The 139,634-nt window shown below is 49.4% G+C and overlaps 6 protein-coding genes and 1 pseudogene across 13 annotated transcripts; 3 read left to right on the forward strand and 4 right to left on the reverse strand.

The window, feature by feature from the left end:
• Positions 1-6,840: 6,840 nt before the first annotated feature.
• On the reverse strand, positions 6,841-7,368 carry LOC308518302 (adenosine 5'-monophosphoramidase HINT3-like; the record flags this gene model as incomplete). The annotated part of the gene is made up of 1 exon (XM_081089953.1): positions 6,841-7,368. One exon carries the CDS (start codon positions 7,366-7,368, stop codon positions 6,841-6,843), a length of 528 nt encoding a protein of 175 aa, XP_080946079.1.
• Positions 7,369-11,281: 3,913 nt separating this feature from the next.
• On the reverse strand, positions 11,282-11,689 carry LOC308517995 (histone H3.3A-like; annotated as a pseudogene). Its single transcript has one exon. The product of its transcript is annotated as a histone H3.3A-like (transcript).
• A 12,918-nt stretch (positions 11,690-24,607) lies between these two features.
• On the forward strand, positions 24,608-60,438 carry SRCAP (Snf2 related CREBBP activator protein). Its single transcript, XM_081088998.1, has 31 exons — positions 24,608-24,865; positions 26,343-26,594; positions 28,678-28,863; positions 29,109-29,249; positions 31,555-31,777; positions 31,893-32,167; positions 32,795-32,885; positions 33,018-33,107; positions 34,329-34,517; positions 34,608-34,948; positions 35,050-35,227; positions 35,938-36,074; positions 36,298-36,467; positions 36,583-36,775; positions 37,961-38,097; positions 38,194-38,380; positions 41,538-41,707; positions 42,052-42,317; positions 42,532-42,819; positions 43,383-43,547; positions 44,456-44,722; positions 45,298-46,772; positions 50,784-51,046; positions 51,186-51,388; positions 52,940-53,109; positions 53,260-53,456; positions 53,551-53,665; positions 53,876-53,995; positions 56,872-57,066; positions 57,203-57,286; positions 57,391-60,438. Exons 1-31 carry the CDS (start codon positions 24,812-24,814, stop codon positions 60,037-60,039), a joined length of 9,471 nt encoding a protein of 3,156 aa, XP_080945124.1. The 5' UTR covers positions 24,608-24,811; the 3' UTR covers positions 60,040-60,438.
• LOC308517705 (phosphorylase b kinase gamma catalytic chain, liver/testis isoform) lies at positions 59,378-81,990 on the forward strand. Of its 6 annotated transcripts, XM_081088994.1 has the most exons (11): positions 60,891-61,029; positions 62,020-62,190; positions 71,726-71,838; positions 75,971-76,146; positions 76,428-76,482; positions 78,015-78,080; positions 78,164-78,327; positions 80,813-80,903; positions 80,984-81,137; positions 81,208-81,333; positions 81,423-81,990. In XM_081088994.1, the coding sequence occupies exons 2-11, from the start codon at positions 62,023-62,025 to the stop codon at positions 81,714-81,716; spliced, it is 1,407 nt and encodes a 468-aa protein (XP_080945120.1). In that variant the 5' UTR covers positions 60,891-61,029; positions 62,020-62,022; the 3' UTR covers positions 81,717-81,990. The 6 variants fall into 6 exon arrangements, with proteins under 6 accessions (XP_080945118.1, XP_080945120.1, XP_080945119.1 ...); XM_081088989.1 differs by lacking the exons at positions 60,891-61,029; positions 62,020-62,190 and adding an exon at positions 70,850-71,056; XM_081088991.1 differs by lacking the exons at positions 60,891-61,029; positions 62,020-62,190 and adding an exon at positions 71,341-71,419 and having other exon boundaries at positions 75,971-76,082.
• Positions 81,990-86,394, reverse strand: CFAP119 (cilia and flagella associated protein 119). Of its 2 annotated transcripts, XM_081088997.1 has the most exons (9): positions 86,106-86,394; positions 85,776-85,807; positions 84,858-84,923; positions 84,521-84,690; positions 83,758-83,828; positions 83,447-83,563; positions 83,285-83,354; positions 83,122-83,211; positions 81,990-82,283 (listed from the first exon to the last, which is right to left on the reverse strand). In XM_081088997.1, the coding sequence occupies exons 1-9, from the start codon at positions 86,304-86,306 to the stop codon at positions 82,105-82,107; spliced, it is 996 nt and encodes a 331-aa protein (XP_080945123.1). In that variant the 5' UTR covers positions 86,307-86,394; the 3' UTR covers positions 81,990-82,104. The 2 variants fall into 2 exon arrangements, with proteins under 2 accessions (XP_080945123.1, XP_080945122.1); XM_081088996.1 differs by lacking the exon at positions 83,758-83,828 and having other exon boundaries at positions 82,043-82,283; positions 83,447-83,664.
• Positions 86,395-86,788: 394 nt separating this feature from the next.
• Positions 86,789-98,877, forward strand: RNF40 (ring finger protein 40). The gene is made up of 20 exons (XM_081089361.1): positions 86,789-86,844; positions 86,953-87,152; positions 87,473-87,640; positions 87,768-87,909; positions 88,686-88,892; positions 89,406-89,527; positions 89,651-89,797; positions 89,912-89,986; positions 90,757-90,876; positions 90,964-91,143; positions 91,334-91,469; positions 92,707-92,828; positions 92,917-93,344; positions 93,432-93,549; positions 93,671-93,820; positions 94,013-94,225; positions 94,305-94,430; positions 95,559-95,699; positions 95,786-95,887; positions 97,841-98,877. The coding sequence occupies exons 2-20, from the start codon at positions 87,024-87,026 to the stop codon at positions 98,015-98,017; spliced, it is 3,003 nt and encodes a 1,000-aa protein (XP_080945487.1). The 5' UTR covers positions 86,789-86,844; positions 86,953-87,023; the 3' UTR covers positions 98,018-98,877.
• A 3,194-nt stretch (positions 98,878-102,071) lies between these two features.
• Positions 102,072-107,931, reverse strand: ZNF629 (zinc finger protein 629). Its single transcript, XM_081089636.1, has one exon. The coding sequence runs from the start codon at positions 107,702-107,704 to the stop codon at positions 105,278-105,280; it is 2,427 nt and encodes an 808-aa protein (XP_080945762.1). The 5' UTR covers positions 107,705-107,931; the 3' UTR covers positions 102,072-105,277.
• Positions 107,932-139,634: the final 31,703 nt, after the last annotated feature.

Consider the following 139,634-nt stretch of genomic DNA (forward strand, 5'->3'; position numbering starts at 1 on the left):
TGCCCCTCAGTCCCTCTCCCCAGCCCTTTTGTTTTTTCCATAATACGTTACTCATCATTCTTCTATGTCTATACCTTTACTTGTTTTTATGTTTTTTCTTTGTTTTCCTCTACCAGGAACGGAAGCTTGATAAAAACCGGAAGTTTGTTAGTTTGTTTTACTTGTTTGCTTTTCCAATATATTCTCTCCCTGGTATCAAGAATGATGCCTGGCGCTTCGTAGACTTGGATTTGATAGACCTGCACAGCAGTTAAGGGCACACACGAGTCAGCTTCTGGGTTCAAGTCCCTGCTCAGCTGCTTTCTCGTTGCATCAACCATCTCTTTACTGCCTTTAAAATGGGATTGCTAGCCTATTTAATAGGGTTATTTTGAGAATTAAGTGAATTAATTCATGTAAAAACATAGGTTGGCACTTAGTGTTTGTCCCTATTATAATTTTTTAAAAAAATATGTTTTTATTGACTTTTTTTAGAGAAAGAGGAGGGGAGAGGGAGAGAGAGAGAGAAACATCAATGATGAGAAAGAATCTTTGATCAGCTGCCTCCTGCACGCCCCCTACCAGGATGGAGCCTGCATGTGCCCTGGCCGGGAATTGAACTGTGAGCTCCTGGTCCATAGGAGCCACACCGGCCGGGCCCTATTATAATTTTTGAGTGAATTGAACACATGAGTAATTGCTATCATGAACGCCTGCAGACATCCACCCACCCTATGGATGGTTATTTAGTATGTGCCAGCACTGCCCCACACAATGGGCGCAGACACGTGCACAGAGGCCAACAAGACAGATGTGACTCCTCCCAGGAGCCTTCAGGAATTCCAGTAATTTGTTCCTAGTGTTAAAGTGCTGAGAGGCAAAAACAAAAACAAAAACAAAAGAACAACAACAAGCACAGAATGTGACCGGGGCTATAATGTAGTCTGAGGGCCAGGGAAGGATCCTCAACACAGTGATGTCACCCTGTGACTGGGTGGAAAGGAAAGGGGCAACCATGTCTGAGAAAGCCCAGTGGGGATGTAGAGCTATGCAGCGGTTCTCAACCTGTGGGTCGCGACCCCTGAAAATACATCCTGCATATCAGATATTTACATGACGGTTCATAACGGTAGCAACATCACAGTGATGAAGTAGCCACGGAAATAATTTTATGGTTGGGGGTCACCACAGCATGAGGAACTGTATTGAAGGGTCGCGGCATCAGGAAGGTTGAGGACCGCTGCAGGAGACACCAGTGGAAAGACCCGGCGTCTGAGTGTAAAGGGCTGGAGAGATGGGGCTGGAGAACTCGGCAGGCGCCCACGGCGCAGGGAGCCGGGAAAGGACTTGAAGAGCGACCCCATCAGTCAGCCTGACAGTCAGAAAGGATTTTCCTGACTGCTGTGTGGAGAAACCTTGTCCCTGCTCACCTGCCATCTCATCAAAGACCACCTTGTCTAACATGGCACCTTCCCTGCCCCTCGCCTCTGCCCCTCTGCACCCCTGGTGAGAGGCCTGGGCCCTCCTCCGTGCCTCACATGTTGCACTTCCTCACGCTCGCTCTCTGCTGCCCCCCATGGGAATGGAGCCCTGTTGTCACGTGCGTCTGGGGTGGGTTGAAACGCCAAACGCAGTCCTCTTTTCCGGATCCCTCAGAGCTGTAATCACCCTCAAGGGGGTACCTGTCGTGTTAACTATCCCTGCTTCCCCCCACCTCTGTGTGATCTTCCTTACATTCTCCTTGATTCCGAATGTATAAAAGAAACTGCAAAACTGTGTGTTCGCCGAAGCATTTGAGATCTTGCTTCTCAGCAATGTCACCAGTTAGGCTCCAATAAACTCATAAAGATTCTCTACAAGTTCGGACATTTCTTGTGTCGACAGAATGCACAATGAGATCATGACAAATTATTGGGATTAATGTCTTTTCTTTCTGAAATCTCCTTAGGCAAATTACCAGAAAGGCTTACGTGCAAATGTTCTCTGGTTGCAACCTGGCTTCCCCACCTCATCTAGGCTGTTCTGTAACCCCCAGATACGCCTAGCAATGAAGGGTCCCGATAAGGGAGGTGTCCTGTAGCTTAAGCTTCATTAGCTTCAGGATATCCGCGTCTGCCCTTGGCAACATGTTGGCTGAGAGAAGGCAACTCAGGGAAGAATGCCGAGGAAGCCCTACAGCTGACGGAGGGGCCCAGGAGAAGAGGCCTGGAAGGGAGCCTGGGAAAGACTGGCTTCGGAGAAAGCGAGAAGTAGGCTGTTCAGAGGCTGCTCATCACTAGCCATCAATTGCCAAGTTCAGCTAGCTCTTCCTCTGCAGCCTCTCCCGCAGTCTCCACTGCCACCTCCTGTCCAGCAGCCCCCATTACAACTGGGTAGTTGCAGCAGCCCCCCTTACAACTGTCCTGCCTCCTTGCTCACTGCTCTCCTTGCAGCCTCCCCGTGCATCCTGTAGATCATTCGTTGGAAAGTGGGGCCTGGACCATGCTGATCCTGCTCAGAAACTTTCAGTAGCTCCCTGTCATGTCCAAACGAGTGCTCCACTGCCTAGCCTGGCGTACTGGGCCTTCGGACACTTGCCTCCAAGCGACCTATCTCCATCGCCTCCTTCACAAAGGAGACGAACTGATGTATGCGAGGCTGTGTCATCTGGCCGAAGTGTCTGCCCTCCTGCAGACATTTTTCAAGGCCAGGCTCAAATGACGCCGACTCAAGAAAGCCCTCCCTGATCTGACCTCCACCTTGACGCCTTCTCCCACGGCATCAGAACCCTCCGCCATTTTTTTAACCAACCTTACAGGCCAGCCCCCAAAGAGACTACATTCTTGAGGGCAGAGACTATGTCATCTTCCCCCTCTGTTTCCCCCACTTCACCCAGCACAGGGCCTGACACTCAGTAGGCAGACAAAATGCTGGTCAGGGGAGTGTCCCCGCCACCAGTGGTGCAGGAATAATAGGTCACAAATCAACTGGCTCCAGGGCCCACCAGCTACGACAGCTGTGTGAAATAGCCAAGTGCAATACACCTTAGCACTTGGGTGGTTCCTTAGAGCTTTCAAAGCAATTTTACATCAGCAACTCTGTCACCATTTTAAAGGAAATGGTGCTCAGAAAAGTGAAGTGAATTGCTGATCGTCACACAGCAAGAAAACAGCACCGCAAGGCAAGGTTCAGCTCATTCCGACTCTGGTCTGGCCTGCCTTCTGAGGGTGCTGGGAGGACAGTCTAAAAAGATGAGCATCACTCACTTTTTTATTTTTATTTATTTATTTATTTTAATATATTTTATTGATTTTTTACAGAGAGGAAGGGAGAGGGATAGAGAGTCAGAAACATCAATGAGAGAGAAACATCGATCAGCCGCCTCCTGCACACGCCCCACTGGGGATGTGCCCGCAACCAAGGCACATGCCCCTGACCGGAATCGAACCTGGGACCCTTCAGTCCGCAGGCTGACGCTCTATCCACTGAGCCAAACTGGTCAGGGCATCACTCACTTTTTTAAAAATTAAGATTTACCCTGGCTGGGTGGCTCAATTGTTTGGAGCATGGAGCAATAGTCTCCCCCACGAGTGGTACATTTGTTACAATTGATGAACCTACATTCACATCGTAATCACCCACAGCCCAGAGTTTCCATTAGAGTCCACTCCTGGTGGTGTACATTCTATGGGTTTGGACAAATGTATAAGGACATTTTAGTATCATACAAAGTATTTTCTGCCCTAAAAATACCCTGTGCTTCACCTATTCATCCCACCTCCCTGGCAACCACTGATCTTTTTATTTTCTCCATACTTTTGCCTCTTTCAGAACGTCATGTAGTTTGGATTATACTGACATAGCCTTTTCAGATTGGCTTCTTTCACTTAGTAATAGGCATTTAAGGTTCCTCCATGTCTTTTCACGGCTTTACAGATTTTTTTTTAGCGCTCAATAATATTCTGTTGTCTAGATGTACCTCAGCTTATTTTTTTCCAGTTTTGTTGAGAAATAATTGACACACATCACTGTATAAGTTTAAGGCTACAGCATGATGGTTTGATTTACATATATTGTGAACTGATTACAATCGGTTCAGCTAACATCCATCATTTCATATAGATACAATAAAAAGAAAACATTTTTCTCCTCGTGAAGAGAACTCATAGGATTTACTCTCCTAACAACTTTCCTATATGCCATAGAGCAGTGCTAACTATAGTTATCATGTTGTATATCGCATCCCTAGTACTTATTAATCTTATAATTGGGAGTTTGTGACTTTTGATCACCTTCCTCCAATTCCCCCTTCCCCACCCTTCACTCTGGAAATCACCAGTCCTCTCTATATCTAGGATTTTTTAAAATATATTTATTGATTTTTTACAGAGAGGAAGGGAGAGGTATAGAGAGTTAAAAACATCGATCAGCCCTAACCGGTTTGGCTCAGTGGATAGAGCGTCGGCCTACAGACTGAATGGTCCCAGGTTCGATTCCAGTCAAGGGCATGTACCTTGGTTGCGGGCATATTCCCAGTTGGGGGTGTGCAGGAGGCAGCTGATCAATGTTTCTCTCTCATCAATGTTTCTAACTCTCTATCCCTCTCCCTTCCTCTCTGTAAAAAAAATCAATAAAATATTTTTTTTTTTAAAAAAACAAAACATCGATCAGCTGCCTCCTGCACACTCCCCACTGGGCATGTGCCCGCAACCAAGGCACATGCCCCTGGCTGGAATCGAACCTGAAACCCCTGAGTCCGCAGGCCAATGCTCCATCCACTGAGTCAAACCGGTTAGGGCTGTCTATGATTATTTATTTATTTATTATATATTTTTATTGATTTCAGAGAGAGGAAGGTAGAGGGAGAGAGATAGAAACATCAATGATGAGAGAAAATCATTGCTCGGCTGCCTCCTGAACACCCCCGCACCGGGGATTGAGCCTGAAACCCAGGCATGTGCCCTGACCAGGAATTGAACTGTGACCTCCTGGTTCATACGTCAAAGCTCAACCACTAAGCCACACCAGCCGGGCAAAATATACTTTAAAACCATAAGCTGAGCTGGAAATTTTTCCTCAAAAATTTGTTATGTTTAATGTCTTGATGTTTGCTAAATGGCCACAGAAGGCACTTGCCCAATCATCATATTAACAAGGTTTCTCTCTTGCAGGACAACACTGTTTTGTGATGAGCTGGGACTCTCTGTGACAGGATTTTCCTCCTTGACCACATCATATCTCACTCTTGTGTGCATACTCTTACGTTTCACAAGGCACAACATGTAGGCAAAAGCTTTCCCACACTCACTGCAGGTATAGGATCTCTCTCCTGGGTGAATTCTTTGATGCTTAATGAGACCTGAATTCTGGGAACAGGATTTTCCACACTTGCTGCACACAAAAGGTGTCTTCCATGTGTGAACTATCTGACGTGCTATAAGGTATGTCTTCTGGACTAAGCCTTTTCCATATCCGTTGCATATATAAGGTTTCTCAACTGTGAATCTGCCAGTGTACAATGAGACTGCCCCTGGATGAAGCCTTTCCCACTGTCAATGCACATAAAGGGTTTTTACTCCTGTGTGTGTTTTCTGATGGATATTGAACCATGATTTCTTGAAAAAGGCTTTATCGCATTCAGAGCATTCATAAGATTTCTCTCTTGTGTGTGTTCTCTGGTGTTCAGTGAACGTGAACTTTTTGGAGAAGGCTTTCCCACATTCATTGCACCTATACAATTTCTCTAAAGTGCGTTTGCTGATGTACAGTGTGATCACACTTCATGGTGAAGCCTTTCCCACATACAGCTTTTGGTTGCTCTATAGTACATTCTAGTGTTTTTTATTTTATTTTTATTGATTTCAGAGAGGAAGGGAGAGGGAGAGAGAGAGAGAAACATCAATGATGAGACAGCAGCATTGATCAGCTGCTGCCTGCACGCCTCCTACTGGGGATCAAGCCTGCACCCAGCATGTGCCCTGACTGGAAATCTAACCCTGACCTCCTGGTTAATAGGTCAATGTTCAATCACTGAGCCACACCTATTGGGCTAAAAAATATTTTTAATTTTTCAGTTGCAGTTGACAGATAATATTAGTTAGATGTACAACATGGTGATTTGACACTTATATAACTTATGAAGTGATCACCCCAATAAATCTAGTATCCACCTGACACAAGTATTACAATATTATTGACTATATTCCCCATGCTATACTTTATATCCCCATGGCTATTTTTATAACTACTAATTTGTACTTCTTAATCCCTTTACCTTTTTCTTTTTTTCTATACCTGTTTATTCTTCATAATAAATCACTATTATAACTGACAATAATGAGAAATGAAAATACTTGAACTTTTAAAAAATACAGAGCCCTTCTTGATTAACAGAATTTGTTTTAATGAAATTTTATCTATAGAATCTTATACCTTAGATAAGTAACCATTAAAACAAAGAAGTCAAACCGTAACCGGTTTGGCTCAGTGGATAGAGCGTCGGCCTGCGGACTCAAGAGTCCCAGGCTCGATTCTGGTCAAGGGCATGTACCTTGGTTGCGGGCACATACCCAGTGGGGAGTGTGCAGGAGAGGCAGCTGATCGATGTTTCTCTCTCATCGATGTTTCTAATTCTCTATCCCTCTCCCTTCCTCTCTGTAAAAAACCAATAAAATATATTAAAAAAACAAAACAAAGAAGTCAATGCCAGAGTATTCATATAACTATATTACAGATCTCAGGAAACACATTCAGAGAAGACTGAAGGCTACCCAGTAACAGCCTCGTATAAAACCCAACAAACCTTACCATTGTAATTTGATTTAAGAGGGACCAACATATTCGTTTCTGTTGAGCCGAGAGTAAGAAAATCTTCCACTGCTGTCATTTTCGTCTTCTTAGTGTTTTAATCAAATAGTCAGCTGTGATGAACCAATCGGAATTCGGTCTATAAACCAATTTTGATAAGAAGCCAAACTCACTGACTGGCGCTATGACATGAAGGTGCAAGTGGGAAATGGTGCAGAATGGTGGCACATGGAAACCCATTCTCGCATTTTTGAAGTCAGTGAAATTATTCCTTTGAAGAATGGTTTTTCCGGCGGTAACCATGCTCTCGACAAGCCCTATTTGCTCTTTCCTTAGCTCTGCGCAGTTCCCAACGTGCCGCTTTGGCACCACCAGGTAATGATGAGTTGCTGCTGGTTGGATATCTTTAAAGCAAACCAGGTCTTCATCCTCACAGTACAGGAGTTCGGTGCCCGGCTCCTGCTGGCTCACAATCCGGCAGAACACGCACTGGCTGTTGGAGTCCGATGACTTTGCGGCGACCTCGGCGGTTGCCAATGAAGACCCCGTGGGTGTTGCGGTGGCCCCTGTCTCACCGCCGGAGCCACTTGGCGCGTCGTCCATCGCACCTGCCCCCGGCGGCCCAGCGCCTCGCCTCCTCCAGGACCACGGGGCCTGGACCGAGCCCGCCTCCGGCACCGGCGGGGTTTTCCCTCCAGGCGGCGCCTCTGGCCCGGCGTTGGGCGGAGCTGCGGTGGGCGCTCGCGCCGGTGCCGGTGGACGCGGTTGCGGGCAGGGCAGCCCCGTGCTGGGCCTCGAAGCCGCGGCCACGAGGGGGCGCCCTTTACCTTTTTCACCCACCCCCCTGCCTGACCTCCCACCTGGCAACCATCAATTTGTCCTCTGTATCTATGCATTTGTTTCTGTTCTGTTTGTTCATTTCTTTTGTTCTTTAGATTCCACATTCAAGTGAAATCATGCGGTAATTGTCTTCCTCTGTCTCACTTATTCACCCAGCAAAATAGCCTGTAGGTCCATCCATGTTGTCACAAGTGCTAAAATGTCATTCTTTTTTTTTTTTATGGCTGAACAATATTCCATTGTATGCATGTGCCACGTCTCTTTAACCATTTATCTACTAATGGACAGTTAGCTTGCCTCATATCTTGGCTATTGTAAATAATGCTGCAATACATATAGGGATGCATATGTTTTCAAATTAGTGTTTTGGATTTCTTTGGGGAAATTCCCAGAAGTGGAATTGCTGGGTCATAATGTGGAAAATTCCATACTGTTTTCCATAGTGGCTGCACCAATTTGCAACCGTAACAAGTGTGCACAAGGACTCCCTTTACTCCACATCCTCGACAACACTTGCTTTTTGTTGATTTATTGACGATAGTCATTCTGACAGGTGTAAAGTCATATCTCATTGTGGATTGTGGGTTTTTGTTTTGTTTTGTTTTTTGGTTAATCCTCACCTGAGGACCTTCCCCCCCCACCCCCCCACCCCCCGCCCCATTGACTTTTAGAGAGAGTGGAAGAAAGGGAGAGGGTGAGATAGAGATAGATAGAGAAACATCCGTGTGAGAAAGGCACATCGATTGGTTGCCTCCCACACTGGGGTCAAACCTGCAACCCAGGTATGTGCCATTGACCAGCAATCAAACCTGAGGCCCTTCTGTGTACAGGCTAACGCTCTATCCACTGAGCTGCACCAGCTAGGGCTTATTGTGTTTGTTTTGTTTTGTTTTGTTTAATCCTCACCTGAGGATATTTTTCCATTGATTTTAGAGAGAGTGGAACAGAGAGGGAAAGACAGAGAGAAACATCGATGTGAGAGAAACACACCGATTGGTTGCCTCCTGCACGGTCCCTAACCAGGGACCAGGTCAGGGAGGAGCCTGCAACCGAAGTAAGTGCCCTTGACCAGAATCAAACCCGGACCCTTTGATCCACAGGCTGACACTCTATCCACTGAGCCAAACTGGCTAGGGCCTCATTGTGGTTTTAATTTGTATTTCTCTGATGATTAATGAGCATCTTTTCATATATGTTAGCCATCTGCATATACTCTTTAGAGAAAGGTCTATCCAGGTCCTCTCCCCATTTTTAAATCAGATTGGGGGTTCTTTTATGTTACATTGTAGAGTTTTTCTACATATTTTGGATATTAACCCCTTAGCCAATGTATCATTGGCAAATATGTTCTCCCATTCAGTAGGTTTTCATTTTGTTAATGGCTTGCTTTGATGTGTAAAACCCTTTTAGTTTAATGTAGTCCCATATATTTATTTTTTCATTTGTAACCCATGCCTGAGGAGACAAATCAAAAAATATATTGTTAAGAGCAATGTTACAGAGTTTACCGCATATATTTTCTTCTGGGAGTTCTATGGTTTCAGGTCTTTAAGTATTTTTTTATTTTTCTATAATCCTAAATTTTTATTTTCCCAACACCATTTATTGAAGAGACTGTCTTTGTCCCATTATATATTTTAGAGGGAGGTTGCCTTTCATACGTTCCCCAACTGGGGACCAAACCCACAACCTTTTGGTGTATGGGATAATGCTCTAACCAACTGAGCCACTGGCCAGGACTCAGGTCTTTAAGTCTTTAAGTATTTAATCCATTTTGAGTTTATTCTTCTACTATAGGCCCAGTGCACAAATTCGTGCACCAGTGGGGTTCCCTCAGCCTGGCCTGTAAGATCGGACTGAAACCAGCTCTCCGACATCCCCTGAGGGGTCCCAGATTGTGAGAGGGTGCAGGCCAGGCCAAGGGACCCCACCAGTGCATGAGCAGGGCTGGGGAGAGACACAGGGAGAGACACAGGCCAGCCAGGGAAGGACCACGGGAGGGCTCCAGGGCATGTCTGGCCTATCTCACTCAGTCCCGATGGGCCGGACCCCAGCAGCAAGCTAACTTACCGGTTGGAGCGTCTTCCCCCTGGTGGTCAGTGCACATCAGAGCGAGGGGTTGAGCGGCCTTAGCATATCATTAGCATATTACACTTTGAATGGTTGAATGGCTGACCAGTCGATCGCACTTAGCATACTGGCTTGTATTATGTAGGATATAGTGTAAGAAAGTGGTCTAGTTTAGTTTTTTTGCATATTATCTGTCCAATTTTCCCAACACCATTTATTGAAGAGACTGTCTTTGTCCCATTATATATTCTTGCCTCCTTTGTCAGAGATTAATTGACCATATAGGTGTGAATTTTTTTCTGGGCTCTCTATTTTGTTCCATGACCTATGGATGTTTTATGCTAGTACCATGCTGTTTTTAAAATATTTTTTTATTGATTTTTAGAGAGAGGAAAGGAGAGGGATAGAGAGATAGAAACATCCATGAGAGAATGAGAGAAAAACATAGGATCAGCTGCCTTCTGTATGCTCCTTACTGGGGATTTATCCACAACCCCCTGACCAGGAATCAAACCATGAACTCCTGGCTCATAGGTTGATGCTCAACCATTGAAAAACAGTGGCCAGGTAGTACCATGCTGTTTTGATTACAATAACCTTGTAGTATAGTTTGGAATTGTAATGAATCTGTAGGTTGCTTTGGGTAGTATAGACATTTTAATAATGTTAATTCTTCCTATTCATGAGCACAGCATAACTTTCCATTTATCTTATCTTCAATTTTTTTTTTAAATAGCTTAATATATTTTAATAGCAAACTTACAGGAACAGCACAGAAGACAGACAACATTAAAAACATGTAATTGCATGTAGGACAACTAAGTTAGAAAAGTATAGTGAATGGATGGAATGTACTGTTTGATAAAAATGCTACAAACACCATTTAATTGCCATCAATAAGAAATTTACTTGTTTTTTTTATTTTATTTTTTGCAGTTTTTTATTTCTTTTATAACTATCTGTATTGCTCTTAGATTTTTTGTTATTTTAATGAGAAAAGGTATTAGGCTGAATGTTCAGTTCTGTCATCCAGAAATTTACTTGTTTTTAAAAAAAATCCAGCCCTGGCCGGTTTGGCTCAGTGGATGGAACGTCGGCCTGCGGACTCAAGGGTCGCGGGTTCGATTCCGGTCAAGGGCATGTACCTTGGCTGCGGGCACATCCCCAGTGGGGGGTGTTCAGGAGGCAGCTGATCGATGCTTCTCTCTCATCGATGTCTCTGACTCTCTATCCCTCTCCCTTCCTCTCTATAAGAAATCAATAAAATATATTTAAAAAAAAAATCCAAATGCTGGCATTGTCCAGAAAAATTTCACAGGTTTATTTATATTGTTATAAAGTTGAACTGCTGAAACTTGTTTACTGAAACATTTGACTTACATTAATGCTTTATGTCCCCTCATTTATATTAAAAAAAATTCACACACAAATGAAAATGGAAAAACTGCCAATACCTGATTTCTGTCCCCTATTTTCAACTTGCAACAATATACTTAGTTATCTTTTGACCCCATGGGTAACAAACAAACACCCTAATGTTCAGAACTACCAATAACGGGAAGAAATTTTTTTAAAAGAATGAAATGTTTTCCATCTTAGTGGATTCTTAAGCACGTTCTCCAGGGATGCGGCGTGCTGGCTGAATGTCTCCTGGCATAATTGTTACACGTTTGGCGTGGAGAGCACACAGGTTGGTGTCTTCAAAAAGGCCAACCAGGTGGACCTCCCTTGCCTCCTGCAAAGCACCAACAGCTGCATTTTGGAAGCGCAGATCTGTTTTGAACTCCAGAGCAATTTCTCACACCAGACGCTGGAAGGGAAGTTTGCAAATCAGTTCAGTGAACTTCTGATAAAGTCTAATGTCATGAAGTGCCACGGTACCAGGCCTGTAACGATGAGTTTTTTTCACCCCTCCAGTAGAGGGCGCACTCTTTCAAGCGGCTTTGGTAGCCAGTGGCTTCCTTGTTGCTTTACAACGAGTCGATTTGCAGGCAGTTGGCTTTGTACGAGCCATGGTATAGTGACCTCTTTACTTAGCCCCCCTTCTCCTATGGCTGGAGCTTGGCAAGCTGGAGGCGGCACAGGCGTTTGAGAGTGACGGCAGCTGCAAACACCCATTTTTTTTCTTCAGTGTCATAGTTTTCTTACTACAGGTCTTTACCTCCTTGGTTAAATTTATTCCTAAGTATTTTATTCTTTTTTCATGCAATTGTAAATGATATTGTTTTCTTAATTTCTCTTTCTGATAGTTCATTATTAGTGTAAAGAATGCAACAGATTTCTGAATATTAATTTTGTATTCTGCTACTATACTGAATTCATTTATTTTAAAAGTTTTTTTGTGTGGAATCTTCAAGGTTCTCTCTATATAGTATCTTGTTGTTTTTATAATGGCCATTTAACAGATGTGAGGTGATATCTCATTCTGGTTTTAATTTGCATTTTCCTAAGGACTAATGTTGTTGAGCATCTTTTCATTTTAGCCGTTCATTTATCTTCTTTGAAAAAAGTGTCTAGTCAGATCCTTTGCCCATTTTTAAATTGGGTTATTTGTTTTTTTGCTATTGTGTTGTATATGTTATTTATGTATTTTGGATATTAACCCCTTATCAGATATATGCCACAGCTTATTTATCTATTCATATACTGAAGGACATCTTGGTTGCTTCCAGGTTTTGGCAATCCTATCTAATAAAAGAGAAACATGGTAATTAGCTTTAACTTCGCTACCCTTCCCATTGGCTAATCAGGGCGATATGCAAATTAACTGCCAACCAAGACGGAGGCCGGCAGCCAGGCAACTGATGCGAACAGGAGGCTTGCTTGCTCCAGTGACGGAGGAAGCCAAGGTTCCCCGCCTGCCACTGCTGGGCTCTGAGCTGCTCTCTAAGAAACATTGTTACAAATATAGAAACTAAACAAAACCCCAGAAACCTGCTTTCAGCCAGCTGGGATCTCAGAGCTGGAGTCTCAACAAAGTTTCAAATACAGAAAGTAAACAAAGCCCAGAAACCTGCTTTCAGCAGCCAAGGTCTCACAGCTAAAGCCGGCTCTCAGCTCCAGTGACAGCCAATGAAGGTAAATAAATCCCAGAATAAAAAAATAAAAAAAAAAGGAAAAAAGGAGAGGTTGGGAGCTTCAGTCACCCACCAGCCTGAAAACGGCCCTCAGCTCCTCACCCAGACTGGCCAGGCACCCCAGTGGGGACCCCACCCTGAAGGGGGTGCGACCAGCTGCAAACAGCCATCATCCCCTCATCCAGGCTGGCCAGGCACCCCAGTGGGGACCCCCACCCTGATCCAAGACACCCTTCAGGGCAAACCAGCCGGTCCCCACCCATACACCAGGCCTCTATCCTATATAGTAAAAGGGTAATATGACACCCAGCACCGGGATCAGCAGAGCAGTGAGGCCTCCCAGCACCAGGATCAGCGGAGCAGCGAGGCCTCCTAACACTGGGATCAGCGGAGCCACGAGGCCTCCTGGCCCATGGAGCAGCGTGACAGGGGGCAGCACCCAAACCCCCTGATTGCCCTGCGGCTCTGTGTGTGACAGGGGGCGGGGCCACAACCTCCCTATTCGCACTGCTCTGTTCTTGACAAGGGAAGGCGCCCCAACCCCCTGATCAGCCTTGCTCTGTGCCTGATAGGGGGAGCTCCCCAACCCCCTGATCGGCCCTGTTCTGTGTGTGACAGGGTGGAGCTGCAACCTCCCCATCGACCCTGCCTTGAGTGTGACAGGAGGCAGTGCCCCAACCCCCTACCCTGAGCAGGACTGAGGGTGGCATAGCAACCTCCTGATCGGCCCTGCTCTGTGTGTGACAGGGGGGAGCTCCCCAACCCCCTGATGGGCCCTGCTGTGTGTGTGACAGGGGGGAGCTCCCCAACCCCCTGATGGGCCCTGCTCTGTGCGTGACAGGGGGGAGCTCCCCAACCCCCTGATCGGCCGGCTCTGTATGTGACAGTGGTGGCACCACAACCCCCTGATCTGCCCTGCTCTGTGCGTGACAGGGGGTGGTGCCGCAACCTCCCCATCGACCCTGCCTCGAGTGTGACAAGGGGCGGCGCCCCCACCCCCCAATCGGCCCTACCCTGAGCGTGACTGAGGGTGGCATCGCAACCTCTTGATCCACCCTGCTCTGTGCATGACAGGGGGTGGCGCCCCAACTCCCCAATCGACCCTGCTCTGAGCCCAATGAGGAGCTGCGGGGCAGGCACCTAGGGATTGGGCCTGCCCTCTGCCACCCGGGAGTGGGCCTAAGCCAGCAGGTCGTTATCTTCCCGAGGGGTCCCAGACTGTGAGAGGGCACAAGTGGGGCTGAGGGACACCCTACCCTCCCCCCAGAGCACAAATTTTTGTGCACCAGGCCTCTAGTCTATATATAAAAGGCTAATATGCTAAGTGTCCCTCTGACCGGTCACTATGACATGCACTGATCACCAGGCGGCCGACGCTCAGTGCAGGAGCTGCCATGAGACACACTGGCCATTTACAAAGAAATAAATTACCTGGTGCCCACAAAGCAACACTTGGCCTGACCACCACCCTGGAGCAACAGCCCACCAAATAGCAACCTACACTACCAAGACCCCATGGCACAAAATGTGGCCCACAGCCCAGCCCAGCCCAGAAACGGACACTGTGGGCGCTGGGTAATGATGTCACATAGCAACACCTGGCTTCCTCTCCCTAGCAACAACTAGCCTCCTTGCAGTTTCTTCAGCCCAGGAACATGACTTGCTTTATAGCCAAGTGCAAACATTTTACGCTTTAACCAAATGTCTGAAGCATTTTCCCATGCCTCATCTCATTTGATCCTCACAGAAGTTCTGGAGTAGGTAAATAGGAGACTCGGTAGAATTCTATTTTCTTTTCATTAGCTGGAAAACAGAGATTTAGAAAGTTTAGAAACTTGGCCCGACTGAAAAGAAGTAAGAAATGGTGGACCTTGAAAATGACTTCAGGTTTTTTCACTGCACAGAATATAGTCAAACACTGCTGCAGTTAAATATTTTACCCTTTGTTCTCCCTGCATGATCTACAATAATAATCTGCTTCGTGTTGATATTTACTGCTGTGTTGCTGACAATTACCTGAAAGAGAAGTTGGGGTGCTTCACTGGGCTGGAAAAAGTTTAGCTAAATTAGAAAGCAGGTCTAATTAAGCAAGTTTATTCTCTTTATATAAAAGGCTAAGTTGACATGCGCATGTGTGATACATATAAAGCTCTCGCTGGTGCCAGTGGCACACATGTGTTTCCATCTATCATTGTCAATCGTGAATTTGGTTGACACTTCTATTATAAAGGGAAAATAGCGATATTAAAATATTTCTTCTAATTAATTTCCTTTCAATATGTATGAATCTGTGCACCGGGCCACTAGTCATGAATAAAATCCCTATAAACACCTGTGTGTAGTTTTTGGATGGGCATAGGTTTTCAACTCCGTTTTGAGTTACAAAGAGTGTAATTGCTCCTTCCTGTACTGAGGGTATGCTTACTCTTATAAGAAACTACCAAACTGTCTTCAAAGTGGCTGCAGTATTTTGCTTTCCCACCAGCTATAAATGAGAGTTCGTATTGTTTCACATCTTCAGTGTTTGGTACTATCAGTATTCCAGATTTTGGCCATTCAAATAGATAAGTAGTGGTATCTTATTGTTATTTTAATGTGCATTTTCCTGATAACATGATATAGTGCACCTTTTTGGTTTTTTCTCTTTTTTTTTTTGGAGTATCTTTTTATATGCATATTTGACATCTGTATGTCTGATGAGTTGTCTGTTAAGGTCTTTGGCCAATTTTTAATCAGCTTGCTTGTTTTCTTATTGTAGAGTTTTAAGAGTTCTTTGTATATTTTGGATAAGTCCTTTATCAGATGTATCTTTTGCAAATATTTTCTCCAAGTCTGTGGCTGTCTTATTGCTTGACATTGTCTTTCACAGAGCAGAAGTTTTAAATTTAGTGAAGTTCATATTGTCAATTATTTCTTTCAGGGATCATGCCTTTGGTGTTGTATCAAAAAGTCATCATTGTCACATCCAAGGTCATCTAGGTTTTTCTCCTATTTTCCTCTTACCTTCTATTTTTTTAATCTTTAAAAGTATATTTTTATTGATTTCAGAGAAGGGAGAGGGAGAGATAGAAACATCAATGATGAGAGAGAATCATTGATTGGCCACTTCCCGCACGCCCCACACCGGGGATCAAGCCTGCAACCCCCCAGCATATGCTCTGACTGGGAATCGAACCATGACATCCTGGTTCATAGGTTGACACTCAACCACTGATCCATGCCAGCCAGCTGCCTACCTTCTATTTTATCCTGTTATCTTATGGACGTTTTATAGTTTTGTGCTTCACATCTAGGTCTGTGTTCTATATTGAGTTAATTTTTGTGAAGGGTGTAAGGTCTATGTTGAGATTAATATTTTTGTCAATGTCCAGTTGTTCCAGCATCATTCGTTATAAAGACTATCTTTGCTCCATTGTGTTACTTTTTGTTCCTTTGTCAAAGAGCAGTTGACTATATTTGTGGGTCAACTTATAGGCTCTTTATTCAGTTCCACTGATCTATTTGTCTAGTCTTTCACCAAAATCACACTGTCTTGATTACTGCAGCTTTATAGTCTTGGTGTCAGATTATGGCAGTTTTTCAATTTTGTTCTCCTTCAATATTGTGTTGGCTGTTCTGGGTCTTTTGCCCCTCCATATAAACTTTGGAATTAGTCCATTGACATCCACAGAACAACTTACTGAGATTTTGATTGGGATTGCATTAAATCTATGGATCAAGTTTGGAAGAAAAACTGAACTCTTGATGATATTGAGTCTTTATCATTCATTTTTCATCCAACCAAAATTTCATTTGTAAATGTGAACCAACAATCTCTTTCTCACCAGGTTGTTTGAAATGTTTTTCATTAATTTATTCGTTATCTAGAGAGTACTTCAAACTCTGTAATAATGTCCCTGCTCTCAGAGAGTTTATCTTGGGTAGGGAGATATACAATAAACAAGCATATAAATAAATCAATAATTTCAGATAAGTGAGGAAAACATGTGATAGAGTGACTGGCAGTGGAAAGGATACTAAATACCAGGAAACTTCTCAGAGGAGGCAATGTGTGAACTATGACCTTCATGAAAAGGGAGAAATAGCCATGAGAAAAAAATTCAGACAACAAAGATGAGGGCGTTGGGAGCAGCAGAAATGAACTCCATGGATGGTTTAGAGAAGAGCATGGTGGCTATAGTATAGTGAGCAATGGGTAAATGAAGTTAAAAAACAAAACAAAAAACCAGGCAGGTGTCAATGCCTATAGAGTTATTTTTATTTATTTTTTTATAAAGTTAGTTTTAAATTTTAAGTATAAAATACATGCTGCGAGGTACATAAATTTTAAGTGCACAGCTCAGAGAATGTTTACATCTGTACACACCCTTGGATATAACCTCATTCAGATCAAGACATAGAACAGAGGTCAGGAAACTTTTTTTGTAAAGTGTCAGAAAGAAAATAGTTTAGACTTTGTGGGCCTATGGTTTCAGTTGCAACTACTCAGCTCTGCTATTGCAGCCGGAAAGAAGCCATAGATGCTATGTAAGTGGATGCACACAGCTTTTTCAATAAACCTTTAGTGAACACTGAAATTTTAATCATATAGAATTTTCATGTGTCACAAAATACTGGTCTCATTGTGATTTTTCCTCAACCACTTGAAAATGTAAAAAGCATTCTTAGTTTATGGGCTGTATAAAAACATTTAGTGGGCAGGACTTGCCCTTCAGGCCATAGTTTACCAAATTCATTTTTAGTATCCTCCTTGTACCTCCTCTCAGTAAAATCCCTCTCCCCCAAAGTTATTGCTATGATTTTGCCACCATCAATTAATTTTGCCTGCTCTGGAACTTTAAAGAAATGGAATCATATGTATACAGTCTTATTAGAGGCCCGGTGCATGAAATTTGTGCATGGGTGTGGTCCCTAGGCCTGGCCGGTGATTGAAGCATGAGCATCTGGCATGGAAGAGCAGGTCCCAGCTGACCTCTTGACCTCTGGGCTCTGGGCAGCACCTGGGGCCCCATACGCCCCTCTCCGCCTGAGTCACCAGCCAGATGCCATGGGTCAGGGCACAGTGTGGGCCTCTGGGCCACCCAGGGGTGCCACACAAAAGCCAGGTGGGCAGCGCACTCTCTCCTGGCCGGCCTCGCAGACTGGCTCCTGTGCGAACCCACAGAGAGCACAACTGGCCCCTGCGGTCCCAGCGGCTGCAGCTTGGCTCACCCTGAAGAGGCCACACTGGGACCTGAGCACGGGGCTTCCCTGGCACAGGAGGGTAGCAGGCAGAGTGAGAGAGAGCTCCCTGGACACTGGGCATTCTCCCCACACCTCTGTCCCCATCACCCCCGCCCCCAGGTGGTCAGTGAACATCATAGCAAGCAGTTGAACTCCCAGTCTCCGGGTCAGTGGAACCACTGCCTGAGGAGACAATTTGCATATTAGGCTTTTATTATACAGGATGCTTGGCTTCTTCAGCTCATCATGTCTGTTCTGTGATGATTTAAGTGGACTAAGATGCCATTTGGAGGTCTTAAGTTTGAGAGCAACATTGTCTGATTTACATGAAAAAGACACTCTGCTTGCTATATGAATAATGGAGTGAAGGGGAATAGGAGTGGAAGTGGAAGCCCGGTTAGGAGTAATCCAAGCAAGAGGTGATGGTAACTGGTCCAGGGTAATAGTCATGGAAATAGGAGGTTTGGCTTTGAGTTTGAGACCATGTATTTTTTATTATTTTATTTTATTTTTTTTAGAGTGAAAATTACTTTATATTTTATTGATTACTGATGAAGTAAAACATTTAATTTTTTAATTATTATTCTTTTTTATTGCTTAAAGTATTACAAAGGATATTACATATGTGTTCTTTTTTTTCCCCCACCCTTGACAATCCCCTGGCCTCCCCTACCCCCCAGTGTCTTATGTCCATTGGTTATGCTTATGTGCATGCATACAAGTCCTTCGGTTGATCTCTTACCCCCCACCCTCCTGCCCCCCAACCCTCCCAGCCTTCCTGCTGCAGTTTGACAATCTGTTTGAGGCAGCTCTGCCTCTGTATCTATTATTGTTCAAAAGTTTATAATGGTCTCTATTATCCATGAATGAGTGAGATCATGTGGTATTTTTCCTTCATTGACTGGCTTATTTCACTTAGCATAATGCTCTCCAGTTCCATCCATGCCGTTGCAAATGGTAAGAGTTCCTTCTTTTTTACAGCAGCATAATATTTCATCGTGTAGATGTACCACAGTTTTATAATCCATTCATCTACTGATGGGCACTTAGGCTGTTTCCAGATCTTAGCTATGGTGAATTGTGCTGCTATGAACATAGGGGTGCATATATCCTTTCTGATTGGTGTTTCTGCTTTCTTGGGATATATTCTTAGAAGTGGGATCACAGGGTCAAATGGGAGTTCCATTTTTAGTTTTTTGAGGGAACTCCATACTGTCTTCCATAGTGGCTGCACCAGTCTGCATTCCCACCAGCAGTGCACGAGTGTTCCTTTTTCTCCACATCCTCTCCAGCACTTGTCGTTTGTTGACTTGTTGATGATAGTCTGTCTGACAGGTGTGAGATGGTACCTCATTGTTGTTTTGATTTGCATCTCTCGGATGATTAGTGACTTTGAGCATGTTTTCATATGTCTCTTGGCTTTCTGAATGTCCTCTTTTGAAAGGTGTCTATTTAGGTCCTTTGCCCATTTTTTGATTGGATGAGTTGTATGAGTTCCCTATAAATTTTGGAGATTAGGCCCTTATCAGATATGACATTGGCAAATATGTTTTCCCACGCTGTGGGTTTTCTCGTTCTGTTGATGGTTTCTTTTGCTGTGCAGAAGCTTTTTATTTTGATGTAGTCCCATTTGTTCATTTTCTCTTTAGTTTCAAGTGCCCTAGGAGCTGTATCAGTGAAGAAATTGCTTCGGCATATGTCTGAGATTTTGTTGCCTTTGGATTCTTCTAGAATGTTTATGGTTTCCTGTCGTACATTTAAGTCCTTTATCCATTTTGAGTTTATTTTTGTGAATGGTGTAAGTTGGTGGTCTAGTTTCATTTTCTTGCATATATCTGTGCAGTTTTCCCAACACCATTTATTGAAGAGACTGTCTTGGCTCCATTGTATGTTCTTGCCTCCTTTGTCAAATATTAATTGAGCATAGTGGTTCGGGCCGATTTCTGGGCTCTCTATTCTATTCCATTGATCTATATGCCTGTTCTTGTGCCAGTACCAGGCAGTTTTGACAACAGTGGCTTTGTAATACATCCTGATATCTGGTATTGAGATCCCACCTACTTTGTTCTTTCTCAGGGTTGCTGCAGCTATTCGGGGTCTTTTTTTATTCCAGATGACTTTTTGGAGAGTTCGTTCTAGATCTGTGAAGTATGCCGTTGGTATTTTAATGGGAAGTGCGTTGAATTTATAGATTGCTTTGGGTAGTATGGACATTTTAATGATGTTGATTCTACCAATCCATGAACACAGTTTGTTCTTCCATCTGTTTATGTCTTCTTCTACCTCTTTTTTCAACGTCCTGTAGTTTTCTGAGTAGAGGTCTTTTACCTCTTTAGTTAAGTTTATTCCTAGGTAGCTTAATTTTTTTGGTGTGATGGTAAATGGGATTGTTTTTATAATCTCTCTTTCTGAAAGTTCACTATTGGTGTATATAAATGCCTCAGATTTCTTGTGGTTAATTTTGTATCCTGCTAACATTGCCAAATTCATGTATTAAGTCTAGTAGCTTTTTGATGGAGTCTCTAGGGTCTTGTATGTATACCATGTATTTTTTAAAGTATTATAATGCAAGTAGCTCATATTAATTTCCTGAATCTTTCTGAGACTGGAATCATGAATTTGCATGTATTAACTATGTCTCTATACTTAAAGGGTTAATAATACCTTTTGGAGTGGTGTAGACAGACCATGAATCCACATACAATGCAATCAGTGCCTTAAGAAGCCTAGGAAGCTATGGGAGTCAGAATGGTGTTATACCAGCCTGGGGGTGGTCAAGAGAGATCACCTGGGGGTTGTGGTCCTTGAGCTAAATTCTAAGAAGGAATAGTTTAAAGCAGCAGTCGCCAACCTTTCGGACCTCACAGACCACCAGTGGTCCATGGACCACTGGTTGGCGTCTGCTGGTTTAAAGGATGAAAAGGTATATGGGAAGGCCAAATGATGTGAAATCTCTTGGAAGTTCAGTGGGGTTCTATGATGAGATCTCATAAATATATGAGTCTGGCCTGAAAAAAGACTTTGAACTGGGTCTAAATGGTTGGGCATTCCACCATTTATTCAATCAAACAATTACTCCTAGGTGCTTCTATGTGCCTTGAGACCCAAGGAGAGGCCTGAAGTGGCAAACTAGAAACCTGTGGGCTGAATCGGACCAGCACATGTATATTGCCCCACATTCCTATAGGATCACTGGAGTAGTGGTTTTAACGGTGGCTGTTCTTTAAGACGGAGTATATGGTCTCCTGTTCTTCACATTCCTCCTTTGCTTCTCTTCACCTTATTTACACTACTTCCTGGCCCTTTGAGGTTTTTGTTGTAAGTAAAATAGGACTTCTAGTCAACGACACACAGAGAGAGAATGATCAACATTTGAATAGGGAAGAGCTAACCTAAGTAGATGAAGAGGAGATGAGAGCTTTATCAGGGCTTCCTAGCCTGACTCCTAGGGTGGACTTTAGGTGGTGCAATCAAACATGTATATTTATTGATTTCAGAGAGAGGAAGAGGGAGATAACATCAATGATGTGAGAAAATCATCGATCAGCTGCCTCCTACATGTCCCCTACTGGGGATGGAGCCCACAACCTGGGTATGTAACCTGGAAAGGTGACCTCCTAGTTCATAGGTTGATTGACGCTCAACCACTGAACCACACCAGCCAGGCAGGTGGTGCAATTTGTGAGTGTGAGCATCCTTGTGACTTAGACTGCTTGGCTATGAATCTTGGCTTTGGGCTCCGTCACTAGTTTATAAGCCTCAATTCATTTGTAAAATGGGTGTATTGTTGAGATTAAATGTATAAAGTGGCCTTAGTAGACATTAACTGCTATTCTTATTCTATCCTGGGGTTAGGGTATCGATTTTCAAAGGGGTTCTTAACCTGGAAGTTGGCCAACAGATGGCACAGGTGTTTGGGAGCTATCTCACCCTTCTCTAAAAGGAAGCAGCCCTATCTATGTCGAGTGGATGGCAGTGGGAATCCGGAGGCCCCGCTCCACCGCTAACTTGTTGAAAGTTCCTGACAAATTGCTTCAGCTTTCTGGGTAATCTACCAAAAGGGGGGAACTGGTTCGACTTGGCAGCCGCAATGCAGCTCAGGGGCAGCTTCAGTGAGGCAGGGTAAAGACATTCCGCCGCGGGTCAAGCGCGGAGCCTCCGGGCCAACTACACCTCCCAGACTGCTTTGCGCCTCGGACAGCGCCCTACGCTAGCACGCGAGCCTCTCCGCATTTCCAACCTCCAGTTACCGTCTCTCGCGAGAGGACGGGCCGCGCCGGCGGTAGCGATAGCTGTAGTGGTGCTGGTGCAGGTGGTGGCGGCCGAGACGGCAGCGGCCATTTTGGTGAGGCCTCGGAAACGGCGGCGGCGGCGGCGGTTCGCTGGGGCTACCGTCTCATTTTTCCCACCCACCGCCCGCATCTTTGTGGTGTGAGAGGAGGCAGTGGAAGCAAGGCGGTGGCAGTAGCCGCAGGCCCCCGGGGAATTTAAAGGCCGCGAAGGCGGCGGCCAAGAGGGGGTCCTCCCCCCTCCTCTTCTGCGGGAGGGGGGTGGTGCGTACGCCCCCGAGGACGCAGGTAAGGAGAGGGAGACAAGATGGCGGACGCTCCATAGTTCCCCCTCCCCTGACGGGTGACTGCGCGCGCATCTTTCCGCCACCGCCTTCCCTCCCTCCTTCCCGGGGTGCTGCGCGCGCACCTTCGGCCGGGGCCCCGGGGCCGGTACGCGAGGCTGTCGGCGCGCGCCCATAGAGAGACAGGCTGAGGGGGGCCAGGCCGGCCGGCACTGGGCCTGGGCGCGTCTCCTCTCCCTTCCCGCCCGTCTGCGCACGCGTGCCTGAGCGAGCGAGCGAGCCCTGAGAGGACGGACCCAGGTGTGCTCCTGCCCGCCCACCAACCCCAGCCCCTCTCAGGGGCGCGCGGGAAGAGGAAGGGGGGCGTGGGATGAGTCGTCGGGGCGTGCGCCCACCATATCCAGTCAGGGACCAGGATCTGGCTGCTCGAACCCTTCCTTATCTCGGCCTTTCGCGGTCTGGTGGTGGTGGGGCTTCCGGACGGGCAGGGATGCGAGGCTACCCTGCCCTGCGACCCTTGTGTGCGTGGGCTTGGGTTCTGGCGGGAGCCCCCGGGCGATGCGCGCAGCCGGCTCTCTCCGCCTCCAGCCGCGCACGCGCGGGCCCCTCCCCCACTCGCGCATGTTGGGTGGGGTGTTCGTCCAGGAGGGGGCGGGGCTACCTCGGGGCTAGTGGCCACTGGGGGTAGAGGTCAGGGGTCATGCCGGGTGGGACTGTTGGGAGGGGTGTGGGGCGGTAATGACGCCGGGGTGAGGCGTCCTAGCCAGCTGCCTGTGTTCCAGGTAGCTCGGGTCCTGGCTGTTGAGGAGGGGGCGAGCCAGAGGCAGCACCGGGGCCGAGGATTTCCTTAAACACGGGGAAACACTTCCGGGCCTTGTGTGGATTTGCCCGCCTGTTTCCGGGCCATGTTTCTTTGCGAGGCGGCCTTGCTCACAGGCTTGTTCCTCTCATGTTTCCTGCGGTAGCTCTAGTGTTTCGGGAAGTGTCTCCTGGTGCAGGTACGGGAGTCAGGGGCCCGGCCCCGAGGAAGGGTGCGTTCTCCTGTGACAGCGTCCTGTTCTCACTGCAAGGGGAGCAGCTGCCAGGCACCTCGCACCTTTCCAGCTTCTAGATGTGACAAGTTTTTTTCTTGGTTATTTGCCCGCCAGTCAGTTGTAGGAACCTTTCACCCTTAGGCTTTTTGAACTTTTTTTTGCTTCCCTGTCTTCCCCCTAGTCAGAATCTGGATTTTCTTTGATTTTTCTGAAATTCGAGCTTTTCCTAATACTGTAACTCTTTTTTTCAGCCTTGCACTGATTTGGGTATACTTAGCCTCAAAAATTGGTGTAAAGAAGGCTTGGATGGATGTTGGTAAATGTGGATTGATTCCTCACTGATGTTTTCTTCTGTTTCAGTTGTGATTCCCCTCAGTACGGCGGCACCGTGGAAGTACAGACTTTCACAGGGGGTGTGGTCTCAGCTCACACAGGTAAGGGTTCAGATACCATTTTGTATACTGATGCTAATGAGAGAAACGTTTGAGATAACGAGAGAAATTATAGCTTAATATTTCTGGGTTGTTGATAACATCGCAACAATAGACCTGGGACTGTGGATAGAGAAAGGTTTGCTCACCCTGGCTCTGCCAAGGAGAATAGCATGTCCTCCATGGTTTTGGCATTAGCCTACCTAAGTTTAAGTCCTCCAACCACTTCCTTACTGTGACCTTACGCAAGTCATTTGTTGTCTTTGTATCCTGATTTTTTCTAACTTGTAAAATACAGAAAATATTAGAATGTAAGCTCCATTTAGGTCAGGATTTTTTCTGCATGGCTTTGTCCTTAGTATGTAGAAGGAACTAATTGAATAATTATGAAATGAAAAGTACTTGGTTCATAAGGTACATAAGAGGGTATAGAAAACATCAAGTACAAAGTAAAGTATCTGACACATAGTAGATGCTCAAGAAATGCAGACTGTAAACAATGTTTACTTTTTAATGTTATCTTTGCTTATTTAAAAGATTCTTTAATATTTTAAAAATCCCATTTCTACTCTTTTCTACCTTACTTTAGGTGCTCCAGAGGCCAGTGGACCTGAGCGGAGGCTGGGACGCCCTAGTGGGCCCCGGGCCCTGGAAGGCGGGTCCCGGTGGCCTGTGGCCCAGAATGAGGCCAGCTCCCAGCATGCCCTGCAGCCGGACGCCAACCCCTCGGCCAGCAGCAGTGGTGACAACGACCCAGTCGTACTTCAGGCATCCAAAGAGGAGCCTGGGAGTGGGACCATGCAGAGCAGCCCCTCCCCTGCTCACCCTCAACTCCCAGTCCTACAGACACAGGTTTGAAAGTGGGGAGAGTTCCTTCTCTGCTTCTGCTTTGTGGGCTGCTGGCTCTGAGGCAGAAGAGCAGGACCTAGCCATATTTCTATGATCCTAGCTACCTTGATACTGAAGTAGGGGAGAATCTTCAGGTGGACTGGTAAACCTGTTGGATACTTACATTGTATTTGATTTTTTTTTTTTTAAATTTAGTCTATTCTTTTTTTTAAAAAATATATGTTATTGATTTTTTACAGAGAGGAAGGGAGAGGGAATAGAGAGTTAGAAACATCGATGAGAGAGAAACATCGATCAGCTGCCTCTTGCACACCTCCTACTGGGGATGTGCCCACAACCAAGGTACATGCCCTTGGCCGGAATCGAACTTGTGACCCTTCAGTCCAAAGGCTGACACTCTATCCACTGAGCCAAACCAGCCAGGGCTGTATTTGATATTAGTGTGTCATCGATCACTGAGAGTCTGGAAACTCCTTGTTACCTGAAAAAGGTTGAAATAGGCCAGGTTGGAAATGGAGGTTGAGACAATATGCTCCCAAGACTGACTGCTTTGCAAATAGCTCAGTTTCTTTCTCAGTACTGGAATAAGTTAAGCGTTATGGATGGTGTGTGTGTGTGTGTGTGTGTGTAGTGTTCATTCCTTTTTCATACCAAGGAAGTTAAGGGAGTGGGGGAGGGGGGAATCATGGCTTTTTAAACTAGACTGACCTAGGTTTGTGTACAGTAGGCTTTTGATGGTTATGGATTTGAAATTTATAATTTCCCTGAGCAGCTAGGAAACTTTGTGACATAGTCTTTTGTCATTTAGCCGAGTAGGAATTTAAGTAGCACACTGAAGCTTGTGTGCTGGAGTGAATTTAATGAGTTCTCTCACAATCCACATTTAAGTAGGACTTTGTTCTCTACTTCATATTGCTTGTGCAAGACCTTGTAAAATAATAGGTGGGTGTTTGAAGACAGTGACCACACCCCCATCCCTTTCCCCTTACACCTCACCAGTAAAGCAAACTACCAAGACTGGTAATAAAGAGGTTTAGGTGATCTTGTGGGGTTTTTTGTTTGTTTTTTTGAGGCCTTTTGAATTTGGTGGTAGCTCAAATTTATTTGCATAGGTGAATCTGCCATACTTGATGGGAAAATAGGGATTTGTGTAAGTGAAATCATTGAGGTCCTGAAAAGTTCATTAAAATTTGAAATCATCTGCTATAGTATTTTTGAATACTATAGCTGTGAAAGAATAGGATATAGTATTCTTTAACACCATTAGGCTATAACTCCTCTTGCATGCCAGACTTCTATTATAAGTTTGGTCTGCCCTCTTGAACACCTTAAAACTTTACCACGTAGGTTTGTGTTTATAAGATGAGGTTGATACATTACTTCAGAGCTTTTTTCTTGTAAAGATAGAGTGAAATAATGTACTTTAAACTCCCCGTACAGTGTTAAGCATTCATTTTATCTTTCATTTTTCCTTTTCTAGATGGTGTCGGACGGCATGACAGGCAGCAATCCTGTGTCCCCTGCCTCATCCAGTTCCCCAGCCTCTAGTGGGGCAGGTGGCATCTCCCCCCAGCATATAGCTCAAGATTCCTCTCTGGATGGACCTCCAGGGCCCCCAGATGGTGCCACTGTGTCCCTGGAGGGGCTCAGCTTACTCCAGGCCGCTGACTTAGCTAACAAGGGCCCAAAGTGGGAGAAGAGCCATGCTGAGATCGCAGAGCAGGCCAAGCATGTATGTATTGGGAGGGCTCATGAGGATTCTTGATAATTTTCTTCCCTGAACGCCTATGTTCCATGGATATTTTACATTTCTTTTCTCATTATGTGTAAGTTCTGCCTTAACTTACATGATCTTGAGCAAGTGTCTTGAACTCTGAGCCTCTTCTCCTTTTCTATAAAATAGAGCTGGTGTAATAGTCTATAGCAGCGGTTCTCAACCTGTGGGTCGTGACCCCTTTGGGGGTCGAACAACCCTTTCACAGGGGGTCGCCTAAGACCATCGGAAAACATATATAGTTACATATTGTTTTTGTGATTAATCACTATGCTTTAATTATGTAACAATGAAAATACATCCTGTATATCAGATATTTACATTACGATTCATAACAGTAGCAAAATGACAGTTATGGAGTAGCAACGAAAATAATTTTATGGTTGGGGGTCACCACAACATGAGGAACTGTATTAAAGGGTCGCAGCATTAGCAAGTTTGAGAACCACTGGTCTATAGGCTGTTAGGACATAACATTAAAGACATCAAAGTGCTTTGTAAGCTGTGAGGCTCTTAAGATTTACTGGTGGCTGCTGCTTTATTTACCCGGTGGTGAGTGTGGTCCTGGGCCTGCAGCCTCGCACCAGCTGGACAATTGTTAGATATGCACATTCTTACTCCTCTCTTCCTACCCATTCACACTAAAGGGTGGGGCCCGCAATCTGTCTTTAAAAGCACTTCAGATGATTCTCATGCATGCCCATATTGTTTCTGATATTTTCTTCATCAGATCGTTTAGTTTCGTGATTCATGTCCGGCTATTACTCCTCTGGATTAGTTTTCGTCAGGAGAGCATAGAATAATGAGGGCAGTTGTCTTCAGTTTTGAAGTCATGTCTCTTAAATGAAAAATATTAAAATGTTTTTATTTTTCCTCTTATGAAATACAGGGTGGGGCAAAATATGTTCGCAGTTTATATGTAAAATATTACAATAAATAATCTATAATAATAAAAGTGTAATATGCGAATTAGACCAGACGTCCTTCTAGACATCCTTCTGGATGAAGCCGGGGCTGCAAGGGATGCCCGGGTCCTGGGTGCCAGAGGGAAGCTGGTGCTGGCAGCAGGGGAAAGAAGGCCTACTCTTGCATAAATTTCATGCATTGGGCCTCTAGTACAAGAATAAAATGTTGCATATACTTACAACTGTAAATCTACTCTTGCTCTACCTTGTATAATCAATGTAGAAACAATGTTTTTTTTTTTCGTTAATCCTCACCCGAGGATATTTTTTCATTGATTTTTAGGGAGGGTGGAAGAGAGAGGGAAAGACATAAACATCGATGTGAAACACATCGATTGGTTGCCTCCTGCACGAGCCCTGACCAGGGCCCAGGCCAGGGAAGAGCCTGCAGCCAAGGTACGTGCCCTTGACTGGAATCGAACTGGACCCTTTGGTTCGCAGGCCAACACTCTATCCACTGAGCCAAACCGGCTAGGGCAGCAATATTATTTCTTATTGTGGTAAGCACTTAGTTTTTTGGTGTATAACTTTTCAGTATTTTCACCAAAATATATTTTTCTAAAAATAGTATTTAAAACAAACAAAATTGTGTAAATTGGGCTTTATAGCATACTTCTCATCATGAACATGCTCCTGCATAAGTAGAATTCTACAGTGAGAAGAACCCTTATATCTAGAGTCAGTAAAGAAACTTGTGCTCCCTTCTTCTTTGGGAAGTACCCTTGGGATATGTTTTCCGAAGTCTTGCCTATATATTTGTGGGGAGTGGAGATTGTGTGAAATAATGGAAAGAGCATTAAATTTGGTGTTTGGAGTCATTAGACATATTTTTAATCCTCAGCTTGTTAATACTTCCTAGCTATGTGATCTCAGTTAAATCACATAATCTGCTTGATGGTTACTTTAATCATTTGAAGATGATATAATACCTACTTGTAGGATTGATATGTGGACTTAAGACAGCGTGAAACATTCAGTCCAGCCAGTTTCTATACGTAGTCAGTGCTCAGGAGTTCAGCATGGTCGTGAGGTGAAGTATATGTCCAGTAACGATTGGCCTCGCTCTCCCTCAATAGGAGGCTGAGATTGAGACTCGGATTGCTGAGCTTCGGAAGGAGGGTTTCTGGTCACTGAAGAGGCTGCCTAAAGTACCTGAGCCCCCTCGCCCCAAAGGCCACTGGGACTATCTGTGTGAGGAGATGCAGTGGCTATCTGCTGACTTTGCTCAGGAGCGACGTTGGAAACGGGGTGTGGCCCGTAAGGTATGTCTTCCAACTGCGTCTACTTTCCATTTCTTTTTCAGGTTTGTTTTTTTGTTTTTTTGATGGGTGGGTTGATTGGAGGGAAACTAAACAGAACAGTGTAGGATGCTTATTAATGCCAAGTCTCAGGAGGCAAACTGACTTCCCAGGTTTCTTGGCCTTGATTATTTTCTTCGAGTTTGACTTGGGGAGAGGGCAGGAGTCTGGCCATGGAGCGTTTCTATGCTGGGTCCTCATTTCCACAGGTAGTGCGAATGGTGATCCGGCACCATGAGGAACAACGGCAGAAAGAGGAACGGGCCCGGAGGGAGGAGCAGGCTAAGCTGCGCCGAATCGCCTCCGCCATGGCCAAGGATGTCAGGCAGTTCTGGAGCAATGTGGAGAAGGTAGGCAGCAGGGATTGGGAAAGGTAGATGCCTTGGGTTTGATTGGTGGGTAGTGTGGTAGCAGGAATGATCAAAACTGTGAGAGAGTGAAATTATGATTTCAAGCAATTTTAATGACATTTCTGTTGTACATTGGACCTTTCTTGCATTAAGTGTTATTAAGAAGAAAGAAATACAGTGGAAAATAGGCCCTGCCTTTGGAGATAGTTTTAAATTTTTATTTTCTAATTACAGCTGACATTTAATATACTGGTTTCAGGTATGCAATATAGTGGTCAGACATCTATATAACTTACGAAGTGATCCCCTGATAAGTCCAGCACACCCTTGACACCATACATAGTTATTACAATATTATTGGCCATATTCCTTGTGCTATACTTTACATCCCCATGACTATTTCTAACTGCCATTTTGTACTTCTTAATCCCTTCACCTTTATCACCCAGCCCCCCAGTCTCCTTCATTTCTGGCAACTATCAGTTTGTTCTCTGTATCTATGAGTTTTGTTTCTGTTTTGTTTGTTCACTTATTTTGTTTTTTAGATACATATAAGTGGAAATCATATGATACTCGTATTTTTCAGTCTCTATTTCCATCCATGTTGTCACAAATGGCAAGATTGCATTCTCTTTTTTTGGCAGAGTAGTATGCCATTGTATATATGTACCACATCTCTCTCTCTCTCTTTTTTTTTTTTTTTTTTTTTTTAAGGGAGGAAGGGAGAGAGAGAAATACTGATTTGTTCTTCTTTGTACTTATGCATTCATTGGTTGATTCTTGTATGTGCCCTGACCTGGGCTTGAACCTGCAACCTTAGCATATTGGGACAATGCTCTCTACCTGGCCAGGGCTATACCACATCTTTTTTTTTTCTTTTTTTAATGTTTTTATTGATTTGCGAGAGAGAGAGAGAGAGAGAGAGAGAGAGAGAGAGAGAGATATCAAGATCAATGAGGGAGAAACATTGGTCAGCTGCCTTGTGCATGCCCCAAACCGGAGATCGAGCCTGCAACCCAGGCATGTGTTCTGATCAGGAATCAAACTGGTGATCTCTTGGTGTATGATTCAGTGCTCACCCACTGAGGCACGCCTATCAGCGTGTACCACATATTCTTTATTCGCTGTCTCTCCATGGACATTTAAGTTGCTTCCTACCTTGGCTATTGTAAAGAATGCTACAGTGAATATGGGGGTGCATATTTCTTTTTGAATTAGTATTTTGGAATTACTAATATTCTTCAGAAATATACCCAAAAGTGTGACTGCTGGGTCATGTGGTAGTTTTATTTTTAATTTTTGAGGTTCTTAGTTTTTATTATTTTGAGGAATCTCTTTGCTGTTTTCCATAATGGCTGTACCAATATGCAGTCCCACTGACGGCACACGAGTGTTCCCTTTTCTCTGCATCCTCACCAACATTTGTTGTTTGCTGATTTATTGATGACAGCCATTCTGACAGGAGTGAGGTGATATCTTATTGTGGTTTTAATTTGCACTTCTCTGATGATTACTAGCCATCTATATGTCCTCTCTGCCCTATTTTTAATTGGATTAGGGATTATTAATAGGACTTATTGAGTCCTCTAGGCCATCTGTCTTTTGCAAGGCACTCAGCATACTTTTTCTAAAACTTATTTGTGCCAGTTACCTGCTTAAATACCATCAAAGTTCTCATTACTAAATTGTTCATATATATTTACGTCATTGTTTCTCAAGCACTACATGGCTTTTGTTTATATTTTCAGTCTTTTGTTTTCTGCCAGCTCCTTTTCTCTTTTCCATTGCAAACTGTTCCTTCTTTTGCACATTCCTGGCCATTAATATGCTCTTTCTGCTCCTGGAAATGCCTTTTTCCTCATTCCACTTAGTGAAGAGCTACTTAGACTTTAAGGTTTAGCTCCAGCCCTGGCCAGTGTGGCTCAGTTGGTTGGAGCATCGTCCCGTACACCAAAAGGTGACAGGTTCGATCCCCAGTCAGAGCTCGTGTAGAGGCAGCTGGTAGATGTTTCTCTCTCATATCAGTGTTTCTCTTCCCCTCTCTCCCAATTCAATTAAAAAAAAAAAAAGATTCAGCTCCAGATACATTTGCAAACCTTTCTCTGTTGCCTGAAGCTAAGCTGGCTCTTCTCTCCCCTGTGCTCCCTTTTTGTTTTCCTCAGAAGCACCATTAAGTACATTTAGTTCATCCTCCTAAAAAGCCATCCAAGGCCTAGCATAGGTGGAGACTTCCCTAAATGTTGTGTAACAGAGTACATGAATAAAAGATTATCTTGGTGAACCATCCATGTCATGCTTGTGGCAGGTGGTGCAATTCAAGCAACAGTCCCGGCTGGAGGAAAAGCGCAAAAAGGCTCTGGACCTGCACCTGGACTTCATTGTGGGGCAAACGGAAAAGTACTCCGACCTTCTATCTCAGAGCCTCAACCAGCCAGTAGCCTCCAGCAAAGCTGGCTCCTCCCCTTGTCTTGGCTCTTCCTCAGCTGCCTCTAGTCCTCCACCCCCAGTTTCCCAGCTGGATGATGAAGGTGTGTGTCCTCTTTGGCTCTGTTACTCCTCCTCATGTACCCTTTCAAGAGCTGAAAACCCACCCTGTGGCTTGCAGGGCCCCGTGGACTTTGTGACCTTGTTCTCCTGCTATAGATGGGGACTTCCAACCCCAAGAGGAGGAAGAGGATGATGAGGAGACGATTGAGGTTGAAGAACAGCAGGAAGGCAATGATGCAGAGACGCAGAGGCGTGAGATTGAGCTGCTTAAACGTGAGGGAGAACTGCCACTGGAAGAGCTGCTCCGTTCCCTTCCCCCTCAGCTGCTAGGAGGGCCTTGCAGCCCCTCAAGAACCCCATCATCTCATGATAGTGACACCAGAGATGAACCTGAAGATGGTGGTGAAGAAGAGTCCTCTCAAGTGTTGAAGGTGTGGGCAGAAGGGATAGGGGGAGGGCTCAGAGTGGGGCAGGGATGGGATTCTGGTCTATAAGGTTAGATACGGTTTTCAGGAGTTCTCGCTGTTTAAAGGTAATTTTCGGGCTCTCATTTGGGGGTAACTAAGGAAGAATCAGGGTTGGGGCAAGTTACAGTCTGAGATGGGCAGAGTTTCTAATGCCATAATGGAAGTCTACTGTACTCTACTCTTTAAATTACTGTGTGACGTTAAAAAGTACTTACGCTGGCCCTTGCCACGTCTATGAAATGGACCTAATACTCCCTTACTGGTTTGTAGATTTGGAGCTGGGATGGTAACCTTAAAGTCTCTTTTGGACCTAATTTCTCTGTTTCTTCATATGTCTACATGCATGGGAATGGGGTTGGGGGCCTATATTTGTTATCTAGCACTTTCACAGGTCCTCCCCCAGGCAGTGGGGCCAGGATTTGGTAGCTGGTGCTGAAAGAAAACCCTTGATTGCATCCTTGCCCTGGGATTGTGCCAGTGGCAGCTGTCACTCAATGGCACAGAGAAACTGTTCTGTAGCATTGTATTCTCATTGTGCCTTTCTCCTGTTTTAACCTTAGGCCCTCTTCCTTTTCATCCTTTGACACACAGGTAAACCCCCCACCCTCTGTTACACAGCGTAACAAACAGCCTTGGCATCCAGATGAGGACGATGAAGAGTTCACTGCCAATGAGGATGAAGGTTAGACCTATTCTCTTTATCCTGTTCCCCTTAACCCTTGAATAGTTTGGACCTAATGTCAGGCTTTCTTACCTCTTCCACTTAGACTGTGTGTCTCTTCCCTATTGATAATGGCTTTATTCTCTTTCCTAGCGGAGGATGAAGAAGATACCATAGCAGCTGAGGAGCAGTTGGAAGGGGAGGTAGATCATGCCATGGAGCTGAGCGAGTTGGCTCGAGAAGGTGACATTCACTAGACATTTTAATGAACATCTACTTTGGTGTCTCCCCTGCAGAGTGACAGGGATAAGGAGGTGAACAAGACACATTTTATCCTCCTAGGGCAGTGATGGCGAACCTTTTGAGCTCGGTGTGTCAGCATTTTGAAAAACCCTAACTTAACTCTGGTGCCGTGTCATATATAGAAAATTTTTGATATTTGCAACCATAGTAAAACAAAGATTTATATTTTTGATATTTTATATATTTAAATGCCATTTAACAAAGAAAAATCAACCAAAAAAATGATTTCGCGTGTCACCTCTGACACGCGTGTCATAGGTTCGCCATCACTGTCCTAGAGGAACTCCTAGGTCTGATGACAAAGATAGATTTATAAGTGAATACTTAAAAATAGAATATGATGACTAATTATGATGGCATTTTGAACAAAGTAATGTGAGAGCTCATGGAGAGAAGAGCTGTTGTGAAAGGATTTGGGTTATGTTTTACCTAAACCTCAAAGCAGGGGTGGGGCACCTTTGTTCTGCCAAGGGCCGTTTGGATATTTATAACATCATTCATGGGCCATACAAAATTATTAACTTAGAAATTAGCCTGCTATATTTGGTCAAACATTTAACCCCTTGAGTGCTGGGGAGCGCAATCGCACTCCTCCTGTCTTTCGCCAAAAGTGCCAGGAGCGCTATCAAAGCTTCGAAATGGCATCCAGTTCTAAGTCTGCTTTTATTAGTGATGATGATATTGCTAAATATGTCAATGTAGTAAAGGTTTCCTTAAGTTTTTGAATATATAACTTCATTTACTTGAGGTTCATAATTTTTTTCCTAAACTGCTGTAAAATCAGCAAAAATGCCTTGGCAATTTCAGCATAGTTCCTAGGATATTGGTTGGCACTCAAAGGGTTAATTAACTCACCCCCTAATGCCTTGGCAGGGCCAGACCAAATCATTTTGCAGTCCGAAAGTTCCCACCCCTGCCTTAAAGGGAGGTTCATCACATTGATATTATCCTTCCCAATGGAAGGCAGCACCATCCATGGCTCTAGCCCATGTTGTAAGACTTGGCTTTAGTAGCTGGTTCTGAAAGTAAACTTTTCGTTGCCTTTCCTCGGGCCTGGGCCTAGCAGTATCTACAGAGACCTAGGTAAAGCAAATGGCACCCTCAGACCTCTTCTTCCTTCCCCTCGATGCATCCAAAAACTTACTCTCTCTTTTTCTTCAGGTGAGCTATCTGTGGAGGAGCTGTTGCAGCGGTATGCAGGAGCCTATGCCTCGGATGCGTCTGCCCCAGGTTCTGGGAGTAGTGAAGAGGAAGAGGAAGATGAGGTTGATGCTAACAGCTCTGACTGTGAACCAGAGGGGGCCACAGAAGCTGAAGAGGCTCCTCAGGAGGATAGTAGCAGTCAGTCAGGTAAATGTGTGGTGATGAGGCAGGCGCTGGGGAGGGTAGGCACTGGAGGAGCAGGTATGGTTAACACTAAGCCTTGGTCTTGTGCTTTAGACTCTTCGGAGGAGCAGAGTGAGGACGAGGAAGATGAGCATTCCGAGGAGGAAGAAACAAGCGGGAGTTCAGAATCAGAGGAATCTGAGTCTGACGAGTCTGAGGAGTCCCAGTCACAGAGCCAAGCAGATGAGGAAGAGGAGGAGGAGGAGGAGGAGGAGGAGGACTTTGGGGTGGAGTACTTGCTTGCCCGGGATGAAGAGCAGAGTGAGGCAGATGGGGGCAGTGGACCTCCCACCCCAGGGCCCACCACCACTCTAGGCCCTAAGAAAGAAATTACTGACATTGCTGCAACAGCTGAAAGTCTCCAACCCAAGGGTTACACCTTGGCTACTACCCAGGTGGTATCCCTAGGCCCCCAGCTTCTGCTTTCTCATATCTTGACTTCTCTGTTTCTCAGTGACATGCCTCAGTTCACCTTGACACCTCTCTTCCCTACCAGGTGAAGACACCTATTCCCTTGCTCCTGCGGGGCCAGCTCCGGGAGTACCAACATATTGGGTTGGACTGGCTGGTTACCATGTATGAGAAGAAGCTTAATGGCATTCTTGCTGATGAAATGGGGCTGGGCAAGACGATCCAGACTATCTCCCTGCTTGCCCACTTGGCTTGTGAGAAAGGTAACTAGACAGGGCCCCTTCCTCTTGGGTCTCCTTGGGGGTGACTCCAGCTACAGGATAGTGAAATACTCTTTTGCTGGAATCTTAATAGCCTCATTGACTGGTCAGTAACTGTATAGCAAGGCCAGCATAAGTGCTGGGATTCTTAGGAAGGGCCATTAGGACAGACTGGTCAGGGTTAGGCGTGAGGAGCAAGAACCTTAAATTGTATATCTCCTTGCCTTCTCTCGTTCTTATTTTTAAAAATTCATCTGTTTAAAATCTTTCTGCATTTTATTTATTTATTTAAATATGTATTTTTATTGACTTCAGAGCGGAAGGTAGAGGGAGAGAGATAAAAACGTCAATGATGAGAATCATTGATTGGCTGCCTGGGGATTTAGCCTGCAACTCGGGCATGTGCCCCGACTGGAAATCGAACCATGACTTCTTGGTTCATAGTCAGCACTCAATCACTGAGCCATGCTGGGCAGGCTGAATTTTTTTTTTTTTTAATCATGTATTGACATGTTACTTTCAGGTGTATAACATTATTTAGTACTTGTATACATTGTGAAATGATCACAATAAACATGTCATCATACATATTACAAACAATTATTTTTCTATGATGAGAACTTTTAGGATCTGTCTTAGCAACTTTCAAATAATACAGCATAGTACTGACTATAGTTACCATGTTACACATCTCTCATTCTTTTGCTAAACAGGTAACTGGGGTCCTCATTTGATCATTGTCCCCACCAGTGTGATGTTGAACTGGGAGATGGAACTGAAGCGTTGGTGCCCCAGCTTTAAAATTCTCACTTACTATGGAGCCCAGAAAGAGAGGAAGCTCAAGCGGCAGGTTTGCTCCTCCATGTGACCACCTCTCTCCCCCCAGTTGATGCCTCATTTTTTTTTTAGGCCCTTTTTCTTCAGATGAATTTCTTTCCCTCCCCTTTCTATTGCTTCATTCTGCTTCTGTTTCCTCCCAACCTGATTTCTGTCTTCTGAGGACCTTAGCATGTCTTCTCTTTACCTTTTTTTTTTTTTCCCCTCACTATCTCTACTTTCTCTTGATACCTCAGGGCTGGACCAAGCCCAATGCCTTCCATGTGTGTATCACGTCTTACAAGCTGGTGCTGCAGGATCACCAGGCCTTTCGCCGCAAAAACTGGCGCTATCTCATTCTGGATGAGGCTCAGAACATCAAAAACTTCAAGTCACAGCGTTGGCAGTCACTGCTCAACTTCAACAGGTGGAAATGGAGTTGTAGATTCCTGGGAGGGTTGATTGGGTCTGAAGGGTGGGATGCTTGGAAGGTTGAGAATTTGCTGACTATCCTCCCTTTAATTCCCTCTGTCTCTTTGCAGCCAGAGACGCCTGCTCCTGACAGGAACTCCCTTGCAGAATAGCCTCATGGAGCTGTGGTCCTTGATGCACTTTTTGATGCCCCATGTCTTCCAGTCTCACCGCGAGTTCAAAGAGTGGTTCTCTAACCCCCTAACTGGCATGATTGAGGGCAGCCAAGAGTACAATGAAGGTCTAGTCAAACGCCTCCACAAGGTAGGGCCTGCAACAGTTTGTCAGGGGTCTTGGGACTGGTGAGCAACTAAGGGCAGAAAACCTTTAGGGAGAGGGAAGTCAGACAGATAGGCTGAATTCACCCATTTGTCAAGCTTCAGTGTTTTCTTTAATGGGAGACATGTCTGTGCATATTCTCTGAGTAGAATAATATTGCTCATCAGTCCCTGCTTAGATTTCTCTTTACCTGGCTTTCCTCAACTTTGTATTTTTATTGCGTTTCTTTTCTCTCCCCCTCTTTCTCTTCCTCCCTCTCTCCCTCCCTTTTCCTCTCTCCCTGTCTCCCTCCCTTCCTCCCTCTCCTCTCCTCCCCTCTCCTTCTCTTTCCCCTCTCACTCCCTCCCTCCTCCCTTTCTTATGTTTTTTTGTCTTCTCTTTGTCATTTTTAAATAACATCTCTCAGCATTCTGATCTTTACTTTTTTTGTCTCCCAATTTATGTATCTCACTCATAAGGCTTTAAAGACTCCAATTTGTGTTTTTAATTCCTCAACTCTGTAGACCACTTGGCCTGTATTTGAATTTGACTTTATGTCTTTAATTGAAAGTTGCTGTTGAACTCAACTCTGTTTTAGCCCAAACATCTCATGTTTTATAGCCTATTTCTATTCCATTTTGGTCCATCACACCATCATTTTGGTAAATCATAGAAACCAGTAAGTCTTCCTTAACTATACCTCTTCATCTCCATTCACTTCTTCCATGTTAACTTAATGACTGTGTCTTGTCAGATTTTGCCTCCTGAAATCTCACATTTGCCTTTTGTTTTCTATGCTGCTGTCACTGCCCCAATTTTTGTTCTCAGCTTCTCTCCTGGAGAAGCTTTCATAATCTTGTGTATTTACGTTTACTGTAATTTGAGTCATCCCTGCTGTGTAGGGAGTTGCTCTGCCCTCAGTGCTCTTCTTTGTCACTTCTTATGCTGTGGTATTATAATAATAATGTCTGTCCTTCAGCAGATGGTAGATTCCTTGAGAGAAAGGAGGGCTTGCATCTGACTCATCTTTGTGTGATTAGTTCTGGGCATGCTACAAAGCTCCATGAGTATTTACTTATGGAACTAAGGCAGTGCCCAGCTGATCATCAAGCCAAGACCCAGCTAGAAGAGCTAGACTAGGGCTCAGTCTCCTGCTGTTCTCCTGTCAGCCTCTTGATTATTTACTTTTAGGTTTTGCGGCCTTTTTTGTTGCGCCGAGTTAAGGTGGATGTTGAGAAGCAGATGCCTAAAAAGTATGAGCATGTTATCCGCTGCCGGCTCTCCAAGCGCCAACGCTATCTCTATGATGACTTCATGGCACAAACTACGTAAGGGAGAACTGAGGGTGGGTCCTGGGACTCTAGATTATAGCAAAGGTCAGAGGTGAGAGTTAGGATGCCCTATTTATTTTTCTTCTCTCCCAGAACTAAAGAGACACTAGCCACGGGCCATTTCATGAGCGTCATCAACATTTTGATGCAGCTGCGAAAAGTCTGTAATCATCCAAACCTGTTTGACCCTAGACCTGTTACCTCCCCCTTCATCACCCCAGGCATCTGCTTCAGCACCGCCTCTCTGGTCCTACGGGCCACTGATATCCATCCCCTCCAGGTAAGTAGTTGCCCCCAAGGTTATTGGCCCTATCCCAAACCTTAATTTATTTTCTTTAGGCTAAAGTCTGACCTTTTGCATCCTTCCTTCTCCTATCATCTTAAAACTGTTCCCCTGCTTTTATTATTTTTTTAGCTGTGTCACTTTAGGCAAGCTAATTATTAACCTCTAACCCTAAGTTTGCTTGCCCTTCAAAAATCGGGATTATATAGCCTATTTTGCAGTAGGTTTGTGAGAATTTTGTTAATCTTTTTGAAAGGGGTTGGCATGTTAACATTTAATTATTTTGTTTTTCTATTTCCTCTTTTTGGCTACTTCGTACCGGCTCCCTCCAATTTTTTTTTTTTTAATATATATATTTTTTATTTCAGAGAAGAAGGGAGAAGGGGGTGAGAGATAGAAACATCAGTGATGAGAGAGAATCATCTATCGGTTGCCTCCTGCACACCCGCTACTGGGCTCAACCCTGGAATCCTGGAATCAAACTTTGACCTCCTGGTTCATAGGTTGATGTTCAACCATTGAGCCACACCGGCCAAGCCCATTTTTGTTTTTGTGGTAAAACACATAGCAAATTTTACTACTTGAGCCATTTTAAGCATATGATTCAGTGGCATTAAGTACAGTTAATTTGTACAACGCTTACCCACCATCCATCTTCAGAACTTTTCTCATCTTTCCAAATTGAAACTGTACATATTAAATATTAACTCTTCATTTTCCCCCTTTCCCTAGCTCTTGTTAGCCACCATTCTACTTGCAGTTTATAAATTTTAGTATTCTGGGTACTTCATATAAGTGGAATCATACAATATTTGTCCTTTTGTGAATGGCTGTTTCATTTAGCAGAATGTTTTTAAGGTTCATACATGTATACCACATTTTGATTATCCATCATTGGACACTTGGATTGCTTCCACCTTTTGGCTATTTTGAATAATGCTGCTATGAACATAGCTGTACAAATATCTGTCTAAGTCTCTACTTTCAATTCTCCCATTTTTTTTTTTTTTTTTTTTTTTTAAATATATTTTATTGATTTTTTACAGAGAGGAAGGGAGAGAGATAGAGAGTTAGAAACATCGATGAGAGAGAAACATCGATCAGCTGCCTCTTGCACATCTCCTACTGGGGATGTGCCCGCAACCCAGGTACATGCCCTTGACCGGAATCGAACCCGGGACCTTTCAGTCTGCAGGCCGACGCTCTATCCACTGAGCCAAACCGGTTTTGGCAATTCTCCCATTTTTAAAAATTAAATTTATTGGGGTGACATTGGTTAATAACATTATACAGGTTTTAAGTATATAATTCCAAAATACATCATCTGTATAGTATTGCTTTGTGTGTTCACCACCCAAAGTCAAGTCTTGTTCTGCCACCATATATCTGACCCCCTTTACCCTTTTCTACTTCCTTCCTAACCCTTGCCCTCTGGTAACCAACATACTGTTGTATGTGTCTATGGGTTTTTATTTGTCTTGTTTGTTCATTTGTTGCTTTCAGTTTTATATCCCACATATGAATGAAGTCATAGTTCTTGACTTTCAATCCTTTCTTGGGTATACAGTCATGCTCTGCTTAATGAGGGGGATATGTTAAGAGAAATGTGTCTTTAGGTGATTTCATCATTGTGGTAACATCATAGAGTGCACTTTCACAAACTCATTGGTGTTAATCTACTACATACCGAGGCTACATGGTGTAGCGTATTGCTCCTAGGTTATATGCCTGAACAGCGTATCAGACTGAAGACTGTAGGCAGTAGTAACACAATGGCAAGTATTTGTGTATCTAAACATAGAAAGGGGACAGTAAAAATATGGTATAAAAGTTAAAAATGATACACCTGTATAGGACACTTCCCATGAATGGAGGTTGTAGGATTGGAAATGGTTCTGAGTAAGTTGATGAGTGAATGGTGAGTTAATTGTGAAGGTGTAGGACATTACTGTACACTTAGGCTACATTAAATTTATAAAACAACACAAGATTAAGTGAAGCACAAGAGAAACTGATACAATCAAGAGACGTAAACACAAGATGTATGGGGCTGCTGCTGGCCTAACAGCATACTGTTATATAGCAGACTTAAAAAAAAAAAAGAAAAAGTACATTCTAAAATAATGGTAAAAACATAGTGTGGTAATTACATAAGCTTATAATATAGTCATTTATTATAATTGTTAAATATGCACTATACAGCTCTGGCTGGTATGGCTCGGTTGAGTGTCATCCCATGTATTGAGAGGTCACTGGTTCAATTCCCGATCAGGGCACATTCCCGGGTTTAAGGCTCAATCCCCAGTGGGGGCATGCAGGAGGCAGCCAGTCTCTTTCTCTCTCATTGATATTTCTCTCTCTCTCTCTCTGTCTTCCTCCCTAAAAAAATCAATAAAAATGTATTTTAAAAACATGCACTATACATAATTATATGTACAATGCTTTTATATGACTGGGAGCACAGTAGGTATGTTTACACCAGTATTACCATAAACACATACTGAATTCCACTACAATATTAGGATGCCTAGACGTCACTGGACAATAGGGATTTTTCAGCTCCATTATAATCTTACAGGACCACCCTTGTATATGCAGTCCTACATTGACTGACATGTGATACATGACCGTATATCCAGAAATGGAATTGCTGGATTATATAGAAATTTGTAATTCTATTTTTAATTTTTTGAGGAATCACCATACTGTTTTCCATAGTGACTGCCAACCCTGTTATTCTTCTGTTTTTTAAAAGAATAATATCTAAATGGATATTAGGTAGTATCCTGTGATTTTGACTTGAATGTCCCTAATGATAGTGATGAACATCTTTTCTTGTGTTTATTTTGTATTTCCTTTGGAGAAATGTCTATTAAAGGCCTTTGCTAATTTTTAAAATGGGTTGTTTGTGTTTTTGTTGCTGAGTTATAGGAGTTCTTTATATGTTCTGGATATAACCCCTTATGAGACATGATTTACAAATATTTTGTCCCATTCTATGGGTTGCCTATTCATTCTATTGAAAGTGTCCTTTGATGGAGTTCAGTTTATCAATTCATTTTGGTTATTATCTGTGCTTTTGGTGTCGTATCTAAGAAATTATTGCCACATTGACCCCTTTGACACCATGCTTTTGTGTTCCTTCTTGTGCCAGCGGATAGACATGGGTCGTTTTGATCTTATTGGCCTGGAGGGCCGAATTTCTAGATATGAGGCCGACACATTTCTACCCCGGCACCGCCTGTCCCGCCGGGTACTGCTAGAGGTGGCTACTGCTCCTGACCCCCCACCCCGGCCCAAGCCTGTCAAGATGAAGGTCAACAGGTACCAGGGCTGAGGAATTAAGGGGATGGATTCCTAGAAAAACTGACTACAGCTGGCTGGGGGGGATTGGGATGGCAAGGAGAGGGTTGTAGAGTAGGCTAGAATGTTTATATGGGACAGATGCAAAATACTGTGGCCATGTTAGGGGAGACAATAACTAGAGGGTCCTGGGAGGGGCCCTTGTGTTTGTCATTGACTCCCACCCCCCCTTCCCTGCATGGTGCTTTTGGGTCTTTATCCTTTTCCCCCTTTGCTTTTACAGTCTTTGTCTTTTTGCCTTTTCTTGTTTCTTTTTTTCCTTACTCCTTATTCTCCTTCCTCACCCCCTTGTTTTTTTCTCATAGGATGTTGCAGCCAGTGCCCAAGCAAGAAGGCCGGACAGTGGTGGTAGTGAACAGCCCACGGACCCTCCTGGGTCCTGTCCCAGTCCGACCCCCTCCAGGCCCGGAGCTGTCAGCTCAGCCGACCCCTTGCCCAACCCCTCCAGTGCTGCCAGCCCCACTGATGGTGTCAGCCTCGCCTACTGGATCCCCACTTATTCCGGCCTCCCGGCCTCCAGGCCCTGTTCTGTTGCCCCCGTTGCAGCCAAACAGTGGGCCTCTTCCCCCCGGTGAGTTACAAGGGAGCCAGAGTGTTGGGTTAGGGGCACTTCAGGTAGATTGGTCAGATTGATTAGCAGTAATAAAAATAGAGTGAGAAGTTGGGTTAGAGATGGGTGTGGTCTTTGTTGGGCTGGAAGGGAGTATGTATGTGTGGAGGCTGCTGGGCGCTGGCTAAGGCTCTGGTCAGGGTATATTTGACAGATGTTTCCTTTGTGTTTACAGTGTTACCTTCCCCCCTGGGGGTCCTGAGTGGGACCTCACGGCCTCCAACACCAACCCTGTCCCTAAAGCCAGCCCCACCTGCCCCTGTTCGCCTGAGTCCTGCCCCACCCCCAGGCTCCTCCAGCCTGTTGAAGCCCCTGACAGTGCCACCAGGCTATACCTTCCCTTCTGCCACTGCCACCACCACTTCTACCACCACAGCCACTGCTCCTACCACAGCAGTACCAGCTCCTACTCCTGCACCACAGCGCCTCATCCTGTCTCCTGATATGCAAGCTCGCCTGCCCTGTAAGTTCCCAGGGCTCTGAGGGTGAGGGACCTGAGAAGGGAGGAAGGCTTATATGCCCCAGAGCTGGAGAAGAAAAACTCAGGAGTATGAGCGAGTATCAAATTCTAGGTAGCTAACATATATAGGGCATTTTGCCAGACGTTGGTAACTTACAATCAAGAGCCCTCAGGGAGTTCATGATTTAGTTGGGGAGGTGACATGTAAGCCTTGTGGTAGAAAATCATGAGGTAAAAGGGCAGCATAGAGGAGGGGGGTGGTGAGTGATAAATTAGCTCAGTATGGTGGCAGGCCTTTGCAGCGGTCGCCAGCCAGTGGTCCGTGAGGTCCAAAAGGTTGGCGACCGCTGCTTTAGAGGATATAAAGGAAATTGTTAAGCAAATGAGTGGAATAGGAAGGAGTAGCATGTCAAAAGTTCAGACTGTAGTTGAAGGCTGAGCTTGTTGAAACATGAGAAATTGAGGGGAAGAGTTAGAGGAACTGAGACTTGTACCTCATGAGGGTCTGCAAAATGGCATTGAGCAGAGTGATCCCTGTGTTCATTAAGCCCCTTCTTTGTTTATAGCAGGTGAAGTGGTCAGCATCGGCCAATTGGCCTCACTGGCACAACGTCCAGTGGCTAGTGCAGGGGGAAGCAAACCTCTCACCTTCCAAATCCAGGGCAACAAGCTGACTTTGACTGGTGCCCAGGTGCGCCAGCTTGCCGTGGGGCAACCCCGCCCGCTGCAAAGTAGGTAAAACCCACCCCCTGTCCTGCCTTTTTCCTCTTCTTCCTTATCCTCTTGTTTTTTTATGGCTCTTTAAAAATGTCAGCCTGTGTGTTTCTTTCCCTAGTATTTGGTGGGTGGGACCAAAGAGAATGATTAGAGGAAATTTTTTATAAAGATAAGGATGAGGTCATTTTATTTATTTATTTAAATATATTTGTATTGATTTCAGAGGGGAAGGGAGAGGGGGAGAGAGATAGAAACATCAATAATGAGAGAGACTCATTGATCAGCTGCCTCCTGCGCACCCCACACTGGGGATTGGAGTCCACAATCCGGGCATGTGCCCTGACTGGGAATCGAACTGTGACCTGGTTCATAGGTCAGTGCTCAACCACTGAGCCATGCTGGCTGGGCTGGATGAGGTCATTTTAGAGATGTTATTTTCTCTCTGTTCTTTCTCCTCTAGCCCTTGCCTCTTTGCCTCCCTCCGGCTGATAGCTACTTCTCTTTCTCTCTTCCCTTAACCCAGGGAATGTGGTGCACCTGGTGTCCGCAGGGGGGCAGCACCACCTCATCAGTCAGCCTGCCCATGTGGCCCTCATCCAGGCCGTGGCCCCGACCCCTGGCCCCACCCCTGTCTCTGTGCTGCCTTCTTCGACCCCCAGCACCACCCCTGCCCCCACTGGCCTCAGCCTTCCGCTTGCTGCTAACCAGGGTGAGGCTCCTGGCCTTCCTACTTAGCTCTTGCAGGCCTTGGTCCTTCCAGGCATGTCCTGGGCTACTGTCTGTCCAGCCTTCCCTCAGTATTGTTTTCCCTTGCTGGGTCTCCAATATCTGTCTGCTTCCCTCTCCTGCCCCTGGACTTCTTCCATCTTTTGGGTCTCTTGTTTCTTTTCTACCTTTCCCTCAATGTAGCTTCCTCTTGCAGTGCCACCAACCATGGTGAATAATACAGGCGTGGTGAAGATTGTAGTGAGACAGGCCCCTCGGGATGGACTGACTCCTGTTCCTCCGTTGGCCCCAGCACCCCGACCTCCGAGCTCTGGGATTCCAGCTGTGTTGACTCCACGGCCCACATTAACCCCTGGCCGGCTACCCACACCTACTCTGGGTGTTGCCCGGGCTCCCATACCCACATCCACTCTGGTGAGGCCCCTTCTCAAGCTGGTCCAGAGTCCTTCGCCCGAAGTCAGTGGTGAGTCAACATGGCTAAGGCCAGAAATGTTTGCCAGAATTGGCCCCAAGGGTTTCTTTCTTTTTTTCTTTCTTTTTTTAAAAATACATTTTTATTTATTTCAGAGAGGAAGGAGAGAGAGAAACGTTAATGATGAGAGAATCATTGATCGGTTGCCTCCTGCACGCCCTCTACTGGGGATCGAGCCCACAACCCGGGCATGTGCCCTAATTGGGAATTGAACCGTGACCTCCTGGTTCGTAGGTCGACACTCAACCACTGAGACACCCCAGCCGGGTGCCTTAAGGGTTTCTGAGTCACAACAGATCCCTTCATTATCCAGCATACTGACTTGCTGTGCAGTGGACCCCAAAACTGGGCTGCCGAGCCCTTGCCTAATTCCAACATACATTTATTGGATTCTTGGAGGGAAAGGAAATGTTAAGTTGACAGATTCCTTGATTCTTTGATCTCATAGTGTGGGAGTGAAGGTTTTCTGGGAAACAGGTGAAACTTGCGAGTAAAGGAAGGGGTGGGACAGGATTAATAGGAGCAAGAAAAGAATTTTGGGCCTAACTCATCCTCTGTCTCCACAGCTTCAGCAACCGGAACTGCTCCCTTGACCATCTCTTCTTCCCTTCCTGTGCCATCCTCACTCCCTGGGCCAGCATCTTCTCCAATGCCAGTTCCCAACTCCTCTCCCCTTGCTAGTCCTGTGTCCTCTACAGTCTCCGTTCCAGTGTCATCTTCACTCCCTATCTCTGTCTCCACCACGCTTCCTGCCCCAGCCTCAGCTCCACTCACCATCCCAATCTCAGCTCCCTTACCTGTTTCGGCTTCAGGCCCAACTGTGTTGACCACTGTGACTCCAACAATGGCACCTGTTGTCTCAGCGGCTCCTGGACTTCCCTCTTTGGCACCAGCTGGGGCTTCCCCATCAGCATCAGCCTTGACTCTAGGTTTGGCCACAACGTCATCCCTGTCCCCATCTCAGGCACCTGGTCACCCTCTGTTGTTGGCTCCAGCCTCTTCACATGTTCCAGGGTTGAATTCAGCCGTGGCCCCAGCATGTTCACCTGTCCTGGTGCCAGCTTCTGCTCTGGCTAATTCTTTTCCGGCAGCACCAAATCCAGCTCCAGCTCAGGCTTCCCTTCTGGCTCCAACACCTTCTGCATCTCAGGCCCTAGCCACCTCTATGGCTCCCATGGCGGCTCCACAGACAGCAATCCTGGCTCCTCCAGCTCCTTCCCTGACTCCTCTTCCAGTCCTGGCTCCATCGCAGACTCCAGTTCCAGTTCTGGCTTCATCATCTACTCCAGGAACTCCTTTAGCCTCAGCTTCTTCACTGGTGCCAGTCCAAACTCCTGTGTTGGCTCCGACATCAACTCAAACTATGGTACCAGCCCCGATTCCGTCACCTCTCCCAAGCCCGGCTTCTACACAGACACTGGCCTTAGCCCCAGCTTTAGCAACCACTCTTGGCGGCCCGTCTCCATCTCAGACACTCTCTTTGGGAACAGGGAATCCCCAGAAGCCCTTTCCAGCTCAGACATTGTCATTGACTCCAGCAGCAGCCCTAGTACCAGCTCCAGCCCAGACACTGTCTTTGGCACCAGGACCACCACTGGGTCCAAGTCAGACGCTGTCCCTGGCTCCAGCACCCTCTCTGACTCCTGCTTCTTCGATGGGCCCAACCCCAGCTCACACTTTGACTTTGGCTCCGGTATCATCATCTGCTTCACTCCTGGCCCCAGCTTCAGTGCAAACACTGACCTTGAGCCCTGCCCCAGTTCCAGTGCCCACCTTGGGCCCAGCCACAGCCCAGACTCTGGCACTGGCCCCAGCCTCAACACAGGTCCCAGCTTCCCAGGCGTCCTCCCTTGTGGTTCCTGCACCTGGGGCCGCTTCCTTGCCCATCACCATGGTATCCCGGCTGCCTCTTTCCAAGGATGAGCCTGAGACACTGACATTGCGCTCTGGTCCCCCCAGCCCTCCCTCCACTGCTACCTCGTTCAGTGGTCCCAGGCCTCGACGCCAGCCCCCACCACCACCTCGTTCCCCTTTCTATCTGGTAAGTTTTACTGCCTCAGAGGAGAGGGAATGGGAAGTTGAGTTTCTTTGGAATGTTGATAGAATGGATGGAACAGAATAATGTCACTTTTATCTTGGTAAATTACAAAGTCTCGTTTTGTGGACCTGATATTTCAGTGCCATTGGACAAGTCCTTTTCCCTGAGCTTGTATTTTCTGTAAAATGGGAATAATCGTGTTCTACTTATAGGGGTAATGAGAACCTAATGTGCTTTTAAAACTATTATTCACTGATATGTTGAAGGCCTTATTGTTATCACTGGTCTCTTTCTTCTTGCTTACTCTTTTGAGTTAGTGTTGGCATTTAATTGCCTCATTTTACAAATGAAGAAACTAGCCTATTAAATGATGTTACGAATGTTACACAGCTTGTGAGAACAGAGATGTGCTGACTCCATTGCTTTCTCCTCTTCCCCACAAGAGTCAGTCCTCAGAGACATACTTTCTTCAGTTGCTGAAACCATTACCATCAGCAAGTATTTGAACTTCTAAGGGAGGGATGACACCATGGAATGCAGTTCCCCAAAGATCATCATTTGACTTTGATGGCCATTTCTTTTTTTTTTTTTTTAAATATATTGATTTTTTACAGAGAAGGGAGAGGGATAGAGAGTTAGAAACATCGATGAGAGAGATCGATCAGCTGCCTCCTGCACACCCCCCCGTGGGGATGTGCCCGCAACCAAGGTACATGCCCGTGACCGGAACCGAACCTGGGACCCTTCAACCCGCAGGCCGACGCTCTATCCACTGAGCCAAACCAGTTTGGCTGATGGCCATTTCTTAAAGTTTTTTACCTCCGTGGCAACTAAGTGGCAATGAAAAGAACTCTGGCCCTGGCCGGGTGGCTTAGTTAGTTGGAATGTCATTCCGTACACCAAAAGGTTACGGATTTGATTTCCAGTCAGGGCACATACCTAGGTTGCGGGTTCAATCCCTGTTCAAGGCGCATATGGGAGGCAACCAATCAATGTTTTTCTCTCACATCAATGTTTCTCTCTCTCTCTATCACCCTCCCTCTCCCTTTCTCTCTCTCTAAAACATCAATAAAAACATATCCTTGGTTGATGATTAAAAAAAAAATAGAACTGTTCCCTATCACTTCCTTAGCTTTCTGGTAGCCATTGTTTTTCTATCATTTAAATAGTTCCATATATGTTTGGTTAAATTAAACTTAGACCTCAGATTCAAGTAAATAACCCAGGAACAAATTTGAAGAAAGTTCTAGTGAATCCCCCAGGCCTTATCTTTTGTTCATTCTATTACAGAGCTGCTGCTTGTTCTTTGCCTCAGCCTCAGTATCCCACCCTCCATCAGTGCCACTAACTCCACCTTTTGTCTTTCTGGTACTGCCAAGTTGGTCTGGCTTGTTGGAAGTAAAAGAGAACCTAGATCCTGGCCCAAGTGTGACAGCCCATGGTCTATGCTAAATTTTGGTTGCTCTGCAAGTAGATAGCAGCTTTTGACACTATTTTTTCCTTAAAACAGTTTGAAATATGTCACATACCATACAGTTAATCCAGTTAAAGTGTACACATCCAGTGGCTTTAATTATATTCACAGAGTTGTACAGCCATTACCACGGTCTTACTTTGGAACATTTTTATGGCCTTAAAGAGAAACGTTACACCTTAGCCATCATCCCCAAAACTTCTCTATCTCTCCCAGCCTTTGGCAACTACTTATTTTCTGTCTTTATAGATTTGTCTATGGAGTCACATAATATATGGCCTTTTGTGATTGGCTTCTTTCACTTGGCTTAATGTTCCTGAGGTTCATTCATGTTATACCACACATCAGTACTTAATTTCTTTTTATTGTTAAATACTCCATTTTATGGAGATAGCACATTTTCTACATCAGTTGATAGGGACATTTGAATTATTTCACTTGTTGGCTGTTATGAATAACGCAGCTATGAAATAAGATCTTGTGTCTTTTCATGTTTTCCATTATATTGAATGTAAACCTAGGACTGGAATTGCTGGGCCTTATGGTAACTACGTTTAATTGTTTGAGGAGCTGCCGAACTGTTTTCCAGTGTAGCTGTACCATTTTGCATTCCCACCAGCAGCCTGTAAGGGTGGTTCCAGGATCTCCACAACTTTGCCAACACTTGTTATTTGTCTTTTTTATTACATTCTAGTGTGTGTGAAGTAGAACCTAATGGTTTTGATACGCATTTTTCTGATGGCTAATGATGTTGAGCATCTTTTAAGTGGTTGTTGACCATTTGTGTATATATATATATAAAAGCCAAGCAACCTGTGGCTATGATGCACACTGCAGTGACTAACCAGCCCGATTGAGGCCCCAGTCGCCTCCCCCCGCCCCCCCCCACCCCCCGCTAGCCCACCCCATTCGGCCCCCATCAGGGCAGGCCGGCTGGACCCCCACTCGTGCATGAATTCATGCCTCTAGTCTTTGAAGAAATATCTCTGTGAGTCTTTGCCCTTTTTAATTGGGTTATTTTATTTGTTTTTATTATTGAGCCGTAAGAGTCCTTTATATATTTTAGATACAAGCCCCTTTTCAGTTACATGATTTGCAAATCTTTCCTCTTTTGCTACTATTTGAGAACTCACCTGGATTGATTTTTCTCAGTGTTAGGATGCTTTCTCACTTAGATCACAAGGAGCCAAGAGGTTATGCTTGATGTAGCCATCAAAAAGGGAGATTTGGCCGAACTGGTTTGGCTCAGTGGATAGAGCGTCGGCCTGCAGACTGAAAGGTCCCAGGTTCGATTCCGGTCAAGGGCATGTACCTTGGCTGTGGGCATGTCCCTACTGGGGGGCATGCAGGAGGCAGCTGATTGATCTCTCTCATCGATGTTTCTGGCTCTCTGTCCCTCTCCCTTCTTCTCTGTAAAAATTCAATAAAATATATTTTAAAAAAAAAAAAGGGGGAGATTTGGGTCCTGGCCCGTGTGGTTCAGTTGGCTGGAGCATTGTCCCATACACCGAAAGGTTGCGGGTTCGATTCCTGGTTTGGGCCCATACACAGGTTGTGGGTTTGATCCCTGGTTGGGGTGTGTACGGGAGGCAATAGATCAGTGTTTCTCTCCTCCCCCTCACCACTTTTCTCTCTCTCTAAAATCAATGAAAACATAATCCTCGGGTGAGGATTAAAAAATCTTGGAGGCACTGCTATTTTTCAGGACCATTTTCTGGGATCCATTCTATTAACAGATTTATTGAGAGCCTACTTTGTGCCAGATACTGAGCTAGGTAGTGGGTGATTATAGGTAACAGGATCAGATATGGTCCATGATATATGGGCCTTAAATTTAGTGGGTAGAAGACATCAAAAGTATCCCCTTTCCTTTCTTACAAAGTAAAATTGCATGTGTAGTAAGTACTTAAAATATATACTATATAGAGAGAGAGGTGGTTTTATAACCTGTGAAACTGGAAGCACAACAGATGGGGAAGGATTGGGTCAAAGTCATACAGATATCCTATCTGCCAGGCACTCCCCTTTCTCTCTCAGAGAGATGATATTAAATACCTGGTTATGTTCCCATCCCAGTTCATTCCAGTCTGGCCCTTGACAGAAACCTGCTGTGGATTTGATTAGCCTCTCTGTATCCTGGTCAGTGATTTGAGGAAGGCTTTTAATACTTGTTTTTGATATACTGCAAGAAGATAAATTAATTGAATGTTTGGAGTTAAATGTTATATAGGAGAATTTCCACAAATCATCTATTTTATAAGATTGTTGGAATGCAGATCTTAAATTTGAATATTCAGACATTCTGCTTTGGTAGCATACAAGGAAAGATCAGTTTTCTTTTGCAGAGAACTTCACTTAAAAATTGTGAAAGGAATAACGCCCTTTGATGACTTGGAAAACTAAAAGCATAATGTATTTTAAAATATTATGGTTCCCATAGATTGTTTAATTGTGGGAGGAACTGTCAGGTTTTCTGTGAGGACACTGATTACTCTTTGTGTTTTTTTTGTTTTGTTTTGTTTTGTTTTTTTCATCCCCAGGACTCTCTAGAGGAAAAGCGAAAACGACAGCGGTCTGAACGCCTGGAACGGATTTTCCAACTTAGTGAGGCTCATGGGGCCCTGGCACCCGTGTATGGGACTGAAGTCCTGGATTTCTGTACCTTGCCCCAACCTGTTGCCAGCCCCATCGGCCCTTGTTCTCGCCCCAGCCACCCCACCTTTTGGACTTATACTGAGGCTGCCCGCCGGGCTGTACTGTTTCCTCAGCAACGCCTAGACCAGCTGTCTGAAATCATTGAGAGGTTGGCAGGGCTAAGTGCTCATGGGAAGAGGGTCTTGGGGCCTCTGAGTGGATGTAGTGGTTAGGGATATTGAAGGTGCTATCTCTTGGGACTCTACAGAGTTCCGTCTTTTATACTGCTTGCCTTCTTCCTTTTGCAGGTTCATCTTTGTCATGCCTCCTGTGGAGGCACCTCCCCCTTCCCTGCATGCCTGCCACCCACCTCCTTGGCTGGCCCCACGTCAGGCAGCCTTCCAGGAGCAATTGGCCTGTGAGCTCTGGCCCCGGGCTCGTCCTTTGCACCGTATTGTGTGTAACATGCGCACCCAGTTCCCTGACTTGAGGCTCATCCAGTACGATTGCGGTGAGTTCATTGACCAGTGAGGGTCCCTTGACCTCTTTCCTCTTTTCAGGGATGCTGTACATAAGGTCTTGGTATATTTCATTAAACATTAGACAGTTTTTTTAGGTTATCCTTATGGGAAAGATGGAGAATTGTAGATGTATGATGGATTCTTGGCATTCATGAATTTGACTTTGATGAAAGTTGAAAATATATGTTAACTCATTTATTTGTTCAGTGATTATTTTGTGAACATCTGTTTTGCTAATCATTTGGGATTCAATGGCGAACAAGATAGCACAGCATGGAGTTTTCAGATTTATGCTGTACAAGGCTGCACAGTAAATAGTAAATTTTGTTTTGTGAAAAGACAAGAATCCTTATCTTTTGGTTAGAATCTTATTAATTAGAATGCATTAGGCTGCAAGTAACAGAAAACCAAAAGTGAACATTTATTGTTGACTTAATGAGCAATTAGAATAATGGTGTGTTGTTGGTTCAGCAGATTAGTGGTGTCTTGGACCTTCTTGTCCTTCTACCTTGCTTTCTACCATCCTTAATATTTATCTTTTTATTCTCATGCTTATTTCTTCATGGTCAGAAGATGGCTGCCGTAACTCCAGGGAGCACACCAAATGCTCTGAGTAGGAAGCCAGGGGTTGAGACAAAAGACTCCTAGCAAATCTTTTTTGGGAAAGAAAGCCCTCCCAGTTGACTTTGCTTCTTAATTCATTGGCTCAAATTGGGCCTTATGCCCATCCCTACAGCAATCACTGTCAAAAGAAAGTGGCAAAAAGGAACTCTGGCTTATTTAGGATCACTTATGATTTGTCTTCTCTGGGTTGGGTTGAGGCTTGCCTTGCTAGGTGTCCACAGTGTTATTCAGGTTCTGTTAACCAAGAATGGCTTTCTGTCACAATCCTGCACAGATATTTCTATAGTAACATGTTTTTGGAGATTTCCTAAATGTCTTATAAGAAAGTCAGCAGAACTTGTATTACTATACGCAATATATATTTTAGTAAAAAAACAAAAAACCTTTGAAATCATTCAGAGGAGATGAATTTAAAGTCTTTGTTAAAGTGTTTCAGACTGACTTACTAGAAATGTTTCAGAAGTTAATTCTGTGTTTGATGGGAGGTTGAACTAAGATAACCTAAGATCTTGCCTCTATGGTTCTGATCTTGGTGACCTTCAATCCCTGTCTGTAAACCATGAATCGGGATTTGTTGATATTTATTCTGTGAATCTGTCCTGTGATTCAGCTGGTATAACTCATTGTAGTACTTAAAAATTTCTTGCTCAAACTACTGTAGATTCCTTCCCCCCCCTGAGGGTGTATATTACCTTACCCCTAGTAAGACTATATAAGTTAAATCCAAGACAGAAGCAGATTGAAGAGGAGAACCCTTAGGGAAAGAAAATAGGTTAATTCAGATTTTTTGGTATCCTGTGCTAATTGAAATCCTGGCCTAAAATTTTGGTTACCATTCAACTACAGCCTTTCAGTGTTAAGTGTTCTCCTCATTCCAGTTTATAGCTAGCTCCCTGCATCCCTTCATATCTCTTCAGGAAAGTTGCAAACGTTAGCAGTGCTATTGCGACAGCTCAAGGTGGGGGGCCACCGAGTACTCATATTCACCCAGATGACCCGGATGCTGGATGTATTGGAGCAGTTTCTAACCTACCACGGCCACCTCTACTTGCGTCTGGATGGGTCTACTAGAGTTGAACAGAGACAGGTAATCCAGGCATTGCAGCCCTTAGAGACTCACCTCAGCTTCTGTCTCCTTTTTCCAGGCCTTGGGGGTCCAAGAAGGGGCCCCACTAAGCCTTAGGTCTATTTTTGGGGATTTCTCCCAATGTTATCTTTTTTTTCCCTTTCCCTCTAGGCCTTGATGGAACGATTCAATGCAGACAAACGTATATTCTGCTTCATCCTTTCAACTCGGAGTGGGGGTGTGGGCGTGAACCTGACGGGAGCAGACACTGTTGTTTTTTATGACAGCGACTGGAATCCCACCATGGATGCTCAGGCCCAGGATCGCTGTCACCGAATTGGCCAGACCCGAGATGTTCACATCTATAGGTATTGCCTAGTCTCCCCTACCTTGCTTCCCCTTTGCTGGAAGGATTTTATTGATGTATTTGGCTGTTTACCCATGGCTTTCATCAACCCCTAGGCTTATCAGTGAACGGACAGTGGAGGAGAACATCCTAAAAAAGGCAAATCAGAAGAGAATGTTGGGAGACATGGCCATTGAGGGAGGCAACTTTACCACAGCATATTTTAAACAGGTACTGCTATCTTCCAGTCTATGGAAGGTAGAACTGCTTTGCCTGTAAGAGTTATTCTTGCTTATGAAAGAGGATGCTTTGACCTCTACAGACCTGCTTCTTCAACCCGTGGCACCTGATACTTCTAAGAACCATCATCAGATTCATAGTCGTAGGCCTGGGAACAACATTCCATTGACTCTGACATTTTTTCTTCTGTTCTTTCCAAAGCAGACCATCCGAGAGCTGTTTGATATGCCCCTGGAGGAGTCATCTGGCTCCTCTGTACCCTCTGCCTCTGAAGAGGAGGAAGAAACTGTGGCCAGCAAGCAGACCCACATCCTGGAGCAGGTGAAAAAAGTGGCGGTCCCTAGAGGAGAGCTAGCTAATGGTTACAGTGTGTGTTGTCTTTGGATCTGTTAAGTGTGTCCAGGGGGAAAGAACTACTTCTGCTGCTTCTCAAATTACAGTTGGCCTTTGATAGTTGTGAATAGATTGTTTATTGGTTCACATGGTTTCATAGAAAAAAGACAGGATTTAGTTTTTATTTCTAACTTTTCTAAGTTTAAAAAAAGCAGCAGTGCTTTTCTTAAAACAAAACAATAAATATACATATTTATTTATTTAAAAATCTTTTTATTGATTTTAGAGAGGGAGGGGGGAGAGAGAAAGAGAGAAACATCAATGTGAGAGAGAAGCATTGATAGGATCAGCTGCCTCCTGCATGCACCCCAATCCAGGATCAAGCCCGCAACCTGGACATGTGCCTGGACTAGGACTGAACCAGTGACCCTTCAGTGTGTGGAATGATCACCAACGGAGCCCACTGGCCAGTGCCAGCAGTGCTTTTTAGTAATAGTATTTGTTAAGCTAAGTCTGTTTATTCTTCTGAGCCTCACTTTCCATTTTTCTAAAATGCTAATGACAAGGAAGTAACTGAGGTTAAATGACATTGTGGATTAAGAAGTGCTTTGTTGCCCAGCTGGTGTGGCTGTGGTTGAGTGTCGACCTATGAACCAGGAGGTCACAGTTCAATTCCCAGTCAGGGCACATGCCCAGATTGTACGCTTGATCCCCAGTAGGGTGTGTGCAGGAGGCAGCCGAGCAATGAATTTCTGCATCATTGATGTTTCTATCTTTCTCTCCCTCTCCCTTCCTCTCTGAAATCGATAAAAATGTATTTCTTTTTAAAAAAGAAGTGTTTTGTACATGGGTAGAACACATTTTCCAAACATTGATGTATAATAGAATCACTTGGAAAGCTTTTAAAAGGATTAATTCCTGGACCTCATCTGAAAATCTAAATCATTTTAGGAGGTGAGGTCTGATCATATGTATTTTTTCAGAGCTCTTCAGAAGTAAACAAATGTTTAGGAACTACAGATGTAGAGTGTCATGGAAATGTTTTTCTCTACCTAGTGCCTTCTCATGGTTGACCATACTCTAGGCTACTTCCTTCAGGGACTTGGTTATAAGCTCCCATCATATCTCAAGGGAAAGATTAGATGTGGTTAGTCTATTGCCATGAGACATCTCAGTACAAAAATAGAATTTTATTTTTAAAACTTTCTGCCTTTAAAAAAAAATTTTTTATTGTTGAGAGTATTACATATGTCCCCCTCTCCCCCCCATTGACCTCCTGTAGCCCACTCCCCTCCCCACCCCAGGCTTTTACCATCCTACAGTCTGTGTCCATGGGTTATTCATATCTATATATGTAAACGCCTAAGCAACCTTTGCGACCTGAATGACCAGTTGCTATGACATGCACTGACCACCGGGGGGCAGACGCTCAACACAGGAGCTGCCCCCCAGTGGTCAGTGTGCTCCCATAGCCAACCTCCTGCTGCCCCTCTCCCCCTTTCCCAATCTGGCCTTGATGGGCCCCAATCAGGGGCGGGGCCAGCCAGCCAACTTCCTCTCCCCCTGACTGGCCTCAATCCCTGGCCAGGCTGAGCGATCCCACCCGTGCATGAATTCATGCACTGGGCCTCTAATCCTAGCTAATAGACAGAATATGCAAATTAACTGTCACACCTTCACAAAATATGGTGGCGCCCAGTCCCCTCAACCCCACTGGAGTCCCCTAGTCCTTTCAGCCCATCCAGGGGGCAGCAGGCACACGGTGCAGCTGGACCTGCCCTCAGCTCTCCAGCCGCCCAGAGCCTGTCCAAGGCGCAGGCAAGCCTTGGATGGTGGCTGCCCAGGGCCGCCGAGGCTCAGGTAACCAGGGCTGGCCGTGCTGCCGGCAGTGGCAGCAGCAGAGGTGGGATTGGGGCATCACCTTCCCCTGATGGCCGGGTTGCCTCCCGCCCCTGAGGACTCCTGGACTGTGAAAGGGGGCAGGCCAGGTTGAGGAACACCCCCCCTCCAGTGCATGAATTTTCATGCGCCGGGCCTCTAGTATGCATATAAGTTCTTTGGTTGATCTCTTCCCACCCACCCACCCTCCCTGCCATTCCATCCTATGTGTACAGCTGCATTGCTTTGGTAACTTTGAGGGCCCAGATGAGAGTTGAGTTCTGTTATTTATAGATATAAAAGCCCAGCGACCGGAATGGCAGAATGACCAGAATGACCGGTGGCTATGACATGCACTGTTGCAGCCAACCAGCCTGATCCGGGCCCTGATTGGCCTCCACCCCAGTTGTGGGCGGGGCTGGCCAGCCATCCACCCGCAGCCCCTCCCCCCTGCCAGCCCGTTCCAATGGACCCCCATTGGGGCAGGCCAGCTGGACCCCACCCATGCACGATTTTGTGCACCAGCCTCTAGTAATGTTATAAACCTGGTTTGGTATAAATGTTTTTTTGTTGTTACTGTTTTAAATCTGGGCTGTGACCAAGACAACATTTAATTTATTCCAGAATCTACCATGTAGAGTGAAGAACCAATTTAGTCCAGTCCTTATAATAATGATATCACTTTTATAGCACTTAATAAATTATAAACATATTGTATGTTTAAATACAGTAAATGCCTCAGGTTAAGCAGGCAAAGTGGTGTGATGTCATTTTACAGATGAGAAAACTGCTCCTTAGACATTTAACTGGCTTATCTATGTAAAAAGGCAAGGACAGAACCATGACTGGGACCCAGGGTTTTGGAGCCCAATGCTTTTTTATTTCCTCATTTTCTTGTAAACTTGGCCTCAAATTTTTGCCAGAATCAAATCACAGGATGCAAAGTTTGTTAATTCTCATGGATTTTCTTTCACATGCCCTTGCAGGCATTATGTCGGGCAGAAGATGAAGAGGATATTCGTGCGGCCACCCAAGCCAAGGCTGAACAGGTTGCTGAGCTTGCAGAATTCAATGAGAATGATGGGTTTCCTGCTGGTGAGGGAGAGGATGCTGGTCGGCCTGGGGCTGAGGATGAGGAAATGTCCCGAGCTGAGCAGGAAATTGCTGCCCTTGTCGAACAGGTCAGTGTTGGACCCACTAGTTCACAACTCCTTCCTCTGGACTCTGTGACCCTCCTATCTTCCCTGGTAAAAATGGCTGATGGGTGGGCCCTGGGCACCTAGTCCCTCTGTTCATCACCACTCTTCCTCCCAACAGCTGACCCCTATTGAGCGCTATGCTATGAAATTCCTGGAAGCCTCACTGGAGGAGGTGAGCCGAGAGGAGCTCAAGCAGGCAGAAGTGAGTAGTTCTAGGGGGAGGGATTGGAAGTGGGAGGCTACTGTTTTCTACCCATTACCACCTTGAGTGCCTCTCCCTGACCACCCTGTGGGGTCTGTTGGTAGGAGCAAGTGGAAGCTGCCCGCAAGGACCTGGACCAAGCCAAGGAGGAGGTGTTCCGCCTACCCCAAGAGGAGGAGGAGGGACCAGGGGCTGGGGATGAGGTTTCCTGTGGGACTGGTGGAGGCAGCCACCGGCGCAGTAAGAAGGTCAAGGCCCCTGAAAGGCCAGGGACTCGAGTCAGTGAGCGTCTTCGTGGAGCCCGGGCTGAGACTCAAGGGGCAAACCACACTCCTGTCGTATCCACTCATACCCGCAGTACTTCCACGCCTCCCCGCTGTAGCCCTGCCAGGGAGCGAGTTCCCAGGCCAGCGCCTAAGCCTCGACCCGCTCCAGCTTCGGCTGCTGCAGATCCCATACCAATCCCTGCCCCAATCCCCATTTCAGCTCCAAATCCATTAACCATGCTTCCTGTCCATATCTTGCCTTCTCCCCCACTTCCTCCGCAGATTCCCCCCTCTTGTTCTGCCTGCACACCTCCTTCTGCCTATACCCCTCCACCAGCTCATACCCCACCTCCAGCTCAAACCTCTGTCTTAACTCCTACCTCCCCTCTCTTGCTTGGTCTACCCTCTGTGCCCATCTTCCCCCCAGTCACCAACCTCACCTTGGGCTTGGGGCCTGAGGCAGAGCTGTGTACACAAACATTGGCATCTAGTGAGTCCCTGGAGCTGGCTGATATGACCAGCTCTGAGACTTCCCCGCTTACTCATATGCCCCCTAAGGATCTGTTGCCAGTTGCTGTTGAGATCCTGCCTATGTCAGAAAAGAACATTTCTCCCACCTCTTCTGCACCTAGCCCAATCCTGGAGACTGGCAGTTTTCCCAATGGTCAAGAGCAGGAGGTACCAGAGCCTGCTGAGGGGACCATCCTCACAGTGCTGCCTGATGGTGAGGAGGCGCCCACGTGTCCGAGTGAGAACAGTGATCTGGCGCTCCCACCTTCAGCAGTATCTGATGAGCTACTTCAGTTGCCATTGGAGGCTGACAAGAACTCAGAAGAGCTAGTGGAAGCCCAGACCCCAACATCCAGCCCACAGAAGCTGCAGGAACTTGGTTCAGCTGAGGTTACAGCTCCATCAACCTCATCTTCAGCCACCTCCTCACCTGAGGGTTCTTCACCTGCCCGGCCCCCTCGACGTCGCACCAGTGCTGATGTAGAAATTAGGGGTCAGGGGGCTGGTCGGCCGGGGCAGCCTCCAGGCCCCAAAGTGCTTCGCAAGTTGCCAGGACGGCTAGTGACTGTGGTAGAGGAAAAGGAACTGGTGAGGCGACGGCGACAGCAGCGGGGAACTGCCAGCATCCTAGTGCCTGGGGTCTCTGAGACTGGTGCCAGCCCAGGAAGCCCATCTACCCACAACATGTTGGGGCCAGAATCCTCACCTCCCACCAGTGGGCCCTGTGAAGCTGCTCCCCCATCCATACTGCCCACCCCAACCCAGCAGCCCTTCATAGCTCGCCGTCACATTGAGCTGGGGGTGACTGGAGAGGTCAGCCCAGAGAATGGAGAAGGGGCACTGCTTGCCATCACCTCTCCTGCTATGAAACGTCGGAGGGGGAGGCCTCCCAAGAAGAACAGGTCTCCTGCAGATGCTGGACGAGGGGTGGATGAGGCACCTTCATCCACCTCTAAGGGAAAAACCAATGGGGCTGACCAGGTCCCTGGGGCTGACCCCCTTATTGTTGCAGAGCCTGTTTTGGGACCCCAGCTTATTCCTGGGCCCCAGCCTCTTGGACCCCAGCCAACTCATAAACCCGAGCCCATCATCCTATCACCTGTGGAGAAAAGAAGGCGCGGGCGGCCCCCTAAGGCACGTGATTTACCCATTCCTGGGACCACTTCCTCTCCAGGGGATGGCAGCTTAGAGAGCCGGACACAGCCACTCCCGATGCCACCACTCCCACCACTCCTATCCTGTCCCATTGCTACTGTCGCCAACACTGTCACCACTCTCACCATTTCAACATCCCCACCCAAGCGGAAGCGAGGCCGACCTCCCAAGAATCCACCATCGCCGCGGCCCAGCCAGCTCCCTGTCTTGGACCGTGACCCGTCTTCTGCCCTTGAGAGCTGTGGATTGGGGCGGCGGCAACCCCAGGGCCAGGGGGAGAGTGAGGGCAGTTCTTCTGATGAGGATGGAAGCCGCCGCCTCACCCGCCTGGCCCGCTTGCGCCTTGAAGCAGAGGGGATGCGGGGACGAAAAAGTGAAGGGTCCATGGTGGTGGCTGTGATTCAGGATGACCTGGATCTAGCAGACGGTGGACCAGGCGGGTTAGAATTGACACCTCCCATAGTCTCGGCTCCAAAACTGCGCTCCACCCGGCTACGTCCAGGTTCTCTAGTTCCCCCACTAGAGACTGAGAAGGTGCCTCGCAAACGGGCCGGTGTCCCAGTTGGCAGAGGTCCTGGGCAGGCAAAGCGGAGCTGCCTGCCGTCCCCAAGTCCCGTGGGGCCTGAGGGTTCAGTAGAAGAGTCTGAGGCTGAAGCCTCAGGTGAAGAAGAGGAAGGGGATGGGACCCCACGCCGCAGGTCTGGCTCCCACCGCCTTGGTGGGACAACCAACCAAGGGGACCAGCGCATCCTGCGCAGCAGTGCCCCGCCCCACCCAGCTGGCCCCACTGTCAGTCACAGAGGCCGAAAGGCCAAGACGTGAGTGGGCTGCCCCTCCACCTAGGCTTTCCACCATGGCCCCTCTCCCTCCACAACCAGGCCTGACTCTGTTAACCACTACTTGAAGTCTTGAGGGGGAAAGCCTCCAGGCAGACACAGGGGCCTTCTCCCTTCTTTCCACCAAAGTAGGGGGTAGGAAACTGGTTGTCATGGAAATGGGGCGCGTCACATATTCCCTTCCCTTCCACCCCACATGGCTGGGCAGTGTTAAGGGTGGCAAGATAGTCTCTGTCCCCACCCCCTTGTACTTGATTCCCCAGCAGTCTTTCACAGCTCTCCACCCTTAAGGAAAGGGGGAGGGACTTCTCTACAATAAGGTTTTTTTTCTTTCTTTTTTTTTTTTTTTAAAGAAGAAAAAATAATAAACTTAGTTTCTGTATGAGCATCCGCGTAAGGAGGCTTCTGATTTTCTGGTCTGGTGGAGGGTTGGGTGGGAACTTGGGCATCTTTTTTATTTCCCTTCCTCCTGCCAAGATCCTAGTACCTCATCTCTAACCCAGAATTACATATTTTGGAGGTAGAAAATGTCCACCCAAGAAGAGGGAAGGTTTGGCAAATCTGATCTGGTAGGGCACCTTTCTCTAAAGTTTTCGTTTTCAGTCACTCAGACTCTCACTTTTCCTCCTCCCTTCTATTCTCTCAGTTCCTGACTTTCCCCCGAGCCCTCTGATGCCTTAGACTTTTTCCTGCTTTTATCTTCCTTGCTCAGGTGCTTTTCCTTTCCCAGAAGGCAGGCATCACTACCTTGGGTTGCTCCCGTCATTTTTCCTCCCTTGCTTTCCTCCATCTAGCCAAACTGGTTTGAGTCAGCTACACCCCCATATGAGCTCCTGGGGCTCTTCAGGTGGTGACTGGCCACCCAACCCCACCCCTGGGCTTGGCTTGAAGCCCTGAGTCAGCTCCATCTCTACCCAAGCCAAATCAAACCTGAGGCAGAAGCCGAAACTCTCAGTACCTCAAGGCCTATAGCCAGGTAAGAGCCCCTGTGCATTTTACATTTTCTCTGATCTCAACTCCCTGGCCCCTCTCCTTGTGTTCTCCCCTCATGTCTGTATCTGTTTACTCCATCTGAGTTCTTTTCTCAAACCCACTTCTGCAGCTTCGTGGCACATATTCTTTGCTTTCTGCTTATCTTGACTCTTTTCACCCTTTTTATCCTGGGTTGTGTTCAGAGAACTGCAAATGGTTTCATTTTATCTAGGATATAGGGGAATGGTTGGAGATGGTGGTTTGGTATCAAAGCTCAGAGGACCTGAGAAATAGGGAGATGAAAAATGATTAAGTAGGGCATCATTATGCAGGTTTCTGTGTGGGTTATGAGGTCATTCAAACTCATGTTAATCTGATTGTGTTGTGTGGCCTGGGTTGAAATGGAGAGGAGATGGCAGGGAGTCAGCATAGCAAAGGAGGCCCTACTGGGGGATTTAAGGTCTTTTCTGGTTTTCCGTTTCCTCAACTATAAAGAGCTTAGATGGGTACTTTTTCCCTCCTTGCTTCCATCTCCAGAATAATTATCACATGAAATGGCAGTTTTGCTTGAAGTAGGGAACGGCCTAGCATGTCAGTCTCAGGAACTTCAGGGAATTGTAGTGCCCTTTGAAATACAGTTTAAAAATCAGACTTTGATAGTCTCTAATTCCTAGCAGCTGTTGAGATTCTATTTCCTGCTTCTCGATGTGCACCTGTCATTCTGCTTCTCCCCACTTGTCAAAACAGTAATACAGATAATGCTATGTTCACGCTAGCATGTCTTAAAGACTTGAAATCTTAGGCTGAGAAAGGATTCCAGCCACACATTTCCTCTCTTGGTCTATGAGTCATTAGAGGAATTCCCTAGTAAGGCGGCATTCTTAAGAGTTGGGTTAGGCCACAAGGACATGATTAGAGAGGGGTGGAGTCTGAGAAAGCCAGGCCAAGGGCTCAGTTTTGGGGCTTAAAAGTACCTCGACTGTATCGCCCACAGGTGATGGAGGACGAGGAGAATGCAGTGGAGATCTTGGTGAGCAACATGGAAGCTGCTCATTCTCCATCCCCCATTCGCTGCTGCTGGCTCCGCCTCCGCTACTTGGCAGCTACTAGCATTATCTGTGGCTGCTCTTGCCTGGGAGTCATGGCCCTTGTGTTTGCCATCAAGGTGAGGAATGCAGTTCCTATGGGAGCAGGAGGGTGGGTGTAGTAAGGCAGTGGCTTCATATCTGATCTGTCTACATTGATCAAACGGTTACTAAGTAAGTGCCTGTCAGAGCTTGGTATTGGACCTTGTGCCAGAAGTAAGAAGAAGACATGGTTCCTGCCATCAAAGGTCCCACAGTCTAATGAAAGATGGCTGTGAAAACGGATAATTATTAATGGGATGTAGCTCATCAGTACTGTCGTAGAAGAAGCACAAAGTGTTTTGGGAGCTGGGGGAGGATACATAGGGTGGGGCAAACGTAGGTTGACAGTTGTAAGGACCTAAAACAGTTTATTCTTGTATTATTCATTGTATTATTTTACATACAAACAACTATAAACCTACTTTTGCTCCACCCTTTATGTGTGTAATTAGAGTAGAGTAGGTGGCAGGAAAATAACCTTCAAGGATGAGTGAATTAGGGTGAAAGGCATTCCAGGTAAAGGAAGCAGTGTGTACGAAGGCCTGGACTGTGTGTTCAGCCTAAATGGACCAGTAAGAAATAGTGAGAGATGAAGCCAGAGGGCCCAGATTCCCAAGGGCCTCCAGTGTTATGCTTAGGAGTTTTGACTTTATCTTAAAAGTACTGGGGAACCATTCAAAGGTGTTTGCAGAGGAGGGTGACATGGTCAGATTTGTGTTTCAGTAAGTTCCACTCTTAAGTCCTACATGGAGAATGAATTAGAAAACTGGAGGCAGCTGAGCAGTGATGAGAGCAGTCTACAGGAGCCAGGAGAAGCTATGAGGGTTTTGAGAGGGTTCCACCATTTCAAAATATGTCACACAGGCTAACTTAAACACCAGGCTTGAATTTTCTCAACCCTAGTTGTATTTTAACCATCAGAAACTGTACTCCTGTCATAAAAATTTCTGGGTTTCATTAAGGTACAATCATAAAAAGAATCCTTAAAAGATGAGGCCCATTGACTAATGAGAATGGGGTGTTATATGACTGGACATGAGTGAAAAATACAAAAATACTCCAAGATAGCTCACTTTCTTTTTTTTTTTTTTTTTTAAGTATTTGTGTGTTTTTTAAATTTTTATTGATTTCAGAGAGGAAGGAAGATGGAAAGATAGAAACATCAGTGATGAGAGAGAATCATCAATTGGTTGCCTCCTGCACACCCCCCACTGAGGATCGAGCCCGCAACCCAGGCATGTGCCCTTGACTGGAATCGAACCCAGGACCCTTCAGTGCGCAGGCTGACACTCTATCCACTGAGCCAAACCAGTTAGGGCTAGCTCACTATTTCTTGCCAAGAATTCCAAATTTGGAATGAATCTGGGATAAGTAAAAAAGGATAGGGGGAAAAAAGGATTGAAAAGTATTTTACCATATATGATCTTGTGCGTTAACAATGGCCACTCTGAAAAGGAGGCAGAGCAGAGTGGATAACTTATTTTGCAGATGAGGCATGAGAAATAGAAACTAGAAAGGAAGGTAGAGGATTTGGATGTGAGGTTTTGAGCCATGACAGGGATGGAGGATTGTAATGGGTCAATGGGCACTTTGGGACAGAAGCAGGGGGAGAACCTAACCAAAAACCTGCCCCCACAGGCAGAAGAGCGGCATAAGGCAGGCCACTCCGAGGAAGCAGTGCACTGGGGGGCCCGGGCCCGGAGGTTCATCCTGGCCAGCTTTGCTATCTGGCTTGCTGTCCTCGTTCTGGGCCCCCTGCTTCTGTGGCTGCTCTCTTACATCATCGCCCAAGCTGAGTGAGTGAGGGTGGCCTCTTCTGAGAGTCAGCCGGAACCTCCTGGATCCTGCAAGGCGGCATTACTAGGGTCCAGTGCCAGCAGTGGTCCTCCCTGGCTGGAGGATGGTGCCTCTCTCAAAGGGCTTTGGAAGAGCTCTTGTAGCCCTTTATAAAAGGAAACGGCAACTGAGACTGATGAGGGGAGGCCAGCCTGCTCTGTTCTTTCAGTGTTCATCATTCCCTGCCCCCCCCCCCAGCCTACCCCATTCTAGGGGCCTCTACCCAGAGGTGGGGTTGAAGACCAGGCCTGATTTTATTAGAATTTGTTTTATAATAAAAGCCTTTTTTAGTGGTGAAATGCTGTTCCTGTCTACTTGTTCTTCCCCTGCTTTTCCCTGAGACCTTGGTAAGAGCCAGAGTGGGCATCTGACAGATGGCAGAAGTTTGCATCTCCCTGTGCCTAGTTGCTCCATGAGAATGAAAGATTTCTTTTTCTTTTTCTGGAAGCTCTTGGAAAGACCCCAGCTTCTTCCTTATACCTGAAGAGAGACCCAGAGGCCAGAGAGCAAGAGTAGTAGCATCAGCTACTATTTATTGAATGTTTGATATATTCCAAGCTGTGTTCTAGACACTTTATATTTCTTAACTTCTTCAGTTCTCATAATCACTCAATACCTAGTACCATTGTTCTCACTTTATAGTTGAGGAAACAGGCACAGATTATAATGGCATACAGCTAGTAAATGGCAGAGCTGGGATTGAACTCAGACATTTTGGTTACAGATTTGAGAGAGGAGTGAAAGGATTGAATACAGCAGCCATCCCTTACATAGAGAGATTTCTATGATTATATTGAATTTGCATAGCCTTTATCTTGGGCTTATTGATACTTATTTTGTATTTTTATTGATTTCAGAGAAGAAGGGAGAGGGAGAGAGAAACATCAATAATGAGAGAGAATCATTGATTTGCTGCCTCCTGCACACCCCCTACTGGGGATCAAGCCCACAACCTGGGCATGTGCCCTTGACTGGAATTGAACCCGGGACCTTTCAGTCCAGAGGCCGACGCTCTATCCACTGAGCCAAACCGGCTACGGCTCAGGCTGACACTTATCCACTGAGCCAAACTGGCTAGGTCTGATAACATTTTAAACATTTTTAATATGAGATATATCACACATACAGGAAAATATCCAAAACAAATACAAAGTTTAATAAGTTAACAAAGCAAACATCTGAAAAACTACCACTCAGTCAAGAAATGAACATTGCCAACACTTCAGAGCCTGCTTTACATCCCTTATAATCACTCCTGCTTCCTTTCTTCCCACAGGTAACTATCATTCTGACTTCAAACAATGTAGTTTTCGTTTTGCCTGCATTTGAACATTATATAAATGGATTCATGTGTATTTTTTATCCTCACCCAAGAATATGTTTATTGATTTTAGGGGGAGAGAGAGACAGACAGACAGACAGACACATCAGTGAGAAACACTGACAGTTGTCTCCCGCACGTGCCCCAAACAGGTCATACCTGCAACCTAGGTGTGTGCCCTAGCTGGGATCAAACCTGTGACCTTTTGTTGCACAAGACGATACTCCAACCAAAGGAGCCACCTGGCCAGGGCTCATGGATTCTTTTTATGCCTGGCTTCTTGTTGTTTATGAGATTTATCGATCTTTGGTATAGCTATAGTTTTCATTACTGTATAGTATTCCATTGCATGAATATATTACATTTTTATATTGGTAGATTTTGGGGATGTTTCCAGTTTTGGGATATTACGAATCATTCTGCTGTGGATATTTTTTATTTTATTTTTTATTGATTTCCGAGAGGAAGGGAAAGGGCGGGAGAGAGAGAAATATCAGTGATGAGAAAGAATCATTGATTGACTGCCTCCTGCACACCCCACACTGGGGATCAAACCTGCAACCCAGGCATGTGAACTTGATGGGAATTGAACCTGGGACCCTTCAGTCTGCAGGCCAGCGCTCTAGCCACTGAGCCAAACCAGCTAGAACTGCTGTGGATATTCTTGTACATGTCTCTTAGAGTACACATGTCTTGTGAGTGGAATTTTGGGGTTATTTTACCATAATTCAGAGACCAACAGAACACACCTAAAAGAATTAGAGATTGGGGGGCGGAGGGGGGGGTAAGAGATCAACCGAAGGACTTGTCTGCATGCATATTAGCATAACCAATGGACACAAGACACTGGGGAGTAGGGAAGGCCGGGGGAAGGTAAAGGGGTAAAAAAAGGAGACATGTAATACTCTTTCTAATACTTTAAGCTATAAAACAAAATTTAAAAAAATAATTAGAGATAGTGCACACTGAAGAGAGACGATTAAAGGGGAAGATGAGCCATATGATAGTTGTCCTCAGTGTTTCAAAGTGCTCCAGCAAGGAAGAAGTGAAGAGAATCCATTGTTGGTCCCAGATTTTAGAATGACAACAATGGGTAGAAGCCATACTTAGGGCAGTGATTCTCAACCTTGTCTTCAACAATGGAACCATGTCGGGAGCCTTAAAAAGTACCTATGCCTGAGCTTTACCTTTAGAGATTGTAATTTAACTAGTGTGAGGTGCTACATAGTCTTCCGGACAACACAGTCTAGAGCAGCGGTTCTCAACCTGGGGGTCGAACGACCCTTTCACAGGGGTCGCCTAAGACCATCGGAAAACACATATATAATTATATATTGTTTTTGTGATTAATCACTATGCTTTAATTATGTTCAATTTGTAACAATGAAATTGGGGGTCACCACAACATGAGGAACTGTATTAAAGGGTCGCGGCATTAGGAAGGTTGAGAACCACTGTTCTAGAGAGATTTAAGAAACTTAAATTTGCTTAACTTTTTTTTAAGCTAACATTTAATGAGAAGCTTCAGTCTACTAGAAAAGAATATCTCATTCCCCCAAACTGATTAAACTGATTTTAACACTCTGTTTTGAAAAAGTTTCAGACCTACAGAACAATAAAATAATAGTACAATGAACTTGTACTTTTCAGCTAGGTTTATAAATTTTAATATTTCTCCACATTTACTGTATGTCTTTTACTATATGTACATATTGTTATTACTGAACCATTTGAAGTTAAGTCCAAGGCCCATTATTCCTAAATACTTCATGATCTATCTTCTAAGAACAAGGATATTTTCTCAGATAACTAGGGAACAATTATGTAATCCACAGAAGGCAACATCAATACAATATTATCTTCTAATATATAGTACATATTCAAATTTTCCAGTTGTCCCAATAACCTTTATAACCATTTCTTTTTTGCTTTAAGCTCCAGGATGGGAACACAGTCATTGCATTCAATTGTATCTCTCTCTTTTAAAAAATATATTTTTATTGATTTCAGAGAGGCAGGGAGAGGGAGAGAGTGATAGAAACATCAATGATGAGAATCATTGATTGGCTGCCTCATGCACACCCCCTACTAGGGATCACCCCTACAATCCAGACACGTGCCTTTGAGTGCCCTAGACCAGAACTGAACCAGAGACCCTTCGGTCCGCAGACCAATGCTCTATCCACTGAGCCAAACTGGCTAGGGCAATTGTATCTCTTTAGCCTCTTTCAATTTTTAGTAGGTCCTCATCTTTTTTTTTTTTTTTTTTTTTGGTTAAACCTTACCCAAGGATATTTTTCCATTGCTTTTTAGAGACTGGAAGGGAGAGCGAGAGACAGAGAAACATCAGTGTGAGAGAGAGACATCAGTTGGTTGCCTCCCACACAACCCCTGACCAGGGATCGACCCTGCAACCAAGGTACATGCCTTTGACTGGAACCCGGGACCCTTCAGTCCACTGAGCCAAACTGGCTAGGGCTCATACTCTTTTTTTTTTTTTTTTTGGTCTTCCATGACATTTTTTAGGGCAAGCCAGTTTTTAGAATTTCTCAATTTAGGTTCTTATGATTGGATTCAGGTTAGAAATACTACATAATGTCAGTGTGTCTTCAGTACATCACATCAAGAGGCATATGATGTCAATTTACACTCTTATTGGTGGTACTAATATTGACAACTTGGTCAAGGTAGTGTCTGTCAGACTTCTGAAAGGTAAAGCTAACTTTTATCCTTTGTAATTAAAAACTAATCTGTGTAAGTATCCTGTTCCCCAGAAAATTTTCACCAATCATTTTAATGCCCAGTTTGCCCAACACAGTTATGAGGCTTACAGAAGGTTGCTGTTTTTAGTTTATCATTCTACACTTGTTAGTTGGCATTCTACTATGAAGACAGTCCTTTTCTCCATTATTTACAATTTTTTAGTGTCAGTATGGTCTCGGATTGTTCTTTAGTTCAATTTATTATATCCATTAACTGTCATTAACCTTCTTAAAATATTTTGTTGAGGTATAGTTTGTAAGTAATTTACTATAGTTCACATATAGTAAAGTGCACAGATCTTAAGTGTGCAGCGTGATGAATGTTTTCATATAAACACATCTGTGTAATCACCACCTAAATCGGGTGGGGAATGTCTGGCCTGCCAAAGAATTAGGAGTGAGTTAATTAAATGTTTGACCAAATATAGCAGGATAATTTTTAAGTTGATAATTTTGTATGGCCCCTGAATGAAGCTATAAATATCCAAATGGCCCTTGGTAGAAAAAAGGCCCCCCCCCCCGAATAGGTGGCTAGACAATTTCTAGCACCTCAGAAACCTCCCTCATGGCCCTCTCGGTCTCATTATTTTTGTCCCTGATTTTGGCCAGTGGAAACCCCTTCAACCTGGTTCTTGTGTCTTTCTGATAAGTCCCCAACTTTTTTCACTTACTTTCTGGCACAAATTATTGTAGATTCATCTTACACTTTCTCTGCTCCAGCCTGGGAATTGGCCATTTCTTAAATGAGCTTTGGTTCCTTTTACTGGGGACTGTTACTTTGAAATTAGACACTAACTGTGCTCATTCTACTGGGATGTTACTGCATCTAGGCCCTTTCAGAGGTTTGTGCTCAAAATACCTAATTTTATCTATTTTAAAAAATCACATCTGACTTAAATCAATCATAAGGTTCTCTCCTTTCCCCATTCTATTTTTTTTTTTACTTTTTTGTGTTGTTTTTTTCTTTTGTTTTTTTCCCCATTCTATTTTTTAAAAAATAATTTTATTGAATTTTAGAGCAGAAGGGAGAGGGAGAGAGAAGCATCAATGGGAGAGGGGAATATTGATCAGCTGCCTCCTGTATGCTTCCCCGCCTGGGATGGAGCCTGAAACCTGAGCTGGTGCCCTGACCAGGAATGGGATCAGCAACCCCTCTGTGCGTGGGACGATGCCACACTGACCCACACTGGTCAGGCTGTTGTTTCCCTATTCTAAATTCCATATTTCCACAGTAAAACCCTTGGCTACCTAATGTTTATTCACTGCTCAACTTTAGAATAATTATCCCATTGTAGTACTAAATAACAAGCCTACTAAGTAAAGTTAAAGATTTCCTCACAATTATTTTGTCTTTATTTTTATTTTGAGAGTACATTTATTAAAGCTGGGGACAGTGCACAAGGAAGGACTTAGGGTACAAGAAGCAGCAGGGGAGAGAGGCAGGGGCCGCTTTGGCTCTAGAAACGCCATGGGAAAGAAGTGAGCCAACACGGGGCTGCTACCTGCTCAGTGAGAGTCAGAGAAAAGGGGGCCTTGGAGACAGGTTCAGGGGTTAGCCCAGGAGGAGCTGCTGCTGCCCACTGCTCCCCTGGTTGCAAGTCTAATGGGGTCCCTTAGAGTTTAGGATATGCATGCCTGTGGGGGAAGATGGGGAGGGAAGGGGAGGATGCTGTTGTGCTCCTGGGAGGGACAGTGCCTATTTTATCTATTTAAAAATAATATATTTCTGCCGAAACCGGTTTGGCTCAGTGGATAGAGCGTCAGCCTGCGGACTGAGAGGTCCCAGGTTCGATTCGGTCGGGGGCATGTACCTGGGTTGCGGGCACATCCCCAGTGGGGGATGTGCAGGAGGCAGCTGATCGATGTTTCTCTCTCATCGATGTTTCTAACTCTCTCTCTCCCTTCCTCTCTGTAAAAAATCAATAAAATATATATTTAAAAAATAATAATATATTTCTATTGATTTCAGAGAGAGGGAAATGGAAACATCAATGATGAGAATCATTGATTGGCTGCTTCTTGCACACCCCCTACTGGGGATCTAGCAGCAACCCAGGCATGTACCCCCATGGGGAATCCAACCCTGACCTCCTGGCTCATACACCAGGCCTATTTTGTTTTTAGATTGATGGTATAGTCAAAGTACTCTGTTAAAAAGGTACTTGGACTCGTTACATGGTTGTGATCCCAAAGTGACATTTCTAAGATGGTTGTTAGCAGGTTATATTAATTCATTCTGTGCCTCCTTCGTGGGGAGTAGAACTTCCACAAGGGTAGGGACTGTTTCTTTTTTTTTCATTGCTGTTAGTCTAGCGCTGTGATTTTCAACCGGTGGCCACAGGAATGTTTAAAACACGCAATACCTATTTAGTCAGGGGCACTGACCTCTTTTCCCAGACTGTCAAAATATGACAACAGCCAACACTACAATAGCCAGCTGGTATAAATCAAAAGTATACCTACTTTTTGGCCAGATCGGCAAAATTATAACCTATTTTTTTGGTGTGCCCCAGAATTTTAGTAGTTTATGTGTGCCATGAGATGAAAAGGTTGAACAAATATTCATGGAATGAGTAAGTGAATGCCAGGGTTGAGGTATGCACAGAAGGCTTATGAAGCAAGTCCCTCCTGGCAGAATCTCATAACCTGGTAGCCTTAAAACAGAGTGTAGTACTCCCCAAGGCTTGGGGGGGGGGGGGGGGGGAGGCTGGGGAAACAGCACCCCCAGCTGGTGAGCACTAGGGCTTTAGAAGTACTCAAGAGTCAGCAGTCACGGGACGCGGCAGCCTCTTCAGAGGCTGCACCAAGTGGCCAAGGTGGGCAGTTTTCGCAGCTGGAGTCCCCCTCAGAGCAGGGCTGCCAATACCCTGGTCGAGCCGAATCCCGACAAGGATGCTGGGAGGAGACTGCGAGGGCCGTGCCCGCGTCCGCGAACCCAGGCGCAGCGAGGCTGGCATCCCAGCAACCCAGGACTTCTGCTTCCCAGTAAGCCGAGCTTCCCGGTCGCTTCCAGGCCTCCAACCACCCGGTCAACAAGTCCCGCCCTCCGCCGTCTCGGCAGGCGCCGGGCGCCGATTGGCTCTATTTGAAGCCGTGCGTCGCAGCCTTAGGTAACCGAGCGCCAACGCCCTCCGGCCCCCGGCCTCTCGGCTTCCTATTAGACAGCGGGTTTCCAATCGGAAGGGCTTTTGAACCTCAGTCCTCGGCAGGCGCCGGCTATTGGCGGGCGGGGCGGGGGCGGGGCCGGAGGTCGTGGCCGCCACGCCCCGGGCCCGGAAGGGGACTAGAGGCAAACCCGGCGGCAGCGCGGCCTCGCTGGGTCCCCGGCTCCTCTCCTCGCCGCCGCGGGTGAGTCTGCGCGAGACCCCGCGCCCCTCTCCGCGCTCGCCCAAGTGCGCCTGCGCGGCAACAGCCGCCGGCCCGGGTCCCCTTCCCCGCGTTCTTCGAGCCTCCCCCTCCCCCGCCCCCCTCCCTGCCGGCCTTCCCGCCCCTTCGGCCCTTTCGCTGGGCCTCCCCGGCCCCGCTCCTTCCCCAACCCCGTCCCCACTCCCCAAGATCCTGGCGCCCCAGCCGCAGGGACTGTGCCTCCGCGCGCCGCGATGTGTGTCCTCTCAGAGCCTGTGGGCCTCCCTGCCCTCCGTTTCCTCCTCACAGGCCCCCACCTCCGTCAGAATGACGCTGGACGTGGGACCCGAGGATGAGCTGCCCGACTGGGCCGCGGCCAAAGAGTTTTACCAGAAGTACGACCCTAAGGACGTCATCGGCAGGTGAGGCCGCGGCGGGGGCGCGGAGTCCGGGGTGGTCCTGGCGGGACGGCGCTGAACGGGCTAGGTCAGTGCTCCGCTTGGTGGCGAGACTCGTATTCTGGGCCAACCCCGTTTTCCACCGACTCATGGATGTGTTCACACAGTTGAATTACCTGCTGGGTGCCAGGCACAAAGCTAAACAGAAGGGGAAGGGGAGGCGCGTGTGCCCCGGCGGTGCTCCCAGCGAAAGAGACACAGGCCCATTCAGAAAGTGCCGGCTGTGAAGAGGGCTGGGGTCAGAGCCACCGCTCCCGGGGGCGGGATCGGGCCCGGAGGACGGTGCGAGCCCCGCGTGCGGAGACGAGAAGGCCGTGTCCAGTGTGCTGGGTGCGCTGTGCGAGGCGCCGGGCATACCGGACCCACAGGTTTCTGTTCTGGAAACTATAGCTGTAGAGACAGACAGACAATAAACACAAACACAGGATGAAGATCAACGTGCTGTGGAGACGGTAGTGATGGCACGAGGGTCATTAGTGAGCTGAGACGAAGGATGGGAATGGACAGGGCTTGAGTCAGGTGAGCTGCATACACTCCAGGAGAGGGAACAGTGAGTGCAAAGGCTCATGGTGGGAAAGGGCCTCCGCCAGCGAAAGATAGAAGAGCACAGCGGCTAGAAGTGAACAAAGTAGGAAATTAAATTGGAGAAGTAAATGGAGGTTGGGTTATGTAAGGTCTGAGGCCATGATAAGGAATTTAAATTTTAGCCCTAGCCGGTTTGGCTCAGTGGATAGAGCGTCAGCCTGCGGACTGAAGGGTCCCAGGTTTAATTCCCGGCCAGGGCACATGCCTGGGCTGTGGGCTCGATACCCAGTAGGGGGCGTGCAGGAGGCAGCCCATCAATGATTCTCTCTCATTGATGTTTCTAACTCTCTATCCTTCCCCCTTCCTCTCTGAAATCAATAAAAATATATTCGTAAAAAAAAAGGAATTTAAATTTTAGTGAAACTGGTCATTTCAAACAAGGTAGTAACCTGAACTGATTTACATTTCTGTGATTTGGGAGCTAGGAACTTAACCTTTCTACGCCTCAATTGTGTGTGTGTGTGTGTGTGTGTGTGTGTGTGTGTGTGTTTAATAGATTTTTCTTGATTTCAGAGAGGAAGGGAGAGGGAGAGAGAGATAAATATTAATGATGAGAGAGAATCATTGATGGGCTGTTTTCTGCACACCCAACAGGGGATTGAGCCCGCAACCCAGGCGTGTGCCCTTACCAGAAATTGAGCCATGATTTCCTGGTTCATAGGTCATCGCTCAACCACTGAGCTATGCCAGCCATGCCATCTCAGTTTCTTAATTGTAAATTGGGAATAAAAATAAATCCTACTTTGTAGGTTGCTGTGAGGATGAAAAGAGTTAATATGATACTTTTAGAACACTTTCAGGCCCTTGGTAAATGCTCAATACAAGTGTGTTAATTACAGTTTTAAAAGATCATTCTGGCTCTTGTGTAGAGAGTGGAAGAGGAGGGGGGCAGGGATGGAAGCATAGAGACCAGTTATGAAGCTGTTGATTCATTTAGGCTAGTGATGGTGGTAGGTTAAGACTGGAGTGGGGGTGATAAAGATGAAAAGAAATGGATAGTTTTAGGTGATGACTTGATACAGTTTCCTAAAGGATTGGATATGACCATGGGGGATAAATAGAAGAAGATAGAAGAATAACCTCTAAGGTTTGGATTTGAGCACTTAAGTACCGTTTATTGAAACAGAGAAGACAGGAGGATCAGATTATCGGGACAGGTGAGCAAGTCAAGAATTCCATTTTTTTTGCCCTCACTGGTTTGGCTCAGTGGATAGAGCATCAGTCTGTGGACTGAAGGGTTCCAGGTTTGATTTTGGTCAAGGGCACATGCCCAGGTTGCGGGCTCGATCTCCAGTAGGGGGCTTGCAGGAAGCAGCTGATCAATGATTCTCTCTTATCATTGATATTTCTATCTTTCCCTCTGCCTTCCTCTCTAAAACCAATAAAATATATATATATATATATTTTTTTTTTTTTTTAAAAAAAGAATACCATTTTGGAAATGTTGACTTTGAGATACACAACTGGAGCTGTCAAGTGGGTTTTTGAGTCTGGAACTAAAGGGAGAGTGGCTGGGCTAAAGCTATATATAAATTTGGGAGGCATCAGTGTATAGATAGTAGTTGGCGAGAGAATATAGACAGATAAGTGAAAGTGGCGTGGGCTTAGGCTCTGGGATGTATTATGGGTTAGAGAAGGAGGAGCCAGCAAGGGAGACCAAGGAGATGTCATCTGTGAGCTACAAAGAACCACAGGAAGAATGTGCTTCTGCAGGCTTGGCATGGTCCGCTGTGACAGTGCTGCCGAGGCCCTGCTGGTGTGCTCAGTGGTTGAGGATTGACCTGTGAACCAGGAGGTCACGGTTTGATTCCCAGATTCCCAGTCAGGGCACATGCCTGGGTTGCAGGCTCGATCCCCAGTGGGGCATGTGCAGGAGGCAGCCGATCAATAATTCTCATCATTGATGTTTCTATGTCCCTCTCTCCCTCTCCCTTCCTCTTTGAAATCATATATATATATATATTTATATTTATTTTTTTAAGAAATCAGGAATTCTGGAGAGAAATAGTGAAGGCTCAGGACAGTGTAGCAGGAATCATTTACACATAGTTGGTATTAAAGCTCCTGGGACTGGAGGGAGGTCACCAGGAGAGAATATTGGGAAAGAAGAGAGAGAGCTGAGATCCAGGTCCTGAGTAGCGAGGTTTCAGGACCAGGTAAGGGCGGATTCACAGAGGCTAGGAAGAACCTCAGGGTAGAATGGTGATTCCACTGCCATGGGGCACAGAAAGGCCAGTTTTGGAAAAGGCAGATCAGAGGGTAGTGTCGTATTCATCTCCTTCCAAGGTTACTGTGGTAGCATGAGCCCTTGTCTCCTTTATTTTCCCTGCACGCTCACTAAATTTTCCCCGAGTATCAGTTTCTTCATGTGTAAAGGCCTGAAGCTTTACAATAGTTGTACTAGGCCTCAAACTCAGATGCATTTAGTGGTTGAGCACAAAATAAAACTGTGAAGTGGCTAACAGGAAGACAGTAGGAAGTGGTAAGCGTTGTGGCAGCTGGAGGATTCTTGTCCCATCTAAGATGTGTGGATTCAGATTTGGAAAGAATATTGGACTGACCAAAACGTAATTCATATATGGACTGTTTAGCCAGAGGGTTATAATAGTTTGCATCCTTTGATCGAACCAGAGATATGGGTGACAGGCATTCCAAGCCAAGGGAGTTTTGTAAGGTCAAGGAGGCCGTGAGAGCACAGCAGGAGGTTATGTGAAGGGCAGCCAGGGAACCAGCCTGTGAAATGTGGCGTGATCCTGGGAAGATTTGCACCTTAGCCTGAAGTATTTGTAAGGTCAGAGTGAGTTGGTGATGGAGCCCAAGCGAGGAAATCTGTCTAGGACTTTCTCTTTTCAATGCCAAAAGGGCTTTCCTGTCTCGACCTCAGTCTGTCTTTCAGCATCCCTTCAAGATAGTTTTGGCTACATTTCAGAGCTGGAGAAGCGGAAACCCAGAGACCTTATGTTAGTGGGTTCCTTAGAGATTAATTAGTGACAAATTTGGGGCCTAAACCGATATCTTTAATTCTCAACTTTGGTCTTCTAGTCAATTGCCCAATATTTATTTAGAACCTCCTGTACTTGAGCTAATGTAGGGGAACTGTGGGGTTTGGATGGGGTAATCAGGAAGTGTGAGTAAAATTTGGAGGGAGTCTTAGGTAATTTCTTCTCACTTTCTCCTTGTGAGGTTTCAGGGCAAGGGGCAGGTTCTGGGGCTCAGTGTAGAAGGGACTTGTCTAGGTTCACCCATTGAGGGCATGGCAGAGGCTGGGTTAGAAACCAGGACCCGGGCCTGCCTTCCCTGTTAGCTTTGTGTTTCACCTTCCTGGGCACCTGCGTTGCTTGCTGAGGCCACTGTGAATCTATTGTAGGCCAGGACGAGCTTCTCGGGAGGTTGCCTTGTCCAGATGGGTCTTCAGAATCTTTTGCAGTATATATATGAGGGTGCCGAGGCTCTACTCTGCTTGGAAATGAGAGTAGGAGGCCCTGACCCCTGTGTTGTCTGACTCTGGCAGAGGAGTGAGCTCTGTGGTCCGCCGTTGTGTTCATCGAGCTACTGGCCATGAGTTTGCGGTGAAAATCATGGAGGTGACGGCTGAGCGACTGAGTCCTGAGCAGTTGGAGGAGGTGCGAGAAGCCACGCGGCGAGAGACACACATCCTTCGCCAGGTCGCTGGCCACCCCCATATCAGTGAGGCTGCATCCCCTGTTCCTGTTAGATTACAGCCACATCCTGCTGGTCCTGCCCAGAGCCCATTCCCCCAACCCTGCCTCCGCCCCTCTGCTCCCTTCCTCCTGGCTCTGTTCCACCTCCGAGTGTGGCCAGCCTTTGGGTCCCTACTGCCTCCTTTGATTCTCCTTCCCAGTAACAGCCCGCTGTTGGCCCGCTGTTGCCTCAGGGTGGAAAGCCCCTTTAATATGCATCCGCTCCTTTCCATCTCTGTCTCTCTGCCTTTCTGCCTCTTTCCCCAGTCACTCTCATCGATTCCTACGAGTCTTCTAGCTTCATGTTCCTGGTGTTTGACCTGTGAGTATCTCCCTGCCCCAATCTGAGAAGCCTCCTCACCTCCATGCACAGCCCCAGACTCACAGCACAGTGGGCTGAAGACCACCCTGCTCACACCTTCCTCTGTTCCAGCCAGGGCCTGCCTGGCAGTCCATGGCTCTGGCCTCTTTCCTTGGTGCCCTGATTGAGGCACGTTCTTCAAAGAGTAATAGTGGCCCTAACTGGTTTGGCACAGTGGATAGAGCGTCAGTCTACGGACTCAAGGGTCCCAGGTTTGATTCCGGTCAAGAGCATTTAACTTGGTTGCGGGCACATCCCCAGTAGGGAGTGTGCAGGAGGCAGCTGATCGATGTTTCTCTCTCATCGATGTTTCTAACTCTTTATCCCTCTCCCTTCCTCTCTGTAAAAAATTTTAAAAAAAAGAAAAAAGAGTAATAGTGACCAAAGACAAAGGGTCTTTATGACCCAAATCCCCAACTCTCTTAATCCCCCATGGTTATAAGGTTAGCAGGGAAGAAAGGACTGATTTGAGAGTGTCTGTCTAGGAACTGACCACTTATAAAATAGATATTTGCTCACCAGTCTCACATTGTTTAACACCCTATGCTGGTGTCTATCTCTGCTCATCAATTCTTTTTCTGGTCAATGTAAATCTGAATGTCACATGCTATACCATATAATGCAAACCAGTTGCAAAGCTTCTTCAAAAGAGAATGGCTTGAATATTAAATATTTAAGAGAGGCCTTGAAAATATTTTCATACAGAAATGACCCTCTGCAAAAGTGTGAGGGGAGGTTGGAAGTGTCCATTTTATTTACCCATTATGCAACTTTGCCCAACAGTAATACTCCCAAAGCAATACCTGATGTGTTTTTTATATTTCAATGATTGACACAAAGTTACAATTATAACCTCACTCTTTAAAGAGAAGACAAAATAAGCAAAAATCAAAGCCCTATACAACTTTTTTTCTATTATTGAAATTTTGGTCAGTGCTATAAATAGAGACACTTTAAAAGGCCTTTTTGAGTACCAGATAACAAGGACCACCTGAAAATTATTGGCACAAGAAGGCACTCATTCTTGCTGAAATAGCCCCCTCAGGCACAATGAAGATATTTGAATTGCCAGCCCACTGGGCCAAACTGCCCCTGGCATTCCTCTCACTCTTGGAGTGCTCTGTCTTGAGACCCTTTAGTTTGTCTACAGAGGAATTTCTCTCTCTTTTTAAAAAAAACATGTTTTATATTAGAGGGAGAGGAAGGAAGAGGGAGAGGGAGATTGAAACATCGATGAGAAAGAAACATCAATCGGCTGCCTCTTGCACGCCCCCCAATGGGGATCGAGCCTGCAACCCAGGCATGTGTCTTTTCTGGGAATTGAACTGACAACCTCTTGGTGCATGGGTCAGCACTCAACCACTGAGCAACACCGGCCAGGCCAGAGAAATCTCTCTCCTGGCCTGTCGTATAGTATTTTCTCTGAGCACTGGCTTATTTTCTCAGCCCTCACTGTGAGGTGCACCTCCCTCCCTCCCACTCCTGTCTCCTAGGATGCGGAAGGGAGAGCTGTTTGACTATCTCACAGAGAAGGTGGCCCTCTCAGAAAAGGAGACCAGGTACTGGCTGAGCCTGCAGCCCCTGGGGTGAGCAGGGCGTGGGGTGGGGCAGGGAGAAGCAGAGGAGACTGCCCCTCCCCCAGGTCCATCATGAGGTCTCTGCTGGAAGCAGTGAACTTTCTCCATGCCAACAACATTGTGCACCGAGATCTGAAGCCTGAGAATATTCTCCTAGATGACAATATGCAGATCCGACTTTCCGATTTTGGATTCTCCTGCCACTTGGAACCTGGCGAGAAGCTTCGAGGTGAGGGGACCTGGTGCCCTAAGAGGCTTGAGAGGGAAGGAGACCCAGACATGAGTGCTTGGCTGGATCTGAGAACTGAGTCCCAGCTACCAAGCAAAGGGGAGTCAGTAAACACTTGCCAAGTACCCTCTGGGTGCAAAGCCTTGTTTGCAGCTCAGAATGGGTTTCCTGACTTGGGGAGGATGGAGACAGGAAAGTGAGCAGATAAGTGGCACACAGCAGGGGCTAGGGGTCATGTGGGGAAACCAGGAGAAAGGGGCACCTGACTTAGCAGGAGGGACCTACAGAGCAGGGGCTCCGAGCTGGGCTTTGGGAGGCTGGGCTTGTCCCAGGAGGAAAAAGGGAGAAGGGCATAGCAGGGCTCAGCTGCACACTTGGGGTCTAACAGTGTACATCTTAGGTGCTATGAGGAACCTGGGACTCTAGGACTCAGGTTCACCCAGTGTTAATACATTTGTTGTGACAAAATAATTCTGATGCAAATGGAAAACTAAACAAAGTTCAACTGCAAGACTCCTCAGAGCTTTTTTTTTTTTTAATATATTTTTTGGTTTCAGAGAGGGAGAGGAAGAGAGAGAGAGAGAAATATCAATGATGAGAGGGAATCATCGATTGGCTGCCTCTTGCATGTTGGACTGAGCCCGCAACCTAGGCATGTGCCCCTGACTGGAATCGAACCTGGGACCCTTCAGTCCGCAGGCCAACGCTCTATCCACTGAGCCAAAACCGGTCAGGGCCTCAGAGCTTTTAATATGCTACTTTCTCTCCCTCAATGGGCTCTGCACTGAATTTATTAATAGCTAACATTTACTGAGTGCTTAGTGTGAGCGAGGCTCCATGCTGAGTCTTTACGTGGCTTATTTCTCTAGATCCTCTCAACTTTATTAAAATTTTTTAATGTTGAAATTATTGCAGGTGTCCTCTTTTCCCCCCCTCAACATAGCATTTGTGTGTCCATTTTATAGATGTGTTGTGACTTGCCCAAGTTCCTGTGGCTGGGATTTGAACTTGGGCAGTCTGACTCTAACTCATGCTCTTAATCTGTGGACTTACATATCTTAAGATGTTGTGCTTTATTTTCCTTTGTGCTTCCGAATATACTTTTCCCCATTCTGGAATCACCTTCACCATTGCCCACTCCACCCTCTCTCTTAGCTTTGGTACCAGGTTTCACTTGAATGTTCTAAGTTAAATTCCTTTCTTTTTTTAAAAAAAATATTTTTTTATTGATTTCAGAGAGGAAGGCAGAGGGGGAGAGAGAGAGAAACATCAGTGATAAGAGAGAATCACTGATCGGCTGCCTTCTGCATGCCCCACATTAGGGATCGAGCCTGCAGCCAGGGCATGTGCCCTGACCCGGAATCGAACCGTGACCTCATGGGTCACAGGCTGATGCTAACCACTGAACAATGCTGACCGGGCTAGATCCCTTTTTGTTCTTTTTTTAAAAAATGTATTTTTATTCATTTCAGAGAGGAAGGAAAGGGAGATAGAAACATCAGTGATGACGGAGCATCGTTGCTCTGCTGCCTCCTGCACACCTGTTACTGGGGATCAAGCCTGCAACCCAGGCACGTGCCCTTGACCAGAATCAAACCTGGTACCCTTTGGTCCAAAGGCTGACGCTCTATCCACTGAGCCAAACCAGCTAGGGCCTTTCCTTTTTGTTCTTTACTCCCTTCATGGCACCCATCTTACTCTATTATTTCTCATTTGCTTTTTAGTGGACGTGAAGTTTGGTAAGAGCACACCTGATTTACCACTGTGTCCACTGTGGTGCTAGGTACATGGCAGGCGATAAATACTTAGCTTAGGAATGAGTTTCCTGAGAGTCATGTTCAGTTTAGGCCTATTAAGCTCTCCTGGAAGTGTGCCATGGAATACAGTTTGGAAATTTCTAGGATGTTAGAATTGGGGCCTGAAGTGGTAGAAACTGAAAGTAAGGGTTTAGATCAAGTCATGGAGGCTCTGTGCTATAATAGACTTGATCTTGAGGCCATATTGGGAGCCAGGGGAAGAGTTTTAAATAAGGGACTTACCCAGTATGTACTTGAAGAAATCCCATACCCCACTCCTTCCCCTTGGTTTGAGTGGTGGTTCCACTAACCAGAGTAGAGATTATAGGAAGAGATTTGCGCAGAAAGGAATGCAGAGAAGTTTTTTTTGTGTATGTTATGAATGTAAAAATGTGGTAACACTTTGTGTGAGGAATGAGTAGGTTTGGCCAGAGAGTTGGAGGCAAGTGATAGTTGGATAGGACCTTGAAGTAAATCTAAAAATCATGTTTCTCTTCATTTCTCCAAGGCCACCAGGAGCCTTGGTGGGTATTTGAGTTGTTCACCAGGGTCAGGGTCTAGTACTGAGACTCAGCAGAGTCTGGCAGGAGCAGAATGAGGAACACTTATTGAGGCTCCAGTAGAGGGTTAGTGTTAAGGACCACGAGGGGGCTGGTGGCATCCCATCAACCTCAGCCCTCTCTCCCCAGAGTTGTGTGGGACCCCAGGATATCTAGCACCTGAGATCCTTAAATGCTCCATGGATGAAACCCACCCGGGCTACGGCAAGGAGGTCGACCTGTGAGTTTCTGGTATCCCGTCCTCTTCCTGTGTACATTTGCCCAGCACCTACTCCTGCCTGACTTTGGTCTTCTTCCCAGCTGGGCCTGTGGGGTCATCTTGTTCACACTCCTGGCTGGCTCACCACCATTCTGGCACCGGCGTCAGATCCTGATGTTGCGCATGATCATGGAAGGCCAGTACCAGTTTAACTCGCCCGAGTGGGATGACCGTTCAAACACTGTTAAAGACCTGGTGAGCTGGGACCCTGAGGGTGCAAGCGGGAGGCCCAAGAGCTCTCTCTCATGTTGTGGAGTTCCCCTAGATTTCAAGGCTGCTGCAAGTGGATCCTGAAGAGCGTTTGACAGCTGAGCAAGCTCTACAGCACCCCTTCTTTGAGCGTTGTGAAGGCAGCCAACCCTGGAACCTCACCCCCCGACAGCGGTTCCGGGTAAGCCCAAGAGTGTCAAGTCTTGGCCTGTTCTTCTGTCCCCTGTGGCAGTGCTACACTGGAGCTCACACTCCCCTCCCTCTTCCCAGGTGGCAGTGTGGACAGTGTTGGCTGCTGGACGAGTGGCCTTAAGCATCCACCATGCACGTCCGCTGACCAAGAGTGCACTGTTGAGGGACCCCTATGCATTGCGGCCAGTGCGGCGCCTCATTGACAGCTGTGCCTTCCGGCTCTATGGGCACTGGGTGAAGAAGGGCGAGCAGCAGAACCGTGCAGCCCTCTTCCAGCACCGGCCGCCTGGGCCTTTTCCCATCGTGGGCCCTGAAGAGGAGGGGGACTCAGCTGCTATCACCGAGGATGAGGCCATGCTGGTGCTGGGCTAGCACCTGAGCCCTGGGGAATGCCAGAAAGCAGGACTTTCCATGAGGAGGATTTTTATCATTCCAGCCCCTTTTGGCTCTGGCCGTAGGCCCCAGCCCCACTGCTTGGCTAGGCCACCACTCATCGTACTATCATAAAGTCCAGTCTATCCCCACTGGCCAGGGCTTTCCGATCAGAGCTGAGGTAGAAGGGAGCCACTCAAGAGTGCCATGCCTGGCCTTGTCAGTGCTACCTGTGCTGTGTATGCAATAAAATCTACACACCAGGGAGCCAATGCCCCATGTCTGGTGTCTGGCTTTGGCAGGAAAGCCCAGAAGTTGCTCAGGATGGGGGTGGGGGCACGAATGGGGCCACTCTGGCCGAGGCCTTTATTGGGGAAAACACGGGGAGTCACTTGGTCTTATTCTTGTTTTTGCCCGGAGGTAGTTGGAAGGGCCGCTCTAGTGTGGTCAGCTTGCTGTTGAGCCTTTCCTCGCTGGCCTTGAGCCGCTCATCCACCAGCTGCTGCAGCAGCTCCAGCTCCTTGTTCAGCTGGGTCTTGATGAAGGCTCGGAGGAGGGAGACCTGGCCTGGACAGCAGGGAAGGAGAGATGCTGCTTGGGGCTGAAGGGTTGCCCCTAGCTGGGCAAGCAATTTGCAAGGTGTCCCTGGGGACTACACTGGTGGAAATGTTGCTTCAATTCAGAAAATGTTAGCCAGCCCTTCTGTGAGAGAAGTGGGCAGAATGATTACTTCCAGCCAGACTTTCTGGATTGCTACTTAATAGCTTTGTGAACTTAGGCAGGTGAATTAACCTCTCTATGCCTTAGGTTTCCTCCTATGTAAAATGTGGATAGTGATAGCACCTAGTATCTAGGATTGAGGGAGAATTAAATGGGTTAATGTACATAAAATGTTTAAAATAGGGCTTGCCTGGCCCTGGCCTGTTTGGCTCAGTGGATAGAGCATTGGCCTGTGGACCCAAGGGTCCCCAGTTCGATTCCAGTCAAGGGCATGTAGCTCGGTCGTAGGCTTCTCCCTGGCCCGAGCCCTGGTCAGGGCGCATGCAGGAAGCAACCAGTTGATGTGTTTCTCTTACACTGATGTTTCTCTCTGTCTTTCCCTCTCTCTAAAAATCAATAGAAAAAGTGTCCTCGGGTGAGGATTTAAAAAACAATAATAAAAAATAAAATAAAATAGGGCTTGCCTGGCACATAGTGTTATCAGTTATGTGCTGGCTATTATTGTCATCCGTTTTTCTGGAGCTCCTAGCAGCTGTGCTTTTATCTGTCATCTTGGACTCCTGCATGCTGAATCATTTGGAGAAAGGACACCATGACTAAAAGTCGGAAGTCCCGATGTGGTCTAAACCCTTCCTTTCACATTTGCCCCAAATCATAGAGAGCCCACACTCCTCCAGGTCCTCACTTGGCTCTTGCTGTGGCTCAGCCACCGTTTCTGGTTCCTCCTCCTGTAGGGTGACTGCCTGGTCCTCCACCTCCTCACCACCTTCTTTCTCTGCAAGCCAGAAGCAGGAAGAACCTTTAGCTCCAGCCCCAGCCCCAGCCCCAGCCCTGGCATTCTCCCTTACCTCTCTCATCCTCTGAACAGAGCTTGGGTGGCTGCAGCCCTAAATAAGTCAAAGACAGATCTAGCCGCACCTGGGAAGACAAAGAGGGCAGCTCAGAGGACGGCATCTGCACTGAGGGAAGTGGGGAGCTGAGGGGTGCTCTCATAGCCCAGGGCCCAATACCTGGGGAGTAAAGACGTATTTGTAGAGCTTGAAGTGGCGAAAGTAGGTGTTGACCACATAATCAGCCAGGGCCAGCAGCTGTTCCTCCTTAAAAAGGTTGATACTGAAAGGGGGCCGCTGTGGGGGTGATTGGGAATTAGAGGACTGACCACCTCCTGAAGCTCTGGCCTTTTCTCCTAGTGCCCAGCAGTCCAGGAGCAGGGAGAGCCCACTGTGGCCTTCAGAGGAAGATGAGGGTAATAAGGGTGAGAACAGGCGATTGGGCTAGACCTTGTCTGGGGAGGAGCGAAGATCCCATCAGGGGAACTGACCCTGACTCCATGGCAAAAAAGAACACTGGTGAAGTAGCGGTAACATTCCTCCACATTGCCCAAGGGGGTTGCTGGGAGGGAAAACAAGATATTCCAGTGAGTCACCTCTGTGATAATCATTCATTTTACTCACTCAACTGCTATTACTGAGCATGAGCTTTAGAAGTGGACAGATCTAGGTTTAAGTACTGGGTTGTTTCATTAACCCAAACACTGAGTACCCACTATGACTGTTCTGGGCACTGAACAAGACAGATAAGGTCTTGCCCCTTTAAGAGGCTGACATGGTAGTGGAAGTGACATACAATAAACCAAGAAATACGTAATTTTAGCTCTTTTTAAACATTTTGAAGAAAACCAGTTCTGGGAATAAAAGGGAGAAAGCAAGAACTATTTGAGCACTGTGCATATATTTATATATATTTCATATACAGGGTGTCCCAAAAAATATATACACTGTATAATTATTAATTCTAATGTCTTTTTTCAGATTTAACCCATTGGAATTAATAATTATTCAATGTGTATACATTTTTTGTGCCCCCCCACCCCCCCCCCCCCAATATAGCAGAACAAGTCAGTATTCATAGATAAGGAAATGAAGGATTTCATCGGTGAAATAACTGTGGTAACACTGCTAGTAATGACAACAGGTTCCAGGTGGTGATCTCCCTATTTCTACTTCCCATGGTTACTTGTGCCATCCAGCATCCTCTTTCCTGGGCTCAAACGCTCAAACCTTCTGGTCACTGCCACCTCTTACCAACACAGGCCTTGTGAAGATCTTGGAGCAGGGCACAAGCCGTTGATGTCTGCTCCATCGAGAAGCCCTGCTGGCGGCAGAAGATGAGTGCATGGGAGAAGAGATCCAGGGTGATGGCATCCTGAAGGCTCTGCTCAGGCCATCCTAGCCCCAACAGGTTGGCCAGCACCCTTGAGAGGGGGGAAGGACGGAGTGAGAGACAATGGAAGCCTCCCTTCACTACCCCACACTACTGTACAGCATGCTTTGGAGCCAGGCATTTCTCATGCCTTCCCAGTACACCCTCAGCCTTTCCCATGCTCCTTCCCTTCCCTGCTTCTCCACACCCCCTCCATACTCCCTCATCTCCTCAGTGTTGGCCGTCTTCTCCAGCCTGTGCATGGAATGGATGTCCAGGTACTTCCTGCCATAGGAAAAGAGGAGAAATGGTGTTGGTGGCCATTATACATTAGTCTCAAGGCAGGACTAGAGCACTAGACTGGGAACCAGGAAACCTGAGTTTGAAGTTCGGCCTTTCCACTAACTTGCTGGTGACCTTAGGCAAGCCACTTCTCTCTCTGGGAATCATGTTTTCCATCTGTAAATAACTGATACGGTCTAAATGAACTTGTGTGTGCGTTAATCCTCAGGATATTTCTTACACTGATTTTTAGAATGGGAGAGGGAGGGGTAGGGGAAAAAGAGAAAGAAACATTGATATGAGAGACATCCGTCAATTGGTTGCCTCCTGCTTGTGCCCCGACTGGGCCAGGGATCGAACCTGCAACCCAGGTACATGCCCTTGACCAGGAATGGAACGTGAGGTTTTAGTGCATGCTGATGCTCTAACCATTGAACCACTGGCCATGGCCTAAATGAATTCTTATGATTATTTTCATTATAAAGCCTACGGTTAGGAAACTTGAGTTCTTGTTTCTGCTCTGTCACTCCCTTATTGTATGACTTTGGGCAAGTACCCCTGTGGGCCTCAGTGTCCCCATTTGCACAATGCTCCATGACAGCTATGACATTCTATTTACATCCTCAGTCTTTGGCTCCCTTCTTCCCACACTTGCTCTTTGGACTATGGAGGCAGGAGAGCCATTTTCTAGTCATCTTGGGTAATCGCATCTCTGGACCTCCGTCTCCTCATCTGTAAAATGGGGATGTCCTATCTTTTTTTTCTGCCCTGGCTGTTTGACAGGACTGTTGGAGAAGTACTAAGGGAATCGTGCAAGAGTGAAATGTAACTTTTCCCAAGGCTCTTTACACTCACCACATGCAGATCCGGGGCTGGGGCAGAGGAGGCTGCGGAGAGAAAGCAGATTGGACCAAAGTCCTTGTCCCTGGTCCATGGCAAACCTCCAGCGGACCTGAGAACTCGTTAACTTGCTTTCTTGTCTTAAGGACTGTGAACGAACAACGCGGGCGGGCTGGGCTTCAGCAGGCCCTAAGGCCTACTAATGAGCATAACAACAATCGGGGTCACACATTCCCTCTTCACCAAGGCAGCCCAGGAGACGCCTTAAAATTAGTAAACACATCACGGGTGGCGCCCTGTCGGGAGCCCTTTTATAACATTGCTGAGCGGATTGCTCGTCCTTACCGGGAACAAGTTGGCTGCAGGATCTTCCTCTTCCACCGCGACCACGGTGCCGAACTCGGACCGCACACCTGTTCCCATACGCGAGGCTAGTTCATCCGCTGAGCTGAGGTCCCTCTTGATTTCCCGCCGCAGTTCGGAGGGTTGTTCAGGGTCCGACTGCATTCTCAGGCTCTGGAATTGGCTGGACTTCCGATGGGTCATGTCGCCGCTCCTCCGTGTCACGGTCACCGCAGGCTCTACCTGCCTCTGTTCTGGGACAACCGGTTCTCCTCAGGCACTTCCTGGGTCTGACCCTCTATCCACGCTTCAGCCAATCTACGCAGCCGAGAGGTCCGCTGCAGCCAATCCGCGGGGGGCGTCTCCACCCGGACCGTTGCTAAGGCGGCGCGGGGAAGAAAAGAGTAATGTACTCGCCAATTAGAAGAGAATGCGCGTGCGTAATAAATTGCAAAATGCCCCACGTTTCTCCAAAGTTGCTAATAAGAGGCAGGCGAGGTCGTTAGGCTGGGCGTGGGACGTGGTGTCAGTTACCATAGGAACCGCCTACTGGCCAATCACTGAGAGAAAGAGGAGAAGTTCGGGAAGAAACCCGAGAGGAGGGACAAAGCGCGACCAATAGAAACAGGAAATGCAGTTCCACCATATCCGGCATTGCCTCTGGCGCCTGCGCTCTGTGCTGGGGAGGCCGGGTGACGTCTGGTGAATCCAAGATGGCGGCGCTCGGCTGATCCTGCAGCAGGTGAGGGGCCCGGGGCGGTGGGGGCGGGATGCAGCAGGTATGTGCGGGGCTGGGTTGGGGCTGCGGAGCACCGGTCGCGTCCATATCTATGCTCTCCGTCTTCTGCAGGTGACGGAGGTGCCGCCGCCTCCCGCCTGAAGTTCCTGGGGAGACCCTGCACCGCTCCTGCCGCCGCGGCCATGTCTGGGCCCGGCAACAAACGCGCCGCCGGCGACGGGGGCGCGGGGCCCCCAGAGAAGTTGAGCCGCGAGGAGAAGACCACGACCACGCTTATAGAACCCATTCGTCTGGGAGGCATCTCTTCTACGGTTCGTTCCCGCCCTCAACTCTGTTCTCCGCCCAAATCGCCCGGAGCCTTATTCCCAGTGCCCCACAGTTAGCAGGATCCACTTTACAGAACACTCTGTTGAGAGAAACCGAGAGCAAGACGTCTGCTCTCCCTTCCAGATAGGAACACAGGCTGCCAGAAGGGCTCGGGGAGACAGAAGCGGCCCTCCTCCGCCAGGCGCCCTGCGGGAGTCCGCGCCCCTGTGAATCCTGTTAGTGGGGGGCTCCCCCGCCCACCCATTGCGTGCTGGCCTCTGTCTGACCCTCCGATTGATGTCTTGGGCCCCGCTCTCCTTGGCAGGAGGAGATGGACCTGAAGGTTTTGCAGTTCAAGAACAAGAAGCTAGCGGAGCGGTTGGAGCAGCGACAGGCTTGTGAGGATGAGCTCCGGGAGCGCATCGAGAAGCTGGAGAAGCGGCAGGCCACCGACGACGCCACGCTCCTCATCGTCAATCGCTACTGGGCCCAGGTGGATGCCCCTCTGCCCTCCAGACTGGCCTTGATCCAGCTGCCATTCTCAGACTCCTGCTGGGGAGCAGTGTTACCAGGGAAGCACCTGAGGAATTCATAACATGTTTGGTGCTTTCTCCCTTCAGCTGGATGAAACTGTGGAGACCCTTCTTCGACACCATGAGAACCAGGGGGAGCTGTCTTCAGGGGCAGAGGCGCCTGGAACCCAGGAGGGGCCGACCCGTGATGAGACCCCTCTCACAGAGCCCGGGCCGTCAGAACTGAGGGGTAGGGCCAGAGCCGAGGACCTGGGAAAGGTCCTGGAGAGGAAGGGACTTTGGATATTAGGCTCCTGGAGTCCCTACCTCCCCTCCCACACGGGCAATAAAATTGATTTCATGTTTGGGCAGCTAGTACATTGGATCAAAATACAGGCTTTGGAATCTGAGCGACTTGGTTCATAGTGCATTTTATGTTTTGAGACTCATTTAGTTAAAAGTGTTAATATTGAGTGTTGACTGTGTGTCTGGCACTGATCTAGACTTGCAGGAGACATAGATAAACAAAAAGAAATACTACCTCTGCCATCAGAGAGGAAGTGATTGTAAATCATAAGTTAAAAGTGTAGGGGCCCCTGAACAGGAATTAGTGTGTGTGCACTTGTGCGTGGTTTATTTTATTTATTGATTTTAGGGAGAGAGAGAACATCATAGATTTGTTGTTCCACTTCTTTATGCATTCGTTGGTTGATTCTTGTATATGCTCTGACCAGGGATCAAACCCACAACCTGATGCTCTAACCAACCGAGTGACCCAGCCAGGGCCTGGTGTGGGTTCTAATTTAGTTTGAGAAGGCTTCCCTGCAGAAATAATTGGGAGCATTGTGGCCTTGGGGGAATTACCTCTTGAATCTCTGTTGTTTTGATTTCAAGATGGGGATAACGATGCACTATAGGTGTCGTTGTGTTGACTCAGTGAGCCGAAGAGTGTTGAATGGCTCAGTCTGGGACTTGGTTCAGAGTCGTAACTGCTATTATCCTCATTAGTGTCTCCATCCCTCCTAGAGACCCTGCCCGTGCAGCTGCGGCCCCCACTCAGTGAGCCAGCCTTGGCTTTTGTGGTGGCCCTGGGTGCCAGCAGTAATGAGGAGGTGGAGCTGCAGCTACAGGGCCAAATGGAGTTCTCCAAGGCGGCCGTGTCCCGTGTCGTGGAGGCCTCAGACCGCCTGCAGCGCCAGGTGGAGGAACTCTGCCAGCGAGTATACAGCGGAGGTTAGTGCTTTGTGCCCCCGCCCCAGAGATCTCCATACCAATTTGCATCTTTATTCTATCCCTTTCTCAATGCCTCTGGCCCAGAGGCAGCCAGAGAATTTCCCAAGGAATAAATCAGTCATGTTCTCGGGGAAGGGTTAGGTTGTAGATGGGGGCTCCAACTTTGATTTCTGGAGTTGAACTCTAAAGACATCAAGAAAGGAGTTGTGGATTCTAGTGGGGCTAACCCCTTTTGGCGGGATATCTTTTTTGGAGCACTTTGCACAAGACAGATCAGCAAGTGCCCAGGCTTTGTAGGCAGACGGGCTTCCCCAAGCCCGTCTGTCACTCTAGCCTTGGCATTCTGGGCTGGTGGCTCTCCTCTCTGAACTGGTTTCCTCCTTTGTGCGGTGGGGGTAAAGACTCCTAGCTTTGTCATGGTGGATCACACTGGGCACAGAGCAGACCCCAGAATGAGTAGCACTTTTCCCCATTGCCCTGGACTGGACTCTGACCCGAGCCCTGACTTCCCAGGGGATAGTGAGCACCCTGGTGAGGCGGCTCGGGCACGCACCCGGGAGCTGGGCCGTGAGAACCGGCGACTTCAGGACTTGGCCACCCAGCTACAGGAGAAGCACCACCGTATCTCATTGGAGGTGGGCGTTGCATTTTTGGGGGTGGGATTAGACCCAGGGCAGGGTCTAGGTTAGGTGGACACCCAAGGATCTTAGGGAACCAAGTCTCCTCATTTAAGCATCTGCCCTCTTCGTTGTTCTCAGTACTCTGAGCTCCAGGATAAAGTGACTTCAGCAGAGACCAAAGTGCTAGAAATGGAGACGACAGTAGAGGACCTGCAGTGGGACATTGAGAAGCTGCGCAAGCGTGAGCAAAAGCTCAATAAGCACCTGGCGGAGGCCTTGGAGCAGGTGGGGCTAGGGTGCTGGGTCAGATGTAGGGGCTGGGTACCTAGGGCCCTAGGTTCTCTCCTCACACTCATCTGTCTGTCTGTCTGTCTGTCTTTCTTTCTCTCCTCTCCACAGCTCAACTCTGGCTACTATGTGTCTGGGAGTTCCTCAGGCTTCCAGGGGGGCCAGATCACACTCAGCATGCAGAAGGTGAGCAGGTATCATTCTTCCCAGTCCCTACCATAATCTTTTCTCTACCCTTGACATTCCCCACAGAATTATGGTGTCTGAGGTCCTTCCCTGTCACTCATGCTGCTCTGTGTTGTATTCATGCACAAATATGTTCAGTAGGTAATTGCTAAACACCAAGTGCTAGGCACTGTGCTGGGAGCAAGCATATTGGAGAACAAAATAGACAAAAACCAAAGCTTTCGTGGAGCTTAAGTTCTAGTCGGGAGAACTGACAAGAAGTAAGGAAAATAGTACATCAGGTGGTTATAAGCACCACAAGGAGAAAATGTAGACAGTAGATAAATGGAAGTGTTGGAATTCTTAGTTGGAATTCTAAGATTGGAATTCTTAGTTGTGTGGCTGAAGAAGAGCCTTGCTGAGACAGTGCATTTAATCACTGTCATTCCTTGTCCTACCTATGCTCTCACCTCTTGGCCGTTGCACACTTTCTTGGTGCTGTGGGGGATCACCATGCCCTATTCCTGTTCCTTCAGCTTACTCTTCAGGGCTTCCAGGAAGCCTTCTCTCACGCCTTGTCAGTTACAGGCCTTGGTTCCCAGCATTCACCATGCAGTATTGAGTTTACTTCCACTTGCCTGGGAGCTCTTAGGAAAGTGCTCAGGTCTGGCTTGTCCCAGGGGCTTCAGAGTACATCATTGCTACACATAGGAGAGCATGAGTGGGGCTTATGTGAAGGAAGCGTGCCTCCTGGCCTGGCCCGGACTGCCACAGCCTTTCCCATCCCACAGTTTGAGATGCTGAATGCGGAGTTAGAGGAAAACCAGGAATTGGCCAATAACCGCATGACAGAGCTGGAGAAGCTACAGGCCGAACTTCAGGGGGCTGTGCGGACCAATGAGCGCCTCAAGGTGGGCATTTGGGGCCGGGAGGGCCTAAGACTGCAAGGTGGGGGCAGAATCCTTTCACTGATCACTTTTGGGCATCCCTACCTTTAGGTGGCCCTACGTAGTCTTCCTGAAGAGGTGGTGCGGGAGACGGGGGAATATCGAATGCTGCAGGCCCAGTTCTCACTGCTTTACAATGAGTCTCTGCAAGTGAAGACCCAGCTGGATGAGGCCAGGGGGCTGCTGCTGGCCACTAAGAACTCCCACCTGAGACACATTGAACACATGGAGGTATGGCCCTAGAACGGGTGGGGGCCGTGGGTAAGTGCCAGACCCTGAGGGTTAAGGCTTTCCTGGGTTAAGTCCCTGTATGCCTGCCAGGGGTCCCTTGGGAATAAATTCTTAAGCCACTGAGGCCTAAGGCCGGGCGCTCGCCAGGGAGCAGAGGGATTGTGTGGGTGCTTAATGCCTCAACCCGCAGAGCGATGAGTTGGGGCTGCAGAAGAAGCTGCGCACAGAGGTCATCCAGCTGGAGGACACACTGGCCCAGGTACGCAAGGAGTACGAGATGCTGCGCATCGAGTTTGAACAGAACCTGGCGGCCAACGAGCAGGCGGGTATGTGGTGAGGACAGGGTGGAGGTGGGCCTTATCTGGGATTCCTGGGCCCTAGTGAGGGGCTGCTGCTCATCCAGATGCAAGAGCTTTAACCCTTCCTGTCACAGAGCCTCATCTCCCTGTGGAAAACAGGTACCACACCACCTGGCTCAAAGGCACAGTAAGATTTAACAACCAGCTGAGGTGGTTGATGGAGCAGGCATAGAACATGAGCTGCCAGCCCCACCTGTGGCTCTCTGGCCTTCAGGTGTCTCTCTCAGATAACTCATTTATTTTGGAAAGAGTTATTTAATATCACCTATGGCCAGGCTCTGTTCTAGGCTTTGGGATTAACCAGTGAACAAAACACTGGAGCACTGTCATAATGGGGGAAGGCAGGAATAGAGAAGAAAATGTGGAATATGGATTTTAGATAATGACAAATATGCCAAGAAAATAAAGCATGGATTGAAGACAGGAAGTATTAGGAGAAAGGTTGTTGCAGTTTTGGATGGGGAGGCCTCAGAAATGTATTACTGAGAAGGTGACGTTTGTTTAAAAATCCAGAAGTAGATTAACTCACTTTTGTGAATTTACTGTTATCTGTTCTTTTGAAGGAAATTTGGAAGTATTTAAAAATGTACATGAGCAGAAATAACACAAAGACAGTGTGAAGTTACTTTTGGGTGAATTTTCTTCAAAGTAAAGTCTGCATTACTTTGATGAGGTCATACTGTAAAGTCTGCATTACTTTGATGAGGTCATACTGTAAAGTCTGCATTACTCTGATGAGGTCATATTGTAAAGTCTGCATTACTCTGATGAGGTCATATTGTAAAGTCTGCATTACTCTGATGAGGTCATATTATAAAGTCTGCATTACTCTGATGAGGTCATACTGTAAAGTCTGCATTACTCTGATGAGGTCATACTATAAAGTCTGCATTACTTTGATGAGGTCATACTGTAAGGTCTGCATTACTTTGATGAGGTCATACTGTAAAGTCTGCATTACTTTGATGAGGTCATACTGTAAAGTCTGCATTACTTTGATGAGGTCATACTGTAAAGTCTGCATTACTCTGATGAGGTCATACTGTAAAGTCTGCATTACTCTGATGAGGTCATACTGTATAAGGCTTCAGTTTTCCTCCTCTTTATAATGGGAGTGATGGCTGTGGCTCCTCCTCTTCCCCCACTAAAGAGTTGGGCTCTAATCCAGGGGCCAGTCTGACGTTAGTGCCTGACCCTCCCCTAGGGCCCATCAACCGTGAGATGCGCCATCTGATCAGCAGTCTTCAAAACCACAACCATCAGCTAAAGGGGGATGCCCAGCGATACAAGCGGAAGCTGCGGGAAGTGCAAGCTGAGATTGGCAAGGTGAGGAGAGTGCTGCCTGGGAGACACCTTGGCTGGACCCCAGTGAGTACCATCTCACTGCAGCCCTGTTCTCTCCTGTTCTTTGCAGCTCCGGGCCCAGGCCAGTGGCTCTACGCACTCTATCCCCAACCTGGGCCACTCAGAGGACTCTGGCCTCAGTGTCCCAGCCGTAGGGAAAGAAGAGGGCGGGCCAGGCCCTGTTGGAGCCCATGAGACCAGAAAGGAGATAGCGTCAGTGCCTGTTGCCACCATGACTACCTCCTCAGCAAAGAAGGAGGAACTGGTCCCCTCTGAGGAAGATGCCCAGGCCTTAACCCCCGGGTCCCAGGGCCCCTCTTCCCGGGGCCGAGAACCTGAGGCCAGGCCCAAACGGGAGCTTCGGGAGCGGGAAGGGCCTGGCCTGGGACCCCAGTCTGTAGCCTCAGCACTTTCAAGAGCGGATCGGGAGAAGGCCAAGGTGGAGGAAGCCAAAAGGAAGGAGTCAGAACTCCTTAAAGGTCTCCGAGCAGAGCTAAAGTGAGGCGCTATTCCTGTCTTCTTCCCACCCCTGCCAAGTGGCCTCCAGCCCTGCTTACCACGTCCTGTGCCCCCCCCCCCCCCCAGGAAGGCCCAGGAGAGCCAGAAGGAGATGAAGCTGCTGCTGGACATGTACAAGTCAGCACCCAAGGAGCAGCGGGATAAGGTGCAGCTCATGGCCGCTGAGCGCAAGGCCAAGGCCGAGGTGAGGTCAGGTAGGGCTTGTGGGGCATAGAGAGAGGCTACCCATAGGGTTCTGACCAAAGCAGAGCCCTAGATCAGCAGGAAGCCATGACAAGAGAGCTCCCTCCTTCTGGCGGCTGTAGGTCGATGAGCTCCGGAGTCGTATCCGGGAATTGGAGGAGAGGGACCGACGGGAGAGCAAGAAGATTGCAGATGAAGACGCCCTGAGGCGCATCCGGCAGGCAGAGGAGCAGATAGAACACCTGCAGCGCAAGTTGGGTGCCACCAAGCAGGTGTGAGCCTCCTGTGGTTCTCCTGCTTCTAAACGTTAGGGTTCCCTTTACCCGCTCCCTCCAACCCCCCAGTCGTGGGTGCTTCTAGCAGATGGCCTGGTTCCACTCGGTTCTTTGCTCAGTCGTGTTCCTGGGGTTTCCCCATGGTCCTCCTGTCCATCTACCACACTCCATCGGTCCTTGCCCACACAGGAGGAGGAGGCTCTGCTGTCGGAGATGGATGTGACAGGGCAGGCTTTTGAGGACATGCAGGAGCAAAATGGGCGGCTGCTACAGCAGCTGCGGGAAAAGGACGATGCCAACTTCAAGCTGATGTCGGAGCGGATCAAGGCCAACCAGATTCACAAGCTGCTGCGGGAGGAGAAGGATGAGCTGGGTGAGCAGGTTCTTGGCCTCAAGTCTCAGGTATGGTCACCCTGGGCTTGTAGGGTGGAGCTGGAGAGGCAGGGGCTTCCCAGCACTGAATCTCTACCCCTGTCCTCAGGTGGATGCCCAGCTGCTGACTGTGCAGAAGCTGGAAGAAAAAGAGCGGGCCTTGCAGGGCAGCCTTGGAGGTGTGGAGAAGGAGCTGACGCTGCGCAGCCAGGCCCTGGAGCTCAATAAGAGGAAGGTGAGGCCGGGCTGGGGAAGCAACGTAAGATGCTGGCTCCCAGCTGAAGAAGTCAGGCTCACGTCTCAGACTCTTACTATGTTCCAGACCCTGTGCTGGGGACTCCCCACACTTGGTCAGATTTCAGTCTCATAATAGTCCTATGATGGTTTTTCTTGTTATCCGTGAGGAAACTGAGGCTCAGGAGGTCAGCTGACTTGCTCAAGAAAGAGTAGAACCTGGATTCGGTGGGTCTCCTTGGCTCTAGGACCCGCATCCTGACCTGTAAAATGGGGGTGGTGGTTCCTGTCTCATAGTTGTATTAAAACTAAGAAATATCTAGTTCGTGGTAAAGGCTTAAGATGGATATTGATTTTCAGTTTCTTTCTCCACTGGGCTTTTTTCTCCTCCTGTTTCATTCATTCATTTAGGCCAGAGGTGGGGAAAATCAGTATAAGGCCTGCAAAATTATTTGTTCCGGCCCTGCTGAGGCAATTGCAGGCGGGAATCAAAATTCAATAAATCTAGGAGTTTTTTTCATAGCAACAAAATTTATAGTAAGTGAACGATATTAAGCGAATGATCTTATAAATTTCCAATGGCCTTGGTGAAAAACGTTCCCCACCCCTAATTTAGGCAGTGTACATGCCCTTGCTGTATATACTCAACCCCATGCTGAGGGCTGGGGAGACCATGGGAACAAGAGGGTCCTATTAGAAGAGGGAAATTCCAGTCTTTAGGGACAGATAGCCAACTAGTAATCCCAGAGATAAAATAGTGTTATCACAGATCATAGCAAGTCTTGTGAAGGATAACTAAGGTGGCTGTATAAAAAAATGTGAAGTGACATTTAAGTTGAGGGAGTTGCAGGAGAGACGTATGTATTGGAGTTGTAGCAGAGGGACAGCCCTGTGAAAGCTTGGAGTCGGGAGAGAGCGTTATGCAGCTGAGGAAAGTGTCCGGAAGGAGGAAGAATAGGAGGAGGTATGAGTCCAGAGATCAGGAGGGACCAGCTCCAGTGAAGAAAATTGGACTTAATCCCAGGAGCAAGAATCACTGGAATGTTTGACACAAGCATCTGTGGACCATGGTGCCTGACTCCGTAGGCTCAGGAGAGTGGTGCCCTCCCTCCTTGTCTCCCTGCCTCAGGCTGTGGAAGCAGCCCAGCTGGCTGAGGACCTGAAGGTACAGCTGGAGCATGTGCAGACGCGGCTGCGAGAGGTTCAGCCCTGCTTGGCAGAGAGCCGGGCCGCTCGCGAGAAAGAGAGCTTCAACCTCAAGAGGGCTCAGGTGTGCGCACGGTGGGGACAAGGTCACGGGGGGCAGGGGGCAGGATGCCGATCCTTGTACTTAGCCTAGCCCCTGTCCTGCTTCAGGAGGACATCTCACGACTGCGGCGCAAGCTGGAGAAGCAGAGGAAGGTGGAGGTTTATGCAGATGCTGATGAAATCCTCCAGGAGGAGATCAAGGAGTACAAGGTGGGGCTGTGGGGCTCAGTTGTGCCCCATCAACCTAGGAATCTTAAATGAGGGGCTGGTTGGAGCACTAGTGGGTAGTCTGGGGATCCCAGAAATAAGGTAGGATAGCAAAAAGTGGGCAGAACCGGTTATGGAGAATCAGACAGCTGACCAAGAATTGTACACATACTGCAGGTCAGGCAGAGTGCCTGGCCAGGGGTGGGAGGGCTTGGAACTAGACCTAGTCTCAGAGCTCTTGAAATTGGCAGTGTATTGGAGGAGGCAGCCAAGTAATTCTCCCCTCGGAGTGATCAGCAGTGTGGGAACCCCGGGGGAAGGGAGGCTCTTAAACCGCCCTGGGGGTCAGCAGGCTTCCTGGAAGGAATGCCATCCTAAAGAAACATGAAGGATGAGTCCGAGTTGGCTGTGAGGAATGGGGACAAGAGGATTCTGGCAAAGGGGAAGGCAGAGGTGAGGCCCCTAATTGAGAGAGGGGTGCTGGAGGACAGGTGCCTCAACGATTACAATAGCTTAACAAACCCCCCTGCCTCTAGTCTTTACCTACTTTAACCCAAATCTGACAGCAAATCAGACCACAACGCTCTGGTTTAAAACCCTTGCATGTCTCCATGTGGCCAACCTGGTTTACTGCAGAAATTAAGAGGCAGAATTGCTTGGATTCAGTGATTGGAGGGAGACAAAAATACTGAACTCCTGGGTACCTGATGTGAGAAACTGGGTGAATGAAGAGGGGCATTTAGTGGGATTAGGCAGACTGAACAGGAGTAGGGATTGGTGGACAGTGTTCAGAGACGTTGAGTACCAGGTGCCCGCGGGACATCTGGGAAGGCACTCAAAGCAAAGGCAGGTCTGGAGAACAGAGGTTTGGGGCTACCAGCTGAGGCAGAAACAGAAGTGAGGGTCTGTGGCATGAGAAGGGACGGGTCATTCTCCTTAGGAACCTCAAAGCTTTAAAGATGGGCTGGAGAGAGAAGCCTGTGGATTGGGGTGAAGGAGAGTGATGATCACAGAGGGAGTTGATGGGGAAAGCACTTCAAGGAGGAGGCGGTGAGCTGAACCAGAGCGGCCAAGAGGGCGAATGAAGGGAGTGATGAGAGATGCCCTTGGATGTGGCAGTTTTGATGGGAATGGTTCTGGGACGGGTGGAGGTGGAGGCGAGGTCAGCTGACAGATGACCTGCACACCCGCTAACTGGAGTGAAGAGAGGGTGGGAGGTGGGTCGCAAACCTTTGAAACAGTTTGGCCTTAAAGGGTGAGAGGCAGCTGCAGGCAGCTGTGGTGGGTAAGGGAAGGATTTCTCAAGAGGAGACAGACCTTGGAGCCTGTCAGATGCTGATGTAGGGGTCTGAGAGCTAGGGAAGGTGGTGGCTGGGCTGGGATTTCAAGCCGAGCAGAGGAGGAATGTTTGTGAATGCTGAGTTGAGGGAATTCCTGTCTGGAGTCGGAGGAGAGACCTGGTGGCAGGTATCAGGATAGGAGCAGAGATTTGTGAAACTCCCAGGGACTCACAGCAGGATCTCTGGACCCAGTTGAGGGTGGAGACTGCATATTTCTAGCGGCTCTGCCATGCCCCCTGTGACTAGAGTGCAGGTGAAGTAGACATTTGGCTTAAGCCAGGATTGGGGTTTTTCCAGAGAAGAAAGAGATGAAGCCCAAGGGCAGAGAGGCCCAGGCTGCGCCTGTGGGCTGTTGGCCTTGAGAGGGAACATGTGACCACTGGCCATCACTGCCAGGTTAGAATCCAGACTGCTACTGTGTAGCTTTGAGACCAGCTTCTTCTGAGTCTCAGTTCCCTCGTGTAGAGTGCTCATGCACCCTCAGGGCTATGGGAGAGCTGGATGCAGTTGGCTGTGTAAGTGATAGCACAGCCAGAACCACCTCCTGCTGTCGGCTGGGGTTCCGGGCTCCGTCAGGACTGATCCTGAGCTGATCGGCTACCTTTGCCTGCCCCAGGCGCGGTTGACCTGCCCCTGCTGTAACACGCGCAAGAAGGACGCAGTACTTACCAAGTGCTTCCACGTTTTCTGCTTCGAGTGCGTGCGGGGCCGCTATGAGGCCCGCCAGAGGAAGTGTCCCAAGTGCAACGCAGCCTTTGGTGCCCATGACTTCCACCGAGTCTACATCAGCTGAACCCGTAACTCAGGGGACTTTGGAACACCCATGGACCCTGGGGGCTGTGCCTCCAGCCCCTGCCCATCCAGTTGGTTTGGGGTCTCCAATGCATGCTAGTGGGAGTGGGATCAGCCAAGCTCAGTTCCACCTTTTCTCCAGTCAGAGCTGAGGCACCCACCATGCAGGAAAGATCTGCTGTGAGCACCCAGGTCCATCCCAGCCCTAAGGGGGCATCCCAAGGCTGTGACCCCCATGGAAGAGGAGACTCACTGCCTGCTTACACACCCACAAGTGAGGACCAGGCTGGGCTGGGTTCCAGCCCCGTGCTCCCTGCCTTCCAGGCCCAGGCAGGGCTTCTCCTGTGGAGTCCCCTGGGCTCTTTGGTCCGGCTCTTGTTCGTGGGGGTGGGGTGGGATAAGGGTAGGGGTGGGGGAGTAACAGTCCTCTTCCTCGGGAAGCTCTGTGGTTGCTGCAGTCACCTTGCCCTTATTTTGGGAGTGCTGAACCAAGATCACGTTTTTATTCTAATCAGGCCCCTCTGGATATCTTCTCCCAAGCCCTCTTACCCCACCTCACGCTTCCCAACCCGTCCCCAGCCCTGACTCTGCTTTCATCCTGGTGGCCTTAACTGCAGTGGAGGCAGAACTTCTGATCATTCCAGGTAGAAGAGCTTCATCTAGCCCTGTAACTGAGCCTGTGCCACGATGCTTGCTGTGCTGCCTGCCCAAGCAAACTGGGCTGTCAGGGCAGCAGGCCTGGCCTGGAAGGTGGAGCTGCTGACAGGTGCAAGGGGCCACTCGGAGTCACAGCCCCTGCTCTAGAGATGTCTTGTAATATAGGCTGTATGTCATGAATAAACATCCAACCTCCAGCCTGTGGTCCGAGTAGCCAGGTTCCATGCCCTACACCATTTTAGCTGCTACCTGTCTTGCGGCTGCCCCGCCTGGCGTGTGAACCTGGAGCTTCTGTACAGATGAGAGACCCTGCTCCTCTCCGTCCCAACACGTAGTCACGCTCAGACCTAACGGCTGCGAGAGGTTGCTGGCTGGGCTCGAGGGGGAGCGTGCCCGCGGGGAGAAGCGTCGCTGCCCCTTTGGAGCCAGCGGGCCCCTCCCATTGGGAAGAGCTGACCCTTCTGCGCGGGGCTGGCCATGCCCCTGGCAGTCATTGGCTGCAGGGAAGCGCCCAGCTGCATCCTGGGAAATGGAGTTCCCAACTGGCACCTAGCGACCAGGTCCCGCGGGGCGGGGGCGGGGAGAAGTGGCCCTGCGGCCTGCGGAGGCCCCTCCCCCTCAGGCAAACAGACTGGGACGCCTCGGTGTGTGCCTTTCTTCATTGCAATTGCGCCGGCCGCCACCGGGTGTCGCGTGTCCCCTCGGGACCGTTTCGAGTGTCGAGGGGCACTTCTGGGTTCAGCGTGTTGACGGTTCGGGGAGAGCCGTCACTGAGGCTCTACTGGGGCTCGCACCGAGGCCGGTGCTGCCCGGGGTTGGTTCCGGCGCTGGCGTCGGGGCCATGGGCAGGCTAGCGGCCGCGAGCTTGGCCACAATCCCACTGTCGTGCGGTCCTGCAGTCGCGCCTTCACCGGGGCTTGCCACCTGGTCTGTCTGTGGGACCCACCTGGCGCCCAGGCTTTCGGCGGCGCTGCAGCGGCTGGGCCAGGTCGGACTGGAGACGGACACACGGGCCACAGTGGCTTCCCGCGCTGTGCTGGAGGTGGCGGGCACGCTCACCGAGGCACGGGCCGTGGCCGGAGATGGCATCGAGCCTCCGAAAAAATGTGCGTGGCTCCAGGGCCGCAGTGGCGAGGGTGAGGAAAACGCAGCACGTTGCATCACAGTGAGGCTGCTTGGCGCTGAGAGGCGCTGGTGCCGGGAGTGGGTCGGGGCCCGCCAGTCCTCTGAGCCCCCCTTTCCCAGGAGCCACCTCCCTGTGGGCTCCTTCCATGCAGGTTGCTACATGTCGCCTCCCCGCATGCCTTCCATATCCAGAGGAGCTTAAAACTGCTGGCGAGTCCTGCCTGATAAAGTGGCCATCAGACCACATTCTCACGCTCAAACCCAAGGGGGTGAGAGAAAGATGCCAGAATTTCAGTGACAGGAGCAAGCACTGATGCCACAGGAGTACAGAGTGAACTCCATAAACTTCGGTTTGCAGTAGCCTGCCCAGTGCTGGGAGGATCTACTTTAGGAGCTGGCCAGGCCCCTCCAGCCAGGAGTTTTGGCCTCTTACAACCCCAATGGCCTCTGTGGCTGTGATACCCTGGATTCCTTGGATGCCAGGCCAGAACTGACCTTGCCGGGCATCTTGAGGGTGAGCAGATGTTGGCCTTCTGATGAAGGTGCCTGTTTTAGCCAGAACTAGGGCTACTGTCTGTGATTGGACACAGGGTCCAGTGGAGCATTTAGCACTGACCTCTCCAGAGCTTCCCTCCGGCCCTGTGGTGCTACACTCCCCTAGTTTTCCTCAAATTTACTATTTTCTGCTGGTCCTCTTCCTAAATTCTCTTTCTCCTCTGCCACTCCTCCTGGGTATGTTTATCTATGGCCACAGCCACAGCTAAGCTGCTATGGCCCAACTCCTCCGGCCCAGTTCTCCTTCCTGAGTCCAAACGTGGGGGGGGGGGGGGAGTAAGGGGGAGATCATGTCTCTCCTTAAAAATCCCCCAGTGGTGCCCTGTCCCAAGGCTCCTCAAACAAGATGCTCCACACTCTGGCCTCTGCTCTATACTTTCCTTCAATCCCCACCCCCCTCTGTTCTAAACCCACACCCAACTGTTATGCCCCCTGCCCTTCCCCCCCCCCCCCCCGCCCCTACCTATACCATTTCCTGTGGCCACAATCCTCATTCCTTAGGTCACTTCCTCAGCCAGTTTCCTGATGCTGTGCTGTGGCAGGCACCGTGCCTGGGTCCGCAGCCCCTTCTAAGCCTGAACAAATCTCTGCTCTAGCGCCAGTTCTCTCCCTGGAGGCTCCTCACTTCACTCCTCTGCCGAGACCAGTTCTGACGTCCGCAGCTGTCCTCAGGACTGGGGACACGGGGAATGAGATAGCCATCACTACCTCTCCATGAAAGGCAAGTCCCTCCTTCCTTTCCCCTACCTCACCCCTTGCTCTCCAGATGGGGAAGGGGGAGGGGAAGGAGAGGCAGTGAGCCTTTCCTGGGAGTCTGGGTCAGAGAGGCACAAGGAAGGTGGGAGACAGCTTCCTGGCTGGCGCAGGAGACTCCTGGCAGACCGGGGCAGTGGCAGGCGATGGGTTAAAGCAGGTGCTGACCTCAGGCTCGCCATGACCAGGCCTAGGCCTAGGAGATAGCGCAGAGGTAAGCCCAGCATTGAGGGTTCATCAGAGCAACCCCGCCTGGCCCAGCGTGGAGCCCAGGCAGGCCCAGCAGTGGGGGAGAGGCTTGGTTAGGTGCTCCTGGCCATTGGCATTTCCCTCCCTTCCTCGCTGTGGCTCTGAAGCAAGTGGCTGCCTTCTCTGAGCCTCAGCCTCTCCACACGGTGGGGGCTGCGGACTACAGCCTGAGAGCAGGATGACAAGCCAGGGCTCCACCACCACCGCTCCTTGGAGTCTAGGACGCTATGGTCCAGGTAAAGGGCTGGGCCAGGCCCCGGACCCAGGTGAGCCAGGGAAGGTGGCCGCCAGCGTCTGGAACTCAGTCTTTGGAGCTTTCCCACGTGGCAGTCTCGGGGGGAGCAGGTATTGTGGCCAGAGAGGCCTCGTGGAGCTGCACAGCTGGACCTGAGCCAGCCAGCGCCAGTCACCAGGCAGTCACCCAGGAGTCAGCAGGACGTGCTGGTGCCAAAGCCAGACATCAATCAGCAAGAGCTGCCAACTCTGCCACCACCTCAGAACGTCTCTCCCCCTTTCTCCCAAGGGTATGGATTTTAAAACTCGATAGACCTTCACCAGCACGCACGGGGTGGGGATTCTAGGGCCTTGAGAAAAGAGTGCAAGGGCAGCCTGGAGCTGGGCTGAGCTTTTGGAGTTACATACAGAGCCTGGCTCTCGGGGAGGGACAGCTCTTTCAGCTTGCTGTAGGGTTCAAAGAGAAGACAGAAAACACCTGGGAAACCTTATTCCCTTTATTCTCTTCTACTAATCAACATGACCACCAGTGACACAACACTGTTATTGACACACAACACTCAAAAGTGGGGCCTCTCTTCACTCCAGGGGCACAAGTAAGGTGAGGGGCTTCCCTAATGAGGGCAAAGGACTTTGGGTCTGCTCACCTCAGGGGCAGGTGCCATGGAACCCCCTCGCGGTGATGGTTTCAAGTTTCCCCATCATTCGGGATTCATGCCCAGTTCTTTCGAGTTCCCTTCTGACCTCCATATCCATAGCAGTTTCGAGTTTCACCCTAAGCTCAGATCAGTTTCTATTCTTCCCTCTGCGTTCACCAATGACTGTGACCCTAGCTGCTGGGCTCCTCAGTGGGCACTTCTGAAGAGTCAGGCCGGCGTGGAGTTGGACAAGAGGCCTTCCAGGACGACCTGGGCCTCTGCCTGAGCTGGTCAGAGGGACTCTGGACATTGCCACCTCCCCAACCAATCCCCTGCTTAGTTCCTCCCAAGATGTAACTTGTTCTGGGAGAGGAGCACCTGGCTTAAGGAGTTTGGGGAAGTTGGCAACAGAGAACAGGTCATACCCCAAAGGTCTCTGATTCTGCCCCTTTCCTGCTACAAAACCCCAGACCCCAACTCATCGAATCCACATCATCCATTGAAGTACCGGAGCCTCAACTCCTGGCCCTAACCCGTTCCTACAACATGCGAGCACCCCACTACATATGCTACACCCAAGTCCTCAACAGGCCCGCAGCCGGCCTTTGGCCACACTGACCACCTCCCCCTGGACTGGCCCCTGAACTCCGAAGGCTGCTCCCCAGGACTCTCCTGGAGACAGATTTCTCAGACGGTTGGGGGGGTTCTGCTTCTACCTTTAAAGGGGGTTTGTCTCCCACTGGAGTTTCTTTCTGCTGCCATCTTAGAGGGAAAAGAATCTGCTTTGACGTGGAGGGCTGTGTCCGGTCCTGTCTCACGGGGACGCGCCCTTCGTGGAGGCTTCTGTTGGCGGAGCTCCCGCAGGCAGGCGCCTCCCCTCAGTAATGCTTTCCGACCTTGCACTTGGGTCGGGTGGGACTTCAATGCAGACGATAGGAAGGGTCTTCCCACGATCATGCCATGCCTGCCTTCTCCTCCCCGCAGGCCTGGCCTTCTCCTCCTAGTGTTCTAGATCTTATCCTTTGAGTTTGAGGGCTATCCTTTTGGGGGCAGGGGAGATGAGAGGTGGACTGTCACCTTTTGAACTTCAGGCAATGAAATGAGACGTCTCCTCCGCAGCTTTGTAGGGTCCCAGGTCACCCTCCCGGGGACGTGACTCCTGAAGGGGCCACCTCTCCTGGCACGTTGGGTCTTACTCCAGGACCACAGTGCATTACTGGGGTCAGTGGGCACTTCCTTTGGACCCAGCACTGGATGGTGTCTCCAAGGTTAGGGGATGGGTTCTTGTTACAGATGTTTCAAGAGTTTTCTCCAACCATTTCAGAGGGCAACAGTCTCTCCCCCGCCGCATACATCCAGTCACGTTCGCAGGTCTGGCTGGGTTAATGAAAGCGGGTAACTGGTGTGTGAGAACAGGAGATGGGTCTGGCAGGGGTGTGGCTCTCATCTTTCCGTTTCCCTCTGAAGGTTTCTGACTGAGGAGAGGAGTCAAGTAGGTGGAATCCATCCCTTCCCAAGACCACCATCCGGCTGGGTTGTCACTTTAGAGGGCTCCAGGTATGGGGCGAGGAAGGTGGTCGGGCCTCCATATACTCTTCTGTGGGGTGTTTGGACACCCATCACTGTGCAGGCTGGCTAATCCTGCCAGCAGCCTTGCTGTCAGCTCAGAGGAGAGAGTGGGGTTTAAGAGCAGATCGCTGACCAATCAAATCTCTCTATTCTCTTAACTTGCTGTCTCTCGTTGCCAGAGAACCTCCCAGAGCTCCCGCTGACTTGCAGAAGAGCACGCGAGAGGATTTACGCGCACACAGGCCTTGCGTCTCCCAAGGGGAAGGGCTTTATTCTTTGGAGGCCAACTAGCAGCAGTTCTCCCTCTTCACCGAGGACAGAATTCAAGGAAACGGCTGCCACTGCAGTGACACGGGTGGCAGTTAGAGTTCAGGAGGAACCTCCTGTCAGTGAGACCTGAGATGTAAGCAGGAGGGACCTTCCATTCCTGGAGGCCCCCCAGAACAGAAAGGGGTGTCCTGCCTGGCTGGGGAGGACCCTGGCGGCCTGGCTGGGGTCTGCTTGCACTTGCAGCTTAACAAGCTCCCGGGAACGGGGAGACAGCGGGAGTTAGCTGGGTTCCATCTGAACAGTTTCTCCACCTGCGCTCCTTCCCTCACAGCACTCTAACAGAATCCCCTGACTCTTCCCCCTAAAATTTTGTGGTGGTTCCCCAGTATTCTTACACTTAAAGTTATATGCACCCCAAACTTCAGCCTTTAAAAGGCTCAACATATTTTTTTCCTTCCCCATTTTTGGCTTCTTTCTGCTAAGGAATTCCATGGGCCTGTTCCTCTTAGCACACAATTTGTCTAGGATTGGCCTTGTGCCCCGAGGAACCCCCAGTGCAATGAGCTGGACTTCCTCTTCCTAGTTCCTGGGTCATTTCTCCTCTGTGGATCTGAGGGCTCTTCATCACTTATTTTTGTCCTGTGTTTGTTTCCTTCCTTTTCCAGTTCCCACATTTACTCAGGGTAACTGTCCAAGGCTTCTGGGGATGAGCTCCCTCCCACGTGCCAGGAGGAGAGAAAGAACCCTGTTGGACAAGTTCACGGGAGGTTCTTTTACACCTTCTGAGGGTCCCTGCTCCCAAGTCAATGCCATGGCTATAGTCCCTGCATTTCCCCGACCCTACAGTTTTACAAGGATTTCAGTACAGTTTTCTAGGGTTGTCTAGAGACATACGGGACCTCATCCTACAATTAATAGGGCTTTTATCCACTATAGTGTATAGGGATCTTCTGCTACAGACTTAAAGGGCTTTTCTCCTACATATTTATAGGGTTTCTAACCCGACGGTTTTTCTCTACTGCATTATAAGTGGTTCCCACCAACAATTTATAGGGTTTCTTACCACTGATATAAAAGCACTATTTTTACCCGGGGTCCTTTATCATCCACACGTCTACAATCTGATAGGGTTTTCTTTCTTTTCTCGTACAATATTTGGGGAGATCCAGTGTTCCTCTCAGGAGAGAGAGGCCCCGGCCTCCAGACCCATTTCACAGGGCAACCCCTGGGTGGCAGCTCCTATGGAGGAGGAGCGCTGCGACCTCTGTGAAGCCATCTCCACACTCGGGGCACAGATAGGGCTTTTCCTCCAAGAGAGTTTTGGGGGTTTCCCCTTCCCCATGGCTGCTGCTCCCTGCGGGTGTGGGGGCCTCCCTTTCTCCTTCCTGGCTTGGGGGTGGGGTGACTGGCTCTGGAAGGGGGTCTTCTGGTCTGGAGGACTTTTCTTGGGTGTGTGTCTCCTGGTGCCGGACGAGTGCCAGGCGATCCAGGAAGGAGGCCCCACAATCTGAGCAGCTGTAGGGTCGAGCCCCCAGGGGGCTCCTGAGGTGCTCCAGGAGGACAGAGGAGCTCTTGCCCAGCTCTGGACTCTTCTGCGTTTTCCCACCTGCATGGACCTTCTGGTGCAGCAGCAGCTCAGAGCTGAGCCCAAAGCTTTTTTTGCACTCAGGGCATTTAAAGGGCTTTCCACTTAGGAAGGGACTGGGCCCTGCCCCTTCTGCTAAGCCAATCCTATAATCAGGAAAGAGAAGGGGCTTCTCGTTGCCGTGGGTGAGCTGGTGTTGGAGGAGCACAGCCCGATCCAGAAAGCTTTCCCCACAGTGGGAGCAAGCGTAGGACTTGGAGGAGAGCAGGCCCAGCCTTTGGCTGAAGCCCTCCTGGCCCTCGGGCACTTTAAGGGGCGGTCCTAGGGCGTCAGCTCTGCCCTCGGAAGCACCTGGGTAGGAGTTGCCTCCAAAAGGGAGCCTGGGAGGCCGGAGCTGAGGAGGCTTGGGGGCCGGGTGTGCGGGGAGGCCGTCGGAATTTCTGTAGGGGTTTTCTCCGATGTGGACCCTCTGGTGCTGCATGAAAATGCCCTCGTCGTTGAACCCCTTTCCGCAGACAAGACACTTGTGTGGTTTGGCTCCAGGGGGCGGGGTGAGCAGGGCGGGGTCCCCGAGCCCCAGCAGAGCGTCGCCCTGCGCTCTCCGGGCCGGCGTCTTCCCTCTCTCGTGGATCACCCGGTGCTGCTCCAGCTCATGGGCCTCCAGGAAGGCCTTCCCGCAGTCGGAGCACACGAACAGGTTCTCGTCCATGTGGGTGCGCACGTGCGTGATGAGGTTCGAGCTCTGGCTGAAGCTCTTGCCGCACTCGGGGCACTTGTAGGGCTTCTCGCCCGTGTGGGTGCGACGGTGCTGGATGAGGTGGGAGCTGCGGATGAAGCTCTTGCCGCAGTCGGAGCACTTGTAGGGCTTCTCGCCCGTGTGGATGCGCTGGTGGCGGATGAGCGTGGAGCTCATGATGAAGCTCTTGCCGCAGTCGGCGCAGATGTAGGGCCGCTCGCCGCGGTGGATGCGCTGGTGGTTGATGAGGTTGGAGCTGACGCTGAAGCTCTTGCCGCACTCGGGGCACTTGTAGGGCCGCTCGCCCGTGTGCGTGCGCTGGTGCCGCAGCAGCGTGGCGCTCAGCGTGAAGGTCTTGCCGCACACCGGGCACTTGAAGGGGTCCTCGCGCAGGTGGGTCCGCTGGTGCTTGATGAGGGTGGAGCTGTGGCCGAAGCTCTTGCCGCACTCGAGGCACTCGTAGGGCTTCTCGCCGGTGTGCGTGCGCTGGTGCTGCGTCAGCTCCGAGCTCTGGATGAAGCTCTTGCCGCACTCCGTGCAGCGGTACGGCTTCTCGCCCGCGTGGATCTTCTGGTGCTTGAGGAGGTTGTGGTTCTGGCCGAAGCGCTTGCCGCACTCGGGGCACTTGTAGGGCTTCTCGCCGGTGTGCGTGGCCTGGTGCTGGATGAGGTCGGAGCTGCGGTAGAAGGCGCGGCGGCACTCGCCGCACTTGTACGGCTTCTCGCCCGTGTGCGAGCGCTGGTGCTTGATGAGGTTGGTGCTCTGGGTGAAGGCCTTCTCGCACTCGGTGCACTTGTAGGGCTTCTCGCCCGTGTGCGTGCGCTGGTGCTGCACCAGGTTGGAGCTCCAGCTGAAGCACTTGCCGCAGTCCGGGCACTTGTAGGGCTTCTCGCCGGTGTGCGTGCGCTGGTGCTGCACCAGGTGCGAGCTCTGCGTGAAGCTCTTGCCGCACTCGGAGCAGGTGTTGGGGCGCTCGCCCGTGTGGATGCGCTGGTGCCGCAGCAGCTTGGACCACTGGCTGAAGCTCTTGCCGCACTCGTTGCAGATGTAGGGCTTCTCGGCCCCGGAGGGGCGGCCTTGCACCAGCTCCCGCAGGCTGGACTCATTGGCGGGGACCACCGGGGGGCTGTTCCATGTGGTCAGAGTCCCCCACTGCCAACTGGCCTCGCAGGCCTTGGTCCAGTCAGACGGGGTAGGGACTACCTCAGGGGTTGGGGGGTCAAGAGGAGTCTGGTGGTCCAGGGGGTGGGGGTGGCCCAGTGGAGAGGGAGGGTCCTGGGGGGCTGAGGGATCCTGGGAGGGTCTCTCCGGGGGCATCTCTGGTGGGTCCTTGAATTCTGGACTCTGAGCTGGATCGCCCAAGATGATCTCCTCCCCAGAACTGTCCTGCTGAGGGCTCTCCTCCTCGTTCCCACTCTCGGCACCTACAGAGAGAAAGGGAGTCTCCAGCCCCCACCTCCTTTCAGAACACGGGGTCAGTCTCTCTCCCCTCCCCGGAGTCTGGGCCCCTCCCTGAACTGGGGCCACTGTCTTGTCAGGACTGCTGTCCCTTCTTGTGCCCCTCACCTCTGTGAGCATCGCTGGGGCTCCGTTCAGGACCCCGCAGATCCGGGCCCCACAGCACGGCTTCGGGCTCCATCCCGGAGCTCAGGGCTGCCCGGTGCTCCAGGGACCCTGGGGGGGAGAGAGAGAGGAGCACACAATGGGAGCTACCTCCCGCTTTCTTTTTAACTCCCGACTTGCCCATCCCCCCAGCTCTCATGCCTCCTTCTGTAAACTTCAGTTTCCTACCAAGTCGTTTTTCTGGGCATTAGTTTTCACTGTGCCTACCCACACCACCCCCACAGGCCCGATTCCTGATCCAGATCTCAAGATCACAACTAAGCAAGGAGATGAATGTAAGCGTGTAATTAAAAGCTCATCAGTCATAACCCTTTGAACCCAGACTGGGGGCTGGAGACGGATCTGACACCCACAGGGGAAGTGGCTCTCACCCCACCCCTATGATGCCCAGGGGCTGGGAAACCTGTTATTTTGCTAATCAGAAGAAGCTCATTAAGGCTCTAATTTCCCTCCTTAATGGGGCTGCTAATTGGGACCAATAAACTTTCCTTAAGAGCCTCACAGAGAACTGAGAAGCCTGAAACACATAAGGAGTTAAACAAAAAAAAAAGGGAGCCCACTCTGACTTTCCTGAGGTGACAGGAGGGAGAACTGGGGCACGTCCCGTTATCCACGCACAGAAAGGAGGTCGGGCCAGGTTAAGGGGGGGGCGTTTTAAAGCCACTAGTGGCTCGTGCAGGAATGACCTTGAGAGGGACATGGAAAGGGAAAGCCAGAAGGGAGCCGTGTGTGAGGACCACGGCGGCTGCCACAGGCCGGTGTGGTGTCCTCGTTATCTCGCCCGATCTTCCCCACAAGCCCGAGGAGACTCAGGAATCAGATCGTCCATTTTACAGATCAGGACATCAGCCCTCGGGGAGATTCTCCAGGCCACAGGCTGGGAAGGGGCAGAGACCAGCAATGCAAGGCTCTGTGTCTGGCTGGCCGCAGCCTCTGAGAGGAGGATGACCTTGGGAGTCACGTGAGACTCATAAACGTGGGCTGCTGGCGGGCCGGTGAGGAGAGCTCGGATGGAGAAATCCCTGGGACCACGGTCCTGGGCTGTGACAGGAGGGGTTGGGGCCAGTTTGCGCCTATAAACCCACACGGTGCTCCCCAGGGAGCCCTCCCTGGCAGTCCCGTTCCGGGCCCTTCTATAGGTTTGCTCTGTACGGTCACTCCTGCGTGCTCTGCCTGGACGATGCCGACCCGGAGCAGGTGCACAGTACGTTCCGTCAGTGACCGGAAGTGGAGGCGAGGCCCTTGCTCCTGGACCTGTTTGCCCGATGCCTTTAAAGGCCAGTCTGCAAGGGGACCCCGCAAAGCAGCAGCCGAGCGTGGCCTCCTGGGCAGACCTGCCAGCTCACCCCAGCAGGGGGATGTGAGGGAGGGAGCAGGACCCCAGCTGTGCTCACTCCCCAGTGGGAGGCTCAGGGCCTCCCGGGGAGCCTGGGCTGCGGTGCCTCTGGGGCGGGAACCTGCTGGGGGGCAGTGGTAGGCAGGCACCTGGACTCGGGAGGACTCGGGAGGAGGCCGCTGGGAGGTGACCCAAGTGCAGCAGGAGCTGGAGGAGCCTGTTCCGTAGCAGCAGGGGACGGAGTTAGATTTTAGGAAGTGAATTCATTTCTTCATCTCTAGCTCCTTGGGCCAGGAGCCTCTCCCCTCCCCCGGCTGCTAACGTCTCGGGAGGTGCAAGCAGGGGCTGCCTGTGCAGGAGGCCTCGGGGTGCTTGCGGGGGGCAGGTGAGCCCCGGGAACCTGGACTGTGTCCACACATTCAAACTGGGCGGAGCAGAGCGGGGGGAAGGGGTTAATGACAAGGCCGCCGTGGGTATGGCAGAGGGAGACCCAGGGAGCAGGTGCCTGGAGCAGACCAGGCCCAGGCCTGGCCTCGGACCTCGAGCTGTGCCCGCTGCGGGGGGCGGGGGGGTGGGGGGCTCGGTGCAGAGGCGTGGAGAGCGGCCCAGGGTGACCCTTAAGCGGCGGCGGCGGTGGGCACGGAGCCATCGCGGTCTCCGGCCCCCACGGCCGCAGCCCGACCCTGGACTTGTGCTCCGGCCGGTCCCCGCCATCCTCCTTCGGCTCCTGGCTCCCGGCTCCCGGCTCCCGGCTCCGGGCAGGGCACCCCGCCCCCCGGCCCCGGGCCCCCGCTGGCTCGCAGCGCCCCCCCCCCCCCCCCGCCCCGCCGGCGGCTCCCCCCAGATGCCCGCCCCTCCCCCACCCGGACCCCCGCGCTCCTCCCGGAATCCTCGGCCCGGCCCGGCCCGCCCGGCCCTCACCCTGCGACCGGGGCCCGGGGCTCAGCCGGGCCGCCGCCCGCTGCCCATTGTTCCCGGCCGCCTTCCCGGGCCGCGGGCCGCCCCTCGGGAGCCAGGGTCCCCCACTCACGGCTCTGGGGTCTGGGAAGGCGGGCGGCGGGGTCCAGCCCCGGGGACTTAACCCCTTGGATGCCCGGCCCGGGGGGGCGGCGGGCCGGCTGCCGAGGACGCCGGGGTCCTCCTCGAGGGGTGATCCCGGGCTGAGGACCCGGGACCAGCTCAGGGTGACTGGGACGGAGCAGGAAGTGACCCCAGCTTCCCGGGTCCCTCTAGCCTGGAGTCAGAGCATCAGCTCTATGGGATTTAACCCTTCGCCTCCCGCAGCCCGGGCACCGCGGCCGGGGCGGGGGCGGGGGCGGGGGCGAGGCCCCGGTGTCCGTCCCCAGCGGGGGCAGGCGGCCCGGGAGGCCCGGGGCCGGTGGGGGTCCCCGGGTTCCTGGCCGCTCTCCATGTGGCCGGGGCCCTGCCCGCCGCGGAGCCAGCGGATTGGTGGCTGCGGTCCGGGGCCTGCCCGCCTTTGTTGGGACTCAGACCGGAGATGCCCGGCTCCCGGGTGGGGGGTGGGTGCAGGGGCTGCGGGGAGGAGCTGAGAGAGGACCCTCTGGACCAGAAATGGTTTAAATGGAACAGAAAGTCGTGGCAGCAGGAGTCGGGACGAGCAGCCGGGAGCGCCTGTGCCCTGGCCCCTCTCCTGCCATGTGCCGCCCGCAGGGAGGAAAGTCCTGGGAGTCCCTGGCCAAGGCGGGCACGGCCCTTCCCGGTAGCTCAGGGGACGCTCAGCTCAGAACAACAGACTTCACAAACCCGGGGCGCGGTGGCCTCCCAAGGCCGGGTGACGTGGGCGCCCGATTTTATAGCCTTCACCCCAGGTCCTCACACAGCCGGGGGGCAGGACAGCAGTCACCCCGTTTCCCGGAGGGGACACCGCGGCGTGAGGAGCGGGCAGGTGCCGAGGCCGCTCCGTCCGGTGGACACATTTGTATGCGGAGCCTGTTGTTCCCGGGCACGTGGGGAGCCAGGCAGGGAGCCCCGACTTGAACGGGAGTCAGGCTTTCTGCCCTCAAGAAGCTTGAAGGAGTGTGTTACAGACACGGAGGGGCTGCAGGGGAACAGAGGGGAGCGGGAACAGGGCTGTCTGTGCAGGGGTGAGGGAGGGGGGGACGGACTGGACGTCCGAAGCAGCTCCTCTGGGCCTGCGTCGGGTTCAGAGAGAGGCCACCAGCAGGGAGGCCCCGCTGGGCCAGCCTCCGCTCCGTCCGTCCGTCCATCCGTCCGTCCGTCGCCTCCTCCCCGGGCTCCCATCACCTCCGCTTCCCCGCTCTCACCTCAGGGCCTTTGCCCTCCGGGCCCCCCCGACCCGCCTCCGTTCTCACAGCGCCCAGCACCCCTGGCAGAGGGTCTGTGTGGCCCCCTGCCTCGGCCTGGCTGGACTGCGCACTCACATTCGTGTCACCGGGCAGGGACAGGACTCTGGTCCTCGCTGCTGCCTCCCAGCACCTAGGACAGTGCCTGCCCGCAGTCAGTCGGCGCTGGTGCAGGGACCGAGCCAGGCGCTGTCTCCATGCATCGCCCATCATCTGTCTCCGGGTCAGTTCCCCGGCAGGACCCACGGGCAAACTTGCACCGAGCCCCCACTGCCGGCCTCCGCTGCACCGCCCCGTGGACGCCCAGGCACCCCCCGCCCCTCACTCTGCCAGGCAGGTGGGACCAGGGAGTCTTGGGGCAGGTGCAGCCCTCAGGGTCTCCCTGGCGTCCGGGCTGTGAAAGCCCGCCCCGGCGCCGGGACAGGGTCTAGAGCAGAGCTGCACCTTGCAGGCTCACAGAGGAGTTTAATTTGGCCTTCGCAGTTTTGTTTTGTTTTAAACCGAGTCAGTCGCCACATTTTAAAACCAGTACATTTCACACACACCCACACGCCCTACGTCTTTGGGAAAACGCAAAGTCGTGGCGACATGACCCACTTTCTTTTTTAATCCTCACCTGAGGGTATTTTCCCGTTGGTTTTTAGGGAGAGAGGAAGAGAGAGGGAGAGACCGAGAGAGACATCGATGTGAGAGAAACACATCCGCTGGTTGCCTCCTGCACGAGCCCTGACCAGGCAGGGGAGGAGCCTGCAACCAAGGTACGTGCCATTGACTGGAATCGACCCCGGGACCCTTTGGCCTGCAGGTCGATGCTCTATCCACTGAGCCAAACAGCTTTTCACGTGGCAACAGGTGGGCACCTGGCCCGGTTTCACATGGCAGCTCCGGGCACGCAGGCTTCCTTCGGAGGCACTGGCTTTGCCGGGCGCCAGTCTCCGCACCCGTGGCCCCCGCGTGGGGCGGGAGGTGGTCTCGGCCCGTCAGTGGCCTTGCCCTGTTGGTGCTCCAGCACCTTTAACTGCAGGGACGGGCTCCGCACCCCGTGGTTTGTGTCCCAGGTGCAGGGTAACAGGGAGGTTGATGTCTTCTGACAGTTACCCTGTGTGCCAGGCGCTGCTCCAAGGCTTACATGTACAGTCGTGCGCCACAGAACGACGTTTCATTCCGTGATGGGCCGCGTGTGACGCTGGTCCCGTGAGGTTATAACGGACTGAAAAAGTCCTGTTGCCTAGTGACACTGCAGCCGTGGAAACGTCATGGTGCACGCGTTACTTATGCGTGTGGTGATGCTGGTGTGAGAGCAGGGAGACCGGGCCTCTACGCACTGTGGGAGCAGGGAGACCGGGAGGTGGACCCTGGTCTGCTCCCTGCTCCATCTCACTGCCTCTCCCGGCGTCGGCTTCCTCTTTCAAAGGGCGACAAGCCTCGGCTCGCAAGCAGCAGGAGGGTGAGATGAAAGGATGCAGAATTCTGAGCTGACCAACTCCGTCTGCCTCACTCTTCGTCAGAGCGCACAGCCCTTGGCCTGCTGAGCCGGGAGCCAGAGTCTGAGCCTGAGTAACTGGGAGGCCCCGGGGCCACAGCCAGATGCCTCGTCCTCCACCTGCAGATGGGGCCGCTCTCAGGGAGGCGCACAGGCCAAGCAGGTGAAGCTGATGAGCCACGGCCCAGATCAGCCGGCCTGGGGTTCCCTTTCCTGGGGATGCCCCTGCCCACAAGGTGTGTGGGGGCCCCTTTCCAGGGTTGTGGTCCTCAAACGTGGGCCAAGAGCTGGGTCCGGGGGCCTGGGACTTCCCTTCTGCCTCTGAGAGCCGGGGTTCCAGGGTCAGTCGCTCCTCCGCTCGCGAACCCAGAGGGGCTCCCTAAGGCTTCTCAGACCCGGCTCACCCCCCGGCGCCTCCTTGCTACCCTGTCCTCTGCGTTCCTTCCTCAGCAGTCTGCTCGGTGTGGTCAGTTCCAACGTCCTTCCCGCCGCCCGCCGGCCCGGGAGGCCTGGCTCTTCCTCTCCGCCGGCCAACAGCCCTGTCCGCGCCGAGGTCATCCCGACTCACCAGCGCCATTTCCCTACACGATGCCTGGCCGTGCCCTCCCCAAGGCCTGGGGGTGCCCTCCCCGACACCCCCTTCGCCAGCCAGTCCTAGGCCTTTGGGACCCTGCTGAATCGCTCGCCTCTCTTGTCCCCCTGCCCAGGCCTCCGTGGCCCTGCCTCTCATTCAGTGGCGTCCCGCCTGCAGCCGCACGTCTCCCGCCCGTTCCTCAAAGCACCCCTGCGCCCGTCAGAATGCCCCACGCTCCTCACCAGCCAGCACAGGGCTGTTTGCTTCTTAATGTGCGGAAATTACAGAGTTTTCATATTTTTGAAAAGTCAAAATAGCTATAGAAACCATATATAATTGGGTAAATAACATAAGCATGTACTAAGTGTGTGCACATATTAAATACTAATCAAATATATGTACACTGTTGTAACCAAGTGTTTACATTAAGGCCTCATCTGAAATAACTCCAAGTCACTAACATTTCTGGGCTTCAGTTTGTTTTTTTAAAATTTCTTTGAAAAGTTGATTTTATTTATTAATTTTTTTTGTTAATCCTCACCTGAGGACATTTTTCCATTGATTTTTGGAGAGAGTGGAAGGAAGAGGGGGAGACAGAGAGACAGACACATTGATTGGTTGCCTCCTGCACGCACCCCGACCAGGGCTGGGGATCGAGCCTGCAACCGAGGTACGTGCCCTTGACCAGAATCCAACTCAGGACACGTTAGTCCTCGGGCCAGCGCTCTACCCACTGAGCCAACCTGGTTAGGGCAGAGCTGTGGTTTCTTCACTCGCAAAGTGACAGGGTCTGATCAGATGCTCTCCGCCCACTAGGTCCGCCTCTCTGGGAATGACTTGTGTGTTTGCTTATTTGTGGGAGAAAAGAAATGCCTGGGAACAGCAGTTGCTTCTGGGGAGGAGGGCTGAGGGTCCGGGGGAAGAGGGAGGCTTAACCTTGTGACTTTTTGTTCTGTTTGATGATTTCCAGTTTAAATAAGAAAACGACACTGTTTGTTGTTGTTGTTGTTAATCCTCACCCAAGGACATTTTCCCATTGATTTTTAGGGAGCGTGGAAGAGAGGGAAAGACAGAGAGAGAAACATCCGTGTGAGAGAAACACATCCGTTGGTTGCCTCCCGCACAAGCCCTGACCAAGGCCCTGGCTGGGGCGGAGCCTGCAACCAAGGTACATGCCCTTGACCGTGCCCTTGACCGGAATCTAACCTGGGACCCTTTGGTCCCCAGGCCAGCACTCTATCTGCTGAGCTAAACTGGCTAGGGCAAGAAAACAACACTTTTAAAACGGTAAATATTTAGTTTATAAAGTTGGGGGTGGAGATTATAGAATTAAAACATGTTGCTTTCCTTTTCAGGTTTGTACTGACCTTAATCATGTTAAGTCAAGTTCAACTGATTTCCTACCCAATGTGAACCACGGACTAACCTCCTAGAGCCGTGGTCGGCAAACTGCGGCTCGCGAGCCACATGCGGCTCTTTGGCCCTTTGAGTGTGGCTCTTCCACAAAATACCACGTGTGGGCGCCCACGTACAGTGCGATTGAAACTTCGTGGCCCATGCGCAGAAGTCGGTATTTTGTGGAAGAGCCACACTCAAGGGGCCAAAGAGCCGCATGTGGCTCGCGAGCCGCAGTTTGCTGACCACTGTACTAAAGCAGCCCCCATCACCCCTAAAAACAAATGCTCCACTGTGGCCTCAGCATGGGAAAGGGGACTGAAGCCAGAGGGAGGACAGTGTTACGTTATCACACACATCAAAATGCTTTAAAAAACCCAGTAAACTCTGAAGACGTTTGAAGTCTCGTTCTACCCCTGGCATAGCCCAGGGGACCGAGAATGTGCTTGTACAACAGCGAGGTCCAAACTCCTGGGGGGCGGCCCATCCGGAACCAGCCTTTCTCCCGCAGTGCTCCCCTAGGTCACCCCACTCCTCCCCGCCCCGCCCCCCAACCCGCTAAGGCCCGTGCTGCTCAGGCTCCACCAGGGGGGCTCCTCCAACTCCCCTGGAACCCTCCTTCCCTCCCCCAGGCACGTCTTGTCTGTCTTCAGCGTCCGGTTCACGTTCCGGCTACGGAAGTGTAGGCCCTGACGTTAACTCACACTGGTTAGCGTTTCACAGTCTACACTTTCCTGCCCAAGAAGGCATGTTTCTCCCGACACCCCAGGGTGTGTGCTAGCGTCCTCGTTTTACTCACGAGAAAACACTTCAGACAGGTTGGGCCACATGTTCCCCGTGACGGAGTACTTCACACCCCCTAGAATGGTAATAATAATAATAATAATAATAATAATGTTTTGTTAATCCTCACCTGAGGATATTTTTCCATTGATTTTTTTTTTTTTTTTTTGGAGAGAGTGGAAGGGAGGGAGAGAGACAGCAGATGTGAGAGGGACATGCTGATTGGTGGCCTCCCGCCCACGCCCCAGCCAGGGCTGGGGATGGAGCCTGCAATCAGGCACCTGCCCTGGACCGGAATCGAACCTGGGCCCCTTCAGTCCATGGGCCTGTGCTTTATCCGCTGAACCAAACGGCTAGAGCAATAAATTCTGAAAATAGCCAGTGTTGGTGAGGATGTATAGGAATTAGAACATTTGTATACTGCTGGTGGGAATGTAAAATGGAATTTGCCAGTGGGGAAAACAATTTAGCAATTCCTCAGAGTTAAACATGGAATTACCATAAACCCAGCAATTCCAGATATGTACCCAAGAGCAATGAAAACATATGTCCACACAAAAACGGCACACAAAGCTCATAGCAGCACTGTTCGTAACAGCCAAAACGCAGGAACAGCCCACTGTCCATCAGCTTATGAACAGAAACAGAATGTGGTCCATCCATACAATTCGGCCAAAAGGAGTAAAGCAGGGGCACATGCCAAAACATGGATGAACCTTCAAAACATACTAAGGGAAAGAAAAAAGGCTGCCTGTTTGTGATTCTGATTATATGCAGGATCCAGAATAGATGAATCCACAGGCAGAAAGCAGGGGCGAGGGGCGGGAGTGCTGCTGATGGGTACAAGATTTCCCCTGGTGTGCTGAAATGTTTGGGAGCTAGTTAATGGTGATGGTTTGCACGTCATTGTAAATATACTAGATGCCACTGAATTGTAAAAAGTTGAGCCCGGCCGGTGTGGCTCAGAGGTTGAGCACTGACTTATGAGCCAGGAGGTGAGGGTTCGATTCCCAGTCAGGGCACATGTCCAGGTTGTGGGCTTGATCCCCAGCAGGGGGCCTGCAGGAGGCAGCCGATCAATGATTCTCATCATTGATGCTTCTATCTCTCTTTTCCTTCCTCTCTGAAATCAATAAAAAACTATATTTTTAAAAATGTTGAAATTATGGCCCTGACTGGTTTGGCTCAGTGGATAGAGCGTCAGCCAGTGGACTGAAAGGTCCCAGGTTCAATTCCGGTCAAGGGCATGTACCTGGGTTGCGGGCACATCCCCAGGAGGAGGTGTGCAGGAGGCAGCTGATCGGTGTTTCTCTCTCATCGATGTTTCTAGCTCTCTATCCCTCTCCCTTCCTCTCTGTAAAAAATCAATAAAATATATTTTAAAAATAATGTTTAACTTATGAATGTTATGTGAATTTTCCCATGGTTAAAACTACAATTTATAGCCGAAACCGGTTTGGCTCAGTGGATAGAGCGTCGGCCTGCGGACTGAAAGGTCCCAGGTTCGATTCCGGTCAAGGGCATGTGCCTGGGTTGCGGGCACATCCCCAGTAGGAGATGTGCAGGAGGCAACTGATCGATGTTTCTCTCTCATCGATGTTTCTAACTCTCTATCTCTCTCCCTTTCTCTCTGTAAAAACATCAATAAAATATATTAAAAAAAAACAACAAAAAAAAACCCTACAATTTATATTAAGTCATGTTAATAAGTGCCACCTATATATTGATGTCTAATTAAGGTGAGGCTCTGGGTCTCAGGGGCTTGTCTTGCGTGTATGTGTGAGAAAGGGAGAGAGGGACAGAGAGAGTTGAGAGGTGGTCAAGGCTTAGCACCAGCCTGAGGCTTCCTCCCGGGTGGGGTCAGATGGCCCGAAGGAGAGCCATGAGTCATTCTCTCAGGGTGCTGTCTCCGCACCCGGCAGAGACCACCCAAGATCTCCTGGGCACCCCCTGTGTGCGCAATGCTACAGTTCACTTCCTGCACAAAGGTGCTGGCTACGGGGACAGATATGGTTGCATTTCAACCCAGGCTTAATCCAAAGCCAAAGGCTGGGGTGCAGGGTGTGTCTGCCCTGAGGGGCACCTTTCTGAGCCCTCCTCCGTATTTGGGGAAACCTGGTAGTGCAAAGGGTATGAACTGAAAACAAATAGGACTTTGTCACAATTCTTGTTTCCACCACATCCCGCTGTGAGACCTTGTCCTAAGCACCAGGCCTTCTCTGCACCTCCACCGGCTCTCTGTGCGACGGGGACACTCTCAGCCGAGCGGGGATTAAACGAGGTGAGTGCACAGGCTGACTGAGTGCTGCTCCCTTCGTCCCCTGCTTTCCCATTGGTTAACTTCAACTTCCACTTTGGCTTAAATACATTCGTTTTATACACTAGAAAAGTAAGATAACCATACGAAAGAAAATATAATAAGTTAAATAACTCCTGTTAGACCCCCAGAGCAAGGATGATGGGCCAGGGACAGAAGCTCACCAGGGCAGAAAGTCCCGGATGCTCAGCAAGGGGCAAAACTGGGAAAACAAGAGCCTCGCCCCCAGGGCAGCCTGCCCTCCCCCGGCTTATCACTGGTCAGGCGGTCAGACCCCTGGCCTTTCCTCCCTCAGATCACATCTAGGCCTCGGTTGTATTTCGCTCCAGGCCCCAGGAAAGCAGCAAAACCAGACAAGGGATGCCAGGCTGCCTGGGCACCAGCTGCATTGACTAATGACCCCCTGCCCTGGCACCGACCAATCAGTGGAGACCACGACCCTGAAAGAGCACAGCTGGGCAGCTGATGAAATTCTAACAAGACCCTCCCCTAAGATTTCCAGCTGCGAGAGGGAGAGAAATACACTCAGGACGAAGGACCAGTGCCTGCTCTCCCTCCAAGGAGCACAACTGTGCCATCCCCACAGGCGCGGTCCCCCACCCTCTCAGGGACCCCATGAGGCTTGCAACCAGGGGAGCCGTGGGCCGTGGCAGCTCGTCCCAGGCTCACCCCTGACCCTGTCTCCCAGGCCCCTTTTCTCCATGTAACCCTTCCCTTCGGATATCTCCTTCTCCCGTCCCCTTTTCTTTAAATAAATTCAATTTTCTTCATTCACTGTGTGAAATGGCTATTTAGCCTGCCTGCGTACCATCCACATTAACCTTTTAACTCCTTTTTCACCTGCCCCTCATTCAGCTATTTTTGCATTTTGTTGCTTCATTGTCTTCACAGCCATAATTTTAATGACTGTATACACGATTTCCACGATTACCATATTGAGCTGAGTCATTTTGATCCCATTGTAATTAGCCAGTTATTAATAACAGGAAAGGAGCAAAGGGAAGGCCAGACATTGTGGGCATGTCATTTGGGCAGCTTCACAGGGAAGCTGCAACTTTGCACTCCCCAGGGGAACCAGCCCATTCCCTGCAAAACATTGGGGGAAGGGATCCAACAAAGGTAAGAGAGACACATGCCCAGTAAGTTTTGTGAGGTTAAGTTTTGTAAAGTTGGGGTGACGGAGGGAAGGTCCTTGTCTGTCAATCATACCTTGGGACAGAGATGGTTGGCCAGAATTGGCGTGGCCATTGCAAACACACGAAAACTGGGGATACGTCACCCCCTAAGCAAAGGAATTTACACTCTTGTTGCACTTGGCTCTTGGCTTGCGGGGCTCTTTGCCTCTGCTTTCCTGTACTTGCTGCTGTGGCCCACGGCCATGTGGACCGCGCATGCAGTGGACTAATGGACGGCCGTGGGGAAACACAGCTGAGCCCGCCTGATGCTGGGCCGGACCCGGCTCCATCGTGGAAGGAAACTCTGGACACCGGCTCTGATTCACGCTCTACAGAAGCGCAGCTACACTTCTACGACTGGACTCAGGGAGATGGGACTTGGTAACCCAGGGGTGTAATTCCACGGAAGTAAAGCTTTCTACAACATCTCATCCTCCCGTGGGGGCCGCTGGAAATACTTATTCCAGCGGTACCCCCAGAACCCCACTTCCACAAGCACCAGGGATGATGAGCCCTCTCTTATCCTGTAACAATTTCCCGTTGTTATTTACACTGCTGCCTTTTGTTGTTGTTGTTAATCCTCACCCGAGGATATTTTTTCCATTGGTTTCTAGAGAGAGTGGAAGGTGGGGGAGATACAGAGAGAGAGAGAAAAACATCGATGTGAGAGAGACACGTTGATTGGTTGCCTGCTGAACACTCCCTGGGCAGGGCAGGGATTGAGGGATGTGCCCTTGCCAGGGAATCTAACCCTAACCCTTCAGTCTATGGACACTCCAACCACTGAGCCAAATCGGCCAGGGCTGCCATTTTTACTCTTATACATAAACCTTTAATGAACATCTCTGAGAATATAGGTCTTTCAAATTTTGACTGTTTTCTTAAAATACAGTCAGCAATATTGGGCCAAATCTGTGACCATTTCTCTGGCTTTGTGGTGCATTATCTTGTAATTACTTGTGACTCTAAATGCAGGATGTCCCGCTACTATCTGCCTCTCTTATCTAAAGAATGCCAGCAGAGATTTTAGTACATCCTTGCTGAAATCCATACAAACTAAATACAGGTTCCTTGGTCTATGAACCTCGTAACCTTATAACTGTTAAAATACTTCCCACTTGGGGTGGGGAACACACAATACAATATACAGATCATGTATATTATGAATTGCACACCTGAAACCTATATAATTTTATTAACCAGTGTCACCCCAATAAATTCAATTAAAAATAAAATTGGCCCTAACCGGTTTGGCTCAGTGGATAGAGTGTCGGCCTGCGGACTCAAGGGTCCCAGGTTCGATTCCGGTCAAGGGCATTTACTTTGGTTGCGGGAATATCCCCAGTGGGGAGTGTGCAGGAGGCAGCTGATCGATGTTTCTCTCTCATCGATGTTTCTAACTCTCTATCCCTCTCCCTTCCTCTCTGTAAAAAATCAATAAAATATATTTAAAAAAATAAAATTGAAAATGAACCAAAAAATTAAAGAGACATATAAATGTTTCCCACTTCACAGGGGGGGCGTGAGGATGCAACATATTAATGCACAACAGCTTAGACCAGGGTCTAGCATGAGCGAGCACCCGGTCGCTGTCAATCCCTGCTCTTGGTTTCACTGTATCAGTGACACCAGTCTGGTCCTGTGGCTCTCTGTGGGCTCCTAGTGATCGCCACTTTCCTTGCTGGGGCTCAGGGGTTAGGTTTTGTAAGGTTATTGTCACGTGACTAGTGGCTTTTCACTGCTAAGAGATTCTTGTTTGCTTTGTGGGTTTGTTTCTTTTCAAATACAGGTTCATAAGGAGAACTATGAAGTGAAAGATGTGGAGTCTTTCTCTGATACTTACGGCCTCAGATATTAAAAAGACACCTTTAGGTGGGTAACAGAAAGGAGAAAGGGCCCTAGCTGGTTTGGCTCAAGTGAATAGAGCATCGGCCTGCGGACTGAAGGGTCCAGGGCTCAATTCCGGTCAAGGCCACTTGTCCGGGTTGCGGTCTCCATCCCCAGAGGCAGTGACCAATGACTCTCTTTCATCCTTGATGTTTATATCTCTCCCCTTCTCCCTTCCTCTCTCTGAAATCAATACCAAAAAAATAATAAAAAGTCTGTGTGCTTACCCATCATTCTACCCTAAAAAGAAAAAAAAAGGAGACGATGGAATTTGTAGAACATTTATAGAGCGACAGACAGCACGGGCGCCCCTAAATGCTCACCATCACTGACAGCAGGAGGAGGGAAGTGTGAACAGGACGGGAAATCACAGGGAAAAGGGGAAACATGGGGAGAACGGCAACAGGAGTCCAGGCTGGTACACAAAGCGTGCACAGGCTCTGCTTTCCAGCTGCTGAGAGTGGGCGACAGATCTGCTGACGTGTCTAGAGGCCCAAGTAAATATTTGTTACATAATTCATATGAGTTTTGGGAGACGGTTCTCCTGCGAATCCCCTTCGGTTTGTGCCATTAATATCTTCCCCCCTTTTGTTTGGAAACTGGGATGTCCTTTGCCTCCAGTGCCTGTCTCTCCTCCAGGGAGTCAGGTGGCTTGGAGCGCTCGCTGGCAAATGATCTCATTTCACTTCTCCACGTGAGATCAGGAGGCGTGGACTAACTCAAAGCAGCACAGGCTTCCTGAGAACGTCACGCCTCCAACGCTAGGCTTCCATTTCCTCTTACCAGTGTTCGTCATAAAATAAATCTCGTGCTGCAAAGAAAGACAACCATGAACTATTTTAAATCTAAGGCGATCGAATATAAAGAGTTGGATATATACTATGTAGAGAAACAGGCACTCTCAAACATTATCAGTAAGAATACACATCTGGCCATAGCCGGTTTGGCCCAGTGGATAGAGCGTTGGCCTTCGGACTAAAGGGTCCCAGGTTCGATTCTGGTTAAGGGCACATGCCTGGGTTGCAGGCTCGATCCCCAGTGGGGGGCATGCAGGAGGCAGCCAGTCAATGATTCTCTCTCATCACCATTGATGTTTCTATCTCTCTCTCCCTCTCCCTTCCTTTCTGAAATCAATAAAAATATATATTTTAAAAAATGTACACCTTCACTGCCTCTTTGGAGGAAGGAAAATTTGGCTACATTGGTCAAATTTCAAAATGCCCACACCCTTTGACCCAACAAGCCCACTTCCAGATCCGACAGGCAGAGGCACCCAAAGCTGTGCACAGTGATTGCACTGACAGGCTCTTCTGGGGGCGGGATTTACGGGGACTTATATGCACATATGCACAGCCCATGGACACAGACAATAGTGTGGGGAAGGCTTGGGAGGGTGGGTGTGGGGAGGAGGGGGTCATAAAATGGGGACAGTAACAACACTCCCCTCACAGAATTGCCCTACGGGCATAGAGAGAAGGTAGACATGAACTGAGCAAGGATGAGGGGCCAGGGACAGAAACTCACCGGGGCAGGAAACCCGGGTGCCCAGCAAGGGGCTAAACAGGGAACACAAGAGCCTCGCCCCCAGGGCAGCCTGCCCTCCCCCGGCTTATCACTGGTCAGGCGGTCAGACCCCTGGCCTTTCCTCCCTAAGATCGCATCTAAGCCTCAGTTGTATTTCAGCTCCAGGCCCCAGAAAAGCAGAAAAAACCAGACAAGGGATGCCAGGCTGCCTGGGCACCAGCTGCATTGACTAATGACCCCCTGCCCTGGCACCGACCAATCAGTGGAGACCGTGACCCTGAAAGAGCACAGCTGGGCAGCTGATGAAATTCTAACAAGACCCTCCCCTAAGATTTCCAGCTGCGAGAGGGAGGTAAATACACTCAGGACGAAGGACCAGTGCCTGCTCTCCCTCCAAGGAGCACAGCTGTGCCATCCCCCACAGGCGCGGTCCCCCACCCTCTCAGGGACCCCATGAGGCTTGCAACCAGGGGAGCCGTGGGCAGCAGTAGCTCATTCCAGGCTCACCCCTGACCCTGTCCCCAAGCCCCCTTTTCTCTCCCCGCCCCCCCCCCCCCCAGTGACCAAAGCAGCCCGTCCTTGTGTCACTGTCCTAAGCGTGTTTTTGCTGCCACCCTCGACCCAACACCCTTTGGCTCAGTGCTGTGCAGCCCTCTCCTCTTGCTGAGTGTTTTTCCTTCCACGTCCCGCGTGGAGTAGGGTTCGGTATCTGAAAGAGGAGCCGCACAACAAATGAGAGAAAAAGACACGAGATAATTTTGCAATATTGGAGGGCCAGGCGGGCAAGTCCAACTCAAGGAGAGGGACTTCCACCCATGCTCAGGCTGCTCCAATCTTTTATTGATCTGGAGTCGCCCTTAGGGTAAGGAAGTTTCAATGACACACAGATTAGCAGACAATTTCCAGGAATAGACAAAGTATCTGATTAACTCATCAATAGATTTCCGAGTGTAGGCAGAGTATCTGATTAACAATAATCAACAAGGATCTACATAAGTATCTAAGGAATTAAGGGAACTAAGGTGGGGATGCTTCAACTATTATTACCTAAATTAACTGAGTGGTTCCTAGATTAACTGGGTGGTGCACAGCCCTGACCTTTGCTAGGACTTTCAAGGGCTACTAGCTTTTGGGGGGTCTCTGTCTAAACTCAGCTACTGAAGACAATGAATGGGCTCCAGCATCCTCTGATCTCCCAGCCCCCTTTCCTTAGATAATTCAGTTTTTCCCTGCTCCCGTCTGAGATGGCTGGTTAGCCAAAGAAGGCGCTCAGCAACAGCAGTTTCTACCCTGTTCCTGTTTCCTATCACAGAGCGGACCCTCCTCCTGGAGGCCTTTTTAAAGGCGGCAGTAAAATAGCAGGCGTGCAGCAAGCCCTTGGGACAGGCAGCTCTAGCGCTGCACGCGCGTTGGTTCTCCGGGCACCTGCAGCAGCCTCTGCGGTTACACGGTTATTTTAGGCACGAAAGCCGCGGCCCAGAGAGGCCCGGCAACCCCCGAGGCGGCTCAGCGGGGCTGGGACTCCACCCGGCGGCGGGCCTGCCTCTGCGCCGGCTCCGCACGCCCTCCCCAGCCTCCTCCGGCCGCCAGCCCGCGGGCGGGAGGAGGGAGCGAGCCCCCCGCTGCGCAGCAGCCTGCGGGGCCGAAGGGGTTACTCCCACCGAGACGCCGCGCCCCGCTCCTAGAGAGGCTCTGTGGGCGGGGGCAGGCGCACTTCCGGCCGCGCGGGGCTGGGGCACCCGGCCGGTTCGTCCCTGCTGGCGGCGCTCGGCTCCCGGCCTCCCCGCGAGGGGCCCGTCCCCGGCCGGGCGCGGGGGAGGGGCAGGGCCCTGGCCGAGGCACCGCTGCCCTCCCGTCCGGAGGGGGAGGACTCCGGGCGGGGAGGGGAGGGGAGGGCCGGCCCGCGCAGACCCGGAGCGTGCGCGGGCGAGAGAGGCGCGTCCCTGCACTTGGCCGCCGCAGTGCATTCTGGGCCTCCACGGCCGGGCCGGGAGGCACGTGGCGGCGGCGATCCTCCCGGGCGGGCGGCCTGTCCCTCCGAAGCAGGCGCTCCGCCGGCCCTTGCCCGGACCGGGCCCTTCCAGAGCCCGGGTAAGAACGCACTCGCTCCCCTCCCGTCCCCAGGGCTGGCCGGGCCGCCGCCTCTTTATGCCCCTCCACCGTCTCCCGAAGTCAGTGTCCTCGTCCCCATTTTGTAGGCTACTTGCTTATCTATATATATACATCTATATAAAAGCCTAAGCAACAGTTATGACCCATAGACTGAGCAACTGGTTGCTATGACGCGCACTGACCACCAGGGGGCAGACGCTCAGGGCAGGAGATGCTCAATGTCAGGGGTCCTCAAACTAGGCCCGGGCCACATGCAAATACAAATATTGTATTTGTTCCCGTTTTGTTTTTTTACTTCAAAATAAGACATGTGTCGTGTGCATAGGAATTTGTTCATAGTTTTTTTTAAAACTATAGTCCAGCCCTCCAACGGTCTGAGGGACAGTGAACTGGCCCCCTGTTTAAAAAGTTTGGGGACCCCCCTGCTCAATGTGGTCAGTGCGCTTCCACAGCCAACCTCCCGCGGTCCTTCCTCCCGGTCGGCTGGCCCCAGTCAGCCCTGGTTGGGACTGGGCAAGACGGCCTTGATCAGCCTCGATCACCGGCCTGGCAGAGGGACCCCATCTGTGCACGAATCCATGCACTGGGCCTCTAGTAAGTTATAAAGCCTGTGTTACACCTGGCTCCCCCAGACGCCCGCCATCTGGAGGTGGAGCCAGGGCTGCAGGGCGCAGATGTTGGGGAGATGACTTGACCCCCCGGCCAACTTCTCCAAGCTCAACAGGCCTCATTCTCAAGTGGGAACCTCACTTCTCTTTTCTTCACTTCCCTCATCACTTACCATCGTCCTAGACTTCATCTTTGATCCAACCCATCTTTCTAGTCCCACTGCCACCATCTTCCAACCTCATTGTCACAAACCCGAGCTATTGCAGGAGCCTACAACCCTGCCTGCCTCATTCCCCACGCCTCTCCCTTGTTCCACAAACCATATCGGATCCTTAAAACTAAAACTGTGAGCTCAAGTCAAACTCTTGAATGTGGCATTTAGGGCCACTGGAGACGTGGCTTCAGCCCATCTTTCTAAGCTGATTTCTCTTGGTTCCCTAAGCAGCTACAATTGGAGAATTGGTCTCAACTGCTCCACAAAGTGTCTTCTTAAAATTCAAGTGGATTCTTATTTTAAAATCGGGCGGTTTCATTTAAAAAGCCCATGATTCCAGCTTGTTTTGAAACAGCAGTGGCGCTGGCAGCCGTGGGCCAGTGTTCTCGCGTCCAGGGCCTGGTTTAAGCTGAGAAGTGGCTGCCCCTGACGTGGGGCTGTGTCCCCAGTTCGCCTGAGTCTCTGCCAAACACTCCTCGTCTCTAAGCCTGAGGACCAGTTGCTGTGCTTGCACTGACGCTTTTCATAAAACAGAGAAAGAGGTTTTTGGTTTTCGTGTCTCTCTCACAAGTGCACAGATGGAGAGGCGACCAAGAGTAGACCACAGAGAGAGGAAGCACCCAGCCTCCTTGACTTCCTGGCTCTTACTCCATAGCCATTTGCACTTTCTACTCAGGCCCTAGAGCAGCGGTTCTCAACCTGCGGGTCGCGACCCCTTTGGGGATCGAACAACCCTTTCACAGGGGTCGCCTAAGACCATCCTGCATAGCAGATATTTACATGACGATTCATAACAGTAGCAACATGACAGTTATGAAGTAGCAACGAAAATAATTTCATGGTTGGGGGTCACCACAGCATGAGGAGCTGTATGAAAGGGTCGCGGCGTTAGGAAGGTTGAGAACCACTGCCCTAAAGGCACCCTTACATGCGGCTAGCTTGCTGCCTCACAGCCTCGGTGAGCCCAGGGCCATGTCTCTGCACCATCTCCACAGAGTAAGTTCTATTGCACAGGGTCCACGCTGGTCCTACTCGGAAACCTTCCCCGACAACCAACCATCCGGCCAACCCCACCCATTCACCTCGGCCTTTCTGGAGGCCACCTACCGGGTTAGACGGGTGTGACCAAGCCACCACCATCTCTCCCTCCTCTGCATGTCTATGGCTGTGCCTGAATCGATCGATGTCTCACACGTGGTGGGTGATCAGTAAATAATTATCAACTGGGTAAGTGGCACGGTCGCAAAACAGCCCCCTCGTTAGACTGTAAGACCTTTGAGAGCGGGGTTCAAATGGTCTCTCTGCACCGCCCTAGCAGCTAGCACAGTGCCCGGCACGTAGCTGACCTTCGGTAATGTCTGAGAAAATACGTGCCATAAAGGGCGGGCCTCAGACCAGCAACAGATACCGAGGTTCAATCCTGCCCCACAGCTGGGAGCATCACCCCCCCCCCCATCCCCGAAGCCTTCAAGGTACAAAGGAAGGGAGAGGCAGACCTTACTCAGTTTTAAAAGTGGGGAGCACTTCACAGCCACCTTGACCTGGAGGCTCTGTTCAGGATTCAGCCGAAGTCGCATTCAGGACCCAGCTAGATCCGTGTGACCTTGTGAGCGGAAACCCAGCCTGATTCTGATTCTAAATTCCAAGCTCTAGAATAGTAATAGTTCACGTGTACTGAGGCACTCTCGGAGCCAAGCACTGCCAAATGCGTCGTATCCATGTCCTCCTTCCCCCTCACCGTCGCCCTGGAGTCAGTGTTGTATCTCCTCTCTGCAGACGAGAAGGCTGAGGCTCCGGTGCCTGCGAGCTTGCCCGAGGCCGATAGTAACAGGCTGAGCCAGGAGTCCGGGTCCACGTGGGCTGACTCCGGGGCCCCTTCCGAGCATCTAAGGCTGGAGAGGGAGGCTGGGCAGGACCCAGAGACTCAGCTGTCGGCTAATTTGGGCTCTAGCTCACGTGCCAAGTAGTAAACCTCATGCAAATGCCAACCCTCAGTGCCTTTTCACTCATCTTTTCTTGCATTCCTCTTTTTTTTTTAAAATATATTTTATTGATTTTTTACAGAGAGGAAGGGAGAGAGATAGAGAGTTAGAAACATCGATGAGAGAGAAACATCGATCAGCTGCCTCCTGCACACTCCCCCTGGGGATGTGCCCGCAACCCAGGTACATGCCCTTGACCGGAATCGAACCTGGGACCCTTGAGTCTGCAGGCTGACGCTCTATCCACTGAGCCAAACCGGCTTCGGCATCTTGCATTCCTCTTTATCTCCCTACCTAAGGAATTAAATATGTAGCTTCAGAACCAAGAAACTCTTTAAAAGTTTAAAAAGAGCCGAAACCGGTTTGGCTCAGCGGATGGAGCGTCGGCCTGTGGACTGAGAGGTCCCAGGTTCGATTCCGGTCAAGGGCATGTACCTGGGTTGCGGGCACATCCCCAGGGGGAGTGTGCAGGAGGCAGCTGATCGATGTTTCTCTCTCATCGATGTTTCTAACTCTCTATCTCTCTCCCTTCCTCTCTGTGAAAAAATCAATAAAATATATATTTAAAAAAAAATAAAAGTTCAAAAAGAACAGGTCAGATTTTTAAAAATCAAACTGACACTGTAACCTCAAACTCCTGACTGACAAGCCTGTGCTCACAGGAGGAAGGGCAGAGGGGGAGAGCCGCAGTGGGCCGAGCCCTCCCTGTGCCGGGACCGACAGGCTTTATATTTCATCTCTGAACCTGACCAACACGAAGGTAGTCTTGTTCTATTGTGCAGAAGAGGGCAGCGAAGCTTTCACACATGGTACAACTGTGCAGAATTCTTCTGAGGGCTGGTGGTGGATCAGAAGCGAGTCCCGGCTGTCCGGAAGGTGTCGGGCATCCATCCGCTCTTCTGGGTCAAAGAAACTGTTGACTTAGGAGTTATGGGCCCATCTCACCTTAGTCCCTCACAGCCCAGAGGTCATTCTAGACTTCCTTCTCCCTGTAGTCCACATTTTTTTAGATGGGTCCACATGAGGGGGAAAAAGGCCTCTTTATCTCCCTGGCCTCCTAGCTATGAATTTATCAGGTTTACAAAATACTCCTTTAAGTCTCCCTTTTTATTACAAAAGTGCACCACACATGGTAGGCTCCCCCCCCCTTCCTTCCTTCCTTCCCCCCTCCCTTCCTTCCTTCCTCCCTCCCTCCCTCCCTCCCTCCCTCCCTCCCTCCCTCCCTTCCTTCCTTCCTTCCTTCCTCCTTCAATAAATACATATGAGTGCTTACTCTGGGCTCTTATAGGCACTCAAGGCAGTAGTTGTGAACAAAATATAAGAATTTAAACCCCAAAGTAAGAATTCCTGTCCTGCCGAAACCGGTTTGGCTCAGTGGATAGAGCGTCGGCCTGCGGACTGAAGGGTCCCAGGTTCGATTCCGGTCAAGGGCATGTACCTGGGTTGCGGGCACATCTCCAGTAGGAGATGTGTAGGGGGCAGCTGGTCGATGTTTCTCTCTCATCGATGTTTCTGACTCTCTATCTCTCTCCCTTCCTCTCTGTAAAAAATCAATAAAATATATTTAAAAAAAAAAAAGAATTTCTGTCCTTACCGAGGTTAAATTCTAAGGAAAACAGAGAAACAAGACTAAAGTGGGAAAGGGGTTGGCATTTTGGCTAGGGAGGCCAGAGGAGACTCTTTTTTTTTTTTTTTTTAATAAAAGGAGGCCCCATTTTTTAAAAAAAATATATCTTTATTGATTTCAGAGAGGAAGGAAGAGGGAAAGAGAGATAGAAACATCAATGATGAGAGGGAATCACCGATTGGCTGCCTCCTGCACGCCCCCTACTGGGGATCAAGCCCGCAACCCAGGCATGTGCCCTCCACCGGAATAAAAGCGGGACTCTTCAGTCCGCAGGCTGATGCTCTATCCACTGAGCCACACCAGGTGGGGCCAGAGGCGATTCTGAGAAGGTGAATTTAAAAAGACTTGAAGTAGCACTGGTCCGAATGTAGTGAGTTATCACAAACAACTGTACACAGTCTGTTAAAAAGACTTGAAGTAGATGTGTAACAGTGAACTGCGGGCTGCTCCCTCCAAGAACTCCTCCAGCCTGGCTGGTGTGGCTCGGTGGAGGTCCCGGGTTCGATTCCCGGATGTGGCACATGCCCGGTTGCCGGCTCAATGCCTAGTAGGGGATGTGCAGGAGGCAGCCAACTGATGTGTCTCCCTCATCAGTGTTTGTATCTCTCCCTCTCCTTTCCTCTCTAAAACATTTAAAAAAAGAACTTCAGCAGGAAGACAACCTAGACCGCAAGGAAAGCTACTCAAACACGATTGAAATAGTTTAGGAGGGAAAACTCACAGCGATTGAAGGTGAGTCTTTGCCTTCGCAGCAGTTCCTTTTGTTCTTTCTGATTTTGCTCTAGACCAGGGGTGGGCAAACTTTTTGACTCGAGGGCCACAGTGGGTTCTTAAACTGGACCGGAGGGCCGGAACAAAAGCATGGATGGAGTGTTTGTGTGAACTAATATAAACTCAAAGTAAACATCATTACATAAAAGGGTGCGGTCTTTTTTTTTTTTTAGTTTTATTCATTTCAGACGGGCCGGATCCGCCCGCGGGCCATAGTTTGCCCACGGCTGGTCTAGACAGTGTCTCCCTTCTCCAATCTCCCACCAGACTCGCCTCTGCTCTGCCAGGTCTGTCCTTCCCGTCTTCACCCCAGCTCCTCCAGGGCAGCCAGGAGATGAGGTGGCAGCCGTGGCAACTGAGCAGTGAGCAGGGGAACTCGCATGCGTCCTTCAGGTACATGGATCCAGGCAGAGTGTAGAGTGGTGGCCGGAGCAGGAGGTGGCATCCCGGGGCCTGACACACCTGAGGATCTGGGAAGCGTCTTCAGGGGCAGACGCCCAGGACTTGCCACCCAGGTCTCCTAAAGTGAGATGTAAACACATACGTTTTTTTGTTTGTTTTTGGGTATGTCTCCTTTGTGGTAAAATTCACATACTGTACTAGTCTATTCACAGACCTGTACAACCATCAGCATAATATTTAAACATTTTCAGCAACCCCCAAAATAAACTTTGTATCTATAAGAAGTCACATCTTGCCCTAACTGGTTTGGCTCAGTGGATAAAGCATTAGCCTGCAGACTGAGGAGCCCCAGGTTCGATGCCAGTGAAGGGCACATGCCAGGGTTGTGGGCTCACTCCCCCAGTAGGGGGTGTGCAGGAGGCAGCCGACCCATGATTCTCATCATTGCTGTTCCTATCTCTCTCTCCCTCTCCCTTCCTCTCTGAAATCAATAAGGACACTTCTTGCCAGGTTGGTATAGCTCAGTGTCTGAGCACCGACCTGTGAGCCAGAGGTCACAGTTGGATTCCCAGTCAGGGCACACGGGCCAGGGTTGTGGGCTCAGTCTCCAGTAGGGGGTGTGCAGCAGACAGCTGATTGATGTTTCTCTCATTGATGTTTCTATCTCTCCCTCTCCCTTGCTCTCTCTGATATCAATTTAAAAATATTTAAAAAGTCACTTTTTAATTCCCCTCAATCTCCACCCCCCACCCTCACCCCAAATCTAGGTCACCCCTAATGTACTTTCTGTCTCTGCAGATTTGCCTATTCTGGACAGGTCATACAAATGGCACACTTGGTTTTTCACTTCTTTTCTGTTTTTGGAAGGTGGGTGACCACTGAAGAATATGCAAAGGGGGATTGAAATATCAGAAATTGAGAAGCTTGCCCTGACCAGCTAGCTCAGTTGGTTAGAGCGACAGCCTGATACACCAAAGTTGTGGGTTCAATCCCTGGTCAGGGCACATATGAGAAACAACCAACGAATGCATAAAGAAGTGGAGCAGTGCCCTGGCCGGTTTGGCTCGGTGGATAGAGCATCAGCTTGCGAACTGAAGGGTCCCAGGTTTGATTCTGGTCAAGGGCACATGCCTGGGATGTGGGCTCGATCCCCACTCGGGGGGGGGGGGGGGGGGGGCGTGCAGGAGGCAGCCACTCAATGATTCTCATCATTGATGTTTCTAACTCTCCCTCTTCCTTCCTCACTGAAATCAATAAAAAATATATATTTTTTAAAAAAGCAGTGTTTCTCTCTTCCTCCCTCAATCAATCAATCAATTAAAAATAAATAAATAAATAGATAAATAAAGTTGAGAAGCTCTTCTGGAAAGATAAGGGTAAGAGAAAGAAAAGGCAGGAGAGGGAGATAACTTGCTTCTGTTTTATTTTATTTTTAGCTCTATTTCTGCTTTGTGAGTTACCCCAAATGTCCATAGCATAGGCATACTAAGTAAATGAAGTGGGAAATGTTACAAGTTAAATGATCTGTTTTTATCTCTGGAAGGTTTACCTGCTCTTTCATATTTATGCCTCCCGTTGGCCAACACTATGTGTAAATGGACTGATCATTGTATCAGGTCAGAAAACCTGGATTTCCCCCTTATAGAAGCAGCTTGACTTAGCTGCTTTCAAAATTTTCCATAAAATGAGAGGGCGGGGGTTAAAGGATAGAGGATTAGTCCACTCTCCAGCATCATCTCCTGAGTTGCAGGCAATTAGCCTGTCCAGTATCTGGTGAGAGTCCCTGTTTTATTTTTAGGTGCCCTTCTAGACTTTTCCTGCCATTCCTGGGACTTCTGGGTAAAGAAAGTGAAGGAGGATGAGAACATAGCAATATGAATTGCTTACAATTTGCATAACACGTCATGCATTTACAAAGCCTTTACCCGTGCTGTCAAGGCCGTTTCATAGTTAGGAAGAACCAGAAGGGACCTAAGATGGCATCGAGCCCAATACCTGCGCACTGAGATGAGGAACAAACACTGAAAATAGGATGTGACCTGCCCAAGGCCTCGCCGCGAGTGAGTGCCGGCGCCCGGGCTGGTTCCGGGCTTCCTGATCCTAACCTTACACGTGATCAGGAGGAAGCCGAAGCCCAGGGCCTGTCAGGCGGGGCCGACTTCTTGGAGATCATCTCTTGAGTCCAGTCCCTCTTTTCACAGGGACTTAGGCAGGTTGCCAGCCCTGGACTGAGGTTTTTCAGAATTTGCTGGGCCTGGATCCAGACCTCCGGACTCGCACGGCAGCCTGCATGAGTAACGGGGCCTGTGATCACAGGGGCCGGGGGTCAGAGACGGCTCTCCCCGCGCCGGGCGCGGGGATCCCTCGGGCAGGGCTCAGGGGTCCCTTCCCCCGACAGAAACCAGGTCCTCGCGACTGGCGGGGAGCAGCCAGCGGACAGCCAATCCTGGGCCGCGCCGTGATAGGGGCGGGACGTCCGCGTCCTCGCCCCGCCCACTTCCGGCAACTGAGAAGCTGTGCGGTGACCTAGGCAACGCATCCAGCGTCACTGCCACCGGCTGAAGGTGCTGCGTCCCGCCCCTCTTGGCAGAACCAAACGGACAGCGAAGTCCGTCAAGGGGCTCAAAGGACGGAGGTTTGATTGGCCGGTTGGGTGAGTTCGGTACAAGCACCGGAGCGTCTGGGGCTGAGAGAAAGGCGGCCTCGCGCGCGTTAGACACGGCGAGGGCGGGAGGCACGCTTCTGAGAAGCTGAGCAGAGAAGGGACTTGGCTGAAAAGTCGGTGTTTCCAGTTCAGGATAACGGTTCTCCTAGGTGAGGGCGAAGGTAGCGGGACTCCAAGAACCCTGGGTCCCACCATCCGATATTGCTATACTTCTCCATAGTAGTCCTGTTGGGGAGGGGATACGGGCATTTAATGTTTAAATTTAACATTTCTTGAGCGGCTTTTGTGTGCCAGGCACCGTGCTAAGTGTGTGCGCTCAGTGAACAAAACAAAGATTGCTGCCTTCTTGGAAGTTTGTATTCTAACAGGAGGAGAAAATACGTTACGCAGGCCATGGGGGTGGGGGAAAGCAGAGCGAGCGAAGATGGAGCAGTTCGCACCATTAAGTAGGTGGCCGCTTAGGCACCAGCGAGAAAGTGAGATCTGAACGTAGAATTGAAGGAGGCAAAATGGCTAGCCAGTGCGCTACCTGGGAGCAGAGCATTCCCAGCCGAAGGAACAGCTGACTGGCCTCATGAAGAACAGCAAGGAGAAGAGAGTGGCAGAGCAGTGTGTGAGGGGAGAGCGGCAGGCGAGAGGGATACAGGTCTTGTATGGTCTTGGATGCTTAGCTGTTACTCTGACATAGGGAGCCACATCATCTGAGATCTATGTGTGTGTATGTATATATATAATTGATTTCAGAGAGGACGGGAGAGAGAGAAACATCAATGATGAGAATCATTGATCAGCTACCTCCTGCACGCCCCCTACTGGGGGTCAACCCCGCAACCCGGGCATGTGCCTTTGACTGGAATCAAACCCTGGACCCTTCAGTCCACAGGCTGATGCTCTATCCACTGAGCCAAACCAGCCAGGGCATGACTTATATTTTAAAATAACCATGCTGGCTGCTGTGTTGAGAATCAGTGGAGTGTGTGTGTGTGTGGGCGGGGGGGGGGGGGGGGGGGGAGGCAAGAATAGAAGTAGGGAGGCCTGCTGGTTATTGCAATAATGCATGGCACAATATGTAGGAGATGATGGTCATTTGTACTGGGTGGTGGTGATGGGCGTGGTCAGATTCTGGATATACTTTGAAGGTAGAGCTTATGTTAAGGGCCGGAGGGGGCAATAGAATAGAACTGCCTATCATCGTGGAAAAATGAGCCTTGTTGCTGAAACAATGGCGCCCCCAGGTGCCGACCTTTGCAACCCTCAGCCCACAGTACCTGTAATCTGTAACCATTATATCCATTCCTATTCCTGGTTTGAGTCCTGGCCTGCAGCCTCGGCCATTCCCATGGCTCACCTAAGTCCGTTCTGTAACTCTGTAAGGAGGGAGCCTACCATTACCAGCATAACAAAAAGAGGTTAACCCTTTGTACGCCATAAGCATCTATAGACACTTTAAAAAACCATTTTTCGTGAGAAATTTCAACTGAAAATATTCAAGAACACCCAGATTGTGAGTAACATATTTATTTTTATAACAGTCATTGCAAATTGATTTTTAAAATTAAATTCAGAATATCATGGCATGTGGGGATGTTTCCGTTTGGGAAGCGGGGCGGTTGCCGGAGCAATAGCGTCAGCAGGCTCCACGGGTGGAGATCATTGTGGTCGGTGCCACCGTCCTGAGGAGGTCTCTTTGGATCAGATCCTGTGCTGTTTGGGGGCATGAGGATGGTCAGTTGTCCTTAGGAGCAAGGCCCCCAGTGCAGTTGGCAGGGATCTGTGACTAAACAATTACCCCCCATATCGGAAACCAATCAGCTGGCAGCTTGGTATGCCCGTTACTATAAGGGAGGGTGAAGTTACCAGAACAATACTGCTGTAGTTATTGGATACTGACAGACAATAACCAGACACCCGCTCAAAGCCAGACACGCACCACAGGAAGCTACCGCAGCAACTTTCAGAGACAACATCCCTGCATCCTTTTCTCAGACAACAGGTCCCAACGTATCAAGGCCCCATCTGTGACTCTCCTCCCGAAAATAATAGAATGACCACAATTCTGTATCATAGCAATCAGTGTCCCAACTCCTACTAGGCAAGATGTAAAGGTCTGTTCTGCATACGTTCCTTCTGAAAGGCAAAAGTCAGAGATATTAAGAACGTTTTGTTTTTTGTTTTGTTTTGTTGTTGTTTTTTGCTAAATCCATCCAAATATTTTCATCTCTTCGGAACAGAACTAGTTTTCCTTCAGCCAGACCCGCTGTGGTCGGGAGTGCGATGACTAGTGCAATGAACGCTGCCTTGGAAAGGTGACCTTGAGGTGTTCCCTGGGTTCGGTCACCCTTCTCCCCTTCGGCACCTTCGTACTCTGGTGTGAGGGACCCTTGCCAGCTTCAGAGCAGCTGGAGCGGGAGAAGCACGCCCAGGGTCCCACCCGTTTTCCTCCAGCAGGTCGTCTGGCGATCCAGTTCCCACGTCTCGAGTAGAAGTCTGTCTCCTGCTTGGAAGGGATGCGGCGGGCCTGTGACAGAAAAACCCCTGCACAAGCCAAAGCCTTCATTACACTCGGTTTGATTCAGACGCTGCATGTCATCCTTAATTTTAACATCGTGACCTACACGTACATCTCCTGTTCCTATAGCAGCCGGAAGGCTCACCCATACACTATATTTTAGGGACTCGAATCAATCCCGCTTCGGGGAGCTACTCTAGTCCTGGGCAGGGCAACTGGCAGCACCCATCCCAATGCAGACGTGTCTTCCCACATAGTTTGGCATATTCTCCTTTAAGGCCTGTTCGTTTTCTCAACCTCCCCCGAGGCCTGTGGTCTCCAGGCTGTATGTTGCAGTGGGAGCCCTAAGAATCGGAGTGAGAGCCCCAAGTCCGATTCCTTTCCTCTCATGCACACGCGGGTGAAAAGGTTTCAACAGATCTGAGGGCCCAAAGCAGGGCCTGTAAGGTCTCAAAGGCGCGTTCACATTCCTTACCCCAGTCCAGGGTCGCCTCTGGCCCCTTCAGAGCCTCATACGGGGTCTCGCTATGAGTCCGAATGTGGCGGCACCCAGCCACTCCCCCAGATCCTCTCACTGCCTCCTGGTCTTCGGGGGCTGCACCCGAATGCTAGTGTCCTTACGGCCCCCTATTCAACGCCGGTTGCCAGGCCCCAGGAGAAACCCCAGGAAGCTGGCGGCCTGCTTGCAGAATCTGAGCTCTGGGGGCGAGACCTTATAGCTACAGCTTGCTGGGTGCTTGGGGAGTCCGTAATGTTTGTCAGACAGTGCTCACAGGCGGGCCCTGCGACCAGCAGATCGTCCACATATTTAGCGAGGCTCCCTTCTGAAGCTGAACCTTTCAGGTCCTTGCTTAGCCTCTCCCCGAAAATGGTGGAGGAGCTCTTGAACCCCTGAGGAAGGACTGTCGAATTGTACTGAATCTTTTTAAAAAAATTTATTGTCTAAAGTTTTACATATGTCTCTTTTTTCCCCCCTTGACACCCGCCCCCCCACAGCCATTCCCACCCAGGCAAGCCCCCACCTGTACTGAGTCTTAGCCAGAGTCTCTGGGTCTTGCCATTCAAAGGCAAAAAGCGGCTACCAGCACGCAGAGGAGAACGTCTCTGAGGTCCAGGACCAGTACCACTCACTGTCTCCAGGTCTCCCAGGAATTAGAGTGTGAGGCCCGGGCACCGTAGGGTGTATATCCTGAGTGACTTCATTTATAGCCCTCAGGTCCTGGACAAACAGGCATTCCCGTGGGGTTTCTTTACTGGCAATAGAGGAGTGTTAGAGGGCTTGGTCAAATAGACCAAATTTGAGGAATTTTTGAATCATGGCCTCCTTTTTCAAGGGATACTGCTTCTTGTGGGTGGGGTTGGGGGAGAGATTTTTGCCCGTGGTTTTAGTTTAATCCTGACTGGCAAAGCCCGTTGGCTCTTCCGGTTCCCCTGAGCCCATACTGATGGCGGTACCGGGGTGTCTGTTTTTGCTGGGAGTGGGCTCACCTTGATCCTGTATAAGAAACCGCCAGGCATGTTCCCACGGACCCAGCAGGTGTAGCTGTTGTTTCTCCAGGAAAGCGATCTGAGCCCGCAGCTTGGAGAGCTAGTCTCATCCCAGGAGAGGGATGGACATAGAAATGCGTGAGTTAGCTGGGCCCGGCCAGTCACACACTCTAATGCAGGGGTCCTCAAACTACGGCCCGCGGGCCACATGCAAATACAAATATTGTATTTGTTCCCGTTTTGTTTTTTTACTTCAAAATAAGGTATGTGCAGTGTGCATAGGAATTAGTTCATGGTTTTTTTTTTAACTATAGTCCGGCCCTCCAACGGTCTGAGGGACAGTGAACTGGCCCCCTGCTTAAAGAGTTTGAGGACCCCTGCTCTAATGGCTCCAAGGAAGGCCGCTGCTCCAGAGTTCCCGAGAGTCCCATCACCAGCACTGTTTGGGATGAAGGTTTGGTTAAAGTGTGTGGGTGGTGCCCTAGCCAGTTTGGCTCAGTGGATAGAGCGTTGGCCTGTGGACTAAAGGGTCCCAGGTTTGATTCTGGCCAAGGGCACATGCCTGGGTTGCGGGCTTGATCCCCAGTAGGGGGCGTGCAGGAGGCAGCCTATCAATGATTCTCTCTCATCATTGATGTTTCTATCTCTCTATCCCTCTCCCTTCCTCTCTAAAATCAATAAAAATATATTAAAGTGTGTGGGTGGTGGGACCGGCACCAGGTGTCAGACCAAACCTGGGTTCAGCAACCTTGATGCTTGGGTTCTGGTTAGGAAAGAATTCAGAGCCGAGACCCAAACTTTAAGAGAACATTCACTGGGTACATCACGGAGGTGGAAGAAGTCATTCCCAGAAGAAATGGGCTGAGGCAACAAGTTATGGAGGCAGAGGAAGGGCTCTGGGAGCTTGGGAGTGAGGAAGTGAATGGTATGGTGCCTGGGCAGGGAGGGGGAGGAGAGGGGAAGGCAGGGGTGTGCTCCCAGGAGGGAGAGCCCACAGATCCTGTCCTAAGTATTTTAAGGGTGTGATTTAGGGGTGGTCCCTAAAGTCTCAATAAACCAGCGGTTCTCAACCTGTGGGTCGCGACCCCTTTGGGGGTCGAACGACCCTTTCACAGGGGTTGCCTAAGACCATTGGAAAATACGATTACATATTGTTTTTGTGATTAATCACTATGCTTTATTATGTTCAATTTGTAACAATGAAGTTGGGGGTCACCACAACATGAGGAACTGTATTAAAGGCCTGCGGCATGAGGAAGGTTGAGAACCACTGCAATAGAGCAGGGGTCCTCAAACTTTTTAAACAGGGGGCCAGTTCACTGTCCCTCAGACCGTTGGAGGGCCGGACTATAGTTTTAAAAAAACTATGAACAAATTCCTATGCACACTGCACATATCTTATTTTGAAGTAAAAAAACAAAACGGGAACAAATACAATATTTGTATTTGCATGTGGCCTGCAGGCCGTAGTTTGAGGACCCCTGCAATAGACTATCAGCAGCTTCCCAGGTGTGTCCTTTCAGGGTTGTGGTCTCCTCCGATGGACGGGCCGGCACCGGGGCAGGGGGGTCATTATTCCACGCAGCTGGTCCTGACGTCAGTGGTGGCTGCTTTTGTTGCTTATCTGGGCCTGGAGCGGAAATACAACTGGAGGCCGAGCTGTCTTTAGGGAGGAAAAGTCAGGGGTCCAAACCCTGAGATCAGGATAAGCTAGGGGAGGAACAGCCGCCCTGGGGCGAGGTCCCACCCTACAAACTACAATTGATTGGCAGATGTTAGCTGCCTGGGGCTTTCCACCCCATGACCTTCTGTACCTGGACCATCGTCCTTGCTCAGCTACTGTCTGTCTAACTGCCTAGGACCAAAGGGGTGTTGACCCAGTTGGTGGCCCCGCTCCCCCACTGTTGATGTCACTGAGGCTCCTGAGCCTCTGGGCTCTGGTAACCTTCAGCCCGCAGCCAGCTGGCCTCCGCGTTTCACACGATCCCGGAAGCGCTGTCCTTTACTTTCCTCTCCCCGTTACCTTCTCTCTCTGGGCGCTCTGCTCCAGTGCCCGCCTTTCAGGATGCACACTGATCAGGGGACCAAGGGGCCTTCTTTTCTCTGAACCATCAACTCAGCCCCTTCTTTTCTTTTCAGTTAGAATTATGCAAAGACTTAAAGGTTCGAACATACAGCATTCCCCCATTTCCCCAACCTCTGATAAAACAATTCTAACTGTAATACAGGATAGTAGTTTAAAGACCCATTTAATGGCCACCTTTCCCCAGAATCTATTCTAGAGCATATACTGGTGTAGGCCAAGCAGTATCACACCATTTTCCTCTTTGTCATTGGAGGATAAATGTAAATAGTCCAGTCCCCCAAGATCTGTCCTAATGGAGTATCTTTTTGGATGGAGCCACTAGCACCCATTCTTAAACAACTTAAGCAAGATTACAGGCAGC

The sequence above is a fragment of the Myotis nattereri genome (assembly GCF_964212035.1).
Source record: "Myotis nattereri genome assembly, chromosome: 4".
Lineage (NCBI taxonomy): Eukaryota > Metazoa > Chordata > Mammalia > Chiroptera > Vespertilionidae > Myotis > Myotis nattereri.

What these genes read in the sequence shown, in the direction of transcription:
- SRCAP (XM_081088998.1), top strand. Translation starts at nt 24,812, where the DNA reads ATGCAGAGCAGCCCCTCCCCTGCTCACCCTCAACTCCCAGTCCTACAG. An exon ending in CTCGTTCCCCTTTCTATCTG is followed by an intron (nt 46,773 to 50,783) that starts GTAAGTTTTACT and finishes TTTCATCCCCAG; the next exon opens with GACTCTCTAGAGGAAAAGCG. An exon ending in CGAGATGTTCACATCTATAG is followed by an intron (nt 53,457 to 53,550) that starts GTATTGCCTAGT and finishes ATCAACCCCTAG; the next exon opens with GCTTATCAGTGAACGGACAG.
- LOC308517705 (XM_081088994.1), top strand. Translation starts at nt 62,023, where the DNA reads ATGGAGGACGAGGAGAATGCAGTGGAGATCTTGGTGAGCAACATGGAA. An exon ending in CCCTTGTGTTTGCCATCAAG is followed by an intron (nt 62,191 to 71,725) that starts GTGAGGAATGCA and finishes TCCTCCTCACAG; the next exon opens with GCCCCCACCTCCGTCAGAAT. An exon ending in CAAACACTGTTAAAGACCTG is followed by an intron (nt 81,138 to 81,207) that starts GTGAGCTGGGAC and finishes GAGTTCCCCTAG; the next exon opens with ATTTCAAGGCTGCTGCAAGT.
- CFAP119 (XM_081088996.1), bottom strand. Translation starts at nt 86,306, where the DNA reads ATGACCCATCGGAAGTCCAGCCAATTCCAGAGCCTGAGAATGCAGTCG. An exon ending in CAGCCCCGGATCTGCATGTG is followed by an intron (nt 84,924 to 85,775) that starts GTGAGTGTAAAG and finishes TTCCTATGGCAG; the next exon opens with GAAGTACCTGGACATCCATT. An exon ending in CTGTTCAGAGGATGAGAGAG is followed by an intron (nt 83,212 to 83,284) that starts GTAAGGGAGAAT and finishes TCTGGCTTGCAG; the next exon opens with AGAAAGAAGGTGGTGAGGAG.
- RNF40 (XM_081089361.1), top strand. Translation starts at nt 87,024, where the DNA reads ATGTCTGGGCCCGGCAACAAACGCGCCGCCGGCGACGGGGGCGCGGGG. An exon ending in TGGGAGGCATCTCTTCTACG is followed by an intron (nt 87,153 to 87,472) that starts GTTCGTTCCCGC and finishes TCTCCTTGGCAG; the next exon opens with GAGGAGATGGACCTGAAGGT. An exon ending in GGCGGCCAACGAGCAGGCGG is followed by an intron (nt 91,470 to 92,706) that starts GTATGTGGTGAG and finishes ACCCTCCCCTAG; the next exon opens with GGCCCATCAACCGTGAGATG.
- ZNF629 (XM_081089636.1), bottom strand. Translation starts at nt 107,704, where the DNA reads ATGCCCCCGGAGAGACCCTCCCAGGATCCCTCAGCCCCCCAGGACCCT.